The following is a 119,259-nucleotide window of genomic DNA, read 5'->3' as shown; positions in this document are numbered from 1 at the left end:
GAGGGGTGCCTGTGGAGAGGAGGGGTGCCTGGGGAGAGGAGGGGTGCCTGTGGAGAGGAGGGGTCCCTGGGGAGAGGAGGGGTGCCTGGGGAGAGGAGGGGTGCCCTGGGGAGAGGAGGGGTGCCTGTGGAGAGGAGGGGTGCCTGTGGAGAGGAGGGGTACCTGGGGAGAGGAGGGGTGCCCTGGGGAGAGGAGGGGTGCCTGGGGAGAGGAGGGGTGCCTGGGGAGAGGAGGGGTGCCCTGGGGAGAGGAGGGGTGCCCTGGGGAAAGAAGGGGTGCTTATGGAAGCCCATGTGTGCTGGGCTGCTGCTCTCTTGCCCTGTGCAGTGCCTGTTGTGGTGTGCTGGGCTTCTGAGTGTAGAAAACTATTGCTATCCAGTTTGTATTTCCTTGGTACATATTTTAAGACAACATAGTCATTGACTTTCCAATTCAGTAATAAAGTTTGGCAAAGCCTATTTTGTAAACAAGTTTATTTTATAATATGTAAAAAAAAGTTAATCTAACCTTGACTTGTTATTTGCACTTTCATAGTCTATACTTGATACATTCCCACTTTATATACAGCAGGATTCTACAAACCTGTAGATGTTTGGCCAAATGAATGCTGTTAATAATATGTAAAATTCTTTGATTAAACATTTATTACTTAAACTATTTCCATTTTGTCTCATTAAATTATAAACGTCATTTAAAACTAATTAGAAGCAAATTTTGTTTTATATTAAATATCCTCCAATATGATGGTATTAATTTGGTTCTATCATGTAATTGATTAGTGCCTAATATTTCTATAGTAGTCCATTGCTGAATGTTGTAAACCCCAAAGATAAATTTGATTTCACTATATGACAATGTATTAAAATTATGAAATTAGCTAAATCTGATTTCATTTTATGACAATGTATTAAAATTGTGAATTTAGTGCTCATTTTAATTTCATTAGCTTTATGAAGAAAATGTTATGATTTCCTTGAAATCTAATTGAAATGCAGAGGAAAAGTAATATAGAACTTCAAGATCTGTTTTGTGAAATTGGAGGAAGAAATGTATGCCATATGAATAAAATGTCACGCTTCTCACCACCTCATTCTCTGCCTTCTGGTGAGCACACAGAGCCAGGCCTCCCGCTGGTGCTCCACAGGCTCTGCCTCTGAGTCTCCTGCCATTCTAGCTGTCTTTCAGTGTGTGGGTCTGGAACAGCTTCCCTTGTCCACGTGCCAAGTCCTTCCTTCAGTGTCATTGACTGCAGCCACTAGTTTCATTGTACTCTTTTTAGATAACCTGTTGCCTGACCTCTTAGCAATTAAACCTGAGACTTACTAAAGTTCAGTCATTTAAATACTATTACAGTTAGTCTCCAAAGAGTGAAGCCTTGGAACCTAACGTTAAACCACGGCAGGAATTGTACCATAAGGGTGGGGCTGACATACCTACATAGAAAAAGGCTGTTCCTGTGCTCAGTTCTTAGAGCCTCTTTTGTCTCAGCATCTGACTGGGCCATAATTATTGCATCTTCTCTTTAGCTACTGTTACCTTGTTCATTCCTATAACCTCATCAGAGCCAGTAGGTGAAGTTTCTAGAACACTAAAAGTGGTTCTCACCTATACTGTCTTTTGTTAGTTATTTTCGGAGCAGGCAGTTTTCCAGTTTATTCTCTCTTGTCTTCCATACTGGGGACCAGGCCCTGCAACAATCAATAAAGAAGGATGGACCAGAAAAGTCTCTTGTGGTAGTCACTCAATTCTGTTCGTAATCGACAAGGTAGCTGATGAACTTTGGGAAGAATTGTTCTTCAGTCTTTGGAACTAGCGTGGCAGTGTTCTTAGTCAGATTTTGCATCTCCAAGTCCCTCGTCCCACTGGGCACAGCTTGCAAGGAACCTGCCCTGCGCGAGACGCTGGCTTAAAAACACCCAAGAGTGAATAGAACAACACAGAATAGGAGGAAGAAACTCATTTTGGGCACCTTGTACTCCTGCGCATCTGTGTGTTTAATACTGCTGTGTTCTACAGTCAGACCTGGAGACCACGTTATCTGGGATTGTGGACGTCACTCACTCGGTACCTTTCGCTTCCCTTCTTCATTCTAGAGCAACATGGAGACAGGAGACAGGAGCTGAGGCTGCCTGTCAGCTACAGGGAGGAGCAGCACACAAGTGCCAGGCCACACTGACCCTCCCCTCGGAGGGTGGAGATCCTAGGTGGGAGAAGAGGCTTAGCCTCAGGGAGGAAGCAAGGCAGCCCGTCCTCCTGCAGCCCTTGCTCCAGGCCTGCTGCACACTGACAGCTGCTCTCTGTGGCTGTGGCCTCAGCATCGGAGACCCCTGCCCTGGAGCTTTCTGCCATGGACATAGCTATCAGGAGCTGGTGCCTTTTGCAGGCAGCACTGTGCCGCTTGCCTCTAAGCTGCGTCCTGTGGTTGTCCTTGCTCCACACTGTCAGGAAGAACTTGGTGTTCGATGTTGCATTTGAGCAATGCAGTGACTGCCTGTTGCCCAAGCAAAGGACTTTTCAGTGTTTTTAGTACATGCAAAGCTCTCAATTGGAGATGAAGGTTCTTACTACTTTATGATTCAGCAGCCAGGCCTACACTGTCTTTCAGCTAGAGCCACAGAGCTGCTGTGGGCCATAAATAGATGCTCCTTTCTCTGCCTGCCCACTCTAGAGCAACAGTCAGTGCGTCATCTGGACACTGATTTCAGTCCTTCCTCGGGTAACGAAGCCTCTAACCCAGTGGTTCTCAGCCTTCCGAGTGCTGCGACCCTTTAGTATGGTTCCAGGTGTGTGGACGGATCTGCATGTGGGCAAGGAGCAGCGTCCTAGTTCCTACAACCCTCAGAAATAAGTGTTTGTTCATGGTCTTAGGCAGTCCCCAAAGTGGTCGCAACCCACAGGTTGAGAACCACTGCTCTAAACGTTAGCTCAGCCTGTATTCATTAATAGGTGGGACCCTGGAATCCTGTGAGTTTCCTTCCTTCCTCTCCCTCTTCCAGAAAACCTTCACTATCCTTCACTGTCAAAACTCTCAGGTCTAGGACTTCATTTTGTCATTACAAGCTAGTTACACTGTCCCAGTCTCAGTCCCGCTGGCAAGACAGTAGACTGGAGTTAGAGGCAAGGGGCTCAGCCTGCAGGATGCACACAGGCACCTTTTTGTCCTCTGTCCTTGCAGGCCCACGGGGCTAACACACGGGCCTGGATCATATGTCACAAGTGTTGCATTCAAGAACTCCTCAGCATGAAGAACACAGTACACTTAGAGCAGACCTACAGGGCTGGTGCCTATCCTTAAGGCTACTGGTTAGACAGACAAGACGATGGTGGGGGCTGATTGTCCCTCGGCCTACAGCCAATGAGCAGCTGTCAGTGTGCAGCAGGCCTGGAGCAAGGGCTGCAGGAGGAAGGGCTGCCTTGCTTCCTCCCTGAGGCTAAGCCTCTTCTCCCACCCAGGATCTCCACCCTCCCAGGGGAGGGACAGTGTGACCTGGCACTCATGTGCTGCTCCTCCCTGTAGCTGACAGGCAGCCTCAGTTCCTGACATGGACATGTTGTTCTGGAATGAAGAAGGGAAGCAAAAGGTACCGAGTGAGTGATGTCCACAATCCCAGGTAACGTGGCCTCCAGATCTGAATGTATAATAGAATTTGTGTGCTGACCTACACGAGTTTCACAACTGCCAGTCTCTCAATCCGGGGCCTCCACGTGTAGAGAACTAACATTAGCACATGTAAATTGTCCCTCTGCCTATCCCCACAGTCCCCTCCCTGGTGTTCCAACAGAAACAGATGTACTAGACCCCTGTAGAAACCCCAGTACTTTGGACAGGCTGAGTCAGAACCAGAAGACCTGTACCTAGTCCAGCATCGCCCCTGTGGGTGTAGCTTCTAAATACACTGATTTTTGTTGTTGTTGTTGTTGTTGTTGGAATTTTATAGGTGAGTATTGAATTTATATCATTTCTATTCCACCCTGTCCAACTCCTCCCTTGTACCTCCCACTTCCTCTCAAATTCATGACTGTAATTATTCTTAAATGCACATATATATGTATATATAAGACAGCTGAGTCCATTTAGTGTTACTTGTAGATGTGTTTAGAGCTGACTGCGTGGGGTTGGATAACCTGTTGGGGACTCATTCCTGGAGAAGGATGAGTTTCCTCTCAGCAGCCTGTATGCAGCTCTTCATCTAAGGATGAACTTGTGAGACTTCCCGTTGTTCTTGTTTTTATTTTTATTTTTGTATGTATATGTGTATATGTGCACCGCATGCATGCCTGATGTACACCATTGCCAGACTTTTCTCCTTCCAGTAAGTACAAACTGCCCACCCAGGCACCTGCTCCCAGCCCAACTGTTCCTGCCTGATGCCGGCAACAGTTGAACTGTTTTTACAAACTTAAGCAGACAGATGCATTTGGTTATCCTCAGTCACCAATTGTGAGAATTGTGCCCTGGAAGAGAGAATCTTCGCTTCAGCATCCACGGGGCTCAAGTTGCAGAAAATCAAACTGAAACCCTCATTATAAGACTGGCTGAATTGAGGCGAAAATGCAAGTCCCAGTCTGACGTTGTTGGCAGTTAAAATAAGGACATTAGTTGTTTAATAATAGGACCCTGTTGAGGCTGAGAACATTGAACCCTCAGATTCTCAAGGTTTATATCACCCAAGGAAGTAGCCTCTCCACCCTCAGCAGAAGATGTACTCCCACCCCGGCCCCTTGAAATACTGCCTTTTCCATCTTTGACTGAGAAAAGTAATCCTTTGCCTGCCAAACCAGCAGTGACTTTCTCTGAAGAGAAGGTGGCAAGACAATGCTGTTGGCCCTCAGGGCCCACCAATAGCTGCCTCTAGATCTGTAGCCACTTAGGGCAGAGAAGGTTCCTACAGGGGAGTTGGACATCGTAGTCCAATAGAGTGTGCTACCCTACAAAAGAGCTTAATGACTTTGCTGATTCATTCAAGCAGAAGTCTGGAAATATGTGTGGGAATGGATTGGTGTGGGATAATTAAACCTGGAACAGGTTTAATTACTTGATAAGGGTCCTCTGAGTGGAGATTCCATGTTTAATATGGAAGCTCACACAGTTGTTGGCTTTTTTTTTAATGGTGTCAAAAGTTTGAGTGGTTGGCAGAAGCATATGTCAAAAGATGGCCTGCTGAAGAGGAGATGCCTGCTGTCCCTTGGCCTCGTGTTCATGACAGGATCTTAGGGCTCAGAGAAATTGCGATGCTTGTGGGTGCAGTGTGTAAAACCTAACCACCACCACCCCCACAATAGGAAGGCCTAGAAGACGTGCTCTTCACTAATTCTATAACAATGAGAGCAGCACCAACACACCTGAAGCGCTTTGTTGTTGCCCTTTTCCTTGTGCCACACCTTAGTGTTGGAGACACCACTGAGCCGTGGATGAATTGAATACCACGGGTTTAATTGGGCCCCAAACTAGCAGGGGCCAGGAGGCACAAAAGGCAAGGTGATTGTAGTTACTGGAATGGGCAGGACAGGCAAAGTGATGTCCACCCACTGGCGCTCAACCTTCTTAATGTTGTAACCCTTTAATTCAGTTCTGGGCACTCATATATATATATATATGGGAGTATCAGCGGGTGGGCGGACCCACCTGGAGACAGAGGAGCAGTGTCTCAGCTCCTAAGGCCACCAGAAATGTGTTTTCTGATGGCCTTAGGTGACCAGTGAAAGGGTTCTTTGACCTCCCCCCAGCGGGGTTGCAACTCACTAGTCTAACCACTGGCAGCACAGGCAGAGAGGTTTTTATGGTGGCATAACTTGTATGTAGCTTTGGTGTTTCTAGGCATGAAAAAAGCCTACTGCATTTTTGTTTGTTTTGTATAACAAGAAAAATTCTCAAACAAACAAATAAGCTCAGCCCATGAACCAATTTCAAGACGAGCCAGTTTTCAGAAACAGAATCCTTTACATGAAGGATGGCCAGGTTTCCCTGATGGAGACCAGGTGATTAATGCAATTAATGATTAATGGCTGAAGTCTGGCTCACAATAGGTCCAGTGAGTCCCTGAACTCATCGAGTGGTCATTTCCCCAGTCCCAGAATATGCAATTGGGAGGGACAGCCTTAGAAAGCAGCATAATTCTCACATTGGTTCCCTGACCTGTGGTTGGAAAAACTAAATGGAAGCCTTTAGAGTTGCCCCTGTGAAGGAAAATAGTAAACCAAAAACAGTGTCACATCCCTAGAGGAATTTCTGAAATTAGTGCCACTGTCAAGGACTTGAAAGACGCAGGATGGTGGTCCCCACCACATCATCCTTTAATTCTCCTCTATGGCCAGTGCGGAAGACAGATGGATTGTGGGGATTGTTGGTCAACTATCAAAAACTCAATCAGGTAGTGACTCCGACTGCAGCTGCTGTACCAGATATGGTGTCCTTACTTGAGCAGATTAACACATCTCCTGGTACATGGAATGCAGCTATTGACCTATCAAATGCCTTTTTCTTGGTACCCGTCCATAAGGACCATCAGAAACAATTTGATTTTAGTTGAAAGGTCCAGCACTGTACCTTTACAGTTTCACCTCCAGGCTATATTAACTCTCCAGCTCTGGGTCATAACTTAGAAGGGATCTTGATCATCTGTCTCTTCCACAAACTTATCACATTGGTGCTCTATATTGAGGCCATTACGCTGATTGGACCAAGTGAGCAGGCGATAGCAGCCACTTTGAACTCGCTGGTAGCACATCAGAGGATGGGAAATAAATCCAACCAAAATTCAAGGGCCTTCTGCCTCAATGAAATTCTTAGAGGTCCAGTGGTGTGGGGCACACAGAGAATGTTCTTTCTTAGGTGAAGGATAGGTTATTGCATCTGGCCCCTCCCACCACCAAAAAAGAAGCACAGTGTTTAGTGGGCCTATTTGGACTCTGAAGGCAGCATATCCCTCACGTGTGTGTGTCACTCCTGCCCATATGTCAAGTGACTCATAAAGCTGCTAGCTTTATGTGGGGCCTGAGGCAGGAGAAGGCTCTTCAACAGGTCCAATTTGCTGTGCAGGCTGCTCTACTGCAGGAAACCATGGAGTTGGCCTGGCCTCACTGCCTTGAAAAGCGTGCATCATAGATTTTTCAGGTTAGAGTCCCTGGCTCCTGGGACACACTGTGCCTTTCAGTTCCTGAGAGACCAACACACTCCCTCAGGCAATGGAGCACTCGCGCTGCTCTGTGTTTCTCTGTATGTCCCCTTAGAAACCAAGGAAGCATGGAAGCTTGACTGGACAATTGGTCTTAAACATTAATCTCGCGGACCCTGTAATATCTTGCAAATGTCATTGTATCCTGGCAACTGCAACTGTATTGATCTTGGCAATTGCCACTATATTCTGTTTCGGATAAGGGTATAAAAATAATCACAGCCTACTCTTGCTGTGCACTCTCCATCCTGAGCTGAGATGTAATTCCTTGACCAGCCATATCACGTAACGTGGCCCAGTAAGTAAGTGTGGGCAATTATACTCCACCACTTGGACCATATGTTCCAAAAGACCTAATGGTGCCCTAGGTGCCACTGGCAGATAGAGATGCTGGCTGGGGCCTTTGGCAGGCCCCTATTGGTGAACTGTAGAAGAGACCTTTAGGATTTGGGAGCATCACCTAAGGACTACTATTTTCCCCTTGAAGAGCAGTTCTTAGCCTGCTGCTATTGGGCCTTAGTGGAAACCGAACATTTGATAGTTAGACACTAAGTTACCATGCTATATGAGCTGTCTGTGATGAGCTGGGTATTATCTGATCCACCACTTCATCCCCACCATCCCGAAGCAGCCAACCTGATAGGTCACATGACCTTGAGAGTACACAGTTACAGCACCAATTAGATGGCAGCAGCCTGAAGATGAGGGCGGGGCTCGCCAGAAGATGGTGTATGCTTTGATTCAGCGTCTGATATATGATACGTTTTGTCCCGTAGCCAGGATCCACAGGTCCAGGAATCAAGGGGTGAAAAGGGGGATAGGTAGTACCATTCCTGTCACCCCTAGTGACCCACTAGAAAGGGTTTTGCTTCTTGTTCCTGTGACCTTAAGTTCTGTTGGCTTCTAGAGTGGGGAGCACTCCTGCCAGGAGACACAACAAACATCCCACTGAACTGGCAGCTCAGACTTCCCCCTAGCCACACTGGGCTTCTGATGCCCTTAAGCCAACAGGCTAAGAAAAGAATAGCAGTGCTAGGAGGGGTGACTGCTGCAGTTTACCATGGGGAAATTGGATTCATTCTCTACACTGAGTTAATAAAGGTTATGTCTGGGGTGCAAGGTGCCCATCCTTCAGGGTGTCTCTTGGTCCTACCATGTCCTCTGATTTGGCAGGATGCCAAAGGGCACAGGCCCTCAAGAATGAAGGTATGGTCCTTCCTTCAGCAAAAGAGACAAGACCTGATGAAATGCTTGATGGGTGGGTAGTTATAAATACCAGCTAAGGCCACGTGACTAGCTGCAGGCACGAGGACTATAACTGACACGCGTCTGTCATATTTTGTTACAATTGTGTTTGTACAGATATTTGTGATCTTTTTTATCATATGATATAACACCAATTAAGAGAATATCAGTGGCCAGGCAGTGGTGGCACACATCTTTAATCCCAGCATTTGGGAGGCAGAGGCAGGTGAATCTCTCTGAGTTCAAGGCCAGCCTGGTCTACAAAGCAAGGTCCAGGACTGCCAAGGCTACACAGAGAAACCCTGTCTCAGAAAAAAAAAAAGTGTGTGTGTGTGAGAGAGAGAGAGAGAGAGAGAGAGAGAGAGAGAGAGAGAGAGAGAGAGAGAGAGAGAAGGAGGGAGGGAGGGAGGGAGAGAATCAATGGTTATGCTTTTAAATTATTGTTATATTACATGCTTTGGTGTTTTGCCTGTGTCTGAGGGTGCCAGATGCCCTGGAATTGGAGTTACAGACAGATATGAGCAGCTATGTGGGTGCCGGGAATTGAACCCAGGTCCTCTGGAAGAGCTGTCAGTGCTCTTAACCACTGAGCCATCTCTCCAACCCCAGTAATTAAGTTTTGAGATAACAAGTGAATACATCCATTAAGGGACTTTGCCACCTATTCTAAAATGTATGTTTGTGGATGTAGTTGTATCATGTTAGGCATAATTATGACCTGGTTAAATATATAATGCATTTGCAATTATTCATGGATACCTGTATCATGTTAGGTGGAATCACAACCTGGCTATTGTTTCCATTTGGAAATTAAGCATGACATATGGAGATGTGGTTGTGTGTCAAGCCAACAGGGGGTGGACTTTTGACAGCTATTCTTGGTTGTGAACTTAATTTTCTCTAGAATTTACTAAAGCTCAACTGGCTGAGCACACTTGTGAGAGGTTTTTTTTGTTTTGTTTTGTTTTGTTTCTGAATTAAATCATTTGAAGTGAGAAGACCCACTTTTAATCTGGACCTCTTGAGGTGGGAAGCTATACCTTTAACCCAAATCTTTTGAGGTGGGGTGATCCACCTTTAATCTGGGCCACACCTTCAGCTAGCAGCCTATGTAAAGGCCGTGGAAGAAGGAAGCTGTCACTCTTTGCCTGCTTGATCTCACTTGTAAGTCCATCTTTCCTTGGCAGGAATTGCAGCCAACTTCTTCAGGATTCTGATATACTCTGAAAACCAGATGAGACATCCAGATATGTGGAATGAAAAACTACTGGATTCTTGGGCTTAGATAGATAGATAGATAGATAGATAGATAGATAGATAGATAGATAGACAGACAGACAGAATAGAGATTGGATTCACAATAATACAGCACCATGACTTAACCATACACAGAAACTTTACATATATGTTTTATCACAATTAAAAAAGACATTTAAAATATTATAAGGCTTCCAAGTAGGCCGGTTGGCCCAGACACTCAGCGATGGTCCCTGAGTCACACACAGAGGTACAGGTTGATTGGTGGCATGCAGGTGCCACTCTGTCCTGGGCCTCTCACCTCCCGACCTAATAGAAAGCATTTTATCCAATCTGGCTATGGAAAGTGGAAGAAAGAATGAATTTTTTGGTTTGTTCTCCTGTTTAAGAAAAAAGGCCACGTGCTAAAATATCCCCACAGAGTGTCCAAATGAAGAGAAAGGTACATATTTGGGGTTTTCTACGACCAGCTTTATTTATGCACAGGTGATGTTTACAGCTTTAAATTATACCCAGAAAACTTCAACAAAGCAATGAGAACCTTCTAAATGTTTGTCAGTATGTGATTAGGGCGCTCATTTTCTGAATTTCTAGGTGTCTGAAATTTTCCATATGAAAAAGAAAGTTTTGCCATGTGACAAGGGAAATAAAAATATAACAGCAACAGCTACTGTCTACTGAATTCTTAGCTTCTTTTGACATAGACAGACACAGACAGACAGACGACAGACAGACAACTACTGAAAGGACCTCTGAGTGGCCACCGCTGCATGCCGGGACCTGGCAACACTCCACAGGCGTCCCACCTTTTCTCTTCTGAACCTCAGCCAGCCTTGGCCATCCGCTATCGTCCAAGAAGATCCAAAATGAAAACGAAAATGTTGATGATGTCCACGTAGATGTTCAGAGCAGCAAATATGTACTCTTCGGGGTCTACCTCATAATGGTAGCGGCCCCCAACCATCATCTGCACGTCCATCACCAGGTACTGAAGAGAAGGAACAACTGTCTATACGGATTGCAGGTATGTACCAAGTAAGTGGCCAAAGTGCTCTGAGGAAAGTTATTTTATCATTTAGAAAAATGTAGCGGGTTGAGGGTATAGCTGAGTTGGTAGGGCACTCACATGAAGCCCAGTACCACACAAATGTCCTGGTAGTTCGTGCCTGCAGTTCTAGCACTCTGGAGGCAGAGGCAGGAAGGTCAGAAGTTCAAGGTCATCATCAACTACATAAGTTAGAGGTTAGCCTAGACTACATGAAACTCTATCTCAAAAGTGGGGGGAATGGAGGGAAGAAAGGGACAGAAATGAAGACAGGAAGAAGGGAAAAGATGTAGAACGTTGGCGCAGCTGAATCAGTCACTCTGCACTCTGTGAGAGAAAGGACCTCATCCTCATTAAGCCCACAGTACCAAGCCTGTAAACGTCTTTTGCTTTCCACATCCAAAAGCCTTTGTGCCTTTTGTCAATGATGTGGACCAGATGGACAAGGTGGACATGTCACGACAAGGTGCCCTGTATCCATGGCTTCCCTCACGCCCTTGCTGGAGCAAACCAAAGATGCTTCCCAGTCTCAGAGAACTCAGGTGATAACAAGCCTTGCCATCCCTATGCCTGAGACAGAAAGTGGGTAAGAGGGTGCTCCTGAGTGGTTAGATGATCCCCTCACGGCACATTTCAGATCAGCTGCAATAGGCAAAACTACCGAGTCCTAAATAATGACATGAAAAGTCAGAGCCCTCTCTCCCCCTCACGCCTGATGCAAGGTGGAGACCTGGAAAAGAGGACAACTGGCTGAGCCTCCTGGCTGCAGACTAGCCTCAGAGCTCATTGCCAGTCCCACCAGACACACCAACACTGGCAGGACATACACACATTGGAGCTTTAAATATATATATGTGTGTGTGTGTGTGTGTGTGTGTGTGTGTGTGTGTGTGTGTGTGTGTGTGAACTGTGCCTATATATGTGTGCATATATATGTAAATGAACTGTGCCTAAAGGAGACCCAAGGCAGGCCTGCACAGGCTGAGCTCCCGGGAGAAAAGGGAGACAAATGGGCCCAAGTCAGCTCCTGGATAACAGGAGAGGTGAGAAAACCAACACACACACACACACACACACACACACACACAATTTCATGCATGGCTTCTTCATGACTCTCATACAATGACACAGAGTGATGGAGAGGAAGCAGTTGTGGGTCTTCTGGTGATACTACTTGGGCCTGGTTAGCTTTTCAATGTCTCAATATGGTCAGAAGTTTTTACAATAATTTTTTTTTCTTGCCAGGCATGTGGCACACGCCCTTAATCTCAGCACTCAGGCAGAAGCAGATAGACCTGTGAACTTGAGGCCAACCTGGCTTATATAGCAAGTTTCAGGCCAGCCAGTGCTACATAGTGAGGCCTTGCCTACTTTTTTTCCCTTAATGTCTGAGAAGCCTCAGTGGGTACCAGGACTTGCTGCCAAAGCAAGTAAGCTCTGAGGCTTCCACACTCCCCCTTCTCTTCTCAAACATTAACTCTTTTAAGGAAAGTGATCTTTCCCTGTTTCTGTTATTCTGTTATTGGTGTCTGTGTGCTGCTGGGAAAGCAGTCTCCCCCTGAGCTTCTGTGCCAGCTTTCCTGGGTTGGAAAGGCCACCAGCTGTGCCGAGTGAGTTGTTGGAGTGTTCCTAGGGAAATGGCTGACTCTGCTGCCCAGCACAGGGCCTGGGAGGGTATATATACACCGCGATCTTCAGCGCAGAGGAAAACCAGGACTTACCATGGAGAAGAGCAGTGTTCCAAGCGCCGAGTACGTCAGATGCAACCACTGCACAGAGAGAAAGACACGGAATGATGGCCGTGCTCACACGAGGCACTATCCTCAGTTAAGGACCCATTATGAAGACAGTTAAGCCTGTGGGCATTGGCGTCTTTGTGAACCTTTCGCCAGTGTCTACCACTTAACTCCAGGAAGCTCTCAGCGGGCATGCTGACCTTCACAATTACCAAGGGAGTGCCTCTGACTCCCTGGGGCAGGGCAAGGACAATGTGTTACTCGTGGGCACATCTGTGCAACCCTCTGGGGAGTCTGCCTTCCTCAGCGGGCAGCATGAGTGGTTCTGGAAACAGGGATCTCAGGCTCTCTAGCTGAGAGTGTGAGGAGAGAGCTCAGAAACCACTTTGCAAGCAGTGGACCAGCTGACGGGGTGGAGATCTCTGGCGAGACCCGTCACAGATGTGCCAGTCTGTCAACAGGCAGTTCTTGGCTTTATTGTACAAGTAGAGGTGACTAGTCACCCCAGTCCCAGACATAAAGGTGGGATTGCTGGTGCTAGTACGCTAGCCTTTTTTCAGACCCATGAAATTCCCAGGACCTCTGCCCAAGCCAGTCTGACTGGGATTTTGCCTGGCCAGAAAGTATGGGACATATCTGAACACCCAGGGTTTGGCTCACATGGGACGAGAATAAAACAACCCACAAGACCTGAGAAACATACAGCACGAGGTCTCAAGGAGGAGAAAATGGTCCCAGCAGGATGGGCAGGGCTCTGTGGAAGAGGTTCTTGGCGAAGAGAGGGGACAGTGAATCTCCGCACCATCGGGGAGCACAGTGGTTTTAGCCAGCAACAGGAGGACATGGGGGACGCTTGGAGTCCAGAGGACATAAACTTGCCTATGTCCTATGCATGGAGTTAGGACAACAGTCTTCTGCTCACCTGTGGGGAAGACTGCGGCTCGGGCATGCTTGTGAGAGGTGACTGAGATTTGGGGAGAGATTTGTCTTGTAGGAGACACTGTCCCCGTGCGTGAGGGACCCTGCAAACACCTAGAGCAGCTATGGACAGCTGTAGTCTTTGAATACACATCTTTGTGCCAGGTGGGGTGGTGAACACCTGCAATCCTAGCACCTGGGAGGCAGAAGAAGGGTGGTCTGTATGAGTTCGAGGCCAACCTGGTCTGCACAATGAGCTACATGCCAGCCAGGGCTACACAGTGTGACCATCGCAAAAAACAAACTAGGAAATGAAGCAACAAAACCAAAAAATAGCAGGTACATCTTTGTGATGTCTTAGAGTTTGTCTGTAAAATATAGACACCACCTCCCTGGCTGTAACAACATACTTATTCACCTAACCAAATGGACCCAGACAGAACTCCTGGTCACATGTCTAAAGATCCTATAGAAAGTCCATCTGTGGCCAAATAAATGCTTCCAAATTGTAGTCATACAGTTCCAGGTCCCAGGCAGGGACTCTGTTCGTATATAGCACTCATGGACACCACAGGGCACATTATATGTAGCTTTCTCCATTTCTGCTCCAGAGATAGGCTGTGCACAAACCAATGGAGATAGGGACACTGCCTAAATATCACACAGATCCACCCTCCATGCCACCTCTACCCCTCACTCCCTGGGGACCCTGAGTGAATTAAAGTCCTCTGCACCTATTTGTCCATCTATAAGATTGACATGAAATATTGTTCAGGAGTTCTGTAAGGGTTGAATGTAATGGCTCAGTGAAAAGCATACCAAAGGCCTACGTCCGATACTAAAGAGTGAGCTGGGTGGACACTGAGCCGGCTTCTGTGGGCTGTGCAGGAGAAGACACTGTCCACAGCCGAGCATAGGGTCCCCTCAGGACCCTCTTGGGGAAGGGCAACTAGTGCCTCAGATAGATCAATGTTCACACACTAGATTCCTGTCTGTGCTACTTCACTGACTCCCATGTGTGCAACTGAGAGGGACACAAATGCACATTCAGACAACAGGACAGGACTGTAGTGTACCCCACTCAGCTGCTGGACTGTACAAACCACTGCCGTTTGTCTTTGAACTCAAAGACATTTTTTCTGAAAACTGGGCATGTAGCTTTAGAGTGCCTGCTGACATGCTCAAGGCCTTAGCTTCAATCCCCATCACCACAATAAGTTATAATGAAGTCCTTACATGCTTAGCCCCGACACCATGTCTGCTTCTTGGGGGACCCTGTGCTGACCTGGCCAGAACTTCCCTCATTTTGAATACTTCTTGGAAGTCACTTACATATGATTGTACCACAAGTGCGATGATCCCGTAGATCAGTAATACACTGGCGAAAACGAACAGCACTCCATTTAGCAAGGTGAAATCCCACTGGCGAGACAGAAACAGGGCATGTGACTCCATTGTCTCAAATGTTTAGAGATGCACTTCTTACCCCATGCACAATCTGTCCTGGCCATTTCTTAGGATGGAAATGCCTCAGCCCCAAGGGCTGAAAATTGCCACATAAACAATATAACTGTCACTGTCACTTGGCTTCGCTTCAGGGAGGAGGAGGATGTGGTGGAAAACAATGGAAGCCAAGGGTTGATGATTTTCTTTTTTCTTTTCCTTCTTTCTTTCTTTTTCCTTTTTTTTTTTTTTTTTTTTTTTTTTTTTTTTGTTTTTTTTTTTTTTGTTTTGTTTTGTTTTGTTTTTCAAGACAGGGTCTCTCTGTGTAGCCTTGACTGTCCTGGACTCACTTTGTAGACCGGGCTGGCCTTGAACTCCCAGCGATCCACCTGCTTCTGCCTCCCTGAGTGCTGGGATTAAAAGTGTGCTCCACCACACGTGACCGTCGATGTTTTTTGTTTTTGTTTTTTGATTTTTGATTTTTAGGTTTTTTGAGACAGGGTTTCTCTGAGTTATCTTGGCTGCCCTGGACTCACTTTGTAGACCAGGCTAGCCTCAAACGCACAGCAGTCCAACTGCCTCTGCCTTCCAAGTGCTGGGATTAAAGGTATGTGGCACCACACCTGGCTCTTGATGATTTTCTTAAACTGGGTGATGAGTACATGAGAATTCATGGTATTTATTCTGTTTTTATATTTATAAGAATTTCTTCAAAGCCAGATGTGGTGGCAGACACTTGTAATCTCAATACTCAAGAGGTGAAGGCAGGAGGATCAGAAGTTTAAGGCCAAGCTTACAGGACGAGTTCAAGGCCAATCTAAGATACTCAAATCTCTGATGAAAGAAAGAGAAGAGAGGGGGAAGAAGGGAAGGAGGGAGGAAAGATTGGTTTCATTTAATAAAAAAGAGAAATTGTGTAGGGTATAAATTTGTATGCATAATAATAACTATTCATATTTAAAGAACTCATACATAGACAATATTAGGAAAATTAAGCAAGTTATTTCATTAATAATTGGGTCTCTTTTTCAGATTTGTATACACATATTTTTATAAAACAATCTAAATTTTCAAAATTATTCTTAATGATTGTCTTATAATTTTGGCATATGTTAATGTGATTAATGTGTGGTTTTGCCTTTAAAGATTAGTGACCCATGTGTTTTGGTTTTCTGTGTTTCCTAAAGGGGCTGAAATTTTTTTCAAATAATGAAAACATGCAAGATATTTTCTTGCCTTTCCCTTCTGCCCTCAGCACACACAGGACTAATTCTCTTCATGTTCCTCTTAGACCTGCGGCCCCCTTCTGCCCCACTGAGGATTCAAGAAGGATGCCTGGCAGCTCTGGCCAAACTCAGTCCCTGAGTCACATCGGGCCTAGACTTTTGGCTTCAGAGACCAAACAGGGCCCACTCAGAAAGCACAAATAGCAGGAGACTATCATTCAAGAACAAATGACTAATTTGCCTCTGCTACCAGCCCCTCTTTACCGAGCACTAAAACTCACAAAAGGCACACAGGCCTTCAAACTCCTAGCCTCCACCTTAGAGGAAAGGCCAAGCAGAATCCAAGAGGCTGAGCATCTGGAATCCACACAAAACTGCCACTCAGGCCAAAGGAGCAGAGAATGGAGTCCAATTATATTTAAACCATGTGAACATTCTGTTTAGTTTCCCCTCTATGGGACAGTTTGGGGCTCATGAAAAAACTCAGGCTCAGTGTATAAGTACATTTCCTCTGGAGCCCTTGGGAGCCTTGTAAAGGGAAATAATTGTGTAAATGCCTATCACATAACTTCATCAGAAAAAAACAGTTTAGTTGGATGCAAGTTCAGCTGCCTTTCCGAGTCATTAATGCAAACACATTATGCAATGGAATCACATTTAAGGTACTTTTCAGCAGAATGTTTCATCCCCTGCACTCAGATCTTTACCCGTGAGAGATTTAAATACTCATGGGCCTTTTGGGGAAATATTCTGACATTTAGAAAACATTAAACGGCTCTGAGAATATGCCTACATCAGTAGCCCTCCTCACTCACAGTAGGGAGGCATGTCTGTTTCCACCGAGGCTGGCTTCTAAGGACCATCCTGGAGATGATGGCAAACACTGATCTGATTCTAAGTTAAACTGAAGCTCTGCTTTGGGGCACATGGAAGGGATACCTGTCTGTGTGTGTGTGTGTATGTGTGTAGGCCACAGGTCCACTTCAGGTGTTATTCCTTATGTTTTGAAGAAGATCTCCACTATGACCTGGAGCTCAGAAATTAGCCTAGGGTGCTTGGCCAGAGGCTCCAGGGATCCTGTCTCTAGAATGCTGGAGCTGTGGTTACAAACCCACGCCACCATACCCAGAGCTTTACATGGGTGCTGGGAATCAAACTCAGGCCCTCATGTTTACTTACCAACTAACCCCCGCCCCCAGTCCCTAAACCACTACTTGTGATACCACGTGACTAAATGCTTTAGCAGATCCCTCTACCTCTACTTTTCCATCAACAAAAGCTAAAATCCTGCTCGAATATAATGCTGTCCTTAGGAGGTGTGCCAAGCAATAGAGAAAATACGCCTCTTTCTTATTAAACTGACTAAAACGAGCCCATCATTCACTGGGGCAAAGTGTCCATAAATGAAAGACAGGGCCACTGCAAGGAGCCCACTAAATCCCCGGAAGCACCTTAGGGCTGGAGAGACTCTGGCATCACAGTTGGGGTGTGACTCTGTGGTTGAGCACTTGGCTGGCATTCACAAGGCCCCTGGGTAGATCCCACCAAAATGAAAGAGCAGGCCGGAATTGCAGCAGGGGTAAGTGGCGCTTCTGAGCCCTAATAACTGTGAGAGTCTGAATTTTAAGCTGCACATTTGAACCAGGCCCCAGCAGAGAACGCAGGGCGCACTTAGCAGTATAGCTGGAAATGGGTTGTTGGTTCCTGAAGGACCCACCTCCAAAAGTAGGCTCAAAGGAACCAGGTGAGCAGCTGTGACACCCTGGAGGGCCCAAGCAAGGGATAACGACTTAGGACACCTTCAAGTTGGGCTGTGTTAAGCTGGCCCGTTAAGACAAGCTGTGAGTGAATTTTGATGAGGAATATGGCTATACCAAGAGGGACCTGTTGGGAGGACACCATGGGAGTACATGCCTCTCTCCTCTGTCCCTCTAATTTCCAGTGGGGGAATCCCTGGCCCAATCTCTGACAAGGCAAGAAAGCCATGGTGCTGAGGCTCAGGAGACAGTGAAGCAGGCGTGGGTGAGGAGCCAGGAGGGTCACAAGAATGCAGCCAGAAACTCCCTTATGATAGAGAGTTGTTTCAATAATACGTACTTTTGTTTGTAGTGCGAATAAAGTGAGCGCTAGTGTCACCACAGTAGTGGCTCCTGTTGCCCATAGTATCTCTTCTGCTCGATAGAGGCTAGAACCAGAGACGGTGGTTACTGTCCAGACACATTCAAGGAAAAGCGTACACAGTAAAACAAAAACATGTATCAAAGACTTACATAGACATGCTCCCTAGCAGCAGGCCTTCCAGAAGTGTCTAAAAACAAAATCCACAGTAAATCAGCAGCCTGTTTCTCCAAGCATGAGGTGGCCAAGCCCTAGACTTCATTAGAGGGGACCAGTCATGTGTGCATTTGGGCAGGATCCAGGGAGTGAGTGGGGATGTGAACACAGCCCTGGGGCCCCAGCTACAAGGTGGTTATGGGAAACAAGTTCACATATTCAGTGCGCGAACTGTGTACTAATTGTGAGTGAAGAAACCGGGATAAAAGGCTCATGTGGGAAGCACACCCTCACTAGTCAGATGGGGCCATCCACACACTATCTGCGCACTTCAGCAGGACAGCATATATTGTTTCCGTTAATGATTTGCCCACACTTTGGATAATGTCACTCGCTGTGGTCCTGTTAAACATAAACTATTTCTTTAGGCCCCAGATCTGGGATGAGAAATGAGACCTCAGTGCCAGGATACAGGACTTCAGGGCAGTTCCTAGCAGAGGTGACTGCACAGGACACCCAGATGGGACCACTGTGGGCATGTGAGGGAGAGGTGGAAGGCTGGGACCTAGTAGGCAAAGAAGCCTAAGGGTGAGACTAAGATAGTGCCTGGCACACTCAGGACCACAAACATAGGGCTGTTGTGTGACACAAGAGGTTTGCCGGCCCACAGGACACTTGGGAAGGACCAGGGAAGTCCTCCAGTGTCATCAGAGATCAAAAAGGAGGGCATCTCCTAACCGAAGTGCTGACATCAGAGTGGCTCTGGACTTCCCCAACCCATCAGAGGCTGGAAGAGAACTGGGGCCCAAAAGGCCTCAGTCACTTTCCTGTATTTCCCAGATCTGGTGGGTGATTGTTAATGTAACTAAGAAAGCATCGTAGGACAAGGTTTATTTTATGTACAAATGATACTTCAGTAATGTGCCCGATTCGGAACTTCCTCCTAAAATATGCTTTTTGGTTTTCTTTGATGCCGTTACTTTGTATTTCTCCAGAGCCAGAGAGAGAGAGAGAGAGAGAGAGAGAGAGAGAGAGAGAGAGAGAGAGAGAGAGAGAGAGAGAGATGAGGGGGCCTGGGAAGGGAGTCACCACAGAAACCAAGCATGCTCAGATCAGGGAGGCAGGGAGTCACAGATTAGCGGGGACAAAAGCTGCAAAAGCTGTCCGTGACAAGAGTGAGTGCTTTCTTGTCCTCTCTCACCCCCTTTTCTGAAATGAGTTTCTATATGTTATTTCCTAACACTTGGGCAAGATGGTGAATCTAGAAAACAAAATCATTACTTGACCCTGAAAAGTAGACCCTCTTTTAGAGGCCACTTGCAAAGCCTCCATGAGGAAATCCCCTTTGGAGACCAGTAACTTACATTCTTTGTACTTGTTTATTTATTTGTTTTGAGACAGGATCTCCCTACATAGCCCAGGCCACCTGGAACTCACAGAGATCCACCTGCCTCTGTCTCCCAAGTGCTGAGATGAAAAGTGTGCACTTCTACACCTGCCGGGCTCATATTTTGTCTGAGAGAGAGAAAAAACTCACCTATCAATTTTTTTTGTATTGTTTTAATTCGGGTTCTGTTGTTGTAGCCCAGACTGCCTGAAACCCAATATGTAAACTAGGCTGGTGCCAGACTCCCAGCCAGCTTCCTGACTCTGCCTCCGGTGGGGTGGAATTGAAAGTGTTCACCATCACACGCGGCCTTTATTTAAATTTCTGTATACATTTTGATGTATGTGTTTGATGTATTTGTGTGTGTGTGTGTGTGTGTGTGTGTGTGTGTGTGTGTGTGTGTGTGTGTCTGTCTGTCTGTCTGTCTGTCTGTCTTCATGCTGGTGCACATGCTCCTATGTACATAGGTGGGGCAAGGGTCAATGTGTGGTGTCTTCTCGGGTGCTTTCCACCTTATTTTAAGGTGAACTTAGAGTTGAACTTAGAGCTCATTGGTCTGGTTGGACTGAGAGCCCAATAAACTTTAGGGACCTACCTGTCTCAACCCTCTTCAGATCTCAATGCTAGGGTCACAGGCATGCTCCTGGATCTCACATGAGTGCTCAGGAACTGGACCCTGGACTTCAAGCTTGGATGGCAAACACTTCACCAACTCAGCCATCTCCTTAGCTTCCTTTATTTAAATTTTTTTCCAGTGGTGCTGGAGACTCACGCTTAGGGCCTCATGCATGCTGTGCACACATTCTACCACTGACTTACATCTCCAGCCTTTGTTTAAATGCCTGTTACGGCTGGGTAGCTTGGTGTTCTTGTGGGAATCCTAACAATGGGAGCGGGGAGCTGCCCCTGACTCGTTTGCCTACTTGTGGAACCTTTTTCCTCCACTTGAGTTGCCTTGTCAAGTCTTGATGAGAAGGTATGCGCCTGACTTATTGTAGCTTGTTATGCCATGTTGGGTCATGATCCTGGAAGGTCTGCTGTCTACTGAGGGGAGGCAGAGCAGGGGTGGATCTGGGGGAGAGGGGAGGTTTTGGAGGGGAGAAGCTGGAGGGAGGGGAGGTAGGAAAAACTCTGGTTGGAATGTAATATATGGGAGAATTTTTTTTAAAAGTTCAAACCTAGGCAGGTGGTGGTGGTGCACACCTTTTAATCCCAGTACTCAGGGGGCGGGGGCAGGTGGGGAATCTCTGTGAGCCTGAGGCTAGCCTGAGAACAGCCAGGGCTGTGAGAAAATGGTCCTCTCCTTCTGCCCCCCCCCCCCATCACCTCTACTTCAGAATCTCCTGGAGCTGGAGAATTAGGAACTAATTGAAACAGGAAAAGATAGGAAATCTGTCTTAAGACGACAACTGGGGGCAAGGGCATTGTGAAAATACTGCACAGTCAGTGTGGTCCAGGAACTAGAGCATCTTTCTTGCTTGCCTGGGCAATGAGCTGGGGATGTACTACAGCAAGAAAGGTTCCTCAACACTCAGAAGGAAATGCCACCATGGCTGGTAGACAGCCATATTCCCAGCCTATTCCTTTCAACAGGTCAGTTACAATGCCACTGCTTGGTACCCATGTAGAAACTCATACCACTGGCCCTGTGCATTTACTTGCTTTGAGGACCAGCAGATACAGAATCCAAGTGTACAGGGTTCAGTGCATTTTGCACACTAATCTATTTGCCTCCGTGATCTATTTTTCCTTCCATTTGATTTCCCTTTAATGTACTTAACTTCTCATTTTGCAGATATTGGTGCATGCTACCTCAAATCTGATTTGGAACCCGCTCTCACATAGGAAGAGTGGTCAGCATTGTACAAAGGGAACACAAACACAAAGGTGGACACCATCCTTAGGCACACTGGGCCAGTGTGCATCAACACACCCCTAGGCAATGGCTACCAGCCAGCTGCTGAAAAGCTGAGCCTGCAGGAGTTCAAAGTTTGGCCTGAGGGTTGGAGGATGACTGATAGGTGCTGCTCAGTCTCTCACGAGCCCCTAACTCTTCAGGATGTTGAGCCTGGGTCGGTGGGTGGGAAATCTCAGAGGTTCTGGTTGTATTTGGGTTTAGGGAGTTCAGATATTTGTTTCTGGGGTCCTCATGAGCAGAAAAGAAACAAACAAACAAACCAGAATTGGCTGTTTAAAAAAAAAAAAAAGCCTAGAACAGCACTGATGATGGGACAGAGGTGATGAGGGGAAATGTGGGTAGCGAAGGGATGAGGACACCTGGTGCTGCTGTGTATTTAAATGGCTCCCAAGATCTGGCTATGGTCCAGAGGAAGACATTCTCACACAGTCCTAGTGATAGTGTGTAAACTTTGCTCTCCAGATGTCTCTGATTGGTTAATAAAGTTGATGACAGCCAATTATTGGGGCGAATAGAGGTAGGCAGAGCTTTGGTTCCCAGGCTGAGTGTCTCCTGAGGGTAGAGATCGTGATGTGGAGAGAAACCGGAGAGAGGAGGGAAGGAAGAAATTGGAGAGAGAGAAGACAGTAGCCTGATGGAGCCCATCCAGCCCAGACAGGGCGACATATTGCCAAGTACCTTAGGGAGTGCAGCTGGGAGGGAGCCAGAGTAGCTTAAATAATTAGTTTAAATTGTACCTGCCCAGTCACTGTGCTTAAGGCTTGTTTAAATAAACCAACAGCTCTCTGTCTCAATTACTGGGGAGGGGCTAGCCGGGTCATAGAAAAGCCCGATGGAGTTTAATAAATACTCAACAATTACACACCACAGCACCAGCCCTGGCTGCAGGAAAGACCCCTTGTACTGAGAAAGGTGCTATAGAACTGGGAAGAACCTAGGCCCAAAGTGGACTTGCAGCAAAATACACGTCACAAAATGAAGACAATTACATTTCTAGTTCACAGGCCTGTGAGTCAGAAGTGGAAGCCACTCCTTAATGAAAAAAAAAAAAATGCGTTATACCTGTCAGAGCACCAGGTGAAGCACACACATAACCCTAACCTTGGGTGTGGATTCTTGTATGGCTCCAAGAGAGGCAAGTTTGCAAGAGCGAAGAATGTCCCAGAATCCAACTGCATAAGGGGTGAGGGCACTGTCTACGCCTAGGATGCTGTTTCTGTACAAGTGCCCGTTACCTGTCTTCCTGAACCACAGGCTCCCACAGGAAAGACAATGATGCAATGAGACAACAGAAGGATGTGTCAGGGGGACACTAAAGCACCGGCCAAGGAGAGCTACTTACAAAGAATGCCAGGAGGATGTAGTTCGCAGGCACTTGGCGTCGGATATCCCTACAGCAAGCTAGCACGATGACCACAACCAGAACTGCGGGTCTGGGGATGTGAAACCACCAGTTACTGCTTTGGTACTCAAATGCTGAGTAGTGTGAACAGATGGACAGGCAGAGGGACACAGACGCAAGTGGAGCAACACAGTCTGAGACCTGACATACAGAGCAAACCAAACAGCTGCTTCCTACTCAGCTCCCTTTTAAGCCTTCAGAACGAGCTTGTAAAAGTTTCCATACATGGATAGAAAGCCCATCTTTAAATTTTTTTTTTTTTGTTAAAAATACAGATTCACGGGAAATTGTAAAAAGACAGAAAAGTGCTATACAAATTATATGAACTTTTTACCAATGATTTTCATTTATAAATTTATAGCACAATTTCAAAACCAGTAATAGGACACTGCTATAATATGAATGCAGTTATTTAACATGTGACTGTGCCATGAGTCTATGCATAGATACATGTAGCCACCACCCCAATTAACATTCAAAACTATCTTACCAATAACAAGTCAACAAAAAAGCCCACCTGGTATGACTGCTCTCTGGCAACACCCCTATATACAGCTGGCCCTGACATCTGGCACCCGTTAACTTGCTCTATTTCCCGTCTCTATAATTTTGCCTTTTAAAGAATTTTACATAGGGGCTGGGAAGATAAATCAAAGGTTTTGTGTACTGGATGCTCTTGCAGAGGACCTGGGTTTAGTTCCCAGCATCCACGTGGCAGCTCACAAGCACCAGTAACTCCGGTTCTAGGGGATCCAACATTCTCTGTAGCCCTCTATGAACACCTGTGTAACGTGGTGCACATAAAAACAAGTAAGCACAAACAAATACACATAAAGAAAAACAGATAAAATATAAGAATATCATGCTTTGTCTGGGTGTTTCTGTATGTTTATTTTGTTGTTGTTGTTGTTGTTGCTCTTAGATTGTGTTACTTTGAAACAGGGTCTTATGCAAGCAAGGCTGGCCTTGAATTCCTGATCCCCCTGTCTCTACCTCCTAAGTGTTGGGCTTACAGGCATGCATGGTCATACTCAGAAAGAATGCTACACTTTACTACATTTTAAACAGAAGAGGGCATCAGATCTCATTATAGATGGTTGTGAGCCAGTATGTGGTTGCTGGGAATTGAACTCAGGACCTCTGGATGAGCAGCTAAGTGCTCTTAAGTGCTGAGCCATCTCTCCTGCTCCACATTTTTAATAGTGATCAAATTTTGGCCAAAAGTTAATAGAATTATAAATGATACTTACAGGAGTGCATACAGGAACCAGGGCATGGAGATGATCCACTTCCTTAGAGGCTTGCTGGTTAAAACACACACATACACACACACACACACATATACTTTTACAAAAAATAGTAAATATTGCTAACTAAAACAGAAGTATAACAATATCATGAGAAGGATGGGTAAACTAAATGATCAATGAGGACAAATAGGGAGGAAGCATTGAAACCTTTTTTTTTTTTTTTAATGGAGAAACAGGGTGATAGCGCGGTTCCCTGTCAGAGCATCTGCTTGGCATGTGTGAGCAAGGCCTGGTTTCAAACCCACAGCACAAAGAAAAGAGAGAGACACTATAAAATACTGAGAGCCAGGCATGGTGGCACATATCTTTAATCTCAGCACTCAGGAGGCAGAGGCAGGTGCATGTCTGTAAGCATAAGGCCAGCCTGATCTACACAGTGAGGGTGACCAGAGAAAGCCAGGACAGCTAGAGCTACATTGTAAGACCTGTCTCAAAAAATCAAAACACAAAATAAAACACTATAACTGACATATGTGCAAGCTAAAAGAAGTCAACTCATGGTTTGTGTTGCAAATAGCACATTCAATAGGATGAAATTGGTGATGAATTAAAGTCTCTCAAATAACTACAGAATCTAACAATGTTCTAGCCTTCAACCTCTTCCTGATCTTACTTATTTATCCAGTTATATTTGAAAAGGGAGCTCAGAGAAAACGAAGAAGAAAACAGTGCCCAAAGTAAGAGTAGGAAAACTGTTCTTGGCTTAGGATCTTAGATTTGAGGAATCTCCTGCCATGTTGGCCTAGGGGGTCCTTCAGAAAAACCTGTGTATAGGGAAAATATCACTTACGAATGATGATGGACCAACACCATACTGTTCGAAATGATCCAAATTAAAGCAAGCCGATTCCATGAGCACTCCCATGAGTGACACCTAACTCTAGACAGTAAGAAAGACTCACCAGAAAACAAACATGCTGATAATCACTCCAGTGATGAGCAACTGAACGGACAGGATGATGAACACTTTCACAATGAAATCTGTGGAGACAAGATGCTATTTCATGACACATTGCCCAAAGGTAAAACTAAATGCAATTTCCAGTTCAGTGAAGGGAATTACCCCATTGTCATTCAAGGCTAGGCAAGGCAGGGCTGGTTTAGTCAGCTAACGAGACAACAAAAATGAAGTGACTCTGAAGAACATTTTTTAAAAAGATTTATTTCATTTTAAGATTTATTTACTATGTATACAGTATTCTGCCTGCATATATGCCTGCACACCAGAAGAGGGCGTCAGATCCCAGTATAGATGGTTGTGAGCCACTATGTGGTTGCTGGGACTTGAACTCAGGACTTCTAGAAGAACAGCCAGTGCTCTTAGCCTCTGAGCCATCTCTCCAGCTCTGAAGAACATTTTAAAATGTGTTTTTAAAAAATTCTTTGAGAATTGCACATGTGTCCACAGTATATTTTTATCTCTGTAGAACTTTTAAAGACTATCCAATCAAAGCCAGCCACAGTGGGGCATACTGGTAGTCCCAGCTGCTCAGAAGGCTGAAGCCAGAGAATTGCTTCAGCTTAGGAGTTGGAGACCAGAGTAACAAAGGGACACCTGGTTGTAAGAACAGACAAACAGAAAGAATATCCAGTCTAATTATTAACCATGTTTTCTTAGGGGCTGGTGAGCTAGCTCAGCAGGTAAAGGCACCTGCTGTAAAGCCTGAGGCTAGTCGTCTCACAGAATCATGTGACATGATGAAGTCATTGTTAGTGTTTTTAAAAAATAGGCAAAGATTTAAATATCATTTCCGAAAGATATGGATAGCTAACAAGCGTATAAGAGATGTCCAACACCATCAATCATTAGGAAAATGCAAATCTTCCTGGGACCCCACAGGCCACTCTGGCCAAGGAACCAGGTAGGCTAACTGCAAGTCTTCACCTCCTTCTTCTATTCCTCCAAGTCCAATACCCCAGTTTTACCCCCAGATCTGTAACAGTCCTTCCTTTGTGGCCTCTCCTCACCCTCTGTCCCCATTGCCAGGGAACTAAATGGATCCATGGGACACCCTGCTTTCCCCCCTGTCCTTAGACACCCTCAGCATCATCCCCAGCCCATACCTGTTCCTAAGTGTCAGCTCCCAATACTCAGAAACCATTTTACCTGGAACCCCCAGTACCCACACCCATCAGGATTCCAGAAGAATTTCCTATCAGGCAACACCTGGCCATCACACTCTCTAAGAAACAAAGAGGGCAACAGGTACCAAAGAACAAAACAGCCACCCAACAAAGACAAGACCAGATATCAGCATCTAGAATTACAATCTTCCCAAACCCAGATGCCTAGATGCCACTGTAAAAACACAATCAAACAGTAAGGACACTATGTCTTCACTAGAGCCCAACAACCTTACCACAGAAGGTCCTGAGTATTTCAACATAGTTGAGGCACAATAAAAAGACATTAAAATAACCAGAAAAAAATTTTCACCCAACCACAAAAGAATACATTTTCTTTTCAGCACTTCATGAACTTTCTCCAAAATTGACCACATACTCAGACATGAACAAGTCTCAAAAGACTAAAAAAAAAAAAAAAAACACACACACATACACACACACACACACCCTGCATGTGTCGTCCTGTCTGACCACCACGAATTAAAGCTGGATATCCCAACAACAAAAACAACAGAAACCTTAAAAACAATATAAAAGCTGACCAACTTATTTCATTACGGACTGAAAAGTGGGTCAAGGCATAAACTTAAAAAAAAAAAATTAAAGGCTTTCTACTGGATTTCTAAGAATTGAATGAAAATGAATACATAATAAACCCAAACTTATGGGACACAATAAAGGTTTGTCTAAGAGGGAAATGAATAGCACTAAGTGCCTACAGTAAAAAAAGGGGTGATCTCATACTAGTAACTTAAAAGCACACCTGAAAGCTTTAAAACAACAAGAAAAAAAACCACACCCCAAAGGAATAGATGACAAGAAATAATCAAGTTCAGGACTGAAATCAGTAAAAATAAAAACAAACAAACAATAAAAACAATTAATGAAACAAAGTGTTTGTTATTTGAAAAACCAGTAAAATTGACAAGTTCTTATCCAAATTTACTAAAAGGGAGAGAGAGAGAGAGGGAGAGAGAGAAAGGGAGGGAGGGAGGGAGGGAGGGAGGGAGGGAGGGAGGGAGGGAGAATATCCAAATTAACAAAATTAGAGATGAAAAAAATGAAAGTGTATATAACAGCAGAGACCAAGGAAATATAAAAACAAACAAAAACAATGAAAAGAACTGGTCATTTTTCTCATTACATATCACTTACTAGAATTAAATCAGATCAGTTAAGTGCTTCAAGTAGACATATAACCCCGAGTAAAACAGAAACAGTCACTGAAAGTCTCCCAACAAGAAAAAAAATGCCCAGTGCCAGATGTTTTTAGCACAAACCTCTATCAGACCTTCAAAGAAGGTCAATAGAAAGACCTTAAAATAGCCAGAAATTTTCACTCAACCACAAAAGAATACACCTTCTCAGCACTTCTTGAACTTTCTCCAAAATTGACAAAATTGAAGGCCAATGATAATACTCCTCAAATTATTTCACAAAATAAAAATAGAAGAAACATTACCTAATTAATTTTATGATGCCACAGTTATCCTGATGCCAAAACCACATAAAAAACCAACAAAGAAAGAGAATTAGAAACCAATTTTCCCTTATGAACATAGATGCAAAAATTCTCAATAAAATACATGCAACCAAATCCAAGAGCAAGGAATCTAAATTTTAAAAAAGTAAATTCTTTCTGGCAGTACACACCATGGAAATATTTCAAAACACTGCCCCTTCCCAAGCCCAAGTCTTATCCTCTTACCTCTCCGGACAGACCCATTGTTGAAGGGACTGGATGGATTTATGCTCTCATTTGTAGTAGCATCCTCTGAAACTTCTATTGCGTAAACACTCGCCGCATCTCTAGGCTTTGGATATTGGTATTTTACAGCTTCTTTTGGCCTCTCTCCAGATGAGTACGTGAAGGGCTGGTCCACTTTACCGGCGTTGCCTTTAATTGCTGCTTTGTGAATAAGATGTTGATGGTCTCCAGAGCTAAAGTTGACTAGCTCACTGACCTCCATGTCTATTTTCCTGGAACAGAAAACCTGTCATCCATGTTCTTATGACCACACCCCCATTACTTGACTATCCTTATAACTCTCATGTGTTTATTTCCTCTCTTCAGTAACTGGGGGTCCAGTCATATTACATCAGTGCATAATAAACATCTGTTAAATAAGTGAGCAAATACTATAAGATGAGTCCTGCAGAGCAGCAGTTCTCAACATGTGGGTCAAATCTCTATCTCCAATGATATTTACATCACAATTCATAAAAGTAGAAAAATTACAGTCATGAAAGTAGCAACGAAAATAATCTTATGATCTGGGGATCACCACAAGATGAAGAACTGTACTAAAGGGCCTCAGCATTAAGAAAGTTGAGAACTACTGCTGTAGAGTAAAAATAATGTGCCTCCTATTATGGGATTAACCTTTTAATTCATTCAGCAAGGAGCTAAGAGGGCCGGTGGAGATTTCTCCGCTTCTTCTGCCTTCAATTGACTTACGCCGGGGCTAGACAATCCCTGGATGAGCAATGATACTAAAGGCAATGCAAGCGAGCCAGGGACGTGCGAGGCTGTGAGAGCCCTCCATGATACCTCCATGAGGAAAAGACTGGAGGAGAAATTCTTTTTAGACATTCTCAGGGAAAGTGAGATAAAAGGAAGGGTTGGACTTGGACAAGAGGTGGGGGAAGGTTGTCACAGATAGAGCAGTCTGCCTAGACCAGAACCAGAGGAAGCATAGAACATAGGTCCCAGAAACTGAAGGTGCCTGTATTCCAGGGCCAGGAAGTTGACAGTGTGATGAGATTAAACCAATTCACTGGGAGGAGCAGGGGCTGGAATAACTTAAAGAAACTATATTTTACTCTCAATGACATCAGCATGTTAGGAAGAATTACAGTCTCCCACTGAGTCTACATCCCTCTTCTGGGTCCCTGGAAACATTGCTAGGCTTGTTAAAAGAAACACTGCAGATGGGCATAAGGACACTGAGATAAGATGGTTCCAGGGTCAATCAAGTTTCAAAGCTGTCCTGTTTTTTTATGGATCATTCTTAGAAGAGAAGAAGACAGAAAAGACAGAATAAGAAAGACAAATGGGAGTCAAAATGATAGGTGCTATGAAGATGATTCTAGAAGCAGCTTGGGGCTAAGCACGTAGGTGGCCTGTAGAAGCTGGGTAAGAAACAGGTTTTCTAGTGGAGTCTCCAGAGAAGAGCTTGGCCCTGTTGGCACTTTGGTTTTATCTTGTGAAGCTGATATGGACTTTTGACCTGGATAACTGTAGACTGTAGATTCGGTATGTTTCATGGCACTGAGCTTGTGCAGAATTGTATCTGCAGCAATAGAAAACTGATGCAGTGGGCAGTCATCGCTGAGGGTTTAGAAAGACCCCTCAACCTGCAGTGTAGAGTAGGAGGAGAGGGAGCCAGTGTGAAAAAGCGGAGATCAGAAATGGTGGCTGGGGAAGTGGGGCTTGGCTGCTGTGCTTGGTAAGCAAAAGGCCAGTCTCAGGGAACCACGAGAAGAACCAAGGCAAAAGCAAACATTGCAATGCATCTCATGGCAAATGTGAAGATTTCTTTTCTTTTCCTTCCTCCTTTCCTCCCTCCCTCTCTTCATTTCTTTCTTTATTTCTCTCTCTTTCTGTCTTTTTTTTTTCTACTGCTGTTGTTTTTGTTGTTTCTGCTACTGCTGATTTTCAAGGCAGAGTTTCTCTGTGCAGACCTGGCTGGCATTGAACTCAGAGATCCGCCTGCCTCTGCCTCCTGAGTGCTGCGTGGGATTAAAGGTGTGTACCACCATACCCAGCAATGTTGGAAGATTTCAGGCAAGTCCCCGTCACTGCTGCCTGCTTCCTGTCTCACAAGGGACATGATGGAGCAAGAAAAGGAGCCTAAGATGGTAAAGCCCGGGTAGAAGATGGCCAAGTCAGAACACAGTAAACAGGAAGTCCAAAAAACTGCCAGGCTCCTGACAAAGCAGATTCTGCTTAGTAAAGATGTCCCTTTCCCTCCAATCAATCTCTAAAGTTTACAAGATTCAGTAGGGATTTCTATTAACACCCAAGTTCATCAAATGTAAGTAGATGAGAAAAATCAAGAACAAAATTGAAAGAGGACTATAAAAGAAGCAGTAGTAATACACTTTAGCAGAAATAAAATGTATATGTACAAATGTATCGTATATATGTGTGTGTGTGTGATATAAAGCTATATAATTAAAGCTATAGTACCAGTGTAGCAATGGATAAATAGGTCAACAGAATGGAAAAGATTCTAGTAACAGTGTTTGTGTGTGTGTGTGTGTGTGTGTGTGTGTGTGTGTGTGTGTGTGAATTTAATATTTGATAATGGTAAAACTTCAAATTATGCTGTCTGGTGTTGGAACAATTAGTTATACATTTGGAGACAATGGTTTAATAACTATTGTATTTGTCACTTAACGATGTATTGCAGGCTGTGGTGGTTTGAATGAAGATGTCCCCTCCCCATAGGCTCATATATTTGAGTACTTAGTCCCTGGTTGGTGCAACTGTTTGGGAAGGATTGGGAGTTGTGGACTGTTGGAGGAAAAGCATCACTGGGAGTGGGCTTTGAAGCTCCACAAAACTCTTGCCATTTCCAGTGTTCTTGCTCTGCCTCTTACTATGCATAACATATGAGCTCTTAGCAGCTGCTCCAGTCACTGGCCACCATGTCATCATAGACTCTAGCCTTCTGAAAGCACAATCCCAATCGAACATTTTCTTTTATAAGTTGCCTTGGTCATGGCATTTTGTCACAGAAATAAAAAAGTAACTAATACAGGTAAACTGAAAAGTCATATATAATAATAACCGTCATCATAGGTACTCTATTAGAAAATACAAGGATTATATGGATCCACTTTTATAAGAGTGATATCATAAAAAAAGAAGTATTGGACAGATTGGAGGTGTACAAAACTTCAAATGCTGTTATAAAAAAGTCAACAAATCTGACAGGACAACTGGCAAAATATTTGCAATGTTTATGCTTCAGAAGGGGTAACATTGGCAACCCAAAGACGATGAGAAGTGAACACAAGAAGCCAATTCACAGACAATTTAAATTGCCGGTAAACCTTGAAGATGACACTTCCCAAACAGCCAAAGACGCAAATAAAAGCAGTAGTGAAATGCCTTTTTTTCAGAGAAGACATTCAAAGGTTAAAAAGATGATTCTCATAGTTGTAAGACTAAAAAAAAAAAATAGATAATCTGGAGGCACATTGTGACTCTCATGTTTCTTCTACTGAGCTCCTTCTTCCACAGAACAGTAAATATATACCTTAAGTGTGACACTGACTATATAACAAATAATTACAAATTTAAATACATTTCATTAAAAATGATATTTTGTTATTGATAGAAGTATCAATATAAGCCAATATGGATTCATTATGTTATCCATTATTATGTTTATAATTTTCTCTTGATTTTAAGCAAAATTAAAATATTTATGTTGTTTCAAAACAATCATGGGTCCTAGGCATTAAGTCAACTATGTATAGTGGATCATTCCACTTGAAGTACACCATCTCATAGCAATATAAAGTTTTCTGTGGAAAGATAATTTAGTGATATCTACCAGAATCCCAAATATGTGGCACTTTAGGCCCAACAGTTATAATTAGGGCAATATCTTCCATAAACACACAAAGGCAAAAGTACATGGAAGAGAAAATTGAGTATATCATTCATTGCTTATAACTGCCAAAATTTACAACAGCTCACTATCCATCAGCATGGAAGTAGTTATGTTAATTTTGGTACAGACAAAACCATACACATATACACATATATGGACCAGTGTGAAGTTCACTATGATACAGTTTTGAATTTTGACAATAATATTTAGGAAGATTGCATTAATACCTCACCTCCTCTCTGCCTGGAAAGGAATACTACAAATGGAATTAATACAGCTGAGTTGGGGATGTACTTGGCCTGAATGAATTTGTACAGTGGCTATTTATTCCAAATAATAATAACAATAACATATTTACATTTTGAAGACAAAAAGAAATATTTCCCTCTTTGATGAAGTCTGGAGCCCCTCTGAGAAAGGGATCTTCATGCAAAGCTGACGGTGATGGAAAGATACTCAAATAACCAAGTTGGTGTCTAGGGTGTCCTGCAAATCAAGAGACAGTGAGATTTTCAAAGCACTCAAAGACAAAAGCAACCAGAATCCAAAAGCAACTGAGTTTTCCTCACGGAACTGTATTTGGTTGATTCCTGAAACACAATGAGGTTTTCACCTGGTCCTCAAACAGGTCTCCTGACTCTTGAGCCAGCAGCCATTAGGCAGGCTCTGGGTGACAGTTAAGAGAGTGGCAGTTGGAGCACACGGGGTGGGTGGAACCTTCCCTCAGGAAAGAGGGGTTCTAGTCAAGCCCAGTCTATCAATCCCCATGCTAGCCACTATACACTCTGGTGGGTCTCAAGGAGACCTACACTTGGGTCTTCAAATCAATGTCATGGAGCAAGAGCCTCTGTCCATGAGAAAGCGGTCCTTCCAAGCATGCCATCACTTTCTTCTCAGCAAGATGAAGATGCTCATAAAACTCCCCTGGGGATGCCCTCCAGAGGTCCTCTGCATTACTTCAGATGAATAAGATTCATTTTTAGTAAAGTTTCAACTGGTCTTTCTAGTAGACCATGATGACTTCTGTGCCCCCTCCCCCATGGTGGCAGATTGCAGCCTGCAGGTCACAGGTCAATGGGAAGCCCTGGGACACCTAAGTCAGGCTGTTTGGTGTGAGAAGACACAGGATCAGGTGCTGAACAGATACTGTGAGCCCTTCTTCTCTGAGATTTGTAGAGAGGGAGGGGAAACGCATTCTCTATGGAGCCTTTTTCTAACCCATTCATTGAACTTAGTGCTTGTTTGCTGTGTCCAGAGAGTAAGGGAGTGAAAGAAATTCAGAAAGGTCATATGAGACATGCGCACAGTGAAGGGAGAAAAGAAGGAAACGCTTTATAGAGGAATCGCTATTTGCAACTATGGAGTTGGAGATGAAATGTTGGCTAGTTCTTAGAAAGATGAAGGTTGGAGGACACCCAATGCAGGTAAAAAGAACATTACTCCGAGGCAAAGAATGAGACTGGGAAACAAGAGGATATTATACAGAAAATAGGTGCACCGTGCTCAAGTTACAGCATAGAAAATCCAGCAAGCCTACCTGCAGTAGAAGGCATATGCTGACCACCCCTCAAGCCCCCCTGGCCAAAAAGAAAAGAATAAGAGTATTTGCCTCTGCTGTCTTCTTTCGAACCTCACAGTCTCATAAGCCCCATCATCATCTCTGTCCAGTCCCCAGGGTCTCTATTCTGTTGGTGTAAACAGTGAACCTGAGTTAACTATATATTTTACCCTCCAAAATTCAGTTAGCATGATTTATTTGTTTCCGTGTTGGGTTTGTAACTAATGAACTAACTACAGTTTGCTCAAAAGAAATTCTTTCTCTTCTCATCAGCCTCATATTATGCAGCTGTTTCTTAGATGTAGGAGGCACCTGCATTGCCTACGTGGAATAGCTCATTTCAAACATCATCTCTATGGTTTGTGGCCTTTGCAACCTTTCACCTGACAGGTGAGCAAACCAAGTAGAAATGCAACTGCAAGCCCCACCCCGTTGGCATACAGGCAGGGATACCCACAGGCCGTGAATCGTCTGTTGACCTATAATCATCAGAGAACAAAAGGTCACCGTTTGAGACCAGCCTGTAGTGTGTTTTATACATCTGCTCCATTTTCAATCTTGGGAGTTTTCATTAGTGAATTGTCCTGAGTTCAATTTCCAGCAACCACATGGTGGCTCACAACCATCTATAATGTGATCTGATGCCCTCCTCTGGCCTGCAGATGTACATGCAGGCAGAGTTCTGTATACATAATAATAAATAAATAAATCTTAAAAAAAAAAAAAAAAAGACATGCGTCCATCCAAGGCATCTATCTCCTCCCGACACCTCTGGGAGCCATGGCTTGACTCACAGTCTTCCTAAAGCACCCCTGAGGGAGGAGGGGACTAGAGGAGAGCCTTCACATAGTGTTGCTCATTTCCCTCCCTCTTGATTTGATCCCCAACATCATCTTTGCTTAGTAATTCCTATCAGTCCCTTGCATCAAATGTTGCTATTACGGTAAGGCGGTGTGGTTTTTCAACCTTCTTAATATTGTGACCATTGAATATAGTTCTTCATTTGTGGTGATAACCATAAAATTATTTTTGTTGCTGCTTCATAACTGTCATTTTGCTACTGTTATTAATTGTAAATATTTGTGTTTTCTGGTAGTCTTTTAAAAAAATTTATCTACTTATTTTATGTATATGAGTGCTCTATCTGCATTTAACCTGTACGCCAGAAGAGGGCATATTATAGATGGTTGTGAGCCAACATGTGGTTTCTGGGAATTGAATTCAAGACCTCTGGAAGACAAGGCAGTGCTCTTAACCTCTGAGCCATCTCTCCAGCTCCCCATTTTCTCATAGTCTTAGGTGACACCTGTGAAAGGGTCATTCTGACACACACACATCCTCCCCCGACAAGTGGATGGAACTAGAAAAGATCATCCTGAGTGAGATAACGCAGGCCCAGAAAGACAAACAGGGTGTGTACTCACTTATAAGTTGATATTAGCTGTTAGGTAAAGGATAATCTCACTACAGTCCACAGACCAGAGAGGCTAACTAAAAAGGAGGGCTCTAGGGGAGATCTCTCTGGGAAGAGGAAGTGAAATAGATTTTGCAAGTGGACTGAAGGTGGGTGGGGAGGGGAATAGGAGGAATCAGCTCGGGGAGGGAAGGATGGAGTGAGAGGAAGAGGGCATTTAGGGGGCGATGTGGAAAACCTAGTACAGTAGAAACTTCCAGAACCTATGAGAGTGATCCTAGTAACCCTATGAGAGAGGACTCCTAGTAATGGAAGATACAGAGCCTGAATCAGCCATTTTCTGTACCCAGGCAAGGCTCCCAGTCCAGTGATGGGACTGGAACACCAACCTAGCCACAAACCTTGACCTACAACCTGTCCTACCTTCATTATGTGCTTGGGAACAGGCAGTAGCTCAGAGCTTTGTAGGAGTGGCCAACCAATGACTGGTCTACCTTGAGGTCCAACCCATAGGACAGAGTCCATACTCAGGACTGCCTAGATGGCCAGGAACTGGAAGCTGGATAGGTCAGAGACCTAGGGTAAAACCAAACCTGACTGACTGAAGAAAAAAAAAAAGTCAATGATTCCTAATGATATTCTGCTATACTCTTAGATTGGTACTGAGCCCAGTTGTTATTAAGAGAGGCTTCCTCTGGAAGCTGACGAGAGCATGCGCAGAGACCCACAGTCAAACATTAGGTGGAGCTTGGGAAACTCCATGGAAGAAGGGCAAGCAGGATTGTAGAAGCTAGGGAACATGGTCCACAAATCAACTAAGCAGGAACCATAGAGACTGAAGTGGCAATCACTGAGCCTGCATGGGTCTCCACTAGGTCCTCTGCACATACGTTGTGGTTATTTAGCTTGGGGTTTTTGTGGGATGCCTAACTGTAGGTTCAGTTTTCTTAACCAATATATTTTATTATGAACTTATTAACCGAGCGTATGTCCCGTATAACCTGGCTAACCGAAACAATAGGAAAAGAAGATTAAAGAATACAGTAACAAAAACGTAAGAATATCAGTTCCGAGGAATGATTCTCCTGGCATAATCAGCAGGATTTCTTCTGCTGGAACCTGGCGTAACCAGAACCCGGAACCTCAGCAGGAGCAGGAGCCCCGAAGCCTCGCCTCAAGTGGTTCTCTCTAGGAGCATCTCAAAGTGGAAAGATGAAACTATCCCAAGTCTCCAAAAGCCCTTGCCTCCAGTTCTGGGTTCATTTATATATCTCCTCCCAGAGTTTGTTCACGGATTTCTTTCAGCTGGCAACAATCAAGCTCCCGCACGAGGTGATTTGTCTTCTAGTGGATTAACCTCACCTGTTCTCACAAGACCGTTTCCCCATCCCACACTTGGGATCATAACAAAAACAGGTTTATCTTTCCTTCACCTAACAATGGGCGCAGGGGTATCTCTGACTGTTGCCTGCTCTTGGCTCCTTTCCCTCCTACTGGGTTGCTTCCTCCAGCCTTGCATATGAGGATTTGTGCCTGGTCTTTTTGCATCTTCTTATGCCATGTTTGGTTGGTACCACTGGGAGGCCTGCTCTTTTTCCGAAGGGACACAGAGGAGCCATGGATCTGGAGAGAGGATGGAGAGGGAGAACTGGAAGGAGTGGGAGCAGGAGCTATGGTTGGGATGTTTGTATGGGAGAAGAAAAAAAAAAAATATGAAGTCAGGTGTGAGTAATGGGAGAAAACCATAGAATTAAAAATCCAACCTCCAGCTGAGAGCCTGGACAGTCTACTGGCAGGTCACAGAGTGTCTACCTCCTCCACAAAGCATCGTTCTTTTATATGCTGTTAGAACCATTGTACCATTTACTCCAGGGACTTTTTTTAAATTTTCCACACTGGCTGCTCAGTGCAAACCTTGTGTCTCCAAATCCTGTAGATACCTGCAATCTTATCACTGGTTTCTGAGAAACACAAGAATGTCAGCTTTTAAATTCAGAGCTAGAATTACACAGTAGTGTTAGAGGAGGTGGCTCACACCTCAGTACGGAGATAACGGAGGAGTCTGAGGAAGGAAGGGAGGGAGGCTTGAGGCCACTGTGGACTACACAGTGTGTGCCAGAAGAGCCTGGGATAGAGTAAGATCCTAATTCAAATAATCAACTAGTGGCTAGGGAGATGGCTCAGTGAGTAAAGTGTTTGCCATGAAAGCCTGGGGTCCTGAGTCTGAACTCCCAGCATCCATGTAAAAGGCCAGACAATTTGATTAGGACCGGGGGCATCCTGGACAGGAGAGTTCCTAGGGTTTGCTGGTTAAGCCAGCCTAGGTTAATTGGTAAACTCCAAGGTCAGGGAAAGACTGTAAAAAATAATATGGAAAATGGTTGAGGAAGAACCCACAATGTCAACCTCTAGCCTCCACATACATGTGCTTATGTGTATGCACCCACATGCATGTGTGCTCATACATGTATGAACATGTGCACATATACCACACATAAAACAACAAAACTCCACTAAAAATGCAGTTGGTTAACTCCATAAAAACTTTATTCACCTGTAACTAGCACTGAAGATTTCCCTCATTCCCTGGGCTAGTTTCCCAGGTAGCTTTAGACTGCAACTGTCATATCCAATGTTAAGGCTTTATTCTATCAAGTTAATAAAAGTCTTTTTCAGGTGAAAGGCATATTGTGTTTGGTTTTGCTAATGGCCCTCCCAGAGAACTGCTAGTTTTGCAGTGATTTAAGTCCATATTTATGTGTGTCCAATTTTTCAAACTGAAGTTCACAGGAAAAAAAAGAGATACATTCTTATAGCAATTGCTTCTAATTAAATCAGCATTCAATGTAATCTCCAGCAATCTTCTTTGGAATCGTTTATGCTAGTATAATGTATTGCTTGTTCATTATACAATAAGTTGATGTTGAGCCATAAAAGATACAAATGTCCCAGCTCTGAACTCAACTGTGTAATACAAAACTAACTCATAAACCCCTCACGTACAGTATTCACTGCACAACAATGCTACACAGTCCCAAATTACTCTCATGTGTTCATGTTGGTATTTCAGCTCTTTTCTGTCTGCATGTTTTTAGTATGACATTTTCTAAATTCTTTGCGGGGGCGGGGCGTGAACATTCTATTCAAAAGGTAAGAAGTATGTCAAGCAAGAATGCTAAAAGTTTCATAGATAGTGGATGCTAATACTGGATCTAGTCCCTCCAGCCCTAACACACCTAGCTTCTTATGTGTGTATTGGCGTTCAAACTCAGGCCCAAAAACTTGCTCCAGAAGAACTTTACCTATGCAGTCACACTGCTTCTCAGCCTCCAAAGTAAATAAATAAATAAACAGCTAAATTTATCAAGTAAAAACAGGATACTTGGGTAAATGTGAATGCCAGATAACAATTATTACATGGGCTACTCTCACTAAACAGTTAACTGTTGTCCACTTGAAATTCACCTTTAACAGGAAATCTTATATTTCCCTCGCCAGTTGCACAACTTAAAGACTGAGTGACAGGCAATGGCAATTCTGTCACCGCCACTTCCGGCCAGTAGGTCGGGCTTCCGGAGTCCTGAGGCCTCCGTGGCTCACATCGGGCTTACCAGGCCCCGCCCCTCGCCGGGAGCCCCGCCCCTCGCCGGAAGTCCGGGTGGGCGGAGGTGGGGCTCCGGTCACACTCTGGGCTCCCGCGGCCCCGCCCACCCCGGGAAGCGTCCCCCGAGGTCAGAGCTGGCTTTCCCGGGAGGTCGGGCGGTGTATCGGGCCTGCGTGCCCCGCGGGCGGCCCAGCTCCAGGGCTGGGTCCCGGGCTGCGGACGCCCGCTTCCCGCCACCAGGGCCGGGTGGCGGCCGCTGGGTACCGGCGCGGGCGGCCAGGCACCTCAGACCTTCCAGTCGCCGGGGTGGCAGGCCGACCCCCGGGCGGCCCGCGCAGACGAGCGCCATTCCCGTGTCGCTGCGCCCGCGGGGGCCGCCCGAGCCGGCCACCATGCCGCTGGGCCTGAAGCCCACCTGCAGCGTGTGCAAGACCACGTCGTCCTCCATGTGGAAGAAGAGTCCACAGGGCGAGATCCTCTGTCACCACTGCACGGGCCGGGGCGGCGGGGGCGGCGGCGGCGCGGGGGTGGCGGGCGGGACCGGGGTCGCCGGTGGCGGCTTCGGTACCGCCACCTTCGCCAGCACCTCGGCCGGCCCTCCGCAGAGCAACGGGGGCGGGGGCGGCAAGCAGGTGAGCTCCCGGCCCCAGGGCGGTGCACGCTGAGCTGCAGAATTCCCCCCACCCCCGAATACACAGTGTCAGTACAGCTATCTGTACTGTGGTTATAGGCCGAGTGCCTCTTTCCCGTTAAATCCTTGCTCTTATGTTAAATTATTGAGTCGTTTAAAATGACAGCATTAGGCATCTACTGTGAGATAGGCGGGAAAGGTGGTGGTGGTGGTGGTGGGACGGAAAGGAGGTCTTTTTCTGTAGGATAGCTCAACAAACGAATAATAGTTCCCGCCTTGGCCTCCACCCACTCCTGTCCTCTTCCCTCCTGTAAACAGCGCCACCTCTTGGGTTGACTCAATTTAGCCTCTCAGTTTTTAGAACTATTTTAACAAAGTGCATCCTCTGTTCTTTGTGAGATTGCTATATTAGCTTTTTTGAGCACAGTTTTAATTTCTTTTTCTCTAAATTACATAACAGAGTAAGCAAGAAATTCACAGAAGGTCTGCTCGGCTCAGAAATACCAAGTACAAGTCGGCTCCAGCTGCTGAGAAAAAAGTTTCCACTAAAGGAAAAGGGAGAAGACATATTTTTAAATTAAAAAATGTAAGATGGTTGTGGACGACGGTGTGTTTCCTGATGGGGCACTTTGTGTGGTGTGCCTTGCCACTGCTTTCTCTAGTCATCATTGAGCGCAGGTTGTACTTCCTGGGAGCTCTTTGGCAATATTCTGGAAAGAAGGCAAAGGTTCCCTAAAAGATGAGCTCTGTTGTAAGAAGCTTGTTATTTATAACGTTAGAAAAGCACTTTCTCCTCTCTTTCCCTCTAGCTCTTTTGTTTTCAATCTATAAACTATAAAATATGAGTCTAAGAGAAATATTTTATACTTTTTCTCAGTTTGTCACATTCTCTATGCAAAGAAAGAGAGATTATGCTTTGGTTTGATTTGGCTTGGTTTTTTGAGACAGGGTTTCTCTGTGATAGCCTTCGTTGTCCTGGACTCCCTTTGTGGACCAGGCTGGCCTCGAACTCACAGAGATCTGCCTGCCTCTGTCTCCTGAGTGCTGGGGTTACAGGCAGGTGCCACCACTGCCTGGCTACAGTTTTTTTGGTTTAGTTTTGTTTTTAAGATTTTTTTTAAAAAAATATTTATTTATTTTTATTACATATATAGTGTTCTGCCTGCATGTGTGCCTGCACACCAGAAGAGGGCACCAGATCTCATTATAGATGGTTATGCACCACCATGTGGTTGCTGGGAATTGAACTTAGGACCTCTGGAAGAGCAGACAGTGCTCTTAACCTCTGAGCCATCTCTCCAGCCCCCTATAGTTCGTTTTAAAAAACTGATTAAATTTGTTCATTGACAATTTCATGAAGTTATGGTTCTTGATGCATGGTTAATTAAGAAAACTTTTTTTGCTGGGCAGTGGTGATGCTCACCTTTAATCCCAGCACATGGAGGCAGGGGCAGGTGGATCTCAGAGTTCAAGGCCAACCTGGTCTACAGAGTGAGTTCTAGGACAGCCAGGGCTACACAGGGAAACCCTGTCTCAAGGGGGGGGGACCCCAAAACCAGAACAACCCACATCAGGTTTAGAAAGAATTTTGGATTCTCCATCTTTCAAGAATGACAAAGTCATGGGAGAGGCCATTTTTTTTATGTTCTAATGAAGATCGTGTTGCAATTTTAAAAAGGGATTTTAATGATGGAATTGTGTGGCACATTACTAAAAACCTCAGAGTTCAGACTAACACCAAAATATAAATTTTTTCATTTCCATCCTATCATGCTCTGACTTCTAGAGCCAGTACATTTCTATAATTGGAATGTTAATGTCTGCTGGAACTCTGAAAGCTTTGCGTTAGCTCTTAGCAGCATAATCAGAAACTTTACTTTTGGTTTTCAGCACTTTTAAATTATTGATAGTGGAAATATTCAGCTTCATCACATCAACATTAAGGAAATCTATTTGTGTGTGTGTGTGTGTGTGTGTGTGTGTGTGTGTGTGTGTATGTATACATTCTTGCTGTATAGCCCAGACTGGTTTGTAAGTTGCCATCCTGCCTCAGCTCCCCAAGTATTGCATTATATGTATCTGTCAAATTGTTTTCCTGAAGTTTTTGTCACCAATTTGTAATAATGTTTTGTTTTTTCAAGTTATACAATTCTCATGTGGTTGGAAGAGTGCCATATATACTTATTGATATACAAATATTTTTACTTTTGTTTTCTTTTAGCCTATCAAAGCTCCTGAATCTGTTTCTACCATAGTCACTGCAGAATCAATCTTCTACAAGGTACGCTTCCATGCTGGTTGAGAGAGAGAGAGACAGAGAGAGTGTGCGAGAGAGCGCAAGCCTGTGGTTGGGCTGGTTGTTAAATATGCTACTAAAGTACTGGCTTGGTCCCAACATCTGTGCACATTGTGTGCACAATGCGTGGTTACGCTTTTAGTTCCCTTCTAAGCTGCTTTCCCTCCAGGTGGCTATTATTCTTGTCCAGATGTTTTATGACTCAGGTAGGAGGGGAAGTTGCCTATGAGAACATGACGCGAAGGTGCTGAGGAATTGTTGTTAGATCCTAGTGTACAGTGTGGGTTATGTAAGAGGGAGTCATCCAGAGTGAAGGTGAGAGCTGCAGTGGTAGGGTGTGAGTAGACAGCGTTGACTCCGCTATGCAGTGGGTGAGGGGCAGTGTGTGTGTGTGTTTGGGGCAGGGAGAGGGACTGGGAAGAGTGAAGAAAGGAAGTGGTGGTCCCGGTGTATTGTATGAGAGTATAATCTATTTCCGTTTTTTTTTTTTTAAAGTTTTTAAAACTTGGGCTGGGGAGGTGGCTCAACAGTTAGGAGCACTGGCTGCTCTTGCAGAGGACCCAGGTTCAATTCCCAGCCCACAACCATTTGTGTTCCAGCTGTAGATCTGAAGCCTTCTCCTGGCCTCCTGGTGCCTCAGGCACACGCAGACTTACATGCAGTTAAAACAGCTATACACATAGAACAGACAGAGAAAAAAAACTTGCTAAAAGTGTACTGTGTCTGAGGAACATATACATATATATTTTCTGGGATATATCAGTTTATATCTGAAATCTCTGACTTTCTGCATTTGAAATATATCAGTTTTTATATGTAGACTATGTAAATATAGTAATGTGATTAGTATGTAGATTGGCACACCAGAGTAGAGAATCTGCTAATAGGCAGCTTCACAGCACTTCTACCTACAAGAAGCGCTGGAATATTAAGGGCAAATATTTGCTTTTCTAATATGGTTCATTACTTTACATGATAAAAAATTGCCTTGTATACAGTTGAACTTAACAGACATAACAAAGAAAACTGAACAAGTGTATTCTTAGTTCACTTTTGTCCTTAGTTCCTGCGCCATCATTTTGTTAATAAAGTAAGGCCTTCTGGGGCCAAAGCACACAGACACCCGTGACTTCTATGAGGGATGTGACCTCTCGTTACTTTTACAGTGGATGACACAAAAATGCCTCCAAGGCTGGCAGGCCTGGCATATCAGCAATCATTACATTCCTGTGGTGTCATGCAGGAAGCAATGGTGAGTCAGTGCTTTATGCTTGACCCAATTGGACCAAACACCTCATGGTACTCAAAAGGTTATGACCTCTGAGTGTATTTATTTGTGTTAGTTCACATATGTTTTAGTTTAAAAAAAAAAACAAAAACTCCGTCACAGGCCAGAGTTCCTCCTATGTTTCTCGAATTTCATACATTGTTAATCATTAATCATAAGATAAAGTTGAGTGTGTATGTGTGTGTGCGCGTGCACACATGCTCACATACACACATGCATGTATCCTGTGGGTCATGAGTGGGCTGAGCATTTCAAGCGTTTTGTTTTATTCAGTCTCCTCTTGGGTGAGTACTGTTTCCTTATTTTATGTATAAGGACATTGACTCATAGAGAGATTAATTAGTTTGTCCAAGATCGTGTACGGGGAGGTCATGGAGCAAGGCAGTCTGGTGCTAGGACCTAAGCCCAGGCGTCAGCTTGGCTCCAGGCAGCTGATCATGTTACTGGTCTCTAGTGTTTCTTCATCTGTAAAATAAAGATTGTAAGTAGTAATTACTTCCTGAGATTATGCATGTTAGCCACGTATCAAGGTCACTGGTCAATGAGTGATACAAGTGGCCACCATCACAGCTTCAGGTTTGTGTGGACTTCTCCAGCACTGCATGCTGTTCATAGGCTCGGGCTAGGAGATAAAAATCTATTTTACTGGTGATTTCTAGGTATGTGTTAGTGGAAAAGCATGTGGGACTTGTTATTGCAAGGGTTAGCCTTTTCTTATTGTTATCTGCTGCTATGTTTATTAAATAGTAAGACCAAAATACAGCAAAATACTCAAGTAATTTGAAGAGAGCCAGCATTGTGGACACTCACAGCAGAGCAGACATCACAGTGACAAGTTGAAGAGGTCAGTGTGAGCGTCTAAGCTAAGCTGGAGCCCTAGCTCAGGGATGAGAGAAGGAAGAACTGGAGAGGTGGCCCAGTGGTTCAGAGTATATACTGCTGTCTCAGAGGACCCAGGTTCAGTTCCCGGCACCTACACCCAATCACAAGTATCTATACTCCAACTCCAGGGATAAAGATGCCTTTGGCCTCTGTGGTGCCTGCATTCATGTGCACATATGCACACACACATACACATAACTAAAAAAATAATAAAAACATAGCAGAGGGAAATGGAAGGGAGTCACTAGGAATGAGAGGCAAGAGCATGGACATGCAGGAAGCAGACGGCTAGGTTACCTTTCTGGAGCACTGCAGTGTCAGGGCAGCTGCATGACCTTAGCATGGCCATTCCTAATCCAGCCTTCTTCAACAGCCCGCAAATGGAGACTGCTCAGATAAAGTGACTTAGATATTTGTGTGGTAGTCTCCCCTTATCTGCAGCATAGATGTTCTGGTTTATTACTAGGTATTCTATTTATTACTAGTTATTGCTGTCAATCCCTTACCCAAATTAGAAATTAAGCTGTATCATAAGTAAGGATATATAGGAGGAAAATTTGGAGTGTGTAGAGTAGCAGTATCCAAGATTTTCAGTATCTACTGGCATATTACAGTGTATCCCTACAGATAAGGGCGCCGGCTTGTACACTCCTCATGTGCGAGGCAGTGCTTGACGTCAAAACCTCACTAAGACCTTACCTTTGCATTGCTGCCACATATTAGTGATTCATATTCAGCACATATCTGAGTACCAGTGTTAAACAAATGCAGTCATTTATAATTTGGGAGAAAATATGTGTGAAGATAGCAGATAACAAACACAAACTTTATCTGATAAGTAGCTTATGACCTGAAATAGAAGGGCGGGAAAGGCTGCTGCTGCTGGGGATGGACTAATAAGTATAGACTGTGGCCTGCGGTAACAGTGCCCGTTTATTGTGACCCAGGTGTGAGTCACCTCAGACACATGAATAAGCATCCACCAGGAGAAACTCCTGGTCTGTCAGATGTCCATGTTGCAATTGAATTACTAGAAGTATTTATTCAGAACCTTTTTGTGGTTAAACTACACATATCTTAGCAGCTTTGGCTACTATGAAAGCCTTGTTTCAGGCAAACACCAGTCCTTCCCATGCTTGAGGACCTGTAACCTGTTGGAGACTATACCTACTTTAGGACGTTCTACATAGCATAAAGACCAACCATTATGGATAGTCACAGGTGAAAAATTTCCATCTCACTATCCAGGGAAGAGAATCTGGGATGGGTAGCAGAGATACAGGGAGAATTCAATGCCGGCATTGTACAGATTAGTTAATTGGATATAAAGTAGAATAGGAAATGAGTATATCATTATCATTAGATTGTTGAGAAGATATAAAACAGAAAGGACTTGGAGGAGACAGTTGTCAGTGAGTCCGGGAAATGTGGTAATATATCCTGAAATGCTGATTATAGTTAAAAAGGTTTTAGTTATTTCTTTTGGATTGAACATACCAAAGAAAGTAGATATGAGCTGTTCGTGATGGCGCGTGCGTTTAATCCTAGCACTTGGGAGGCAGAGGCAGGCAGATCACTGTGAGTTCAGGGCCAGCCTGGTCTACATAGTTCAGGACAGCCAAGGATACATGGTGAAACCCTGTCTCAAAAAACCCAAGGGGGAGGGGGAAGAAAGCAGGTGTATCTTCTATGAATAGACAACTGGGAAGGGCAATGTGTAGTCTGGTCTCACCAAGCAAACGCGTGGTAGTGCTGGAAATCACTGAGCTAGTTAATGCAGGCATGAAGTTTGCAGTTTCTACCCTGTGTGGATTTCAGCAGCAAGTCAAAGAAGTCATTTAACTTTTCTACAGTTAATGATTGTGTTAAAAAAAAAAAAAGGCAGGGATGGTATAGAGGATTTGTAGGCCAATGAAACTCTCAGTGATATGACCATAGCGGATCTATGTTATACATGTCACAGAGATTATATAGCACAATGATTTGTAAGGTAATTTGTGATGTTTTAGACATCATGATGTTATGTGTTTCACACGGTAATGGGGACACGGACAATAGAAGATGCTGTGTATGTGCTAGGTAGAGGGACTAGGGGAAGTTCCCTAGCTCTGCTTTCCATGATTTTGTTATGAATTCAAAACTGTTCTTAAAAATGAAGTCTTTGTTTTAGAATTAGAGACAGTATTCATGATATAAAGATCAAAGAATTTATATATAAATACTTCGCGCAGTTGTAAGCTGTCATATATGTGTATTATGTAGGTATTTTTCATTCAGAAGTGAACTGATGAATGAAGTTTTGTTTGTGGCTGTGATGTTACTATTTTAAATATAAGCGTATTTTCTGTTTCCCCCAGGGAGTATATTACCAAATTGGTGATGTTGTTTCTGTGATTGATGAACAAGATGGAAAGCCGTATTATGCTCAGATCAGGGGTTTTATTCAGGACCAGTACTGTGAGAAGAGTGCGGCCCTGACGTGGCTCATTCCTACCCTCGCCAGCCCCAGAGACCAGTTTGATCCTGCATCATATATTATAGGTAAGGTTGGCACTGCTTCTTACATTTAGCTAATTCTTCAATGCTTTATAAAAGAATGTGTTAGTCTGTGTCATAGTGAAATGTCACTATGAAGTGAGACCTAGGTGCAGAGACAGTGGCTGTTTGGTGAGGTTTTGCTTCCTGGCTTGCAGATGGCTGCCTTCTTGCTGTGTCCTCCTATGGTCTTTTTCTGTGTGCTTGATTATCTCTTAAAAGGACACCAGTCTTATCAGGTAGAGGTCCACTATTTTTTTAAATTAAAATGCAATTATATTTTCTCCTTTCCTCTAATCCTCTCATGTACTCCTCCCTATTCTTTCTCAAATTCATGGCTCTACTTCTTTTATTGTTAATTGTTTTATTATTGTATATATTAATGTATATTTATAAATACAACCTGCTCAGTCCATTTAATGTTACTTTACTCATACAATTTCAGGGCTGACCACTTGATAATAGCTAACCAGTTTCTGGGAGGCCGTCTTAGTTACTGTTCTGCTGCTATGAGGAAACACCATGACCAGTTCTCTCACTCTAAGTAGTTCTTAGTGTAGAGTTGAGGGAGCCCATTCTTTTGGCTTTTTAAAATCCTGGTTACCTGTCTAATGGTCCCATCTCTAGCATATAACATATAATAATGTTAGACCATAAAAATATGAATTTAGAGGCTTAAGAATAAGGTTTAATTCAGAATAAAAAAGGCATGTCATAAAGTAAAGAGCATTGTAGGAAGTACAGAGACATTTTATCGTTGATATTTGTTACTATGGACTTAGAACAGCGTGTGCCCACTAACATATGAAGTGAGTAAGATTTGTTTGTGTGACCAACACCTAAAAGAATTACACAGCTTACCTATAAAATTACTCAAAAACAAAAACAAGAACTTTCCTAATTATTTCTAAAAACTATAAAATTTCAGGACGTTCTACACAGCCTATGCAATATCCTATTTTTTAAAAATTATTTGTTGATTTGTGTATGAGTGCTCTGTCTGCATGTACAACTGCAGGCCAGAAGAGGGCATCAGATCCCTTTCTTATAGCTGGCCATGGCTACTATGTGGGTGCTGGGAATTGAACTTAGGACCTCTGGAAGAGCAGACAGTGCTCTTATCCACTGAGCCATCTCACCAGCCCATGACATCCTATCCTTATAAAAGCAAAACAAGACAAAACAAAGTTCATGGCTGAAATGGCACACTATACTTGGTTGATCATTTCAGGCATTCAAAAGATAGAGAACAAATAATTTTGGATAGACTCACACACACACAAAATGACTAGCTAATATAATTTTGAAAGTTCCATTTACTTCAGTTATCCTGTACTTTTCATTCTTCCTGTAATGGGCATGCATTCATTTTGCATCCCAGAGGGAAAGACATGTCCTTTAGTGAGAACTCCAAGGACAACTGTCATCCCACTGTTGCTCTGTTGTGGCATTTCAAGCTTGTTACATGACAAAACAGGCTGGTCTTGTGCCTGTAAGTGTGGGCCCAGCAGAGACCATGATGTCCTGACTGTTTCTGGCCTCCTCTCTCACTTCCTTTTCATCATCCCCAGAGTTTGGCTGCTTCCTTGCCGTAGATGGTGGCACATGGTGTGATGGCCAGAGCTTGAGCTCTGGGGCAGACTACTGATTTCTTAGCTCTCCCATTTGCTACCTGGTTACAGAACTTCACCAGTCATCCTTGATCTGTCTTTCCTCATGTGCTATATGTCAAATAGGAAAAAATAGTTCCTCATGAGGAAGTTGTGAGGATCCAAAGTATGGATATATGTAAAGTACTTAGAATAGTACAGGTGCCTCATGAAATACGTCACACTCACTATTGTGGGATCCTTTCTCAGTTGAGTCACTTTGTGGGAGGATGCTGTATTCCTTAGTCAGTTGAAGAAGAATAAATAATGGAGTGTGACTTCAAAGTAATACGTGTTTCAAGGGATGATGTCAGATAGGTCATCCCAAGAACGATTCCTCCTAGTCCTTAAGAATGCTAACACGCCTGTAATCCCAGCACTCTGGGAGGCAGAGGCAGGCAAATCCGGTGAGTTTAAGGCAAGCCTGGTCTACAAAGTGAGTCCATGTCTTTTAAAAAATCCAGTTTTTTTTTTTTTAAAGCTAACATTTTATAAAAATGATACCTGTGTTCAAAACTGTATTTAACTTTTCTCGGCTGCTTCTTAGGGCCAGAGGAAGATCTTCCAAGGAAGATGGAATACCTGGAATTTGTCTGTCACGCACCTTCTGAGTATTTCAAGTCCAGGTCATCACCATTTCCTACAGTTCCCACCAGACCAGAGAAGGGCTATATATGGACTCACGTTGGACCTACTCCTGCAATAACTATTAAGGAAACAGTTGCCAACCACTTGTAGTGACAAAACCTAACCTGGGGCACGCGTATGTAACATTTATGGAGCTTTGGTTTTAATCCCCAAAACATATACCTGCATCCCAAAATAAAACCCAATTTCCAGTTTTCTTATATTTATATTTATAATTTATAATATATGTGTCTCTTTAAAATGGTTTTTCTTTAACAGGCTGGCCTTACAGGTGTGACCATGGCTAGGTAAGGCCAGGTACTACTTCATGACATTCTCATGTGGAAACACGACTTGAGAAGTTTTTTTTTAATCCTACTACACAGTAATTATTAGCTTGTTTAGTACCTGTTGCTTAGAAAATCACAGAGTGAAAAAAGAATAAATTTGAAGTTAATCCATGTGAGTTTTTTCCAGTCAAAGTGGCAGAGCCAAGGGAAACCATTAGCAACATGTAGCATCTATTTTTCTATATAATTTATTTCTAGAGATTCATAAAATGAATTATACTTTACATAGGTACAAAACATTAAGTTTTACTTTTGTTGTTGTTGTCCAAGACAAGGTTTCTCTGTGTAGCCCTGCTGTTCTGGCCTTGAACTCAAGAGATCTCCCTGCCTCTGCTGTCTGAGTGCTGGGACTAAAGGTGTATATACTACCTCGCCAGGCTTAAGTTTTAGATTTCTGATCAAGTACTAAATCACTAAAATGTGACCAGTATATTTTACAAAACCAGTCTTTTTTCCCCTTTCTCTGGAAGCAGACCTTGGCTGCCTCAGTCCTGCAGAAAGCAATCGGTAGGTGATTTGATTAGCTGAGGCTCTTTAACACGTCATCTCAGGCTATAGGCACTGAGCTGCTCTCAGTAGAACTGCCCTTACTGTCAGCATCAGCTGCTCCTGTGAGACTCCAGCCAAGCCTTGCATCCACAGCACAGACATCCCTGCTTTCCACTTAGGCAGCAGCCCGTGCGAACTTGCTGTCTATTGCTGGGAGAGCAACTGCTGACGGGCTATGTTGAAGTGACTAATAGGTCACTAGTATTGATATTTAAAAGTTTCAAACCATGTGCTGAGGGCTCTCATGATGTGCTTTGGCCTGGGAGCCTGCTGCATATCCTTCAAGTGTACTTTGGTCACATGACGGGGAGGTGTGGGCAGGCACCCAATTGCTGCCTCTGTCCTGATTATCAAGACAGAAATTTTTAGCCACAGGAATTTATGAGAATTTGATTTTCATCAGACTATTTTACTCCTACAGTGCTGAAGTTAGGAAGAAGCATCTTCTTGCTTACAAAAGCTACAATAAAGTTTATTGCAAATACTGTTGGAACTGATTTTCTAATGGGTTTATTTTAGATTTGTTTATTAATTTCAACTACTTAAAAAGGAAATAGGATGCCTCTCCCCCAAGATGGTATTAAGTAGAAACATCAATCTTTTGATTATATCATTCACCTTACAGTAAAGAGCTGCACAGTGTTACATAGGGGACTCTTGGTTTAATTTGAATTGTTACCTCTGAATCAGGTGACGGCTGGGGCAGACAACTCTGGATATTTGCTATCCAACGAGGCACAGCAGATTTTGTATATGCTGTGAGCAAAACCACAACCCTAATACTACAACTGGAGAAACTGAGGATGACTGTGCTGCTTAGGTTTTTGTTTGAAGATGGAGGACAATTTTAGTTAGTTTAAAAGAAAAACTGCAAGGCAGGCAAGCTGTAAACCGCAGCAGCTACCCAGAAAGATGAGTGAAAGCCACCATGCCTTTATGAGTTAGACATGGAGGTTTGGCAAGCAGCCACATGGCAGGGAGGGGAGCTTTAGAAAAGTGCAAGGGACCAAAGGGCAGCAAAAAAAGAAAGAAAGAAAAAAAAGCATTGTTAGGATGTCACTAGCATCCCAAAGTCAGGCTCTTCTGAAACCTAGCCTCATGGCAGGACAGAGCAAGGATGCTGCTTGTGCACACCCACATTGCAATCTCACACACTTGCCTGTACATTTAAATTAACTGTCTTCCTTCTCCATATGCAACTGCTAACTATTAGAGACACTGTGTTGATGGTGGCTTACTAACTACAAGTTCACAGAAAAAGAGAATATGAAGATAAAATCATACTACAATCAGGACAAACAACAACAACGATTCTGGATGGGACGCTAGATCAAGAGCCTATCAGGCATTTTGAAGGGATGAAATTTATTTGAACTGTGTATAAATGTCATGTTCTGATAAAAAAAAAATCATAATAAAGGACTATATCGTTTTCCAAAACAGTCAAGAAGTTGCAAGGCATATAATTGTGAAATGCCAGAAAAACAGTGACTGGGTCTGAGAGTGCCAAGAAATCTCTTCTCTCTAAAAGAAAGCAAATTAGCTCCACCATTGGTCTAATATCATTAAGGATTTAATATAGCTATAGGAATAAAATACAATCTGTTATACTTTCATTTAGCCTGTACTATTAGACTCAGACCTGTGTATTATATAATCAGCATTTGCCATTCTGTGATTTTATAGATTAACCAAGTTTATTAAATTAAAACATTTACAGACATCATTTGTATAGTTACAACTTAGAGACAGACCATCAAAACAAACAAATACATCTAGAAAAATCAGAAGTATATTTTATGCTAAGGTTACTTTCTGTCCAGGTCGAAATGCTATTCCACTTTGATTTTTTCTCTTCTTTGGATTTTGAAAGTTTTCATACCTTAAGAAGTAAGAAAGATGATACTTATGAATAATACTTAATAATTATAAAACAAAGATAATGGATTCTTTTTAAATAGCCTTATGTTTTAAGGAATGAAATTAAAAAATTAGAGGAAATTAAAAAGTTCTTAAAAATAATTTTCAAAATTTTAGTCTAGTAGAAAAAAGAAAAAAGTTAGAATAAAATATGAATGTCATTGAACAATGAAAATTATAACCTTTATAGTTTTATTTGAAGACAAGGACATGACTAAACAAGACAGTTTCTTTCTTCCTTCTTTCCTTTCTTTTTTTTTTTTTTTTTTTTTTTTTTGGTTTTTTCGAGACAGGGTTTCTCTTGTAGTCCTGGCTGTCCTGGACCTGATTGTAGACCAGGCTGGCCTCAAACTCACAGAGATCCACCTGCCTCTTCCGAGTGCTGGGATTAAAGGCCTGCGCCACCACACCCAGCTAAGACAATTTCTTTGCAACCAAATTGGTTATGGTTACAACAGTGGGATACTCAGGTGTGGGAGAATTTGAGATGTGGCATCTGTTCTGCCACTGTACACTGTCTAGAACAAGTAAACTGCAGGAAGATTATAAATCCCACTGTGCAGAAACCTTTGTACAAATGCAAAAGATTTTAAGTATGTGAACACTAATAAAACGTAAATAATCTTAAGAGCAAAACCAGTATTTATAACTATATACACCTATAAACACACACAACCTGTTGCTTTGTTTTCTTTTGAGATTTAGTCCTTGCTGTCCTGGAATTCACTATGTAGACCAGGTTGGCTTCAAACTCACAGCAATCCACCTGGCTTTGCCTCCTCTAAGTTCTGGGACTAAAGCAGTGCACTAAGTTGGCAAAGTGGTACACTCCTGTAATCCCAGTACATGGGGAGACAGAGGCCGGTGGATCTCTGATTTCAAGGTCAGCCTGGTCTACAAAGCGAGTCCAGGACAGACAAGACTACCGAGAAACCCTGCCTTGAAAAAACTAAACAAAAACAAAAAACAACAAAGTGGTGCACCACCATACTCAGCTAAAACCAGTATATTTTTAATAAATCTTAAAAACAAAATTACTAGATTTAGACCATTATATATTGTCCTATTTCTTCATTGTCTAAAATTAGTTCACTATAATATAACCCTAATATAACAATTTAGCTAAGGAAATTCTAATTAGGTGTGTAGTTTAAATTTCTTTTTTGGCTACAGAAACGGGATGATACAGGGTCTCACACATCCTAGGCAGACGTTCTGCCACTGACTTACAACCCCAGTTTAACCATGTATATTTTTAAATTAGCTCCCAAATTTAAAAAAAGTAAACATTTAAGAGCTTAAGTGAACAATATGTTTCTTATGGATACTTACAGCTCAGCAAATTCCTTCCCTTCATCTTCATTAATGGATGGTCTTGTGTGGGCAAGCGCGGTCATTAAATGTGCCTGGCTAATAGCAAAACTGCTTTTGATTGGTCCTGGCTGGTTAAGGGACTCATCCTCCTTAAATAAAATGCAGATTAAACAAGTGTTAACTTAGGAATTCGAGAAATAGCATGGCAGTCCTATGTCATTTCTTGTCAGTTTTCCTCCCCTTGAAAAGCATACATTCTCTTTCTCATGAAGGGCTCACAGAACAAGAATGGCCTTCGCACTGAGTCACAGTGCTTCAGCACTTTGCTTGTAAATATGGCTCAGTTAAAACACAAAGAATGAATGTCGAAAAAGGAAAAGCAACTTTTAAAGGTTCTAAGAGGGGAAAAGGCCATACTCCACTCTGGCTCCGGTATCTGCCTTTGATGACGCTGATGTCTGCCCTCAGCTGGTCCCTCTGTTCCTGCGAAAGCTCTTGGTAGCCTTCTTGGGAAGGTGTCCTGAACACAGGATGTTGGATGAGCAGGGGGTCTTTCCCGGGAGGTACAGGCACATCCTGAGTCACAGAGCTTGGTGCGGACAGACACTGTGAGCTCTGCATGATGAGTGCAGGAAAAGACCAAAGGAGAGAGATGGGAGAGAAGGCAGGGAGAAAGTCAGCCATGTTCAAGGAAGATCAAAAGTGAGAACTTTCCTTTTTAAAATTTATTGTTTGAGAATTCCACAGATGCATATGTGTTTTGACCAAATCCATCCCACTTCCAGGCCCCCTCCTCTTCCATTCCCTTAACTTTACGTCGATTGGGTGCTGTTAGCATGTGCAGAAGGCCATCCATTGGGGCACAGGCAGACTACCGGGTCTCATCCCTCAAGCACTAGCCTTAGCTTAGGTAAGTTTATATTTTAATTCACTAAAGGTAAGAAAGTTTAAAAGATCATATTGTATAGATCCTATGGTATAGGATCTCTAGAGCAAAACAAGCTACCACATAGAGGCTTATGCTCCTGTAATATTTTGTTACTCAAACCTATTACCCTGATGACCATGGACAAGTTCAACATGAGCCTTAACTCTGTGTGTGTGTGTGTGTGTGTGTGTGTGTGTGTGTGTGTGTGTGTGTATGTGCGTGCGTGCGTGCGTGTGTGTAGGCATGAGGTCAATATCACGTCTTTTCAATGGCTTGTACCCTATGTTCTGAGACAGCCTCTCTGACCCAGAGTTCAGTGACAGCAGGCTGGAAGTACAGGTGTGTGTCACTGTGTCCAGCTTTCTACAAGCGTCCTGGGACTCAGAACCTGGGCCATGCTTCTGTGTCAAGAACTTTACTGACAGCTGTCTCCCTAGCCCCCTTTCTCTAAGTCCTTGGAAAACAGTTATGCTAATGTTCCCAGATATTTCTAGAGAGAAGCTAAAAAGTAGAAAACAATTAAATTCTATAAAATAAAAAGACCTTACTCCTTGGAAATAAAAGTAGGTATTTTTATATTTTTAGAAACAGGACTTATTAAGACAAAAAATAAAATGAAAAAACCCAAACCCAACCATGCAAGAAAAGTATTACATATGAAAAACAGTAAGCCACTATTAATTAGAGTGGGTTTGTATTCTAACTAAATAGGAAAGCAACAATGGTGTCCATGGTTACTCTAAATGGCTCCCTTCCTGACGTATGCTATTAGTTCTTTTCACAGTTTCCATACAAAAAAAATCACAAACAGGTAACATTCTTGCTGTTAGGAATTTTAGACATCATTGCAGCCAATTTCCTAACATCCAGAAGTACTTCATGACAATAAAGTTCACATTTACTATTAAATAGTAAAAAGGTTTTAAAATCACAATGAAAAAGATTTAAAATCACTCACAGAGAGAGAAACACCTGAGAGAGTACAGAGGAACCCACATCTGGGGCCCAGGGAGCCAACCCCCTTGCTCCCTCACCTGCTTGTTCTAGTGCTTAACAAAAACTAAAAATGACTAGTTGGCGTAACTTAAAAACACAAGACTACTTTTATTGCAGTCCAACCAACCGGAAAGACTATGTGGGGCTGGTTAGGAGATGAATCCCGGTCCAATGTCACATCAACATATATCTTTACATATCTGAACCACACAATGATGAAAGCACAAGATACCAAGTCAGAAGGGGTTCCATTTCCAAGTTCTGATTCATACGAGCTTCCAAAGTAGAGTCGGTACATATTCAATCTTGATTCGTCTGGAAGGATCTCAGACATCTCGAGAGAAACAAGGGACTGGTCTAAGCCACACTCTGCATCTCCAGCTGAGTCGTCGGAACCACTGCTGTGGTTAAGAAAGACCATTGAAGACAGACTTAGGTCACTATCAGAGCTGGAGCCTCCATCCTGAATTACACAGAGAGAGTGCCAGTTGTGAGACTCAGGTACTCCATAACTGGGAAGAGCAGCAGGTGCCACAGAGCAGCACAGGAGGCTCGCGCTTCTCAATAAGCTCCTAATCCTCTGGGGTTTGAGGTACGTGATAAAACCGTTTTTATGACACAAGGTTTTGTGTAACCCACTCTGGCCTTCTATTCGCTATGTAGCTTAGGATGACCCTGATTTTATGATTCTTAGGACTTCAAGTGTGCACCACATGCCTATTTACCTGGTGCTGGGGATGAGTCCAGAGTTCTGCACATGCTAGGCACCCTACCAACTGAACTGCACACCCAGCCCTACACAATACAAACGCGACTATTAGCACAAAGGAGGAGGAAGTGTGCAGAAAATCCATCGGCTATCCTAGTAATAACACAACTAGAACTCAGAATCTAGGTTTTACTTCTCCATCTCTGCCTTTTGCTCATTTTTGTTTTCACTGTGAAATGAGTTATGGTAAAGCACTCATATGAAAAGTGGACTGAGAAAGAAGAAACGGTTGTAAATTAGATGCTCCACCATCCTGCCTTTCAGCAATTCCTCACCCACCAACATCAGGTGCAGTGCATACAAGGCCCTGACTAGCTCATATCCCTCCCCTCCCCTCCCTTCCCCTCCCTTCCCCCACCTCCATCTCTCATTCTTTATCTTGTTCTTTCTCTGTCTCTCATGTCCCCACTTCGAGTCAGGCCTTCGCTCTCCCTGTCTCCCAGTAACCCTCTTGCCCTACCTAGATCTGTTGCATGGTGTGACTTTATGGCGTTCCTTGGCTGCAGCCTGCCAGGGCACTTTCAGCTGCTTTATCCTAACAGACACCTTCAAGAATAATGTAGCTTATTCATACAGGGTTTGTCTAGCATGTGTTGGCTCCTAGTTCAACCCCTAGTACCATAAAGAATAAAAACAAACACTGCAACAGCTTGCTAAAATAAACAGCAAAACCTTGACCTGGGGGCTGTGGAGATAACTGAGTAGATTTAGCTCTGTGCACACATGAGGCCCTGAGTTTAATGCCCAGAACCCATATAAAATATCTGGGTACAGTAGTGTGGGCTTGTCGTAGGCACAGGGATAACCGATATGCTCCCTGGCCAGCGAGCCTACAGTTTCAAACTGGTGAGAGGCCCTGCCTCAGAAAGGGGAGGGGATGCCTGAGCAATGTCCCCCAAGGGTGCCTTCCGTGTCACATTGTGTACATGAGCAACTGTGCCCCCACACTGACTTCCATGTACACACATTATAAACATGTGCATTCTCTCTCCCCCCACCACACACACTTAATTTAGGACCTGCAGAAATTTCCAACAAAAATTGGTGGAGGGAAATATACAGAAAAGCTTCCTGGATAATATAGGCAAAGCCTATAATGCAGTAAATTATCTTCTGTGATAATTAAAAACAAAATGCCATCATTTGAGAAAAATGCTGATCTAGGGCAGGGATATAGAAAATACAAGAGTAACAAAGATCATCTTGTATCAGGAAGTAAGGAAGTTGCCAAAAATGATATAAGGACATATATGTCTTCTACAGGAGACAGCTACTTTCATTTTTAAAGTAAATAATAACTTAATTTATAAGAGAATAGCTGAAAACTTTAGTTATTTTCCTGTTTATAAGAATTCACGCTTTTCCACTCTATACAATATCTTTCTAATACCAAATAGTTTGTTAATATTAAGGTAATGTTAGCGCAACCGATACCAAATCTTCACCATTAAAATTCTCTGCAGATCCCACATTCCAATCTTTGAATATTTACAACAGGCAGACAGGTCTCTCTGCAGTTTGGCACCATGTCTCTCTCCCTCATCAAACACCCTAACAGCCTTCCCACAACTCACGTGGAGCCCAGCGGGCAGCAGCCTCCCCTGCAAGGCCTCTAGCTGTGCGTTGTACAACAGAGCCTTCAGATCTGCTCCTGTGAAGGAGTCTGTTACTGACGCCACGTGCTGAAGATCCACATCATCTGCCAGAGGGAGAGAGTCACTGAGGACGCTTAAAATCTCAAGGCGAGACACCTGAAGAAAGAAAAACTTATGACTAAATACAAAAAAAATGAACTGGTCCTATAAATTGTGACTCCTAGGACTTTTTTCATAAATTAATTTGAAATATTTAATATGCTTTCCAAGCAGGTTGAAAAACCTACTTCTTAGAACTGTGCCCCTAAATGGAGACACAGGTAGAAAAATGAACAAAAGGCAACATTTGTCACTGTTCGGTGTGAATAACTCAGAGTCATACTGTGGTTATGTCCCACATTTGGGCAAGTGTGCCAATGAAGGAGAGTCATGAAGGAACAAGCACACATGGACAACACACTCTGACCTTTTGGCCCTTCCCTTTCACTCATCTACTACTTTCTACATCTGGGCGCAAGCGTTGAATGACAGAATGGTTGAAACACCCTTTTCCATATGACCTGGCCAAATGCTCACTGTCCCACTGGCTTGATTCTGGATTGGAACTTTCTGACAGGACATGGAGCTTGGGATCACAGAGGGCCCTTCTTCAGGTTTCCTGATTTTCTCCTATTGGTCAACACAGCCATTCTTGGAACAGGAGTGCATTGAAGGGGCTTCACCTGACTCAGCATCTTTTATGCTTTGAGCAAACAGTAAACAGAGCTGTCTCTTCCTCCTCCTCCTGTGCCCTCCCCACCGCCCCCAACCCCCTCCCCCTGCCCGAGACACGGTTTCTCTGTGTAGCCTTGGCTGTCCTGGACTCACTTTGTAGACCAGGCTGGCCTCAGACTCACAGCGATCTGCCTGCCTCTGTGTCCCTGAGACACAGAGATCACAGGTGGATGCTGCCACCACCACCACTACTACCGTCACCAGGCTGCAAAGCTGCTTCTAAGGACAATTGACAAAGTAAAGCTCACAAGTAAAGAGAGTGGCATCTGCTGCGTTTTGTCACCTGATCTGGAGGAGGGCAGTATACACATTTATCCAGTCGGCCAGGTCGCAACAAGGCAGGGTCAATCAAGTCAGGGCGACTAGTGGCAGCCAACACATAAACTCCTGAGGGGGAAAAGAACACTGTGAGCATGATCATTCAGTAACTTTTCTTACAGTGTGTGTGTGTGTGTGTGTGTGTGTGTGTGTGTGTGTGTGTGTGTGTGTGTGTGCGCGCGCATTTTTTAAAATTAACAGTGATTTACCCTGTAAGCCTTCTACTCCATCTAACTGCGTCAGCAACTGGTTAACTACTCGGTCTGTGACCCCTGTGTTGTCGTGACCTCTCCGAGGAGCAATGGATTCAAACTCATCAAAGAAAAGAATGCAGGGCTTTGCAGCCTGTGCTCTGGGGGGAAAAACAAACATCCTGTATTTTAGCAGGCACCAGAGTTTGCAAATTCTCACACACACACACACACACACTTCACAACCAATCCTTAAAGAAAGCAAGTTACATGCAGTTATCCTTATTTTCAAGATAATTAAATTTAAACTGAGATTTTTGGTTTTGGTAGTCCTACTTATTTTTATTATATTATTAATTATCTGATAATTTATCTGCCTCCCATCTCCTCTCTAAATTGACTTGAGAGCTTTAAAATATTTGTTTAGAAAGTCATGCCTCTGGATTAGGAGAGACTAAAACCCAAATCTTAGCCAATACGTTCTTATCATCAGTAGCCATTAAAAAATATTTGTTTGTATTTTAAAATGTATATGTATATGTGTCTGCATGCATGTATACTCAGATGCCAGAACAGAATGTCAGATCCTGTGGAGATAGAGTTAAAAGCATCTGCAAGCCACCTGATGTGGGTGCTGGGTACCAAATCCAGGTTCTCTGGAAGAACAGCAAGTTCTCTGAAGCCTTGAGCAACTCTCCAGCCCAATGTGACCATTTTGTGTGTGCTAAATGGCTTCTGGGAAATGCTTGTTTAACTCTTCAACCTGTTCAAAGATGCCAAGCTCAGTATTTTAGCATTTTGCACTGTTTTGTAGGAACACTGTCAAAAAAAACTTGTATTATTAGATAAAAAGTATTTGGAATGATAATACGTTCTTTTTCAATTTAGCCTTTTGTCAGTATGTAGTCATGGACTTTAATGATACTCCTATGATAAGGCTCTATTTCTTAAATTGTGTAGTAGAGACATAAACCGTTACCTTATTATTCCTTTACAAATTATATTCATATATTTACTAAGTATAATATCTTAGTTGTATATTGTGTTTTAACATTTTTAGAAGAATACGACAAAGCAAATTTTTTCTTGAAAATTTTCCCATGATTCTGTTACACTTGAAATACTATTTCAACTTTAAGAATTATCTTCTGTACTACTAATATGTGGTCTTATGTACATTCAGTAATATGAGCATTAATGAAACTAGATATATGGCATTTTGACTTCTAAGACAGATGTTAAGAACTGGGGAAAAAAGAACTTAAAACTTAAAAACATAAGGGGTGTATTAGGAATAATTATTTACTTCATATAAAAATTGAATTTGAAGCCAGGTACAGTGGCACACGCCTGTAATCCCGGCACTTGGGGAGGCACAGGCAGGAGGATCTCTGAGTTCAAGGCCAGCCTGATCTACAAAGTGAGTGCAGGACAATCAGGGCTACACAGAGAAACCCTGTCTTGGGGGAAAAAAAATCTAACTTGAAAGAAAAGTGTAGTGATGCGTATTTCTAGTCCCCCTGAGGTAGAAGGACCCTGAGTTCAAGGCTAGCCAGTCCTATAGAGTGAGATCTTGTCTCCAAAGAGAAAGGAAGATCTAGTCTGATCTGGCTTTGAACAGCTACTTATGATTCCACTTTCAGGAATATTACTATTGTAAAGAGAAAGTAATCCCTGTCCATTGGTTGGTTAATAATTCACATAAACCATAGGTTTCAAATACCAGTGCTTCAAAAACTATGGCCCAAAGCATGATTGACAACTGATAACAGTCAGTTACTTCATTCACAAGAACCACCTGATGAAAACATCTCGAACGGCTTGCTCACTTGCTCCAATGTATTTGCTGAGTAACTCTGGACCCTAGAGGGTAAAATAAAATCAGAGCTGAGACAAAATTAATTATAAACAAACAAAGCATTGGGGTTTAAGCATGCATAATGAATTACAGAACCTGTAAGATAGGATTGAACGGATGTCTCTCCCGTATATCTTACAGCTGTGCTAGGCTGAGTGTCACAACAGCTCCCTGCCCTTGCTTCCTCGCCTAGAACCTTGTCCTACTTGTTCCTTTGTGGCCTGTGGCTTTATCTCCTTTAGATCGTTGTCAAAATGTCCCTCTTCTGAAGCACTTTACCCGACAGCGCTGTGTGACCACCCCAGCTACCCCAGCCTCCCTACTGCATTTGCCCACAACTACTCAATAGTGGCTTTCCGGCTGGTGTCTGTTTAAGGCCTCTTTCCAGTACCAGCTATTGTGCTTGCTATATACCCTAAACACACCTTAGACCTCGTGTGCACTCAGTAGGGAAAAAGGCAGCCAGCAAGTGAAAGGACCAGAAAAGTCGCCTTTACTCTTGTAGGTCTCTTTTTCCTTAAATACAGTTCGCTATTTCTCTTAATATTTACATAGATTCTATTCACAATGATGGTGATTTGCCTTAACCAAGAACACAGACGCCATTCAGAGAGAGAGAGGTGGGTCAGCACTCATTCCTTACAGCTACAAAGCAATAAATGCATCATTTTTCCTTTCTAGCTTTCCAAATAGACTAATGCACAATTGAGAAACTTAATTGGAACTGGCATGGACAGCAGTGGTGGGGGAAAAGTATGGTGGTTCCTGAAGAAGTTCAGCAGGAATTACCCTAAGGCCCAGCACTTCCACTCATTACATCCCCCCGCCCCTCCCCCAAATGAGAGTCGATGTCTATAAAATCCCTGACGACTTGGCGCACACTATGTGAAAGAAGCTAGACACAGCGGGGCACGCATGACCTGATCTCTTGCAAACAAAGCATTAAGAACAGGCAAACCCACAGCCACAAAATAAGATTAGTGGCTGCTACGGAATGAGAGGAAGAGGGAACAGAATGACATGGGTTTGAAAATAAGAGGCCTACAGCTTGGAGTGCAAAACAAGGCCAATAAAGTCCACACGTTCAAAGGCTACCTGGACGCTGGGTCTGCCTCAGTGGAAAAGACAAGGCAGGAAGGCAAATGCACACATACCTTGACACTAATAAAATTCATTCCACTCTCTTTTGCAACTACTCCAGCAAGTAAAGTTTTTCCTGTCCCAGGAGGACCGTAAAGCAATATTCCAGTCCTCTGTCGTATGGGCAAGTTTGCAAATAATTCTGGGTACTGAAAACATTAAAAGTGTGACAAAGAACAAAAATATAATCAGAGATTGAATACACTCCACAGAAAATACTTAGACGGCAATAGCTACCCCCTCCCTATACTAACAACAACACAACAGCAGAGACAGCAATTCCTGTTGGAAATAATCAGTGGGGTCCACGCAATGCATTTGTCAGGGCATCAGAACTTCCATCCACTTCACTGACTGTTTTGTTCTGGTGCTACTAAAGCCAGGCGAGGTGCAACTGCCGAGCTACAGAACTAAACCAGGCTTTTTTTTTTTTTTTTTTTGGTTTGTTTTTTTTAAGACAGGGTTTCTCTGTATAGCCTTGACTGTCCTGGACTCGCTTTGTAGACCAGGCTGGCCTCAAACTCACAGAGACCCGCCAGGCTTTCTTTTTAAAGTGCAATAAAAGCAGTTAGGAAAACAAAGAGCAAATGCCCAGTCTTCCAACAAGCATACCACCACTTGTGTGGTTAAACTGTGGCAGCTGATACAGTCAAATACAGAATCAAACGGAAGCACATGTCATGGTTATAGACAGTAACGTTTCTCAAGAGTCTCCCTGCTGAACAAGTGAGCAGCTGTTGCTCAGTTACCCAGAGAGCAAAACCCTAACTGACATTAACTAAATAGTAGCTACACTCAGCAGTGTCCTTGCCTCCTCTCTGAGGCCAGCCTGTGTGGGCTCACCTACTGACAGCATCGCAACCTCACTTCTGCTTTCACCCTAACTGGAGAGGCCTCAACGTCAGCAGTCAAGCACACGGTCTCCATGCCTTTGGATAGGAATGCCTGGTGCCTCAGCATCTGTAGTCATGTTGTTGCTGGCTAGTAATCCCATGCCCATTTCTTCTCTTCTTCTCCCTTAAATCTATGGTTCTGTGCCATATCAACATGCCCCAGGCCCTGACAGCAACTCTTCCCAAGGGTTGCCAGCCAGTCATATGCAGCCCAAAATCCTTAATCATCTCTTTACTTTGCATGAGTCCTGGACCTCACACAGCTGTGCTCATTTCTCCGTCTCTCTGATTCAACACAGTACGCCCTAGGCAATACTGCCTCCTCTATCTTCCCATCCACCTAGTTCACGCTGCCTGTCAACTCTGCCTTTCTAGGACTGGTACCCGGAGTCCAAAAGTCTGCTTAATCCAGCCATCCAGTGGACCCAGAGGAGACACCCTACACTACTCCTATCTGCTTCTGCGGAAATCCCAGTGGGTGGTTCACTGTGCTTTAGCAAATATGAGTTATTTAAGCTAAATGGAATTAAGACATTCACAACAAAATGGGTTTACATTTACAGGCAAAGAAAACATCAAGGAGTTAGAACATCCCATTTCTTTGGTATCTCAGTAGATACTTGTCAATCAAATGTAAATTGGATGAACTACAGCCAATGGTTCAAGGATTCTTCTTGCCATCAGCACTGTGTGTGTGTGTGTGTGTGTGTGTGTGTGTGTGTGTGTGTGTGTGTGTGTATGCGTGTGCATGTGTGTTTTATCTTACCTTGGCTGGTAACTGGATAGTGTCCATGAGTATCTGCCGAACTTCATGCAATCCACCGATCTTGTCCCAGCCCAGGTCTCTGGGTTTTTGCAGGTTGACATTTCGCAGAGAAGCAGGAAGAAACCCATGGAGAGCCTTTTGGAAGTCTGGTGTTGTTAAACTCAATTCTGTTTAAAAATAAACAAAAGTCTTTTTAAAAAAAATTTAAGATAAGCTCTCACTAGGTGCCCCTAGCCAGCCTCAAACAGATCAGCCTGCCTCTGCTTCCTGAGTGACGGGATTAAAGGTGTGCACCTCCAAGCTCAATTCATCTTTAAAATGTGCTGTCATATTGACTGGAAATGCCAGGTTTCTATCAGATACTCTATGAAGCCAGACTGTGTAATTCTTGCTCTGCTATGACTACATTCTCACAACAGGCAGAAGTTCAGGGTTTGTACAAGTACCTTCCCTGGTGGAGAGATGCTGACGAGAGAGATAAGCGTGTACGGCTCGGTCCACAAGAACTGTAAAATCTCTGGCCACAAACCCTTCAGTTTCTTTAGCTATGCGCTGCAGGTCCAAATCAGGGGACTTGTTTATATCACAGCCCAGTTTGTTCTTCACAACATTATGCAGAATTTCACATCTTTGCTCCTTAAGGAAAACACAAAATTCATATTATTACTTTTCAACGGTTCATTTCACTAGTCATATGTCACTTAGCTATGGGAATACAATCAGAGAAATGCCTCCCCAGGCAACTTCCCCATTATGTGAACACCACAGAGTACAGTTACACAAGCTGAGGTAGGGTGCACATCTGGACACCCACACTACATGGTACAGTTGGCTGCTCTGCCACAAGCACTCTGGCAGGTGACTCTGCTCACTCCCAGCACAGGCCGCTCCTAGCTGCCTTCACACCAGCACGTGAGGACAGGATGGACTCCCCACGCCTCCATGGGTGATGAAGAGCTTCTAATTGTTGAAGGCAGGGCTAACTGGACAGTAGATAGCAGGGTTGGGTCTAGCTTTTTCCTTCAGAATCACAAAGAAACACTTTGCTTCTGCCATGATCCTATCAGAGGGTTATATTTCTGTGTCTTGTCTAAAATTATATACTTCAAGCATTCCTCAGTAAATTTTCTAAAAACTGCACTGATTTAAGACTGCCATTTCCTTCTCCATTTAGAAGCACTTTAAGTAACATCTGGTTAAGAGGCTTTTTGTTTGGTTTTTGTTTCTTTAACATTTCCAAAAACATATTCACTAGCCAATGTGCAGGACAGTTTTATGCCAACTTGACACAAGCTAGAGTCATCAGAGAGGAAGGAGCCTCAGTTGAGATTATGCCTCCTAAAATCAAGCTGTAGGCAAGCCTGTAGGACGTTTTCTTAATTAATGATTGATGTGGGAGGCCCAGCCCATTGTCAGTGGTGCCAGGTTGGTTTCTATAAGAAAGTAGGCTGAGCAAGTGATGGGTAGATAGCAAGCCAGTGAGCAGCATCCCTCCATGGCCTCTGCATCAGCCCCTGCCTCCAGGTCCCTCCCCTGTTTGACTTCCTGTCCTAGCTGCTTTGGTGGATGACCGTTAGATGGAACTGTGAGTGAAATAAACCCTTTCCTCATCAATTTGCTTTTGGTCATGTGTTTCATCACAGCAACAGTAACCTTGAGTAAGACAAACCAACATCCTATCTTTCCTTTCCTTTTGGTGCTGAGTACTGGGCCCAGGGCCCTTCCACATGCTAGGCAAGCTCTTTCTCACTGAGCTCAGCCCTCTGTGATGCAGAGTAACAGGGCAATACCTCTGCTTTTAAAATAACAGTTACAAGGCGAAGAGTCTGAATAGTAATGGAGGACACTAGGCAAGAATCTTAAACAAAATTCTTCAGTATCTCCAGTGTGTTCATCAGTCTGAGCATACTTCCTTCTCCTCGTGGTCACTAAATGCTTGGTGAGCACAAAGTCTTGAAGTGGGCAGGGATTCTTCATGAAATTGTTAAAAGATGTCTACATTTCATTTTATCCTCATTCAGAAGAAATACTAACTTTAAGAAAGCCCTTTCTGGGCTGGAGAGATGGCTCAGCCTTTAAAGACTAGGCTCACAACCAACAATATAATCAAGCCATTTCTTTGTTAAGTGGGTAACATTTCAGATGATTATAAGTTATAATTTGTGCTCTCAAACCGCACATGTTGCTCTTAAATATCCGTATAATCTCCTAGAAGCAGTCACTATTAAAGGGACAGCAATTTTGACGAAAAAGAACCCAGTGCAATCATCTGGATAAGCAGCGGGTTACCTGATTAGGAGGTTGGATGTGCTGGATACACTGGAACATGTGGATTCCTTGGGCAGAAACAAGCGAGGGATGTAAAGAGTGTTGGAGCTGGCTTGTGGCGATGAGTGCAACCAAACTTCCCATAGAAACAAAGTCTTTGATCATGTCCTTCAAAGCTAGAATGAAGCAATATAGCACAAAGCTCAGGGGAAAAAAAAGCATGAAAACTTAAAGCTGTATATTCATTAAAATACTTATATAACCTAACGTTGAGCTATAAGATGGGATCGCTCTGTCCTATTTTTTAAAACATTAACTTTACCTACTCACTGATGTGTTGAATCGAGTGGAAATATTGGAGGCTCTATAAGCTCAGAACATGTCTACGGAGGCTCTGCACTCCTGGATCTTATACAGTAAGTGAATTAAAATAGAAAGGCATCTCAGAAGTGAATATTCTAGAAGGATGGTAAATGTCCATACTATTGTGGTTATTTAGCAGACAGGTCGTGTCTTTAACACTTCCTGAATAATTTCTTTCTATCCAAGGCTTAGCGGAGTTTGGCTGAGGAGATCACTACTGAAATATGCATTAGTAATGCATCCCTGAATCCTGATGCAGAGATTTGCAGCCCTCCTTGCACAGAGACTAACAGAGAGGCGCTTAGGAGTTTGTGCAAGACTTGTCAACATGAGGTTCTACGGGAGCTTACAAAACTCAAACTCTGAGATCAACACTAGTTAACCTAATGGACGCCACTCTTGTTGTTTTTTGTGTTTCCGCTCTCTAGAACCATGAGGCAATGCTGTCGATCCTTGCAACCCTCCCTCCACACCAGGTCTCTCTTCGCATTCTAAGGCACAATCAATGATGTGGATTCCTCAATATTTTATAATCTTTCACACCTTTCCCTGTGAACTATACTTCTTTTGATGCCTATTAATTTTCACCTTTCCATTAACGCTTGGTTCAGTTACCACCATCTCTGGGAGCCTTCCTGGCAACGCTGTCGCCCACCTCACTCTCTCTTTGGGTTAGATGCTCACACGACACAGGAAACACTCTTCTAGGACAGTGCATAATGCCACCTTCTGGTTGGCTAACCTGGCCCAGTTACTTCTCTGTCACTTTCCATTTGCTGACTTAAAAAACCAGGAGCCACGCGCATGTGCAGTCAAGGCAGGCCCTCTTCCAGAAGCAGCACCCCACACAGCAGCCACCATTATTACCACGGCACTGCTTCCTGTCAACAAGTATCTGCCAATGGCACAGAAGTGACAGTGAGTCTGTAACGGAACAGCTCCAGCAAGTCAAGCAGAATGAGACACCAAGTCAGGGCTTTTCCCTGTTCTTGCTCTGCCATCGCCTACTAAAGAGCGGGAGAGGGCTACCCAAAGGAACACACAACAGCATATACCTTATTCCCTTAAAATGGTAGATTTAGGGCCAGCAAAATAGCTCAGCGGCTCAGGTCATGTGCCACCAAGCCTGACAACCTCAGTCCAATCTCCAGGTGGAAGGAGAGAAGAGGCTCCTGAAAACTGTCCTCTGGCCTCCATATGTACCCTCGGGTACACAGGTGCCACCCCCAACAAATACACAAATAATAAATAAATACAACTTATTAAAATGTAAAAAATAGATTAATCTTTAAAACAGAAAGTGTTGCCTGACAAATGAAACAGCTCCCAAGCCAGGGGGCCATTACCATGGGCAAGCCGCTGGCTCTGCACTGCTTCAGGGCTGTGCTCGTGTTCCGGGACAGCTGGCAGTCCAGCAATGAGGTCCAGGTCATCCAACAGAACGACAGATGGCTGCCTCCAGGCTGCTTCTGAGAGAGCCACCTCTAGGGCTTTTTGTATGCTTTCAAGCCTCTTGCCTAGACACAGAAGATGTGGTTTCAGTGTTATTCAAGGCTGGGAAGTTTAGGCTCCTCTTGAAAGCACTAGAAGAACTCAATATCAGTTTATCTGTAAAAATTAAACCCATGTTTTATTAATATGCCAATCAAAAAGCTCGTTTCTCTTCAACACGTTCAACTCCTCAGTCTCCAAGACCTCAAAGTGCCAAACTGCATCACAAAGGAAAGACACATGTGACTCTGACTTTCGTCTGCATGCACTCAGTCTCACTGCAGAGTTTCAGGCAGCTTAAAGTTGTGAAATACATACAGAGGCTGCAGAAAGCATAAACCAGAGTAAGGGGCCAGGCTCTGAACCAAACCCTAGTAGTTGCGAAGCTTTCCTGATATTTAGCTCCTTGAAGGCCTAAGAAATAAATTTACATTAAAGCTAAATACCAGGAAACTTTCGCATTAGCTTAGAGATCTGTAAATGTTCTGCTGTCTGGAAATTAAAACTTCATTACCACACTTGGCACAATCCCAAATCCAAATGTGTCATGGGCCTTCAAGGAGGATTAAAACCTCCTGTATAGCAAATGAAATAATGAGTTTCAGGAGCTATCTGTATCTTGCTTTAAAATATATTTTTTATTTATTCTTTGAGAATTTCATATATCTATTAATGTCATTTCTTACTTTCTATTATGTATGTACTAGGTAAAAACATGAGCTACAAAGACTAGCTAGGAGTGGGGCATTAGTAGAAACACAGAAGGAAGTTAATTGTTCAAAGTGAAACTGTTCCAACCTCTTATTTTAACCAAATAGGTAATAATGTAAATGTTAGACTTTAAAAAATATACAAGTAGGCCAGGCAGTGGTAGTGTACGTCTTTAATCCCAGTATTTGGGAGGCAGAGACAGGTGGATCTCTGAGTTCGAGCCCAGCCTGGTCTACAAAGTGAGTTCCTGGACAGCAGTAATACACAGATAGACCTTGTTTTGAAAAACAAAACAAAACCCCACAAGCATTACAAGCTCAATTGCAATTCTTTCTTTTTGCCACCCAGATCCACTCATTTACCCTTTTCAGTCCGTGAACTCCACTAAAGAGCAACTCAAAGATCAAGTAAAGATTTAAATGGAGCATACTCTAACCACTTGAAATGATATATGTTGGTATTTCCAAGAACACAGTCTACAGAGATTTCACTTAAAAATGGCTTCCATCAGATTGTCAAATAGAATTTTAGGGATTTTTATCACACACATCAGAAAGACTAAGCCTTTAAGTTTCTAAGGATTTTCTTCTTTCCTTTCTTTTTTTTTTTTTTTTTTTCAAGGTAGAATCTCTCTGTGTAGCCTTGGCTGTCTTGGATTACTCTGTAGACCAGACCAGGCTGGTCTTTAACTCACAGAGATCCACCTGCCTCTGCCTCCTAAGTGCTGGGACTAAAGGCATGTGCCACCACCCCCAGCTTCTAAATTTGTAAGGATTTTTCCATAACTAAAAGACAAAAATGAAAGTTTAAAAAGTACGTAGCTGGGGCTTGGAGAGGTGGCTCAGAGGTTAAGAACGCTGACCGTTCTTCCAGAGGTCCTGAGTTCAATTCCCAGCAACCACATGGTGGCTCACAACCATCTATAATGTGATATGGTGCCCTCTTCTGGTGTCCAGGTGTATGTGCAGGCAGAGCACTGTATATGTAATAAATGAATATTAAAAAAAAAAAAAAAAAGTACCTAGCTGGGGCTGGAGAGATGGCTTGGAGGTTAAGAGCACTGACTGTTCTTCTAAAAGACCCAAGTTCAATTCCCAGCACCCACATGGCAGCTCACAACTGTCTGTAACTCCAAGATCTGACACCCTCACACAGACATACATACAGGCAAAACACCAATGAGCACAATAAAAAAATTATTTTTAAAAAGTACCTAGATGTGTCTATTAAGAGCATTAATAATATATTCTTGTCTATAGAAGGGGAGTTATGTGGCCTGCTCATTCCTACCTCGCAAAGCTTTGCAGTCCACTATTTCCACATGGGCATCCAGAACGTCATACGCTTCCTTACAGATAGCTTTGGCTAATGTTGACTTCCCACTTCCCTGGAAAACAATCACGTCATCAAGACTCTCAATAGGTTTGGTTACAGCTCTGTCATTGCCGAGCCACCAAGCTTCGGCCTCATCGACTGATCGGTAGACCCCAATCCAGTTGCAGTGTGGGATTCTGTGCCCCGGAAAATAGGCTTTTAGTGTGTGAGGCACCCTGTGCTCATTACAATGCATCGACAGAAAGTAAACACATCTCTCGGGCTGGGCGTGGTGGCGCACGCCTTTAATCCCAGCACTTGGGAGGCAGAGGCAGGCGGATCGCTTTGAGTTTGAGGCCAGGCTGGTCTACAAAGCAAGTCCAGGACAGCCAAGGCTAGCACAGAGAGACTCTGTCTCAGAAAAAAGAAAGTAAACACATCTCTACACCTGCTAGTTAATATAACTAATAACATTTAAATAAAAACCTTTAAAATAATACTTTATTGGTACAAAAGATGATTAACATATCAACAACTTTTTCTAAAGTAAATAAAACGTTATTTAATTTCAATGATTTTAATGAGAAAGTAGATCATTACTATCCCTATTACCTTGTAGTTAATAATTTTAATTACTGCTTTCTTAAGGATTTACAGTCATTACTGTGACTACCAATTAATGTGGGGTACAGCCTTCAGTCACTCTTTTTCCTGTGATAGAAATGATGATACATGGCATGTTTTACAGATTAGGTCTTACCATGTTGGCCAGTGTGACCTTGAATTTAAGATCCCCCTGCCTCAGCCTTCAGAGTGGTTGGGATCACAGACGTGCAGCACAGCCCTTGAGAGACAATTCAGCTGCCAGGACAGCCCACTTCGATATAAGAACAAAGGACTGGCTTACAGTCAATGGGCATTTTTTATTTTTTGCAAATAAAAGCTTTGGTTTATTTCTCATTGTAATATAATATGTAAAAATGAAAAACAATCATACTTGGTGAAGAAAGGTGAAAAGAACTTATATAATCATTCTACCCTACAGTAATTATTTTAATATTTTTCATGTCTCTAAACATTCCATATTTTTACAAATTTATAAAAACAGAACTAAAATATTAATGAAGTTTTATAATTTGATGTTTTTACGTCAGCTGCTTAATAACCTCTCTATACTCTATTAAATATATACAATATGCTCCTCCCAATTTTAGCCATTATCAAGTCAAAATAAACATCCAAACAAATACATGTCCATTTGCTTCTACAAAGAAGTGGAATTGTGACGTCAGAAGAAAGCACTTTTCACCATTTGCTAACTACTTCTACAGCGTCCTCCGGCATGGCCAAGGCTGGTAGGCTTTCATAGTTCCTTTATTATCAGTTTTTTCTTATCACTTCTTGCTGTCACCTCTCTGAAGTCTAACAGTGTGAATCAGTTCAAATACTTTGTTCTGATTACTAGCAAAACCCAGCAACACCTGACATAAGAAACCTACAATTTGAAGGCACTCAACAAATATGTACTATCATCATTATCTTTTATAGAGCTGGTGATGCATTTAAATTCAATGGACCTCCAAGACTAAAAACATTGGGGGCGCTGAACTAGAGAGCCGACATGTTGTCACCATCAGCACCGCCAGATGGCTTTGTCTCCCAACTCAGAGTAAGTCCCACTGCTAAGGCACTTCTCATGTGTGTTTTCTCTCCCTTAAGGGAGACTCACCCAATGAACACAGACGAGAAACAACACTTACTTAACACTTAACCAATAAGAAGCTCATTACAGAGAGGATGCGTAAACCCAGGACCTCTGGCTATGCTACTCTAGGGCACTTGAGAAGTCTGCTTTTGTAGATAGTGGGATAAGGCTTCTTAAAATTAAATGGTTGGGTGTGGTGGTGCATGCCTTTAATCCCAGCACTTGGGAGGCAGAGGTTGGCAGATCGCTGGGAGTTCGAGGCCAGCCTGGTCTACAAAGTGAGTCTAGGACAGCCAAGTCTACACAGAGAAACCCTGTTTTGAAAAACAAAACAAAATAAATGTTTTACCATGATGAAGTGGTCATTAAAAAATGACAAAGAATAGCTCCTATATTTAAGATAGGAAAAAGAAACTGGACTAGCAGCAGGAAAAAGTTATTTAAATGGCATGAAGAGAAATGGAGAAACTTTAAACGTCTACAATTGTAAAAGCACTATGACAAACCAAGACCACAATGTGGGTTTTACAAACTTATGTGTATTTTTTAAGATTATGTGTAAGACTGTTTGTTTGTGTGTGATGTGCAGAGGAGTGCAGGTCCCTGTGGAGGTCAGAAGACAGCACTGTACCCTGTGGAGCTGGAGTTAAAGGTGACTGCGAGCCACCCAACGTGGGTGCTGGGAACCCAACGCCAGTGCTCTGCCAAAGCAGTAAGCACTCTTCACCAACCACAGCACACTGGCTTTTGGGCACAGGAAATGCCACAGCATTGGTAGAGTAAGACAGTGGGCCTCTTTCAGAGCTCACGGATGTCAACCAAGGCAGTGAAGTTAAAACGGAAGACGCCTCTCTGACGTCAGGAAATGGGATAGCACAACAGATCGTGCAGGAATCTGAAACTGCAGGAAAATAAGAGCAAATAACTTTATCCTCAGAAATTTGACACTGTTAAAAGAACTGGACCAAATCTTTATAAAAACCATCAACTGTTTGCCAATCAAGACGAAGCCGACTCCCTGAGCAGTCCTGTAACCCTTAAGAATATAGAGTTTGTAATTCAAAGGCTATTGAATGAAGGACTCTCCAGGCTTGTTGGGTTTGCTGCAGGTTTTGTCAAGCAATGAAAGAATGAATGGATGCCAACTTTATAGTCTCTTCCCCAGAGAGAGGAGGAGATACTTGATAGCTCGTTTTATGAGCCAGTAATACACTGACAGTAAAACCAGACAACACAGGACAGCAGCAGAGGCCATGGACTGGCATCTCCTATCATACAGACAAAAACAAACAAACAAACAAACAAACAAACAAACAGAATGCTAGTAAGTACAAGTCATCACAACTGAGATTTATTTTTAAAAATATATCAATACTATCAACAGCCTCATTAATAGCCTAAACACTAAAAACCATATAATCTTATCAACTGGCACAGAAAAAGGGTGGAGAGGGATGGTGGTTTAAATAGGAACAAACGACCCTCATAGACTCATGTGCTTGAATGCTTGGTCCATAGCAGGTGGCACTATTAGGAGGTGTGGCCTTGGAGGAAGGGTGTCACTGCAGGACTGGACTTTGTGGTCTCCTATGCTCAAGCTCCGCCCAGTGCAGCACATTGTCTCCTTCTGCTGCCTTAGGATCAAGATGTGAAACTCTCAGCTCCTTCTCCAGCACTGTGTCTGCCTGCATGCCACCATGCTTCCCGCCATGATGATAATGGACTAAACCTCTGAACTGTAAGCCAGCCCCAACGAAATGTTTTTCCTTTATAAGGGTTGCTGTGGTCATGGTGTCTCTTCCCACCCTGACTAAGACATGAAGGCGTATGAATTCATGATTATTTCCCTAATACTTATCAGGCACACAAAATATTAATGAGTGTACAATTGTAACTTCTACCACGTATTAAAAAGCTCTTTAAAATACATATCAAAATCCAAAAGGTGAGAATGGAACACTACTAGCTGGTGAAAAAGAGCACAATACCTTTGCTCCGGTGATCAAAAGAGCACCGTTCCTAAGTCCTGCGACGAGGGACATCAGCTGCCGTGACAGAGGGCGTCCCAGGAGGCTGTTAGTGACATGCTCCATGGCAGATAGACCTAAGGAATTCACTCCACTGCAAAACACATAAACCCTATGTGACCAAAGCCCATTGCAAAGTAAAGCCTAGCTATAAAAAGCCGAAGCTGTCCTTCCCGGGCTAGTCAGCGATGTTTAAGGTGCAAAATCTTAGAAGTTTTCCTTGACTTAGGCTAGTGGTGGGATACTGTATCTGATGTGCAGTGTGTCAACGTTAGTTCAACATCTGCAACATTCACACACAGTAACTGGAACTCTCTTGAAAGGTTACTTATTGGATCTGTGACCATACCAATGCCCCGTCCTCAAATCACTTTTAGCTTGGTAACCAATACCATCATAAGCAGGTGCTTTGGAAGCGCTGACTGGGAAAATCAGAGACATCGAATCTACACGATTTCTTGATTTCTACATTGATTTTATTCATGAAAACAGAAAGGGAACTAAAACACCTGAAAGTGGAATCCAGAGAGATTTTACTTCATATTAATGCACCCTGCTGCACATAAGCCTCTTCAAGGTTTGGTAATGGTGGAAAGGAAGTTAGACTGCTCTCCGTGCAGTGTAAGAACGGGAGTGCTCATTCATGCTAACACCGCTATGGCTGTCACTCACAGCACACAAACAAACTAAGAGGGCTTCGCTTTCAGATTCATTTTTCTGAAAAGATGAAAAAAAAAATATACCAAAAATCCCTAATTATTACAATAAAATAGTGAGGGAATAATTTAATTTGAAATATTTTTCACCACTCAGCCAGTTTTAGACTTAGCCTTTCCTTGTTTCACTAACTACTGTTTTAGTCAAGCACAATGGTCGGGTGGTAGTCAGTTAACTCTTCCCACAAGTCTGTGCTTAAAGGAGAGTTGCTAAGGAAACAAGCTGCCTAAGGGGACAGGGCAAGTGTCTGACCTATGTGCAAAGGCAGAAATAACCCTTGAAAACAATCTGCCCCTGCATTACAAAGACCTTCCGCTGGCACTCCTGTCTCCCCGACACTGTGCCTCTGCAGGTACAGTGCCTACAGAGAGAACCAAAGCAGTGTAAGCACACTGGTGTGACCGTGGTCTCTTACCCCAGAGAGCTCAGCTTTAGAAAGGGAAGAGGCGAGTCAATGTCCTCACTGCTTCCTTCTCTTCTCACAGGCTCTGGAAGGACCTAGAGCAGCAAGGAAAGCCAGGCTTACATTTCAAAGTTACAGCGTTCATTGATTCCTGAGGCCCCGCCCCCTAAAAGAAGAATCACAGACAGAGACAGCTGAGCACCGAGAACACGGTCTGAAACACCCTGACAACACGGCACATGGAACATAGATATCTACAGACAAGCAGAAAGAGCGAAGCTGTCTGGTGACACTTTGCATATTTCTTTCACTTGTCAGAGTTACTCTTTCCACGGCTGTGACATTTGTACCTCTTCTGAAGGACAGTCCCTCAAGCATGCCTCAAAGACAAAGAAACGGTCTGGTTCCAAACCACTGACATTATCAACAACGCCGCAGCTCCAACTCCAGAGCAACAAGCAGAACTAGACAATATTCTAAAAACACGAGAACTAAGAGACCTCTGGGAGAAAACCCGTGTGGTATTTGTGAAGAAAAGAGAATCTTAACAATGTCAGAATAATATAACAAATGGCACGTCAAAATATGAATTAAAATCATTATGTGTGTGTGTGTGTGTGTGTGTGTGTGTGTGCGCGTGTGTGCACACGCTGCAACAGGGAGCTGGCTCATGTGCCACAGCACACACAAAAGATCAGAAGACAATTTTGAGGCACATGTGCACGCAGTACAATGAAGAGTTGGCTCATGTGCACATGTGGAGGTCAGAGGACAACCTTGGTGTGTGTGTGTGTGTGTGTGTGTGTGTGTGTGTGTGTGTGTGCGCGCGCACGCACTATAATGAGGTTGGCTCATGTGCACATGTGGAGGTCAGAGGACAACCTTGGTGGTGTCAGCTCTCTCCTTCCGCCTTTTACATGGCTTTGTGGGCTGGAACTCGGGTTACTAGGCTTGTATAGCAAACACCTTTTACCCAGTGAGCCATCACACTGGCCCCAAAATATGAACTTTTAAAATCAATCCTATAAAACTTAATCTTCATTTGTTTAATACATAAAACTTTAAATCATGACCCAGTACCAATTTATACAATTATAGTAATTTTGAAACTTAGATATGATTAACTGATGTTTATATATAGGATAAACCAATGATTTATTTAGATAAATTATAGAGTAAAATACTTAGAATCAAGTTATTCTTTACTCTTTCATGTGGTTTCTAGTCTAGCTCTGGGTATAAGCTTCCAGACGGAAACTCTTACTTTACTAGTCACAGAGGGCAAGCACGGCGTCATGACACATGAGTGGGATATAATTACTTGTACTGCGATCTTCTGCAGCAGAAGGGCGCTCAACGCAAAAACAGTTTTCCCTTGTTCCTTTTCTTTTTCCTGAGAATGAACTATACTCAGAGAGAAGTCTTTCAATCCTATTAAGAAGAAAGTGATAAACCAAGAGTTAGAACTGAAACCAAGAGGGCATAATTGGACTTGAAATCAAACTTATTTAAAGACATTCTTCAACGCAGCGAACACTGGTTCATGTGTGACACAAGTTGGAAAAACAACTAAAAAAAATGCTTTAGATGTTAATACTATTTCAGTAGAAAAAACAAAATCACATTTTTACCTACCATCCTTAATTTCCAGCTTAATACATTCTTCCTTTGATATTATCAAAGGCAGCATGGTGGTGGCAGAGCACTGGAGCCAAGATGAGAACGCAGCTTTTATGTCGTCTTCACTCACGTCTTTAGGCTGCCAGAGAAAAAGGAGAGGAGAGTAGCCAAGCGTGCTGATATCTGACTTAACCTTCTAACATGTCTTCCTAACAAAATGTAAAGCCTTATCAAATACAGGCAACACAGGGGGTCCAGAGTCTACATGCAGACGTGTGATCTGCTGGGATGGCTGGGCGGTGAGTACGGCCCAAGCTGGGGAGCCATTGAGACGAACAGCAACAGCTACAAATGATCCTTTTCCGTCTGCCCAGTGAAACAAATGCCAAGTGTATGTGTTCTCACTGCGGCCGCTGCAGTGAGCGAGCAGGAAGAGCCTCTGTTCCCAATCAAGGGGGAGGAAACTCAGCAAGGCAGCCGGCCTTCTTCTCCTCTACTGGTTCATGAAACTCAGACATGAAGCTCAGAAGCACTGCAGGTATTTTATATCTAAAGGAGCCAAGTCACAGCTAAGGACAGCAGAAGAGAAAATGAGATGGAGCCTAGGCCCTTGGCAACAAGGCTAACCACCTATGAGTGCCTTCAACCTCCCTGCGCATAAGAAAACTAACACCTTCTATGGTTAAGCCACTGCGCCTTTTCTTATGCGGACCACAGTCTAGCTATACTAAATGAGTAGAGTGTTAATTGTTCAAAGGCCTAAAAGAAATGATAAGGAAACCAATGCACATGTTAAAGTTTTTAAATGAAGATTCAGCTCGTAAAAGCTCATCTGACAATAAATGACATTTGATAACATTACTAGAATAAAAAAAAAAAAAAAAGTCATACAGGGCTTGGATGTTAGTTTTCAAGCGTGAGTACCTGAGCTCAGTCTTCAAGAATTCCTGCTTAAAAAGCCATGTATGATAACACACCACTGTCGTCCCAAGCCCGGGGTGAGGAGACAGGTGGGTCCCGAGGGCTCCAGGCTACCTAGCGTACTTGCCAAGTCCCAGGCCAATAAAACAAAATGGCACTTGAGGAACGACAGCACAGGTTATCCTCATGCCTCCACATGCTGTGCACATAAGAGCACAGACACCTGTGTGCCCACACGTGCACACACTGTGTGTATACACACAAATCATATAGAAAAAGAAACAATGGCTGTCTTCCCAGGGAAGGACACCTGCACTCTGCCAGTTCTCAAGCAGGTCTGTTTCTGTTCTTTCTCTTCACACCTGGGGACTGAGCTTGCCTTAGAACCTGATCATTACCAACAGGAGGCTAAGAAAAGGCACCATCTTCTCAGCTAGGCTGGCCTTGAACTCTCTGTGGAGCGGAAGATGACCTTGGATTTCCTCTCTGTGGAGCGGAAGATGACCTTGGATTTCTGATCCTCCTGCCTCCAACTCCCAAGTGCTGGCATTAACTGACCAAGTATTTGGGGGTCACGCCTAGACTTTGTGCATGCTGGACAAACACTCTACCAACTGGTCTACATCCCTCACGCCAAAATATCAATTCAAAAAGACAGAACACCCACATTTGCACTGATCCATTCATAGCTGCTTGATAATGATTTCTTTGCTTCTTTAATTGAGCATGGTATTGGCCCACAAATCCACATATCACTGCTAGGCATATACCGAAAGGAACAGAAAATAGAGAATCAAGCAGATACTTGCACTTACTGCTCCCTGCAGCATTAATCACAAGAGCCAACAAGTAGAAGTGACATAAATATCCATCCATACTTGGATGGATAGACAATTATATAATGAAATATTATCCACTAGATGACAAATGAAGTTTGGATACAAGCCATAATATAAGGGGACCTTGAAATGAAATCAGATACACAGGACAGACACTGCCTGTCTCCACTTCTACACAATATCTACAATAAGTAAACGCTGAGCCAGAGCACAGAGCAGGTTGTCAGGGGATGAGGAGGAAGGTATGGGGAGCCACAGTCTAGTGGTATGAAGTATTCGTTTGCAGTAAAGATGGTTTAGAAGATAGTAGTAGTGGATGCAAGGCACAACATTGCGAATATAATTAATACAGCCGAACTGGTCACCCGAAAATGGTTAAAATGCCATCATGGAACTTTTAACACAATAAAAAGGACATTATTATGAACGAACAATAAGAAATTCTGTAATATTCACAAAAGAATTTTAATATGATGTCTGCTTGAACTCACCAAGTTCTCTGTAGGTTGTAACTTCAGGGATCTTGGGATTTGAGGGGTGGTTTCCAGTGGCGTTATTCTGACTACTGCATGCATTTCTATGTTTAGTCTCTTTCTCAGGTCATCTGGAATCTGCAATTTAAAAATAATAGTAAGAAAATGAGTATGTTCAAAGACTGATTAAAGTATTTCATAGCAGAAATACTGATATAATTTTCTATTAATTCAAGTGAAATTACAGAAGTCATCACACAATCCTATCAGAGTGATTCATAGCTCTGTTAGCCAGAGTGGCAGCATTAATCAAAATACCACATACTGCGTGACCTAGAGACAACAGAAAGTCATTGTTTTATAAACTGGGAAGTCTACTGTCAAGGTACTGGCAGAGTTAGTGAGGTCCTCCTCACAGCTCTGTGTGTGTGTGTGTGTGTGTGTGTCCCCTTGCTGTATCCTCACTGGGCAAGAGGGGAGAAGGAGCTCAAGTGGGCGTGTCCCGCAAGGACAGCAGTTGCATTCAATGCTTCATCCTTGGAATAGAGTAACCAGGTAGAGGTTACTGATATGTCCTGATATGGCCACCGTGGGGGAGACATAAACTATAGCAGCAGTGTGACCATTTGAGAAGTCTTTGTGTTTATGTGTCAAAGTTGAGAACCACTGAAAAAGCTGTAGTAGTTAAACCCAATCACAATGTGCCAGGGGTACAAATCAATCCAAAAGGTAAAGGGTAAAACTTACAGCCCTCATTCATAAAATATTCTAGACTTAGATCATGGGACAACCAAACAATATTATACTAATAACAACTTCTGCACACATTAAATTGTACGCCTTAAATTTCATTTCAGTAAAGATGTTCAAAAAATAATAAAAATTCTTTTTAGATTTGTTTTCTTTAATGTGTGTGTCCTGTGTGTATGTATGCCTGTACTTCACAAGCATGCCTGGTGCCAAGGGAGGCCAGAAGTGGATGTGGGACCCCTGGGGCTGGAGTTACAGATGGTTGTGAGCCACGATGTGTCCTGGCTCCTCTGCAAAAGCAACAAGTGCTCTGAGGCAACGCTCCAGTGCCCCCCAAATTCTTATCTCCCCAAAGATTGCTAAGCGCTAACAGAATAAAGAGGAGCTACAGACATTGCTCCCTCCGTATGAAGATGTTTAGAGACTCTGCCCCTTATCATGTTGGTCTTTAATTTACATATAGTATTGTAACTCAAAATTTGGGGAAGATTAAGTAACAAGTGTTTCCCCAAATCATAAACCTCATACTCACCCAGACTTTGCCAAGGTGGAGAGGTTCTATACTCCTGGTGAACTTTGTGGCGTTCTTCAATTCCTCAAGTCCGTTCCAGACCACCTTCAACACACAGGCCTCCCCAGCTTCCTCACCGCGGTCCGAGGAGACCTGCTTATGATCCGGAGCCTCTGACAGGTGCTTCTCCCTTTCAGCTGACAGGACACCCTGCTGCTTACTTTTGCCTTGCTGTTGTTTTGGAGAATGGAGCTTAACTAGTGTCCCATAGATCACAGTAAAGCTGGGCTCTGCATCAAAATACTCTTGGTCCCACGGAAAGACGTGGGCGGTGCAGTGTTTGTGAGGCACAGAGGTAGCGGGTGCATGACGCACACTAGGAGGCTGAACTTGGCAAACTCTGAAAATACTGTCTGGAGGAACAGCCTGTGACTGCATGTTTCTGAAAGCACTGATCTCCAATGAGCCCCAGGATGCCTCTTGCTTGTTGTCAGGCCCAAAAGAAAACATGCTTCTGAGAACAGTCCACCAGCGTGGCTTCAACGACGTGTCACTCGGGACGTCTGGGTCTGTTCCATGAGAGCCAGCAGCGCCCTCCGTGTTCATCTGAAGCTGTTTGGTTTGCAATTCGTTCGCCATTTCTTTCTGTTCTCGTCCACAAGCGTGGAATTGCCCGTGAGCGCCTCCTGCTTTTGGAAATGCGTTCTCTTTGGCTTGGCGTGTCTTTGGCTGAATAAGGAGTTTGGTGTTAGTTTCTAGCCTTCCGTAGGGGGCAGCTGGCATCAGAGCCACTGGGTAGAAAACAGAGCCCATTAGTACACGTTCACCTTGGCTTCGGACGTGGCACTCTAGCATATAGAATGACGGCAAGTATTACAAGATCACCTACCAATTTGGATAAATATATAAGTCTGCTGGTCAACCCAGATGGGAACAACAGCTTTCGGGAAAACTATTCGAATCTGATCTAGAAGATGCTGTTCAAGAGAAGCGGCATGCAGCTCCTAGAACCAACAGAGAACACGGTTAGACCAGGCTGCATTCAGATCAGTCCACACCGCCTCGCATGGAATCTCCACTCTTCCTTTTTTATTTTAAAGCTTATTGTTGTATTTAAACTTTGAATGATGCCGTGGGACACATTTGGCAGATCCAACACCTACACTGACCTTTTGTTGTTTTGTTTCAGTGTCAAGAGAAGGTAGAGTCTACTAACTTAGAATTAATCCCTCCCTCCCCAGCCTTGTTTTTTTTTTTTATTTTTTTATTTGTTTATTTATGGTATATGAGTGCTTTTTCTGCAGAAGAGCGCATAAGAACACATTATAAATGGTTGTGAGGCACCATGTGGTTGCTGGGAATTGAACTCAGGACCTCTGGAAGAGCAGGCGGTGCTCTTAGCCACTGAGCCATCTCTCCAGTCCCAAGCCTGGTCTTTTTCTTGTTTATGTTTTTTAGAGACAAGGTTTCTTTGCGTAGTCTTGGCTGTCCTAGACTTGCTTTGTAGACCAGGTTGGCCTCGAACTCACAGAGATGCCCCCTGCCTCTGCCTCCCCAGTGCTGGGATTAAAGGCCTGCACCACTACACCCAGCAAGGCCAGCCTGGTCTTATAGATGGAGCTCCAGTACCTGCAGGGCTACACAGAGAAACCCTTTTTTGAAAAACCAAATAACTAAATTGCAAATGCAGCATGGCTGTCTCATCTGTGGCTCTCACAGTATATAGTACGTCTAACTCAGAATACATAAAGAAGCCGAGGGAAAAAAAAAATCTCACAACTGATGCTTGGGTGTGGATTAGCTTCACGGTAACAGAGCACTTAGTTTTTCCTTACCAGTATCTCCCAGTCGTCTGCAGAGAGGGGCTCCACCTCAACTTGTTGGCAGGATACCACATGGGAACAAGGCCTGAGAAACACCTGGAGAGATCAGACAAGCAAAAGGACTTTTATGAAACTTTTCTGTATCTCTAGAAAATAAGTTCTCTCTTTAAGATTCTGTCTCTCTGTCTTTGTTTCTCTACACATCTGTTCCTCTGTCTCTGTCTGTTTCTCTATCCCTCTGTCTTTCTCTCTTTCTCTTCCCTCTTCCATGTCTCAGATAACAAATATTAAGTACTTTAGTCTTAGCTAGGCCTTGATATATTCAGTATTGCAGGAAAAACTGTTTCACAATGAACTACAGAACAAAGGAACATCCGAGCACACATGCTTGTAAAAGTCAATAAAGATATTCCTAGAAAGAAGTGTAAGAGTCAGGTGAGACGGCCTGTGCCTGTAATCTCAGCTACTCTGGAGGCTGAGGCAGGTGAGACGGCCTGTGCCTGTAATCTCAGCTACTCTGGAGGCTGAGGCAGGTGAGACGGCCTGTGCCTGTAATCTCAGCTACTCCGGAGGCTGAGGCAGGTGAGACGGCCTGTGCCTGTAATCTCAGCTACTCCGGAGGCTGAGGCAGGTGAGACAGCCTGTGCCTGTAATCTCAGCTACTCTGGAGGCTGAGGCAGGAGAATCTTGAGGTCAAGGCCAGCCTTGGTAATGTAGTCAGATCTACCAAAAAGCAAGGAGAGGGGCTCAAGAGGATCCAGAAACAATTCTCAGCTTCCACAGGGCACCTCACAACTGATGCCCTCTTGTGGCCTCGACTGGCACTGCATGCATGTGGTGTACAGACAAACCACCCTGGCACACAAAAATAATTTATTTTAAAGGAAGAAGTGGGAGCTGTAGAGATAGCTCAGTAGTTAAGATCACTTTGCTCTTGGAAAGGACCTGGGCTTGATTCCAAGCACCCACACGGTGGCTCACAAGCATCAGTAACACCAGTTCCAAGGGATGCAATGTCCTCCTGTGGCCTCTGCAGGCATCAGGCACCTACATGGTGCACAGTCACTCACACAGACAATATACCCATAGACAAAATAAACAGTTAAATATTTTTTAGTTGAAAAAACAAACAAAGCAAACAAACCAGGAAGGCTGGTGAGGTGACTCAGCAAGTAAAGGCTCTTGACGCCCTCTATTTGAATGAGATGGGCATGAGGGACCACAAGGCACCGCCTGCCCACAGGAAGCAAGTGCTACCCAGGCTAGCAAGGGGATTCTGTTCCTGCTCTTTGGGAGTCTTAGTAAAAGAGAGTCTGGAGAGAAGCAGGCAAGTGTCACTTAGAAGCAAATAAAAATGAAAAACAAGGACTACTTAGAGTTCTAATCAGGACACCAGAAGCCACCCTAGGAAGCTGCCAGGGCCCACATAGCGGTGCTCCTGCAATGTGCTATGAAATCCCGGGCAAAGACAGGCTGGCAAAGCAAGGCACTGGAGATTTCTAAGGTCAGTTTCCAGCGAAAAATGCAAGATTCTAAGGGCTGGGGAGACAGCCAAGTGCTTGCCATGTGTGCACAAGGACCTGATTTGGACTCATGGCACTCACATAGGCACAGCCATGAGAAATGGCTCCTATGAGCCCAGCACAGAGCCAAGCTGCTCCTTGAGGCTTTTGCTGGACAGCCAGGCTCCGTAAACTAAGGCGCTCTAAGATCAGTGAAAGACCCTGTTTCAGGAATTAGGGTGGACAGGCAGGAGGGACGGGCAGCTCAGCAGCTAAAAGCAGGGAGGAACTCTCTTCCCAGCACTCATGGCAGACGGCTCGCTGTTCCCTGCAGCTCTGGCTCCAGGAGGATCTAGCTGCTTCCTCTGGCCTCTGCGGGTACTTACACTCACAGACACATACCCTCATTTGGATATACAATGAAGATTAAAAAAAAAAAAATCTTTAAAAAAAAAAACAAAACCCATAAGGTGGAGAGTAAGAAACATCTGATGTCAACCTCTGGTCTCCACACTTACATGCGCATGCACCTCCCTCCATTAAATCAACTAAAATTCTAGCAAGAAAATAGAGTACACAAAAGCCTACTGCAAGGCTTATGCACTTCTCAGGAGTGACCTATTTAAATTATCAACAGCATGCATAAATAAACCACTCTGAGTTCAGAATAAATTAAAAGAAAAAAGAAGAAGAAGAAGAAGAAGAAGAAGAAGAAGAAGAAGAAGAAGAAGAAGAAGAAGAAGAAGAAGATGTGGCACTGTCCAGGTCTGTTGTGAGAAACTGGCAATACAGGGCAATTTGGCTCCATCTACAGAGGCCTCAATGTAATGTCACCTCCAGACATGATGAGACCATCTTTGACATCCCTCATTGGCTGATCAAGCAGACTTAACCTGAAAACCTGAATTTTAAATGCTCTGGACTCTGACATTTTCTGAGCGTGAGTTTCACACTTGAGAGCCATTCACGGTTTAGAATTCTGGATTCGGGCTGTCCAACTGGTAGGCTGTGCAGAGACTGCAGGTCTGAAGCACACCTGGGCCCAAGCAGCTCATGTCAGAGATTCCTAAGCTACTTAGGATTCTAAAAAAGTACAACAGCAGTTCCAGAAAAATAAGATACTTGGGCCTTGGGGGCTAGCCAGCCCACTGTCTGTTCCTGCAAGCAACTGTGGAGAAAAAATGCTGGAGGAAAAGAAAAAAAAAAAAAACCTGCATCCATATTAAACATACATTTCTTGGCAGTGTTCCTAAATAATACAACTATTTACACAGCATTGACATTGACTTAAAGATTGTAAGTCTCTAGTGGTTTTGCAAATACCATGCCATCTTATAAAAAGGATATGAACATCTAAAGACCTTGGCATTCATGGATGCTTATGGAAGCAACTCTAACTTATACCCATACAACGAAAGGTATGTGATATACTTTGTGGAGTAAAAATTGTGGGAAATAAGTACAAGATTTTTCTTTGAATCCTAAAGGTCTAGTTGGATCTCAAAAAACAGTAACATCCATTCTAAAATTGGGCTTAGGAAAAGGGAAAAATAAAATTTTTACTTTCCATCAAAATTTCAGTGGATGTTTAAATTGAATACTTAAAATATTTAAAATTAATCAACTGATGAACATAATATAACAAAAATAGACACAAGTCCTTATGCTTTGTGGTCTATAATAAGTACATACAATTATGGGCGAGACAGAAATGGAAAAGACCACCTTTGATGAAGTGATATCAGCTAAGCTCATGCTAGACTAGAAGTCAGATTAGAAATAATAATAAATAAGCCAAGTGTCTTGGTACACACCTTGGGAGGTTGAACCAGGAAGATCAAAGAGTTCGGAGTTCATACTTAGCGACATAGTGAGTTCAATCACTGGGACTCGCGTGGTAAAAATCAGATTCCTGGAAGTTCTCTGATCTCAACATTCCACAAGCATTCCCTTTGACCTGCCACTCCCTATGCCCCCTGTCCCACCAGCAACATACACACACACACACACACACACACACACAAAATTGTGACAAAAGCTGAGATGAAGTTCTAAAAGAAGAAAACCCAATACTCAAAAAGAAAAATAACTTTACAAAAACTGAGTGGGAAATAAGCAACTACAATACAAAAATCAATCTGCTGGCCGTGGTGGCGCACGCCTTCAATCCCAGCACTCGGGAGGCAGAGCCAGGCGGATCTCTGTGAGTTCGAGGCCAGCCTGGTCTGCAAAGTGAATCCAGGAAGGCCAGGACTGTTATGCAGACAAACCCTGTCTCAAAAAACCAAACCAACTAACTAACCAAACAACCAAAACCAACAATAAAGAACACAAACTCAAGTAGGAGGCATGTGAAAGATAAGACTGTGACTTACAAATAAAGCTAATTTGAGTATCCTGGCCTGGTCACACCAGCATACAAATGACCTCACCTTCAAAATATCTGAGCTTTAGGGTGCGACATTAAGAGGAAGCCACCGCCACCACACTGTGCTCACCTGTTCCCCGCTTGACAGGCCAAGTTTCTGACCAACTTGTCTATTAATTTCAGCCACATTTTCTCCTTGATCATTAAAATGTCTGCCTTCCACCCAGCTCAAGTAGGTGGGCTGGCGATCCCAGGTTACTTCTATAGCTTGATTCTGTTAATCCAAACAATGAGAGAAAAAAGGGGTTTAAAGTTTATGTTTTTTCCCTCTGGATTCAGGTAAGCAACTATTATAATACATATAACCAAAAAAGCACTAGAGATAGTTAATCATTCTTTATTCGCATTTGTCATTTAAAAACTATAATCACTTTAAACATCCAATAGTGGTGATATCATGAACAAAGCCCATATTCTCACAGTCTTATGGACTGACTCAAGTGATTCAGAATTCAAAGTGCACGGTTAGGTGACTGAACTTACACAGGCTTTCAGTGGGCATGTGTTTATCCTAAATTAACAATTCAAAGGAGAAAAAATTGACATGTTCAGGCAAAATGCTCATATTTGAAAAAAAAAACAAAGCAACACAACTTAGAATTATGAAAGCACAAATCAGCGGGACTATTTACTCTCTTACTAATCAATGAACTTATGTCAAAAGTAAGCAATACACATGGTAAAAGTACAAAACTTAAAAAGGATAACTGTGACAGTGGGCTCATCCATGTTCCTATAGAGAATTACTGTTAGCGATCGCCTGCTTGTACACAACTTCCATGCAGTTTCTCAATGGTTGTTAAAGGTTGCAGAACTGGCTGGGCATGGTGGTGCATGCCTTTAATCCCAGCACTTGGGAAACAGTACCTGCCTGATTTCTATGAGTTTGAGGCCACCCTGGCCTGCATAGTGAGCTCCAAGCCAGCCAAAACTACACAGTAAGACCCTGTCTCAAAAGCCAAACAAATAAGTAAATAAATGTCATAAGACTATAGAAACATATAGTTTAAACAGGGGCTGGGTTGGTGGCTCAGTGGTTAAGAGCACCTGTGGCACTTCGGCCTATAGGGGATTCAGCTCTGGCCCCCACAAGTACCATTGCATATGACAGCCAGACAGCCATGCGCATAATTAAAAATAAACCTTTAAAACTCAAAACATGTTAGAAAAGCACAACATGAAAATAACATAACATGTAAGTTTGTGGCTGAGAATTAAAAGACCAATGTCCTCTGTGGTTAAAGAATTACAGTGCCGGGGAGGATGCTGCACACTTGGGATGGCAGCCCTTGGGAGGCTGAGGAGGGAGGGCGTGATCGAAGGTCAGCTTGGGTTACAGACATCCTGTCTCTGTGGGGAAAAAAAAAAAATTACACTCATAGGAACATAGGGAAATATATGTACTTGGGAGGGAAAATTTTCCTTTCACAAAAACACATTATATGAACAAGTTTGTGTACTTCTGATAACCCTTTTTAGTCAGTGATTCCTGCATTTGTATATTATAGGCAAGATTTAAAATGCTTTACCCATTTACTATTGCATTACAAACATTTCCACACATTTATCACTTCTTTTTCTTTTTTTGGTTTTTTTGAGACAGGGTTTTTCTGTGTAGCTTTGGCTGTCCTGGACTCTCTTTGTCAACCAGGCGGGCCTCGAACTCGCAGTGATCTACCTGCCTCTGCCTCCCGAGTGCTGGGATCACAGGTGTGAGCCACCGTGCCCGGCTATTTACCCTTTTTAGTAAAACAAAACAAAAAACAACAACAACAGATAGTCTGAAGATTTGTTATCTCAGGAAGCTTGTGATTAAATTTACTTCCACATATCAAAATAAACTCATTATCTTTAAAATAGTGAATACCAAACTCTCTTCGTTCTTACCAAATTTCAGTACTTCATGTTTCTTTAAGCAGGACAAATTGCAAAGGATACTGGAGTCCCTTCTGACGCAATAAAGTACTCAAACACACTCCCTAGTAAACTTCTGTACATAAGAAAGTCACAATCAGCCGGGCATGGTGGTGTGTCTTTAATCTCAGCAGAAGCAGGTGGATCTCTGAGTTCAAGGCCATCCTGGTCTACAGTGTGAGTTCCCAGACAGCCAGGACTACAGAGAGACACCCTGTCTTGAAAGAAGAGAAAAGAACAAAACAAAGCAAAAACCACGTGTATCCTTTAGTTGCCTAATTTTTCTCGCAAGGTCCAAACAATGGTCCAATTGGCTTTGCTGACAAAGGTCATTCAACTAAACACAATTTGATAAAGTAAAAGGAAGCCGTGGCTTTGGAGTCAAAAGTCCCATGTCGCTATCTAGGTTACAAGAACAAAGGTAACAAGGCCTCGGGCGCTATTTATGCAGTTTCGTAAGTTGCCGATGCTATAACTCAGTCGTCCCCGCGCCCCCCCCCCGTTTCATAAGAAAGCTTTAAAAGCAGAGACATCAAAGGAGGAAATATGAAGTACACCCTGAAATGTCTAAAATACCTACTAGCCCACTAGGGGAAAACAAAAGAAAAAAAATCAACTTTATCAGACAAGAAAAACATTTCAGTCATTTGGTATGGATCAAAACGTAGTTCCTAGTTACATTATGGCATACGCTACACTCAGTGAGACTTGGTAAACTAATGCGCTAAGCTGATTTTTACATTGCTTTTCACTGGCCTTCTGGGGGAGAGAGAGAGCACTAACAGAATAGAGACTCTTTCATGACAAGAAGTGCACTGATCATCTGCTTTGGCTTTATACTGCGTTATCAATATCACCATGAAAGAAACAATCACCATGAACCCAAACATTCAAATGCCTCAGGACTGCCTAGGCCTAAGGCCTGGGCTATCTCTCGCTAGCATGAGGAAATGACAAGTCTATGCATGGCCATTTCTGGGTGGGATTTAGATCCCTTTTCTGCATTCTATGTCAGTAGGACCCCTCCTGCTGCTATCACTGCATACCTTGAGCTTAAACTATACAGGAGGTGACTGAATGGAAGTGGTGGTTCTCACCTGGGGGAGTCCCTGTCCCTCAAGGACATGTGTGTCTGAAGATGGCGTGGGGTGTCACGATGGGAGACACTACTCCTTTCTAGTAGATAAGGGGCATGGCGGTCTTAAGTATCGTACAGACCAGGCCATGGCGGCTCACACCTTTAATCTCAACACTCCGGAGTCAGAAGCAGGTGGATCTCTGTGTGTCTGAAGCTAGCCTGGTCAACATAGAGTTCTAACCAGGCAGGGCTACACAGTGAGACCCTGCCTGATAACAGAAAAGCTAGCAAGAAGTACGTGTTGACCAGGATGACTGAGAACTTCTAAGTTCAAGTGTACTTAGTACTTTGTCCCTAAATAAGGACTGTGTGAATAAAGAAAGACATGCTTGAAACAAAATATTACATAACAAACGAGACATGTCATATAAACCACCAAGTTCTGAAAAGAACATAAGTATGGGCAACAGAGAACCGCAGGGCTATGGGGGAGAAGGATTGTATTATTGTCACAGGCACGGGTTTGTATGAATGACGGAGGCTTTGGTGGGGAGCATAGAACCAGGAAAGGAGCAGAGGCAGGACTGAGATCAGTCAGGTAAGAAACAGTGGCAGGGGAGTGTAGCTGACACACAGCGAGGGCGGTCAAGAGGGCAAATTACTGAAGCCACATGAAAATGGACTTGGCCTCGGACTTCTAGTGTCCTTGTGTTTGAGAGTAGGGACATGACCTAGAAAACTAAGAATTTCAATTCTGTGAGTCTAAGTAGACTGGAGATTTTATGTCCATATATATATATGTTTTTTTTGGTTTTTAGAGACAGGGTTTCTCTGTGTAGCCTTGGCTGTCCTGAACTGCCTTTGTAGACCAGGCTGGCCTCGAACTCAAAGCGATCCACCTGCCTCTGCCTCCCAAGTGCTGGGTGGAGTTAAAGGCGTGCGCCACCCTGGCCGGCTTTTTAGAGATCTTTTAAAAATCTGTTCAAGACTCTGGTTCAGTAAGTTCGAGGAAGAAAAGCAGATAAAGGCCACCATTGAAATCCTTATTCCCGTGATTGCATTATCAGTGTTACATATTTTAGAGCTTCAGCTCAAATGAAATAATTCAACCGATTAATTCTTAACTCATGAATCTTTCGGGGGGGGGGTGGTTGTTATCTCATTAACCTTTTGCACCGATTGAAAACAAGTCTGCCACTCGAGGCTCTATCGAAGCATGAAAGAGCTCTCTGGAGCTTTTCAACCTAGAGTGAGGACTGCTTCTGAACCCTAGAACATTCTCGGTCTGGTTTAAGCGAGTTAAAGGGGTGGGCTAGGAAGTCCGCTGTAGGATCTGGGATGCACTACCCATGGTGTGGACACACGTGCTGCCAGTCCACGCCGTGCCCGCAGGGGGGCCTCGCTCATGCCTCGGAGCAGAGGATTGCCCCGGCTGGGCAAGGTGTCAGAGGACACTAGTGCCAGGACACGTCGGTGGCGTCCGACACCGGGCTGTGGCTCAGGCGTCCGGCTAACGCGTTACCTGCAGCAGGTGCAGCTGGGCCACGAGGCGTCGTGGCAGATGGAGGAAACAGTCCCGAACGTTCGTGAAGGCCACCGTCACGACCGCCCCGCCAGACCCCGCACCCGCTACGCGATCGCCGCTCCACATCGTCCAAAGAAAGGTTCTTACTGCCACCGGAGAGCAGAATCCGCCCCGTTCCCGTCAGGCCAGGGCGTCGGAGCCGGAGAACACCGATCGGTCCCGCCCCCCTCTTCACAAGCCTTGCTGCTGTCACTCTCCGATCTCTCCTCCGAGGCTCTAGGGGGCGGCACGGGGCTCACCGAACCCTCGCTCTCAGGAAACGATTGTCGATGCGGTCGATTCTCCAGCCAATCCTAGCACGCTCGACCCATCCTGCTCTCCTATTGGGCACAGAGAAGGGAGTCCGGCGGATGTTGTTGTGACGCGGAGGGCTGCCGCCGGCAAGATGGCGTGTAGTGATGGGAAGCCGGGAAGCGTCTTCGACCACCACGTCCAGACGGTTGTGTGTGACTCCCGGGCCAAATACCGGGAGGGCCGGCGCCCTCGCGCGGTCAAGGTAGAATGACTTCGGTTTCTTTTCTCTCCTCGGCACAGCACTAGCTCCCCATGGCCAGCCTACCTAAAGGCATGCCAGGAGTGGTGTCAGATCCCTCTCTCAGTGGAGGCGGCACGAGGAATCCGGCCCCAGGTACCAAGGGTTATCACTTATTAGACCGTCGTCACTCCGCGATTTTTTACTTTTGGATCCTATGTGTTTACGGTAGCGCTTCTCACAGGACAAGCGCCGGATGAGTGGTCAGTGACTGTTTGCATTTGGAGTCAGCTTTCAGAAAGACTTGTGTTAAATGGTTTAGTTAGACACCCTTATGTGGAGTGTGCCATTCTTGAGACAGAAAGAGTGACGGTTTTCTGTGTATGTTTTGCAGACCAAATTGAGCAGAGTATTAGTTGTTTCCAAAGTTCCATTTCTTAAAAGTCAGGGACAGATTTGCCATAGGATTGTTTGAGGAGTACGTTTAACGACACCCCCCTCCCTTTTTTTTTTTTTTTTAGGTGTATACAATTAACTTGGAATCTCGGTACTTATTAATACAAGGAGTTCCTGCAGTGGGAGCCATGAAGGAATTAGTGGAGCGATTTGCTCTGTATGGTGAGATTGAACAGTATAATCCTCTAGATGAATACCCAGCAGAAGATTTTACAGAAGTTTATCTCATTAAATTTGTGAGATTACAAAGCGCAAGGTATGTAGAAGTTAAACAGTACCCATGTCCTCACTCCTGCTGCTGTCATTGTAGCTGGCCCTGTGTTTTCCCCAAACACACCCATATCACACAGGCATTTTATGACTCTCAATATTCCTTCTTTGGGGGGCGTAGGGGTGGGAGGGAGATCTGCCTGCCTCTGTGCCTCCTTGAGTGCTGAAGTTAGAAAGTGCTGGGTCTAAAGGTGCGCACCACCCCACCCTGCCTTCCCGTTTGTTTTCACCCCTCCAGGTTTCACATATGCTAGTCAGTCATCTCAATAGTGAGTTACATCTCCAGGTCTTTCTTCAAACTTTTAAAAAGCTGGTTTTACAAAAAATACTATTTCTGGACTTGAGAGATAGCTCATCGGTTAAGAGCAACTGCTTTCTCTTCCAAAGGTCCTGAGTTCAATTCCCAGCAACGGCATGGTGATTCACAACCATCTATAATGAGATCTGGTGCCCTCTTCTTGCATGCAGGCGTACATACAGGCAAAACACTGTACAATAAATAAATCTTTTTTAAAAAGATACAGACCATTAAAAAAAAAAAAAAACAAAACTATTTCCATCCTCTCATATCTGCGCATAAAACTTTTTGGGCCGGTAGTATGATAGATTAAGAATTAGCATTTGAGGGGCTGGAGAGATGGCTCAGAGGTTAAGAGCACGTGGCTGCTCTTAAAAAGGTCCAGAGTTCTATTCCCAGCAACCTCATGGTTGTTCACAACCATCTATAATGAGATCTGGTGCCCTCTTTTGGCCTGTAGGTGTACATGCAGGCAGAGCACTGTATAGGTGATAATAAATAAGTCTTAAAAAAAAAAAAAGAATTAGCATTTGAAGTAAATTTACAGTCCTGTGGCTTAGTAACTTTGGAGTTTTTTAATTCTGCTAAGCATATTTTTTTCTCTTCTTAAAATCCATATGGCAAAAAGGTCTACTTAAGGCTCACTGAGGGAGGATGAAATGAAATTATTTATGTAAAGGGCTTAGACTGGTTCCTCGTACTGAGAGGAAATATTAGAGCCTGGTGGTGGTGGTGCACACCTTTAATGCTAGCACTGGGGAGGCAGAAGCAGGTGGATCTCTTGAGTTCAAGGCCAGACTAATCCTCAGAGTGAGTTCCAGGACAGCCAGGGCTACACAGAGAAACCCTGTCTCAAAAAAAAAAAAAAAAAAAGGTAAACATTAGTGATGACCGTTGTTATTATTATGGTTCTGTGTTAATCAATCTGAAGTCTACAATGTTCTATTTTTGTGTTAACCCTTTTTAGGGGAGGAGTGTAGCGCGCGCGCGCGTGTGTATGTGTGTGTGTTTGCAAAGTGCACATACAAACACATAAGCTAGAAGTCAATGCCAAGTCCCTTCAGTTGATCTTCATCCTGTTTTTTTTGTTGGGACAAATTTTTTACGTGTTGCCTTGACTAGCCTAAAACTGGCCATGTAGAGCAGGCTGACCTAGAACTTAAAGCTTCCACCTGACTCTGCCTACTCATCCTACCAGGTTTAAAGGCCTCTACCCTGTGTTTTGAGGCAGGGTCACTCACTGAATCTGGAGCTCATCGGCTAGATTGGTTGGCTGTCAAGCTCCAGTGGTCCTCATATCTTGTCAGCTCTGGGATTATAAGCATGGTGCAGTGACTACCTTGTATGTGGACGCTAGGGCTCTGAGCCTAGGCAGGGGAGCGCAAACAAGTGTTCTACCAAACTGAGCCATCTCCCTAGCTCATGCTAGCCACTTTGTCTTTTTAATCGCTAACTTAATCTAAACCATATCTTTCCCGGCTTTGCCATTCATATGTATGTATGTATGTATGTGAGTGTATATGTATATACATACATACACATGTATTTATATGCATATATATCCATATTTTTCCTTTATGTGGTAGAAAAAGGCTTTAGATTCCCTGGAGCTGAAGTTACAGGTAGTTATGAGCCACCCATCATGGGTTCTGCGAGTTGAATCTGCTCCTCTGAAAGATCAGAAGGTGCTCGTATTGTCAAACCATGTTGTTAGCCTTTTGTCTGCCGCAAAAGCACTGACATCAAGAAGCTGTGTGCCTTTTCTCATCAATTGGCCAACTCTTTGTGGTTAGGAAAGCAAATTCCCTAGTGCTCTTGTATCTCCACAGAACCTGATACCGTTGGCTCTGAAGTCAGACATCTAAATTGAATCCTTGTTTTGTAGATGAATGTGTAAATATGGCAGTTATTAATTTCCTGGTGCTGTGGTTTTATCCTGAGATGGTTATAAGCTACCAATTTAAGTGCAGCACTGTGGCTTTGCCTGGAGTAATATCTCAATAAGCACTGATCATTATCAGTAGATTTGTAAGTACTTAGTTACTTATTCTAGTGCCCGGCTCATCATATATCTTCAGTATTTCTTGAATGAAACAATTCTTTAAAAATTAGTTACTTCTCTTTTATTCTTATATGAATGTGATATAGTTATGTGTGAGCTTATATGCCATGTATGCATGCAAGACCCTACAGAGATGAAAAGGACATTATCCCCTGGAACTGGAGTTACAGACAGTTATAAGTCGCCATGCTGGGAATTGAACCTGGGTCCTCTGGAAGAGCAGCCAGTGCTCCGGCCCCAGAAGGAATACAGTACTTAATTTTGCATTGATAAGTTGTTATATATTCAGTATTTTTTTATTCATGTATGTGTGTGTGTGTGTGTGTGTGTGTGTGTGTGTATGCGCGTGCACGCCTGTGTATCTAAGAGTACATGCCATGGTATGTGTATAAGAAATGGGTGTTGAGTTTTGTGTGTGTGTTTGTTTCTGCCACAAGTGCTGGATTACAGGTGTGTGCCACTGCGCCCAGCTTTATGGTGGTTGTTTTTAAATAAAATCGCAACCGTTTAACCAATAAAGTCTCAAGAGCTAGATGCTGGGGTAAAAGCTTACCAGCTCAGAGACGCAGAGAAAGCACCCAGCTGACCTTCCTACTATGCCAACATACTAGAAGGAAAAAACTACTCCGTTTCCAGGCTGTCATAAAAGCCCTTCAAATTGAATGTCCTTCCTTTCTACTTCCTGTGCGTCTCTCTATCCATCCCCCAGACTTCCTCTCACTCTGTCATATTTTTCCTATCTTCACTCCCTATCAACTGGTTGCTTGCTCCTCCTCTTGACCTAGGGTTGACTTTATTTAATCTTGTTTACAGAAAGTTCTTGAACTAAAGGTGTGTGCTAGGGCTGAGCCACACTACAACTAGAAACAAGTTTTTCCAGTGCACAATCTCAGGGTTCACAGTATGATCAAATATCTTGAAACAGATGGTTCTTTCCTACCATGTGAGTTCCAGAGATTGAACTCAGGTCATCAGTCTTGGTAGCAAGCGCCTTTACGTGCTTACCAGCCCAAAGTTATATATTTTGCACACAAGTTCTGTAGCTCAGGCTAGCCAGTAGGATCCCGAGTTAGTTCAAAAGAGTCTAGGTGAGGTGTCTAGCGTAGCTGAGAACTTATTGACATTGTTAGCAGAAGGAAAGGGAAGGGTAATGGCTCAGGCTGGAGAGATGGCTCAGTGGTTAAGATAGCTTGCTGCTCTTCAGAGATCTGGACTTCAGTTCCCAAGGTGGCTACAACCACTTACAACTCTAGCCATACAGGGTCCAATGGCCTCTTCTGCTCTCTGGGCACCAGGCACCTGTGCATACATCTACAGACACACATACATACAAATAAATAAATAATAAGATAAACTTATTTTTTTTCTTGTTTTGGGTTTTTTGTTTTTTTGTTTTTTGTTTTGGTTTTTCTAGACAGGATTTCTCTGGGTTGCCTTGGCTGTCCTGGACTCAATTTGTAGGCCAGACTGGCCTTGAACTCACAGTGATCTGTCTGCCTCTGCCTTCCTGAGTCCTGGGGTTACAGGCATGAACCACTGTGCATGAGATAAACCTTTTTCTTAAAGAGTACTTTTTGGGTCAGTGAGGTCATTCCAACCCAAAGCATCTTACTCAGAACACCCCTCCCCCCCACATACATACACACACACTCTCTCTCCCTCCCCCCCATCTCCTCTCTCTCTCTCTCTCTCCTTAAATCAGCCTGTGCAATACCTGTTAATCTTTTATCTTTGGTAAATCTCATTTTAAAAGCCATGGCTGGAGAGATGGTTCTACAGGACCTGAGTTTGATTACCAGCAATCAGGTCAAGTGTCTATAACTCTAGCTCCAGGCTAGAGCCTCTGAACATACTTACACATAATTAAAAATAATAAAAATATAAGCATTTCTGAGTATAGTGATGTGTGCCTTTAATCCCAGCACTTAGGAGGCAGCAACAGGCTGAATTCCAGACCAGCCTGGTCTACATAGTGAGTTCCAGGACAGCCAGAGCTACATAGTGAGACCCTGTCTCGGGTAGGGGAGTGGTTGGCGGGGTAGAACCATGCATCTGTGGGCTGGAGAGATGACTCAGAAGCTAAGAGTGCTTACTGCTAGTCCAGAGGACTCAAGTTTGGAGTTTGGTTCCCAGCACCCATGTCAAGTGGCTCACAACTGTCTATAACTCCGGGTTCCAGGGATCACCTCCGGCCTCCTTGGGCAAGTGTACTCATGGACATTAACATGGCTACCAGCAGGAGCTCAGATTATGGCCATCAACATAGCTTCAGGTGGAAGCATGGCCCACGGATATCCTCATAAGGCCTGAAATCTTAAGGGAGCCATTTGAGGCTGGGTTGTGCTTCCCAGCCGTCCTACCTACACGTAGATAAACATTCCTCTACATAAGTAAAAATAGTGAAAATAATAGTTTTTTAAGACATGTAATTTATGTATTTCTCTAAAGTTCTCTTTATGTATTTCTCTTTAGGGTAGCTAAGAAAAAGATGGATGAACAGAGTTTCTTTGGTGGGTTACTCCATGTGTGCTATGCTCCAGAATTTGAGACAATTGAAGAAACTAGAAAAAAGTTAGAAGAAAGAAGGGCTTATATTGCAAGAGTTACTAAAAACAAAGGTATGGAAAGTCTGTGTTCACAGCCCCTGTAAACCAGGCCCTGCTAGCTATGTGTGTCATAGAGTTCCTGCTCAGTTGTGGTGACTTGAAGCACAGGGTTCTGTGCAGTACTGTACAGTCCCAGGTGGAAAGGGAGAGCTGCTGATTTATGCAAAATTCCTCTGAGATGTGAGAGATGGTTGAATTTTATCCAGAAGGGGAGTAAAAACGTGGCACGGTGAGCCAGGCCACGTGTCTAAACACTAGAGAAATAAACTTTCTCCATACATTCAAGAAGCTGTAAGTCCTTCAGAGTAACCAAAGTTTTAATGAGAGAGATTAGGAAAGTAGACCGGAAGTAAATTAGGAAGCGCCTCGTGTCCTAGGCCAAGGGATCTGGTGTTTAGCATGAGGACAGCAAGCAGCAGTTGTGGTTTGTGGACTGGCAACAAGAGCTGTTCATCATGAGACAGTCCTGGCATTTGGTCAGCAGCTGGTTCTGTGGCCCACGTGCCTAGCTGAGCTCTGACACAGCATGAACTGAACGTGCAGTGACGTGCAAAACTCTCAAAGGTCCCAGCTAGTGGGGAGCATGAGAGTGTAGGTCTTATTGTCTGCGGAGTAGGGAGGCAAATGAGGCTCCAGAGGGCAAATGAGGCATTCTAAGTGAATAAACAATGTCGTAGATAAGGAGGGAGACGGGAAAGGTGACTCGACCCTGCTTCCCTTTGCATCTTTTCAGAAGGCCTTTAGGTAGCCTCAGTTCATTGCCTGCCCTAGAAGTGTATTTAGGGAGTGGAGCTTGTTTGCGTTTTAGGGTTGTTTTTAGAATTACAAGGTTCTGAATATGATTAATGGACCATTTGTTTCCCTTTCCCGCAACTTTTAAAAAATGTACTCTTAAAGACTATTACATGACAAAAAGGAAACCAGTTCCAGAGCCAAAAGGAACAGAAGATTCCAGACAAGATTTCCATCCACATACACCTGGATTTTGGACTCCTGCTGCCAACGGTTCCCCTGGGAACTCAAGTCCTTGTCTTCCTTATTCTTGTGAGTTGCCTCTGTGCTATTTTGCCTCCAGAAGCACATGTTCACCTGGGGAAGACGTGGAAGGAGCGTCAGACTCCTGGACCGGTGCTAGGAACCATAGTGACCTCCGGAAGCATCGTGACTGCAGTGCCTTTCCCCCGGAACCACAGACAAACACTTACAAAGACTCAGTGCCCTGCTCCAGTGTGCAGGGAGCCGCTGCTACCTCACAAGCCGTCGGTAGGTTTATGCCTAGGACAACGCAGCTGCAGCAGAGGAAAAGACGACGAGACTGTGATCGTGAACTTGGAACTTTCCTTGAAACAAACACAAGCAGTAATGACGTCTTGATTGGACCTAAGTTACCAGATATTCCCACGGTGGATCTGCAGGACGACTCCTTGAATGCAACAGCAAACTTAATTCGGAATAAACTTAAAGAGGTGAGGTCATTGCTTTAAGAAATTGAGGTAATTTAACCGTAGGAACGACAACCAGATAGGAAATCATATGGAGGAACTAAAACATATTATTTGTGCTTGATGTTTTTTCCTACCTTGTCTTTTAAGATAACAACTTTGATCAATATTTATTTGATTTGACAGTCATTCTTGGTTTAACAATGAACAGATACATTTCGTGTCAGTGTAGGTACAAAAGACTACACGTTCCAGTCCGTCAGACTATGATAGTTGATTCCAGATGTTGCCGTTCCTTCCTTCTCCATCTAAAGTTCTGTAGGGAGGAATAGTATAGGCCAAAATAGACAGTTACAATCAATTATTTCTCTCAAGTTCAAAGTTAACTACAGACTACATTAAAGTCAAAATGCTTTTATGGTAGATATCCATAAAAGGGATGGTTTTGATTAATTAAGTAATCTGTTAATTAATTTTGTTGGGAACAGAACCCAGGGATGTGTGTGTTAGGCAATTGCTCCATCGCTGCCACATCCCCAGCTAAGAGAGTGAGGTTTCTAAAGACTGAGCTTCAGTTGCTTTATGCTCGACCTTTTATGTGTGAACTTCAAAGACCTGAACTAGTTGGAAGTCAGATTGTCTTTCCCCCATTGTTTACATTATTTTCCATTTCCTAAACACAAAAGAAAATTAACATTTGGAGTAGCTTGTGAAAACTTTTTTTCTGTGGAGATGGGCCTTGTAGAAATCATAGATGGAGGGCCATGAGCATTTCTTTTCTTTCTTTCTTTCTTTCTTTCTTTCTTTTCTTTTCTTTTCTTTTTTGTTTTTCAAGGCAGAGTTTCTCTTTGTAGCCGTGGCTTCCTGGACTCAGTTTGTAGACCAAGCTGGCCTCGAACTCACAGAGATCTGCCTGCCTCTGCCTTCCCGAGTGCTTGGATTACAGGTGTGTGCCACCATGCCTGGCTCGCGAGCATTTTTTTAGTTAATCCAGGTTCATAGAGTCCTAGTGACACTGTTGCTCTTCTGTTTTGCAGTGTGATTAGGGAAGCTAAGTATGACCACGGTTTTTATATTTTAACCTACCAACATTTTTTCAGAGTGTGCCAGCACCTTATTTCCTTTAGTTGCACTGAACTTCGACGGAGATACAGACTCATAGCTGTCTGAGTCAGGGCCACCTGCATTTTTAAAGTGTAAAGTCTACATTCCATATATATATAAATAATAGAATAACAAAAAAGAAGTATTTCACGTCAAGATGGTTTTACATTGCTTTTGACTCACTATTAATTGTTATTTTTGGTAGTGGAATAATAACAATGTTTTCAGGATCCATTCCAGCTAAGATCTCTGTAAAGCCAGCCTGGTCTGCCTAACAAGTTCCAAGTCAGGCCAGGCCAGTCAAAGTTACATAGTCAGACCTTTTTTAAAAATAAAAGGGTTGGAGAGGTGGCTTGGCAGTTAAGAGCACTGTCTGCTCTTCCAGAGGACCTGAGTTCAATTCCCAGCAATCACATGGTGGCTCACAACCATCTGTAATGAGATCTGGTCTGCAGGTATACTTGTAGATAGAGCACTCATATACATTAAATAAATAGATCTTTAAAAATACATATAAAAACAAACAAAATCCCTAGTTAAAAAAATCAGGATATTTTACCTGTATCCTGTTTGTTTTCGTCATTGTAGCTGCCGTCTCTGCAGGGAGGTGACATCTGTCTTTTAATTTGCATTTGTCTAATTGGAATGGGATAGCATCCTGATACATTCTTCTGCATTTCTCTGATGGCTAATGATGTTGAAAACTTCTAAATATTTCTTGGCCATTTCTATTTCTTCCTTTGAGAGCTGTTCAACATAACATACGATCCTCAATCCATTTTGAATTAGTGTATGCATGCGTGCGCAGTAAGCCGTATGATTCAAGTTTTCATTTTCCTGCATGTGGAAATCCGGTTTTTGTTGAAAAGACTGTTTTCTCCCATGTGTTTTTGATACCTTTGTCAAAAACTCCATGGCTGTAGCTGTGTGGGATTATCTGGATCCTCGGTTCTATCCCACTGTTCTGCGTCCTTGTTTTTATCCAGTACTAGCCTGCCCTTGACCAAAAAGCGAGTTGGGGAGAAAGAGATTTCTTTGGCTTACGCTTGTATATTGCTGTTTACTATAGAAGGAAGTCAGGGCAGGAACATGGAGGCAGGAGCTGATGCGGAGGCCATGGAGAGGTGCTGCTTACTGGCTTGCTTCAAATGGCTTCCTCAGCCTGCTTTCTTTAGCACCCAGGACCACAAGCCCAGGGATGGCACCAAGCCATCAAAACTAACTAAGAAAATGCCCTACAGTCGGGTCTTATGGAAGCACTTTCTCAATTAAGGTTCCTCCTTTTGTGCATGACGCTGACACAGACTGGGCAGCGCATCTTGTTATTGTGGCTCTGGGATTTGAGATAACATGTGGTGTCTCTAGCTTTGCTCTCACTGCCTGGGATCGCGTTAGCTCTCCAGGCTTTGGACTTCCATATGAATTATAGGGAATCTTTTTTCTAGCTTTATGAAGGATGTCTTTGATACTTTGATAGGGATTGTGTTTATTTTAGATATCACTTTTGGAAACACAGCCATTTGCACAGTATTAGTTCTGCCAGGGCCAGTGAGATGGTTCAGCAGATAAAGGTATTTTCCACAAGCCTGACACCCCGAGTTCAGTCCCAAGGACTCACATGATAGGAGCAAAGAGCCAATTGCCGTGTTTGCCTCTGGCCTTCATATACACGCTATGGCACATACAGTCCCTCCTCATGCGCAAATAAGTGAATCAGGGTAGTTTTAAAAATTAATTTTGCCAGATGGTAGTGGTACACGTACAGAGCGAGTTCTAGGACAGCTAAGGCTACACAAAGAAACCCTGTCTCAAAAAACTTAAAAAAAAAAAATTTCTGCCCGGGCTAGTGAGATGGCTCAGTGGGCAGAGGCGCTTGCTGCCTAGCCTGGCAACCTGTGTTCTGTTCCAGCACCCACTGCTACAAGTTGTCCTCTGACTTTCAAGTGTGTAATGTGCTGATGGCGGGGCGGGGGCAGAATAACCATTACAGATGGTTAAAATTAATTCTGCATGAGAGACCATGAACAGGAGAGGCCTTGTCTTTTTTTTTTTTTTTTTTTTTTTTAAATTTTTTTTCCAAGACAGAGTTTCTCTGTGTACACTTGGCTGTCCGGGAGGGTTTCCCTGTGTACCCTTGGCTGTCCTGGACTCGCTTTGTAGACCAGGCTGGCCTTGAACTCGGAGATCCTCCTGCCTCTGCCTCCTGAGTGCTAGGATTACAGGCATGCTCCTGGTGAGAGGTCTTGCCATTTTATAGTCGTTTTTTAGTGTTTCTTCTCACTAATATATAGTTTTGACTCTAGAAGTCTTTGACCTTCTGGTTACTTGTTTAAGTATGTGGAATATACATGTGTATATGTTCATGTATGTGTGTGCACATGACTTCCTCTGTCACTGTCTACCTTATTTTTTGAGACAGGGTCTCATTTAACCTGGAGCTCAGTGATTCGGCTAGACTGGCTGCCAGCAGGCTACTGGGATCCTTTTGTATCTGTCTCCCTAGTGTGAGATTATAAGTGTGCACTACTGCTCTGGCCTTTTCACATGGGGGCTGAAGATCAGAACTCAGGTCTTTGTGTTTCCGTGGCAAGCACTTCACCAGTTGAGCTGTCTTCCCAACCCATTTGGCTTTGTTGTTTATTGTGAATGGGATTTTTTTGTTTTGTTTTGTCTTATTTTTGTCTTTTTCTTGGCAAGTTTATTGCTTTTTAGAAAAGCTACTGGTTTTTGTTTGTTGATTTTATTTATTTTGATGAAAGTGCTTTTCATAGTTAAGAGTTTCTGGCTGAATCTTTAGAGTTTTTTAAGTATAGAATTGTGTAGTCTGTGAGTAGAGATAATACGACTTTCTTTGTTATTTTTCTTGTCTTATTGCTCTGGCTTAGAGTCACAGTATTGAATAAGAGTGGAAAAAATGGACACTTTGTCTCCATTGCTGGTATCAAAGGAAATGCTGTTGTCCTTTTAATTACCTTCTGAGATAAACATGTAATTTCTGTTCTTGAGTCTATGTGCTGTATTTTTTGACTTGCCTATGTGGGGCCTTCCCGGAAATCTTGGAATGAAACTAACTTTGTCGTAGTTGTATGATCTTACTGTGTTGTTCAATTCAGTTGCAATAATTTTATTGAGAATTTTTACTTACATGTTGATCGTAGGAATTGGGTTGTAGTCTTGTTTGTTGTATCCTGTAGGACTTATCAGGGCGATGCTGGCTTCCTAGAATGAGTTAGCTAATGTCCTTCCTTACATGTCTGCTTTTTTAACTAGCTTGAGGAGAATTGGTGTTAACTCTTCTTTATAAGTGCTGGTGGAGTGAATCCATCGCATTTCTGGGGACTTTTATTGGTGCTTCATTCTTGTTGCTTGTCATGGATATATGCAAATTGTTTATATTTTCTTGAGTTAGTTTTAATAAGTCACATTGCTAGCTCCATTACCCAAACTTTTAAAGTCAAATTAAGTTTTGTTTTCTGTCAGACAAGGCTGTTTCCCTAAAGTGGGGTTTGAAAGAACAGCATTGAACGTAGGAGAAAATGGGATTTATATAGCTCAAGAACTGCAAGATTTCAAGTGTTGGGGGATTTCCAAAGGAATTTTGATGACTTAGGAGCTTGGCAGAACATCCTATCAGGGTGGAGGTCGGGGTACAGGGTATAGGACATGTTGGAATAGGTATAAGTAGGGCGCCTTTTCTCATCACCTGTTCTAGCTCCTACATAATGACACAGAGACCTAGTAGAGTTATTAATGAGTGTGAAAGCACTAGCGCTGGGCGGGTATGGATTTACTCTAACCCTCTATGCTGATCTTGCTACTTCCCAGCCCTGTGCCCATTACTTGGCATCTCAGTCTCGCCTGGGCTACTTCTGCTCCATCTGTCCCCATGGTGAGCTCCTCATGGCAACATCTCTGTCATGTCTCCCTTCTCCCTTTCTACCTCATGGTCCCCACCTGAGACTCCTGACTAGAATTGGAAGCCCAGCCCCAACTCTCCTCTCTTGCCCAGCTATAGGCTGAATCAGCTCTTTATTCACCAATCAGAGATAATTGGGGAGCATTCTTGGCACAACACTGATCAATAACCCTGACAATGCTCATGTCTGGACTGGAACCTGATCTCTGGGGGCACAAGACCAACCCCCAACAGGAACAAGTCAAGTTCCAGAAAATGGGTCAAGGAATTTCAAACCTGTTTTACAGAAAACAGGAATGAATTGATTCAGACCTTGTAACAAGAGGCTTCTAGTCTTAGGATGGGTCCGGGTGGTCCGTCAGTGTGTGCCTAGGAAAGTACCCATGTCTTCTAGATTGTCCAGGCCTTTGAAATATGTTTTCAAAGAATTCCAAAACAATTCTCTTAATTTTACTGGAATCTGTTGTAACCTTCTTGTTTGATTGGTTGGTTGGTTTTGCTGTGTTTGTACTTTCCCCTCTAGCTCTTCCCTCCCTCTCTTAGTTTATTAATCTTAAATTGAAGATAACCTAGGCCTTATTTGGTTAGTTTTATATGTTGTTCTTTTAGCCTAAATTTTATTCATTTCTGTCCCAATTTTTTACTAACTGTTGCTGTCTACTGCTTAGTGATTCTTTTTGTTTTTTTGAGACAAGGTTTCTCTCCGTAGCCTTGGCTGTCCTGCACTGACCTTGTCGACCTGGCTGGCCTCCAACTCAGAGAGATCCACCTGCTCTGCGTCCACATGCTGGGATTGTAGGCGTGTATCACCATGCTCGGCTGAGATACTTAGTGATTCTTTTTTGTTTTTAAACTAGGTGATTTCATCCGTGCCAAAGCCTCCAGAGGACAAATCAGAAGACACATCTACAAGTCACCCACGAAAACAAAGAAGGAGGATATAGCTTGCCAGCGGGGGAGGGGCGGTTTTCTCTTTCCTTTCCTCTTTTGAGTCAGGGTCTCACTGGGCAGCCCCAGCTATCCTGGAACTCACTGGTGTAGACCAGGCTGGCCCCAGGCTTCTGCCCTCTGCATGCTGGGATTAAAGGTGTGCCCATCACCTGCAGGTCAATTGGTCCTTTCTGGGGCCTCTTTATGTGTAGCCCATTTTAATTCTGCAAGAAGCCTTACTACTGCTGGTTTTAAAGGGTTTTAATTGCACATGCTCCCATGTCTTTGGATCAACGTGGCAGAAACCATCCTTCCCACACCATGCTAGTTCTTATGTTACAGTATATAAATCTATGATGCAAATAAAGGCAACTAGGATCTGACTTTAATTCAAGTATTGAGCAGTTTGTCTTCAAAAGCTAGCAGGTGGGTTGTTTTTGAATACCAGGGTTTCAAAGTGAAGGCAAGTCTGTAAAGGAAAAATGCCAATAAAATGTTAGAACAAAGTTGATATTAGAAACATACATAATACTGTAACTTCTACGGATAATTTACATGAACTATCATGATCTAAAAGCTAATCAATTTTGGAAATTCTAGGATTTTTTGTTTGGTTGTTTTTGGTTTTTCAAGGTGGGGTTTCTATGTGAGCCTTGACTGTCCCGGACTCACTTTGTTGACCAGGCTGGCCTTGAACTCACATCAATCCACCTGTCTCTGCCTCCTGAGTGCTGGGATTAAAGGCATGTGCCACCATGCCTGGTGGAAATTCTAGATTTCTATACTGTCAGCACCTCTGTACTTTTTCTTCTGTCAGTGGACCATGTAATTTTGTCTCAACTATTTCCATTATATTTTCTGGGAAAAATTAGCTGGGACAGCACGTGCTGCACTGTGTGCTGTACACATGTCAGTTCTCATGTCAAAGGGCCTCCTCCTGCAGCGGGTTGTAGCTGACTGTGTCGAATAAGGCTTTCTTCAGTTGCCGTGGTGCATTGCCAGTGTGGCTTCTCAGTGCTGCTGATGCCACAGGAAGCTGCCAACCAGGGTTAGGTTCTGCATGCAGAGAGGTGATTACGTAGCTTGAAATCTCAGGTAAAAGATATAGTAACGGCCTACAACACAAGGAGCTGGAAAGGACAAATGCCACCTGGGTCAGGCTTCACAGATAGAGACTGCTGTGTGTGTGTCTACATCTCAGGACCCTGTTAAATGCAGTGATACTGATGGGAGGCAGAATAGGAATTTTTTAGTGAATACAAGACGAAACAGTTTTGGAGATTGACTTATACTGCTAAAAATGACTTTGAAGATTATTTTTCATGTAGTTTGTGGCAATCCAGAACTTCTCTTACAGTGCTCATGGGAGGAGCTGTTATGTGGGTTCTCTGTTCATGAGTGCCCTGCCATGTGTGTTTGTGTGTGAGAGCACACTTGTATGTGTTAGTGTCGGAGCCAGGGGGCAGCATTTGTATCGTTCCCTCTGAGCTGTGGGATCTGACACTTGTCAATTGCGCTAAGCAGGGTAGCCAAGAAGCCCCAGGGTCCTCCTGCCTCTTTACCTTCTCAGTGCTGGGATTGCAAGCACATTCCCCCATGCCCAGCTTCTTACATAGCTGTTGAGAGTTGAAATCAGAGTCTCTGCTTATTGGGAAGCCCTTTAGTAACTGAGGGCTCTCTCCCACCCAGCCATTCGGCTCTGAAAATTGAAAGCCTTTTACACATTGATTGGGAGCACTGACAGCACATACTCTACTTCCTACTTGGTGTTCTGTCATGTAAGAAAGATAATAGACTCTGGTTTGGGTTTGCTAACGTGTGTCTCCATACTTACAGAACGTAGGGATTGTGTGTGGCCGTGATTACTGAAATAGTCAGTGATGTCATCTGGAATGAGGCTGATGACTTTATGACTGCCTTCAACCTGGCAGTGGGCTGAGGCTGCAAAGGTGAGCAGCTGTCACATATTGTTTTCTAAGTTTTAAAATTCCCCTAACTGGGCAGCCAGATGGCTTGGTGCTTAAAGGCACTTGCTTTAAAAACTGACTATTCATGCGGCAATCTCAGCACTCAGGGAGGCGGAGGCAGAGGCAGGTGGATCGCTGTGAGTTCAAGGCCAGCCTGGTCTACAGACTTGAGTCCAGGACAGCCAAGGCTATACCGAGAAACCCTGGCTCAAAAAACCAGACTGCATGAGTTCAATTCCCTGGCATCCACAAGGGGGCAGGAGAGAGCAGACTCCTACGAATTGTCTTCTGACCTCTGCATTGTGGCGTGTCCCAGGCTACTGCTGCTGTGATAAAACACCATGGTCAAAAGCAAGTTGGAGAGGAAAGGGTTTATTTGTCTTATGCTTCCTTCCACATTCAGAGTCCATCACTGAAGGCAGGAGCTGAAGCAGAGGCCATGGAGGGATGCTGCTTTACTGGCTTGCTCATCATGGCTTGCTCATCCTGCTTTCTTATAGAACCCAGGACCACAAGCCCAACAATGGTACCACTCGCAATGGGCTGGGCACTACTCCCATCAGTCACTAAGAAGATGCCCTACACCTGTGGAAGCATCAGCTGAGGTTCCCTCTCAGATGACTCTAAACTAGTTGACATAAAACTAGCCAGCACATGGCATGTACACACACACAGACACACAAATATTTCTATAATTTTAATGAATATTCCCTTCATCCACTTTAAGCTCTCAGTATTTGTAACTCTACCTTTGCATCTGGTAAACATGGTCCAAACACCTCCAATAAAAGTCTGTCTTTTTTCACTGCTTTTTCAAAGTCTGCAAAAGAGATCTTGCCATCGTTGTCATAATCCTAGGGAGAAAGGTGATTTTGTGATGAATGATAAAGTCTCTTTAATTTTGCCATGTAAAACTAGCTATTTAGACTGCTAGGAAAAATTCTAAGTTCGTTCTCCTGAAGGTATTATTTACACAAACCTATGGGTATTTATTAATAGATGTCACTGATTTATTATCCTCACCAGAGCCACCTTAGCTATACACAATGCAGCCCTGTCAATAACATAATGGAACTGAGGAATCCTGCAAAACATTGGGAGAACTGTATAATATACTGTCCCTTTAGGAACTATGAAGCACAGAACTTGTGGTTCAGAACCACAAGTCTCTTGATTTTTTAGCATAATTTTATATTTCAAAAGGCCTCTTGTTTGGGAGCTCATTGCGTAGGAAGGCTAGCGGTCAGTCAAGAGGAAGGCACCTGGAGTAGCTGTCCAGGCTGGACTACGAAGGGAGCCTGCAGGCTCCTGCTGAGATATGGGTACATGGAATATGGGCTGAGATCTGGGTAAGTAGGGAGGTACGGAGAGCAAGCACAGTTCTGCCCACCTGGATCACAGTAGAAGCCGGGGTGTCAGTCAATAAAATGCTCTGGGCAAGGCTTATGCGCAGCATCCAGGGAGGGGGACTCTGTGGGAGTTACAAGTCCCTTAAACTGCTGCCTTGGATTGGACTGGTAAGATGACCTTGATTGTTCACTTTGTGCCTGTGCTTAGGAGCTAATCTAGAGGAAAGCCATCAGAATAAGGTGTATTCCATGAACATTTCTGGAAAAGAATGTGGGAATGTCTTGTGAAAAAGGCATCTGCGTTCAGCCCAAGCAGCGGCTAGTGTTTCTAAAAGAGCACATTGTGTAGGTGTTAGACACTGACCCTCCCAGTCTGTGTGTCTCATCTTTCTTCCCCTCCTCTGTTTCTGTATCTCTGTCCCTCCCTCTGTATCTCTGTCTCTCACAGAGAGAGGGGGAAGAGAGAGAGAGAGAGAGAGAGGAGAGGAGAGGAGGGGGGATGGTCTTGAACTTGTAATCCTTCAGACATCTGAGTGCTAGAATCGGAGGTGTACACCACCATGCTTAGCTGTTTCTTCTCTGAGGATTTGAGTAGTGTCAGTCAGTCAGTGTCGGGCTGCCCTGGGCTCACAAACCCTTACTCAAAACAGTTTAGAAAAGAGTGGATTCACCATTCCTGTGATAAGGAGCCCCTACGGTAAGGCTTTATTTATTGTGAGGTGAGTTCTGAACCACAAGTTCTGTGCTTCATAGTTCCTCATCTGCAACGTGGAGATAATAGAACAACACAGAGGACAAGATGAATGAATACTACAGAGGGCCATGAAAGGACTGCTGTACAGTAAGCACTGGGTAAGGGCTAAATGTTTCTCATTGTTGGTGTTTTTCTGAGTATTTAGATAGATGGAGAGAGTGAGATCATGAAGAGAAAAACAAGGTGGTGTGCAGTTTTACATCTATTGAATTTAGCCTCCGCCCAAATTAGTAAGATTTTACTGACAGAAATACATTTTAAAATAATTAATCTAACATTTATTTTACATAATAAATATTTAGTCGCTGAGCCATCCCGTATATATTGAGCACCCACGTTCAGTGAGGCACTGTGTTAGGTAGTGGGCAGAGCAGGAAAGCAAACGAAAGGCAAGTGAGAAGTGCCCACAGGAAGCGCTAGTCCTCTGCGGCCTGTTGTGGCAGCGACTCCGAGCAGCGCAGTGCCCTGCCGTGCCCACACTTACCATTTTCTTCAGGCTTATGTCTACCAGCTCCTTTACCCCTTCATCATTCTCTTCTTCAGGAGACTGCTGGGAGAGACTGTTCTTCAACATGTCAAAAATTTTTTCCCGGGAAATATAACATTCCCCATGTAAATAATAAACTTCAAAGCAGACTTTAGAAAGCATAGGAATCAAAAATTGAACAAACAAAATATCATTAGTTATTTCTGCATAAGGTAATAAAGGGTTAATATAGTTACTGATCTGATCCACTATAGGGCAGAGGTTTTATAATCAAGTGCTTCTTCTTAAATTCCTTTCCACAGGATTAAATGCCCCCCTGGCAGGTGAGAGAACAGCTCACAGCTCGTGGATTGGGGGTCTGAAAATGTTTTCCAACTGCAGTAAAGGAGGTTGATTTTTTTTAACCTACTTTTGTTTGCATGCTTACATGTGTGTGTTTACGTAAGTGTGTATGGTGTGTTTGTATTCTCTGCACATAGACTATAAAGACGAAGCACATACTTTTACCCCCCCCCCCCAGTACATTTAGATAGTGAACAAAGTCATCTCCCTGGGGTCTGCCCTGTGTTCAAGCCTCCCTTAAAGAGTACCCCCCCACCCCCCCACCCCCGCTTTCCAGCTCAGATGACCCAACTCATGCCCTGGGAATATAGCAGTGAAGTAGTTTCCCTGGGTTTATTAATAGTTAAATGTTTTACAAAAACCAGGAATAAACTCTCGTTTCAGATGAGGTGGGTGTGTCTGTTAAATTTCTCCACACCACAGCATAACATACAAGTTGAAGAACAAAGGGGCCGGGCGTGGTAGTGCACGCCTTTAATCCCAGCACTCGGGAGACAGAGGCAGGCGGATCGCTGTGAGTTCGAGGCCAGCCTGGTCTACAAAGTGAGTCCAGGATAGCCAAGGCTACACAGAGAAACCCTGTCTTGAAAAAACAAAACAAAACAAAAAACAAGTTGAAGAACAAGCCTACTGTGGAAAATAGTGTTCCCCCAACTGAACTCCTCAAATGTGTAAGAAGCATTTTAGGAAGTCGGGGTAGAGAGGAAACATCTTCCTCTGTGTGATGCTATTTAATCAGGTGACTCCGTTCACTGCCACAGCTATGTTCACCAGTGATAAGTGTTTCCACACGGAGTGACATCCATGACACGGCTGTGCACTTCTTGGTGAGACTTGTGTAAGGCCCCCTGTGAGGTTGGAGGGAGTGGAGTGGGGTGGGAGATGGGGTTAGAGTGCTGGCTTTAAGATGCGTGAGGCCCTGGAGTTAAGTGTCCAGCACTGTAGTCCCAAACACTGCAGAGCAGGAACTGTGCATGCTACCTCATGAAATACCAAATAGGAAGAGGACTACGCGAGCACACAGTTACTAAATGTCAAACAAGTGGTTACTCAAAACACTGTTATAAAAGGGCTAATGTGTCTTTAGCTTAGACATATTTTTACTAGAAAATGTATGTGTCTGTGTCTGTGTGAGTGTGTCCTATGTTTACACAGGTGCCGACAGAAGCCGGAAAGAGGGCATTGAGTCCCCTGGGGCTAGATAGAGTATGGACAGTTGTGAGCTGCTGGGAATCAAACTTGGGTCCTCTGGGGAAGCAGCAAGCACTCCTGTCCCCCTCTCCTCCTTTTTCAGTGGTCCAAGTCAAAATTCAAGTGGAAGCGCAAAAAAGAACAAAAATTTGCTCAACTACAAAGAACCCTGCAGTCTTTTGTTAAGCAAATGTGTAATTGAAGCCGTTTTGTTTCCCTGAAAACTGGTGTCTAAAATGCTTTTGGCTGTTTTCAGGATTCTTCACGGGGAACCATGACAGCAGCAGAAAAGCATAGGAGATAGACAGTACCATGGCAGGGTGGAGGGTGGGGGCAGGCATGTAATCCCAGAGTGGTGGGATCACAGGCGTACACCACCACACCAGTCCCCAGAGAGCTGCTGCTGTATAGAGCTGTGGGTCAGGGCAAGCTCCCAGATGCCCAGTAGTCCTCCTCTGTAGAGCCCTCACTTGGGCCTGAGCCATCTTTGGCCTTCTCTTAACTCTCCTTCATAAAGACCAGAAGGGTATTTATTTTCCACCTCTGTATGTGACTTGACGTCCTCGTGCCTATTTGTTTCCAGAAGCTGAGAGTGTCAGCAGATAGTATGCGAGACCTGTAACAGGTCCCTGCCATGCTGTGACCACACACCTAATATTGTCACCAACATATTTTAAGTGTTTTTGCTGTATGACTTTGTTGTTTTGTTAGTCACAGAAACTTCACAAAATTGCTGCTACATCGGAAAGTGAAATTTGGGTAAACCTGACTCAAAGCTCTCAGGCTGTGGTCACTCTTAGTTAGCTCCGCAATAAACTCTCTCTTGTCCCTTTTGGGGCGATGGCTCTGTCGTTGCATCAGCAGCATACTAAACACAGAATTGATAGGTATTATCACCAAGCCAGTAAGCCCATCTTACATTTCATCTTCTCTTCAAAAGCGCCTCGGAGAAACACTGATAATCCTTTCACCCACTCCTGTACACTTACATAGTTATCACTGTCTTTGTCAAATACAAAGAACACTGAAAAAGAAGAAGACTCTGTAAGCATATTGTAACTGTACTTGCTTTATAATGCCCACCCTGTGTTTAGATAGAAGAACTTTCCTTCCAATTGGGAGGGGGGTGCTATCTTCGAGGTAATCAAAATTATTAGAAATGTGTTTGTCCCCCTGTATTTTTAAATCAGAAGATGGCCAAGGCTACACAGAGAAACCCTGTCTCGAAAAACAAAACAAAACAAAACAAAAAAATCCATGGAGTTAATGACATGACTTTAAGTCTCAAAAATAAAAAGTAGTGACAAATCGGTTGTAGAATTTCTATAATATCTCAAAGTAAATTACTAATGCTAAACATTATTTTAAATTCTTCTGTATTTTGTGTGTGTGCATGTGTGTGTGTGTGTGTGTGTGTGTGTGTGTGTGTGTGTGTGTGATAACCACTAGATTCGTCAGTTCAGTGATGATTATTTCTCAAAACTTCCTTGCTAGGAGCCACAAAATTCTGTGCTAAAAACCCTCATCACAATCATGGCTGGTTGTTTGCAGCACTCCCCTGCCTACCACAATTCACTCCTTTCTAGTTTGGCAATTGGAAGAAAGTCCAGTCTTGAGAAAAGGACATCAGACCAAACTCATTTTGGTTTGCTGTGACCTCTTACCCCTATTCATCAACATGTCATCAGTCATGCCGAATATGTTGTGTAGGACCCCTCGAAACGTGTTTTGGTCCATCCCTTTAGTAGTAAGCTTGCCAACAGGTCTTTCCAGCAAGTTGTAGAAAAGTCGTATGAGACATTCAACTTCACTCTTCTTGACTGTAAAATGAGAAGACAAACTAAGATGCAGATTTAGCCACTGAGATTCAGTGCAGCTATTTCTTTTTTATAGCCCCAGATGGCCACATATTATTTGTTACTGAGTAGTTTGTGGTGTTTTGTTTCTACCAGATCTTCAGCCTTCCAACTGGAAATTTGAAATATTCGCACAGGGCTCACTCCAGACTTAGAGAGTGATGTTTAAACATGCACAGGGGACTATGGTGCCGTCAGGACAGGAACCAGGGATTCAGAAAATTCAAATTTCAAAATGCTTTAATAACATTCATTTTGTGGATCAAATTAAACTCTCATACTCCTTAATAGCTATTTTTTTATTCATTGCATAAGTCTTAATGGAAACTCCTGGACCAGGGGGCTGACTTACCAAGAGGTGCGTAAACGCGGAGCTGTGGTGTGGCAGAACGCTTGCCTAGAGTGTTTGCTCTCCAGATCTTCTTAAAACAAACGTGAAGAGTTAAATAAATAAAGTATTGCAAATCACATACCAAAGGAAGAGATAGTCACCTAGGGAAGGTGCCAAGTGATGAAGCAATACCCCAAGTGGAGGTGACACTGCTCAAAGGAGCAGGCGCTGATCTAGGGGGCAGCTTGAGGGCTCAGAGCCTGTGTTCTGAGAGCAGGTGCCAGCAGCGCACTGGCCGATCTTAAAGACAACACAAAGCTCACCAGACAATTCTGGCTGACAACTAGGGCTTGGATTTAAGGACAACCACTTTCATAATACATTCTTGAAGTGATTTTTGAATGGAAAGTCGGCAATTTGTATCATTACATGATCATAACAATCTGTCCAACACAGTTTTATTTTTGCTTGTTTGTTTTGAAGCAAGGTCTCACCATGTAGCCCAGGCTGCCCGAAATTCTTGATCTACTGCCTCAGGGTTAAGGCATGTGCTATTGCCTTCAGCTATGTGACTTTCATTTTCACTAGAAAAATGAGGTCTAAGTAACCTCCTTTTAAAACTAGTGAGATTTGCCCAGTGTGGAGGTGCACACTTTTCATCCCAGCACTCATGAGGGAGAAGCAGGTGGATCTTGTTTTGAGGGCAGCCTGGTCTACAGAGCGAGTTCCAGGACAGCTACACAATCATACCCTGCCTCAGAAAAAAATTTAAAATACAGTGGTATTTTTGTGACTGTTTCAGCTAATAGAATACACTGAAAATGAGGCCGTGACGGAAAGACAATTTCATTGTCAGCTGTCATGTTACCATTTCCTGACTTGAACCATTCCCTCCTGGAGGAAGGCTCAAACCAAGAAAGTAAATGAAATTGGCAAGGTTCAGGAAGTAGAAGTCTGAGGAAACTCCTGAAATGTGTATTTTTAAATTCTTCCCAAGTTTATATAAGTAGAAACAAGTACTTTGGAAGGGGCTCCCCCCACTGCTGGAGCTGCCTGCAAGGTGTGTTCCCTGACAGTTTCATGCATGTAATAACAAATGTTTGTCTTTGTCACCTGCTATTACTCTCACCCCACTACCCCCACATTAAAACTGTTTCCCCAAGTCCTTTTCCCACTTTCCTGTCTTTTCTCTGTGTGCCCCCCCCCACTGGGTTTAATTAGGGTTGCTTGCATGACCATCCTTGGGAGGCTCTGCACCTCTAGAGGAGCCTGGGAACTTAGTGATGGTGGCTGAACCACTGAAGAGAGTGCTAGCCCTTTCCCTCAGCGGCAGGGCTCACCAGCTTTTCCCTTTTCATGATGAAATGTTGACAGGCTCAATCTTGTCTTGTGTGGGTAACCACAGCTGCAGTGACTCATTAGTGCAAGAGCAATGCCATGTCAAGGAAGACAGCATCTGTGACACATCTTCCTCACCCTCTAGCTCTTTATTCTTTCTGGCTCCCTTCTTCTGCAATGTTTTGTTGTTGTTAGATTGTTTTTAGTTTTGTTTTTTGAGTCAGGGTTTCTTTGTAGCCTTGGCTGTCCTAGACTCGCTTTTCGACCAGGCTGGCCTCGAATTCAGTGATCCACCTGCCTCTGCCTCCCAAGTGCTGGGATTAAAGGCGCGTACCACCATGCCTGGCTTCTGCAATTTTTTTTGAAAGATATATTATTAAGTATACAGTGCTCTGCCTGCATGTACACATGCAGGTCAGAAGAGGGCATCAGATCACACTATAGATGGTTGTGAGCCACTACGTGGTTGCTGGGAATTGAACTCAAGACCTCTGGAAGAGCAGCCAGTGTGCTTAACCTCTGAGCCATCTCTCCAGCCCCCACCCCCCACAATGTTTTTTGAGCCTAATGCGGTGATGTAGACTCATTTAAGGCTGAGAACTCCACTGCAGTTATTTCAGAAGTTTGACCAGTTAGGAATCTCCATTAACTGCTGCTTACTGCAATAGCTTTTTTTTTAAATGAAGACCAAGAGCAGCACTAATTCTATGCAAACATGAAGTATTTACAAAGTGTTTTGACCATGTCCAGTTAGTGAAATGACAGCAGTGGGTTTCCCTTTAGGTGCTATCATCTCCCTTCAGGTGCACAATATGAGGAATATGTCTCGGTCTCTGGAGCAGGCCTTGACTGCAATTAGGAAAGGTTACAACCTTCCCCCCCCCCCCCCCCCCCGCCAACACCCATGCCATTACTGCACCAGTGGACAAATCTTGCCAGGTCAGTTGTTATTGTAGCTTAGTGTTCACAGCTAGGTAAGAGTGGTGACAGCTTTCCTCCCCGAGAAGCTTGCAGAGTGCTCAACCTCTGAGCCATCTCTCCAGCCCCTCCATGCAGTTTCTAATGCCAAATCTTATCCAACTTTTGTTACAGCTAAGATATGGTCATTGCAAACTATTTTAAGTAATAGGCTGTAACTGTATTTTAGCAATTTTCCCACTAATGGGTGTTAAGGTCCAGTCCAGGACAGCATAGCTAGTTGCCCAGTGTCCTCTAATTTAACCATTTTCAGTTTCTCCTTGGTTTTCACGGTCTAGTAAAGTATTGTTTCTCAACTATGATCATATCTTGGGGACATGTCACAGAGATGGAGTGTTGCTGCAAACTTTCATAAAAATAAAGCCACGTATGTGGTATGGTTTGTGTGGGTTCCCCCTGTTGTATGTTGAACCCCCCCCCAACTCCAGTCTGACAGTATTAGGAAGTGGGGCCTTTCTCAAGTGATTGTTTGGTACCCATATAAAACACGATACCAGTACCCTACCAGCTAGAAAGCACACCATTCAATCTCCAGCTGGACTTGCCAGCTTCTAGAACTATCACCAGTAAACATCCAGGCTCACTTTAAGTTATCCCTTCTACTAACCCTGCCCAGAGTTCTAATTCTCTTTGCTTGAGACAGCAGAGGTGGATTGTCCTTATCACAGCACAGCCTCTAACCCTTCCCCGCAGAGTTCGTTAGGAAATGTGTGTGCAGACTATGCAACACCACACTATTTTGTCTCACAAATGCCTAGAGGTGGCCCTGCTGAGTCTGAGTAAATTTTATTAAAAACTCATCAACACCAACCACCAAAAATTTGTATCCACAAGGGCAAATAATATAAAACTTTTCCCTCCCTTTGCTGGAATGGCAAAGCCATTGTCTCTGGCTCATGACAAGGCACCTGACCAAGTACCTTCAGAGGTAAACATGCAGGTCTGAAAGTCAGAAACAACTAAATGAGCACTTGCATCCAAAAGTTGCTGTGAGCGTTAGCCTGAGTGTGATCAGCAGGGTCTAGCACAGCGGCAGGTTCTCAAATATCTGCAAACAAGTGGTAAACACAGCAGCCTCCTGTGGGGTGGGAGCACCTATGAGTGAGGAGCACTGCAGATGAAACATGAAGGAGCACACTGCATGAGTCACTTCTAGATGGCAGAAAGACCAAACAGCATGTAGGACAGTTGTAAAACTCTCTACTCACTGTAGGATAAAAGGACAAAGGAAAAGCCAAGCCCAAACCCGGGGCCAAGAAACAAAACCCCACCAGTCCTCACCCTGGAAAGCTCTGCCCACCCCCAGAGGAATCCGGGGTCTTCTCTCCTAATAACTCTGTGTGAGGTGTGTTGTACAGTATCGCTCACCTCAATGGATTTGTCTGTAACACAAGTGTAAAACAGACAGCTGGCTAGACCAAGGTACCAGCACAGGTAACCGTACTCATCAGTCTGAATTTACAAAGGGACCTCGAAGGCACAACAGCTACGCTTGGCCATTCAGGGTCTGAGTATTTGGAGCACAAGTAAAGAATTAATGTTAAAACTTAAAAAAAAAAAGAAAAAGAAAAAAGAAAAAAAGAAAGAAAAAGAAAAGCAATGATTTCCTCCCCAAACAGTATCCTTGCAAAAGACTATAAAAGATATGCCACTGATCAATTATTACAAAGTGTGTAATTGCTTTCAAGTAACAAATTATGGTATAAAACACATGGGTAGTAGACATTGCTCTATTAGGAATGTAGTTTTCTCTTTTTCTTAAATATTTATATATACAGTGCTCTGCCTGCATGTACACTTGCAGGCCAGAAGAGGGCATCAGATCACATTATAGATGTTGTAAGCCATGTGGTTACTGGGAATTGAACTCAGGAACTGCAGAGGAGCAGTTAGTATGCTTAACTTGAGCCAACTCTCCAGGCCCTAGATTTTTTTTTAATCATTTATTTTATATGCATTGGTGTTTTGCCTGCATGTATGTCTGTGTGAGGGTGTCAGATCCCCTGGCACTGGAGTTACAGTTGTGAGCTGCCATATGGTTGCTGGGAATTGAACCCAGATCCTCTGGAAGAACACCCAGTGCTCTTCACCGCTGAGCCTTTTCTCCAGGCCCCAGGAAGGTAGGTTTTTAAGTGCATTCAACTTTTCCTTTTCAGTGTTATGACTGGCTCCATTAGAAAGCAGTAACTGGCCTGGGGAGGGGCCCTGGTTGGTAAAGAACTTGCAGAGCAGGTAGGTCCTGAGCTTGGACCCCCAAATAGCCATGGAGAGCTAGTGCAGCAGCTGCCGTGTCTCAGCTCTGGGGATCTTTGTAGTCAAACTGTTGAGCTCCAGTTTTAGTTGAGACTATTTTAACAAACAAATTCTACAGAAACAAAAGACTGCGCAAGACCCCAGACATTCACCAAGCTCTGCTCACTCCTACTTACATATACCTCATGTGTGTGTGTGTGAATGCATGTGTGCCATGTGCTTCCATACAAGCAAGCAGTTAAGACATATTTACTGTACTCATTACTGGCTTAATTTATAAAATTTTAAGGATTATCTAAGAATTAAGTAGTAGAAGGGTGGCAAAAGAGCCCCAGAGAGGTGCTTGAGGGGCTCAAGATATTTTATAACCTCTTTCCACCATAGGTTCCAGGAATCAAACTGTTTTACCTACTGAGCCATCTCACTGGCTAAAATCATCTTATGTATTTCTGCCAGTCCCCAAAAGTAGAGCAATCTGCAACTGAGTTTTGTGCTAGAAACCAGAGAACTGGTCAAGGTAAATATGTATTATTTTAAAATTCTTATTGTCAACAGAATAAAAAGCTATGCTTTGTTTGGCAGATAATTCTTTTGCATTTGTGACAGGCAGTCTCCCCACATGTCAGGACACCTGATGGCTTAAATGTTTCTAATACAAGTGTAATGGCTCACTTGCTTATATCTACTTTTAAAGTAAATTATCACTACTATTTTGTGTATGGTTTGCAGGTCAAGGACAGCATTTCAGACTTGGTTCTCATGGGCCCCAGAGACTGAACTCAGGTTTTAGGGCTTATGTGGCAGGTGCTTTATGTACTAAGCCATCGGTTCATTTTCTTCCCACCACTCCCTGACCCATTTTTTGCGACAGGGTCTCACTATGTTGCTCTGGCTGGCCTGAAACTCATGTTGTAGACCATGCTGAGTGCTAGGATTCAAGGTGTGCACCATAATTGCAGCTCTTATTTTTAAATGACCAAAAATACTAGAAATGACTTTCAGTGTGTGGCTCCAGAGCACTCACTCATGTCCAGTACCCTGACTAATTCATCACTAGTGTCTGTCTCACTGAGTCTTGGTGCTGAGGCAGTGCGAGGGATCTGCCCAGGACTTACAGCTTTTGACAGTTTTACTGATGGGGTCCACGAGTTTCCTCAGAGCCCTCTGCTCCATCTGAGAGTGGCGTCGGGACACACTGCTCTCCCAAGCGTGTGTCTCAAGCTGGCACTAACTCTAGGACTCCAAAACAGAATGTGGCCATGGCAACTTCCCAGCAACCAGACAGAATGTTCTCAAACAAGTGGACGCTAACAGCACATATGCAGGGAAGCTGTTAAGGCTGTGTACATCCAAAACCTGTAGCCACTTCTTTATTTACCTTATTTCTGAGACTAAATACCATGTAAAATGGTATTTCATATTATTTCATTTATAGTTCCGCAGTGCAAATTAAATATTTTTCTCCCTGTTTGAACATATAGTCACAAAGCTCTTTTTTAGGGGTCAATAACTTTCCAAGCTATCAATAGCTCCTTTGAAGGCTGCCACCTAAAGTCACCACTTGGTGACCTCCTCATGAGACCCACACAATCTCATAGACAGGAGCTTCTCAAATAGAAAACTCACTTGCTTCCAATTTTGATCCAAAGGTAGAAAAACGTCGTATGACTATGCTACACTGGCTAAAATGTCCATTGTCTCACTTCATCTTAGTTGTGAGACCTTGGAGGGACAGACACTTAATCTAGTCTGTGTTGTTTTTACAGAGGTGAGGCACTACAGACCACGCTTACGATTTAGGACACAAATTATCTTTTGGGGGTGGAGGTTTGCTCCACCAGGCCAGCCTCATGATTCACCCTGAGATACATACAGACATATCCCCAGTTCCTCTAAGTCTCCAGTAAAATATAAAGCAATGCCTACAATAAAGCAGATACAACTGAGGGAAAGAAAGATTTCTCAAAATCTCCCTTACAAATACACCTGAAGAATGCCAGTGGTTTTAAATTGAAATAACACAAATTTCTTGTGTGAAAGCTACAAGCAATTTGCATCCCGTCTCAGGCCACTATACTGCTTATATGAAATGAGAGGAAAGTAAGGATCAGGGTTTAGCGTATCTTAACTTAAGGACACAAATCCGTATTTTGGATGAAATAAAATTTATAGACACCCTTAGAGTACTTAAAACGCTTAAGAGCAACCAGAGGAATACAAAGAGACCAAAAAAGCTAGCACTGGTATCAACCCAACATTTCTACCCAGATATTCATCACTTTCTGACAGTTATCACAGTGGCATTCTATAAGAGATGTGTCAAAGCTGGGCGTGGTGGCGCATGCCTTAAATCCTAGCACTTGGGTGGCAGAGGCAGGTGGATCACTGTGAGTTTGAGGCCAGCCTGGTCTACAAAGCAAGTCCAGGACAGCCAAGTATACACAGAGAAACCCTGTCACGGAAAAAACAAACAAACAAACAAACAAAAAAACAAACAAAACAACCCCCCCCCCAAAAAAAGGGCCATGTTTGTAACATTCGTGTAAAATCACTCAAGAAAGAAAAAGGGCAGTTTTGGTGGGAGAGGATAGATATGTTATTAACTTGTATATTATCATAACCATGGAATTAATATAGGGACAACACCCCTAAATATCCTTTTTATGGCTATCAGGAGACTGCTAAGGTCACCAGACACCAAGAAAGGTACATCCCAACCAACAGACTCTTTTCGCCAAATCACCATCTCCATCCAGTCTAACAAACAGCTGCTTCTTGCAGGATGTGGCCATCACACTCTAGAGCAGCCCACTGACTGTCTTTGCACATTTGGGAAAAGTGACAAACAAGCGACCCAATTGGCTTTTCTAACATTTGTATGAGCATCAATTTTGAAAAAAATTTTTTTCTTGGCAGGGGGTGGGATATATCCTATGTTCCTCAAACTTTTTGAAACCTTTGTAATAGGAAATATTATGCATCTTTAAGTAGGAAATTTTAAGAAACCTCCCAAGAAACGTACTATTTTTATCAATAAAAGCCTGAGGGGAGCTGGACAGTGGTGGCGCACACCTTTAATCCAGCATTAGAGAAGCAGAAGCATGCAGACCTCCATGAGTTCGAGGCCAGCCTGGTCTACAGAGCAAGTTCTAGGACAGCCAGGGCTACACAGAGAAGCCCCACCTCAGAAACCCAAACAAACTGGAAGGCAGAGTTACCGTTAATTCTGTAACTACCCGTGACCCAACGGGAGATAAGAGCACAGCTATTTTAAGTAAAATAGCTATTTATTCAGCCTCTTCATGCCAAAATGTTCTGTGCGTATTCCACTATAATTAGCACACCCTCTGAAACAGGCAAAATTGTACATCATTATATTTCATATAACCTGATTATATAAAAGTGTAAAATGAAATGACATTCCTAATAATTCAGCAGAGATATGAGGCACAAAATCTTAGTAAAACATGACACAGAAA

At 43.5% G+C, this 119,259-nt stretch overlaps 5 protein-coding genes across 5 annotated transcripts; 2 read left to right on the top strand and 3 right to left on the bottom strand.

Annotated features, from left to right (window-relative positions):
* Nucleotides 1-10,520: 10,520 nt before the first annotated feature.
* On the bottom strand, nt 10,521-39,060 carry LOC127194128 (protein lifeguard 2-like). The gene is made up of 10 exons (XM_051151483.1): nt 38,774-39,060; nt 28,172-28,443; nt 25,239-25,317; nt 24,277-24,330; nt 22,967-23,057; nt 18,316-18,353; nt 18,143-18,230; nt 14,709-14,798; nt 12,444-12,491; nt 10,521-10,665 (listed from the first exon to the last, which is right to left on the bottom strand). Exons 1-10 carry the CDS (start codon nt 39,058-39,060, stop codon nt 10,522-10,524), a joined length of 1,191 nt encoding a protein of 396 aa, XP_051007440.1. The 3' UTR covers nt 10,521.
* On the top strand, nt 38,764-48,793 carry Gatad1 (GATA zinc finger domain containing 1). Its single transcript, XM_051151999.1, has 5 exons — nt 38,764-39,298; nt 39,758-39,883; nt 41,519-41,578; nt 46,121-46,304; nt 48,495-48,793. Exons 1-5 carry the CDS (start codon nt 39,059-39,061, stop codon nt 48,683-48,685), a joined length of 801 nt encoding a protein of 266 aa, XP_051007956.1. The 5' UTR covers nt 38,764-39,058; the 3' UTR covers nt 48,686-48,793.
* A 2,137-nt stretch (nt 48,794-50,930) lies between these two features.
* On the bottom strand, nt 50,931-89,544 carry Pex1 (peroxisomal biogenesis factor 1). Its single transcript, XM_051151992.1, has 24 exons — nt 89,316-89,544; nt 84,872-85,015; nt 80,884-80,967; nt 79,938-80,052; nt 79,070-79,839; nt 77,806-77,925; nt 75,570-75,693; nt 75,256-75,365; nt 73,947-74,029; nt 72,776-72,908; nt 69,059-69,155; nt 66,913-67,083; nt 65,225-65,379; nt 63,382-63,571; nt 62,936-63,102; nt 61,291-61,425; nt 60,077-60,141; nt 58,297-58,439; nt 58,053-58,156; nt 56,975-57,151; nt 54,864-55,094; nt 53,125-53,322; nt 52,726-52,856; nt 50,931-51,355 (listed from the first exon to the last, which is right to left on the bottom strand). The coding sequence occupies exons 1-24, from the start codon at nt 89,442-89,444 to the stop codon at nt 51,271-51,273; spliced, it is 3,861 nt and encodes a 1,286-aa protein (XP_051007949.1). The 5' UTR covers nt 89,445-89,544; the 3' UTR covers nt 50,931-51,270.
* A 48-nt stretch (nt 89,545-89,592) lies between these two features.
* On the top strand, nt 89,593-103,098 carry Rbm48 (RNA binding motif protein 48). The gene is made up of 5 exons (XM_051151986.1): nt 89,593-89,874; nt 90,372-90,562; nt 95,409-95,554; nt 96,440-97,008; nt 102,862-103,098. Exons 1-5 carry the CDS (start codon nt 89,764-89,766, stop codon nt 102,946-102,948), a joined length of 1,104 nt encoding a protein of 367 aa, XP_051007943.1. The 5' UTR covers nt 89,593-89,763; the 3' UTR covers nt 102,949-103,098.
* A 203-nt stretch (nt 103,099-103,301) lies between these two features.
* LOC127194550 (calaxin-like) lies at nt 103,302-117,453 on the bottom strand. The gene is made up of 6 exons (XM_051151997.1): nt 116,896-117,453; nt 110,689-110,844; nt 109,944-110,048; nt 107,489-107,640; nt 105,651-105,755; nt 103,302-103,403 (listed from the first exon to the last, which is right to left on the bottom strand). Exons 1-6 carry the CDS (start codon nt 116,951-116,953, stop codon nt 103,347-103,349), a joined length of 633 nt encoding a protein of 210 aa, XP_051007954.1. The 5' UTR covers nt 116,954-117,453; the 3' UTR covers nt 103,302-103,346.
* Nucleotides 117,454-119,259: the final 1,806 nt, after the last annotated feature.

This window comes from Acomys russatus, chromosome 10 (assembly GCF_903995435.1).
Source record: "Acomys russatus chromosome 10, mAcoRus1.1, whole genome shotgun sequence".
Taxonomy (NCBI): Eukaryota; Metazoa; Chordata; class Mammalia; order Rodentia; family Muridae; genus Acomys; species Acomys russatus.
Note: the sequence above shows the minus strand (reverse complement) of the source record. Positions and strands in the feature narration are given on the sequence as shown.

Bases quoted from the DNA above. Each gene is read 5' to 3' on its own strand.
- LOC127194128 (XM_051151483.1), bottom strand. From the start codon at position 39,060: ATGGTGGCCGGCTCGGGCGGCCCCCGCGGGCGCAGCGACACGGGAATG. The intron at 25,318-28,171 runs GTAAGAGGATAA...TTGTCTCCACAG, and splicing joins CAATGGGTCTGTCCGGAGAG to ATTTCATTGTGAAAGTGTTC. The intron at 14,799-18,142 runs GTACGTATTATT...CTGTCTCGCCAG, and splicing joins TATTCGCACTACAAACAAAA to TGGGATTTCACCTTGCTAAA.
- Rbm48 (XM_051151986.1), top strand. From the start codon at position 89,764: ATGGCGTGTAGTGATGGGAAGCCGGGAAGCGTCTTCGACCACCACGTC. The intron at 89,875-90,371 runs GTAGAATGACTT...TTTTTTTTTTAG, and splicing joins GGCGCCCTCGCGCGGTCAAG to GTGTATACAATTAACTTGGA. The intron at 95,555-96,439 runs GTATGGAAAGTC...GTACTCTTAAAG, and splicing joins AAGAGTTACTAAAAACAAAG to ACTATTACATGACAAAAAGG.
- LOC127194550 (XM_051151997.1), bottom strand. From the start codon at position 116,953: ATGGAGCAGAGGGCTCTGAGGAAACTCGTGGACCCCATCAGTAAAACT. The intron at 107,641-109,943 runs GTAAGATGGGCT...TGCTTTCTAAAG, and splicing joins TTTTGAAGAGAAGATGAAAT to TCTGCTTTGAAGTTTATTAT. The intron at 105,756-107,488 runs GTAAGTGTGGGC...CTTTCTCCCTAG, and splicing joins ACATAAGCCTGAAGAAAATG to GATTATGACAACGATGGCAA.
- Pex1 (XM_051151992.1), bottom strand. From the start codon at position 89,444: ATGTGGAGCGGCGATCGCGTAGCGGGTGCGGGGTCTGGCGGGGCGGTC. The intron at 65,380-66,912 runs GTAATGGCCCCC...GCTTCATTCTAG, and splicing joins GAGCCAGCGGCTTGCCCATG to CTTTGAAGGACATGATCAAA. The intron at 53,323-54,863 runs GTATCTTGTGCT...CTCATCATGCAG, and splicing joins ATGGAACCCCTTCTGACTTG to AGCTCACAGTGTCTGTCCGC.
- Gatad1 (XM_051151999.1), top strand. From the start codon at position 39,059: ATGCCGCTGGGCCTGAAGCCCACCTGCAGCGTGTGCAAGACCACGTCG. The intron at 39,884-41,518 runs GTAAGATGGTTG...GTTTTCTTTTAG, and splicing joins ATATTTTTAAATTAAAAAAT to CCTATCAAAGCTCCTGAATC. The intron at 41,579-46,120 runs GTACGCTTCCAT...TGTTTCCCCCAG, and splicing joins CAGAATCAATCTTCTACAAG to GGAGTATATTACCAAATTGG.